Source organism: Acomys minous, assembly GCF_964271855.1.
Source record: "Acomys minous genome assembly, chromosome: 15".
Classification (NCBI taxonomy): Eukaryota; Metazoa; Chordata; class Mammalia; order Rodentia; family Muridae; genus Acomys; species Acomys minous.
Window position 1 is genome coordinate 2,131,010 of NC_140497.1, and position 144,179 is coordinate 2,275,188.

The 144,179-nt window shown below is 40.1% G+C and overlaps 2 long non-coding RNA genes across 5 annotated transcripts; both read left to right on the plus strand.

The window, feature by feature from the left end:
• Positions 1-22,984: 22,984 nt before the first annotated feature.
• LOC311584033 lies at positions 22,985-106,547 on the plus strand. Of its 4 annotated transcripts, none has more exons than XR_014774761.1 (5): positions 22,985-23,145; positions 35,485-35,609; positions 65,039-65,504; positions 69,024-69,157; positions 72,127-72,259. It is a non-coding gene; the product is annotated as an uncharacterized lncRNA (long non-coding RNA). The 4 variants fall into 4 exon arrangements; XR_014774762.1 differs by having other exon boundaries at positions 65,039-65,179; positions 69,028-69,157; XR_014774760.1 differs by lacking the exons at positions 65,039-65,504; positions 69,024-69,157; positions 72,127-72,259 and adding exons at positions 105,287-105,698; positions 106,234-106,547.
• On the plus strand, positions 78,400-84,000 carry LOC311584034. Its single transcript, XR_014774764.1, has 3 exons — positions 78,400-78,536; positions 79,212-79,375; positions 83,029-84,000. It is a non-coding gene; the product is annotated as an uncharacterized lncRNA (long non-coding RNA).
• Positions 106,548-144,179: the final 37,632 nt, after the last annotated feature.

Sequence of the window (144,179 nt, forward strand, 5' to 3'; positions counted from 1 at the left end):
AAATTGGGAATAGTTCTACCTCAAGACCCAGCTTTACCACTCCTGGACATATACCTGAAAGATGTGCCACCATCCAACAAGGACATTTGCTCAACTATGTTCATAGCAGTTTTATTCATAATAGCCAGAATCTGGAAGCAACCCATATGTCCCTTAACCAAAGAATGGATAAAGAAACTGTTGTACATTTATATAATGGACTACTACTCAGCTATTAAAAATAAGGAAATATTAAAAATTTTAAGGCGAATGGATGAAACTAGAAATGATCATCCTGAATGAGGTAACCCAGACCCAGAAAGACAACATGGTATATACTCACTTATAAGTGGATATTAGCCATAGGATACAGGATAACCACTCTAGAATACACAGACATAAAAAAGCTAAATAACAAGGAGGACCCTATAGAAAATGTTAAATTCTCATTCAGAAGGACAAATAGAATACTCACTAGAAGCTGTTTGGGAAGAGAGCGTACGGTAGAGGCCCTCCGAAAGACTCCACACAGGCAAGGACTGAGGCCGAGGCTGAGACTCACAGCCAAACTTTGGGGTGGACGTTGGGGGAAAGAAACACCTGGAGGGGACAGGAGCTCCACAAGGAAACCAATGGAGCCAACAAATACAGGCGGGGGAGGGAAGGCTGCAGAGATTGGTGCACCAACCAAGGACCATGCATGGCGGGGACCTGGGCCCTCTGCTCAGATGTAGTAGATAGATAGCACCCTCTCCATGTGGGTCTCAAAGGAAGTATGGGCTGCCTCTGACATGGACTCTGATACCCACAAGTTGATCACTTCCCCCTGGCAGGGCGGCCTTGCCAGACCACAGAGGAAGAGGATGCCAGCAGTCCAGATGAGACTTGATAGAGTGATATCAGATGATAGGGGAGGAGGGTTCCCCTTTCTGAGTACCAGAGGAGTGGGGGAGGAAGATGAGGGAGTAAGAGTGGGGGGAAGGGTGGGACTTGGAGGCGACGAGGGAAGGGGCTACACTCAAGATATAAAGTGAACAAATTAAAAATAAAATAAAATTAAAAAAAGAAAAAAGTAAAAATGCCTTCATTCTCTAAATGAATTATTAGCGTACCTGCATGAACATTTATTAACACAAACTTATTAAATAATTTTTAGAAGTCTAGCGAAAATCTGCATGTTGGCTAATTAAGCTTTTCTAATAAATTAATGTTCCTTAAAAAAAAAAAACACACCCAGCAGTATGTGTAGCACTAGACTTAAACATAGATTGTTTAAAACCTGTAGGAACCAGAACAAGACTTACAAGCTCTGCATGTAGGCAGATCCTAGGGGACTAGAGTGTTAGAGCACTTATTCCCCTTTGTTTCCCAGCACCCACACTGGAAGTCTCAGACCACGCATAGCTCCAGCTCCTCTGAACTGATGCTCTTCTCTGGGTCTTTATGCACGTTCATCTATACACACACATACACACCTCCCGTAGCCAGGTGGGACTGCCAGTTGAGGGAATGGAACACCAACCCACACATAAAACCTTCTACTCAAAATTTGTCTGCCTACAAGAAGCATAGGGATAAACATGGGGCAGAGTTTGAGGTGATGACAGACCAATGGCTGGCGCAACTTGAGACCCACTCCACGGGAGAGAGCCAAACCCCTGACACTATTAATGATATTCTGCTGTGGTTGTAGACAGGAGACTAGCATAAATGCTTTCTGAGAGGCTACATCCTGCAGCTGGTGGAAGCAGATATGGAGATACACAGACAAATAATAGGCCAATCTTGAGGACTTTTATAGAAGAGTGGAGGGCGGGGGAGGATTGAGGGGGCCAGAAAGGGACAATGACACCACAAGAAATCCTACCAAGTAAATTAACCTGGGCCCGCGGAGGCTCACAGAGACTGAAGCACCAACCAAAATGCTTGCTTGGGCATGACCTAGATCTCCTACACATATGTAAGAAGATGCCCAGCTTGGTCATAAGGTGGGTCCCTATCAATGGGAGCATGAACTATTTCTGACTCTGTTCCCTGCCTTTGGGTCCCTTTTACCTAGCTGGGCTATCTTTTCTGGCCTCAGTGGGAAAATGCACAGTTAGTCCTGCTATGAGTTGAGGTGCCAGGATGGGCTGCTACCCTTTAGGGGCCTCTCTTCTGAGAAGGAGGAGAAAGGGGAATACTGGGAGAGGAGCATGGGGGCAGGACTGGGAGGAGCATGGGGCAGGACTGGGAGAGGAGCATGGGGCAGGACTGGGAGGAGCATGGGGCAGGACTGGGAGAGGAGCATGGGGGCAGGACTGGGAGGAGCATGGGGCAGGACTGGGAGAGGAGCATGGGGCAGGACTGGGAGAGGAGCATGGGGGCAGGACTGGGAGGAGCATGGGGGCAGGACTGGGAGAGGAGCATGGGGGCAGGACTGGGAGGAGCATGGGGCAGGACTGGGAGAGGAGCATGGGGCAGGACTGGGAGAGGAGCATGGGGGCAGGACTGGGAGGAGCATGGGGGCAGGACTGGGAGGAGCATGGGGCAGGACTGGGAGAGGAGCATGGGGCAGGACTGGGAGAGGAGCATGGGGGCAGGACTGGGAGGAGCATGGGGCAGGACTGGGAGAGGAGCATGGGGGCAGGACTGGGAGGAGCATGGGGGCAGGACTGGGAGGAGCATGGGGGCAGGACTGAGAGGAGCATGGGGCAGGACTGGGAGAGGAGCATGGGGGCAGGACTGGGAGAGGAGCATGGGGCAGGACTGGGAGAGGAGCATGGGGGCAGGACTGGGAGAGGAGCATGGGGCAGGACTGGGAGAGGAGCATGGGGGCAGGACTGGGAGAGGAGCATGGGGCAGGACTGGGAGAGGAGCATGGGGGCAGGACTGGGAGGAGCATGGGGGCAGGACTGGGAGAGGAGCATGGGGGCAGGACTGGGAGGAGCATGGGGCAGGACTGGGAGAGGAGCATGGGGCAGGACTGGGAGAGGAGCATGGGGGCAGGACTGGGAGGAGCATGGGGGCAGGACTGGGAGGAGCATGGGGCAGGACTGGGAGAGGAGCATGGGGCAGGACTGGGAGAGGAGCATGGGGGCAGGACTGGGAGGAGCATGGGGCAGGACTGGGAGAGGAGCATGGGGGCAGGACTGGGAGGAGCATGGGGGCAGGACTGGGAGGAGCATGGGGGCAGGACTGAGAGGAGCATGGGGCAGGACTGGGAGAGGAGCATGGGGGCAGGACTGGGAGAGGAGCATGGGGGCAGGACTGGGAGGAGCATGGGGGCAGGACTGGGAGGAGCATGGGGCAGGACTGGGAGAGGAGCATGGGGCAGGACTGGGAGAGGAGCATGGGGGCAGGACTGGGAGGAGCATGGGGCAGGACTGGGAGAGGAGCATGGGGCAGGACTGGGAGAGGAGCATGGGGGCAGGACTGGGAGGAGCATGGGGCAGGACTGGGAGAGGAGCATGGGGCAGGACTGGGAGAGGAGCATGGGGGCAGGACTGGGAGGAGCATGGGGCAGGACTGGGAGAGGAGCATGGGGGCAGGACTGGGAGGAGCATGGGGGCAGGACTGGGAGGAGCATGGGGGCAGGACTGAGAGGAGCATGGGGCAGGACTGGGAGAGGAGCATGGGGGCAGGACTGGGAGAGGAGCATGGGGGCAGGACTGGGAGGAGCATGGGGGCAGGACTGGGAGGAGCATGGGGCAGGACTGGGAGAGGAGCATGGGGCAGGACTGGGAGAGGAGCATGGGGGCAGGACTGGGAGGAGCATGGGGCAGGACTGGGAGAGGAGCATGGGGCAGGACTGGGAGAGGAGCATGGGGGCAGGACTGGGAGGAGCATGGGGCAGGACTGGGAGAGGAGCATGGGGCAGGACTGGGAGAGGAGCATGGGGGCAGGACTGGGAGGAGCATGGGGGCAGGACTGGGAGGAGCATGGGGGCAGGACTGAGAGGAGCATGGGGCAGGACTGGGAGGAGCATGGGGGCAGGACTGGGAGAGGAGCATGGGGGCAGGACTGGGAGAGGAGCATGGGGGCAGGACTGGGAGAGGAGCATGGGGGCAGGACTGGGAGAGGAGCATGGGGGCAGGACTGGGAGAGGAGCATGGGGGCAGGACTGGGAGAGGAGCATGGGGGCAGGACTGGGAGAGGAGCATGGGGGCAGGACTGGGAGAGGAGCATGGGGGCAGGACTGGGAGAGGAGCATGGGGGCAGGACTGGGAGAGGAGCATGGGGGCAGGACTGGGAGAGGAGCATGGGGGCAGGACTGGGAGGAGCATGGGGCAGGACTGGGAGAGGAGCATGGGGCAGGACTGGGAGAGGAGCATGGGGGCAGGACTGGGAGGAGCATGGGGGAGGACTGGGAGAGGAGCATGGGGGCAGGACTGGGAGAGGAGCATGGGGGCAGGACTGGGAGGAGCATGGGGCAGGACTGGGAGAGGAGCATGGGGCAGGACTGGGAGAGGAGCATGGGGGCAGGACTGGGAGGAGCATGGGGGAGGACTGGGAGAGGAGCATGGGGGCAGGACTGGGAGGAGCATGGGGGAGGACTGGGAGAGGAGCATGGGGCAGGACTGGGAGAGGAGCATGGGGGCAGGACTGGGAGGAGCATGGGGCAGGACTGGGAGGAGCATGGGGGCAGGACTGGGAGGAGCATGGGGGCAGGACTGGGAGGAGCATGGGGGCAGGACTGGGAGGAGCATGGGGGCAGGACTGGGAGAGGAGCATGGGGGAGGACTGGGAGAGGAGCATGGGGGCAGGACTGGGAGGAGCATGGGGGAGGACTGGGAGAGGAGCATGGGGCAGGACTGGGAGAGGAGCATGGGGGCAGGACTGGGAGGAGCATGGGGGAGGACTGGGAGAGGAGCATGGGGCAGGACTGGGAGAGGAGCATGGGGCAGGACTGGGAGAGGAGCATGGGGCAGGACTGGGAGAGGAGCATGGGGGCAGGACTGGGAGAGGAGCATGGGGGAGGACTGGGAGAGGAGCATGGGGGAGGACTGGGAGGAGCATGGGGCAGGACTGGGAGAGGAGCATGGGGGCAGGACTGAGAGAGGAGCATGGGGGCAGGACTGGGAGAGGAGCATGGGGCAGGACTGGGAGAGGAGCATGGGGGAGGACTGGGAGAGGAGCATGGGGCAGGACTGGGAGAGGAGCATGGGGGCAGGACTGGGAGAGGAGCATGGGGGAGGACTGGGAGAGGAGCATGGGGGAGGACTGGGAGGAGCATGGGGCAGGACTGGGAGAGGAGCATGGGGCAGGACTGGGAGAGGAGCATGGGGGCAGGACTGGGAGAGGAGCATGGGGGAGGACTGGGAGAGGAGCATGGGGGAGGACTGGGAGGAGCATGGGGCAGGACTGGGAGAGGAGCATGGGGGCAGGACTGAGAGAGGAGCATGGGGGCAGGACTGGGAGAGGAGCATGGGGCAGGACTGGGAGAGGAGCATGGGGGAGGACTGGGAGAGGAGCATGGGGCAGGACTGGGAGAGGAGCATGGGGGCAGGACTGGGAGAGGAGCATGGGGGAGGACTGGGAGAGGAGCATGGGGGAGGACTGGGAGGAGCATGGGGCAGGACTGGGAGAGGAGCATGGGGGCAGGACTGAGAGAGGAGCATGGGGGCAGGACTGGGAGAGGAGCATGGGGCAGGACTGGGAGAGGAGCATGGGGGAGGACTGGGAGAGGAGCATGGGGCAGGACTGGGAGAGGAGCATGGGGCAGGACTGGGAGGAGTTTGGGGGCTGGGATTAGGCTGCAAAGTGATTAAGTTAGCATTGTTTAAAATTCCTGGAAATTTAAAGTAAGGTGTGTGTGTGTGTGTGTGTGTGTGTGTGTGTGTGTGTGTGTGTGTGTGTCCTTTCTATACATATAGCAGAGAACCACTTAAGGAATGCATTGGTTGTATTGGTCCTCAATGTACTATGACATAGGACAAAAACAAGACATGAAGTATTTGAGTTTTTTTAACTGTTGCTGAAATAATATATTCTCATCAAGAGCAATTTGGGAGGAATGGGATTGTTTCAGTGCATAGGTTTGTGTTGATGAGGTTTCTGGTCAACCTGGCACAAGCTAAGGTCATCTGAGAAGATGGGAAACTCAGTTACAAAGAAAATGACTTTGTCACATTGGCATGTAAGCAAGGCTGTGAGGCATTTCCTTGATTAATGACTGATGTGCGAAGGACCAGCCACTTCTGTGGTACAATCCTTGGTCAAGTAGTCCTGGAAGGTAAAACAAATCAGACTGAGCAAGCCACGAGGAGCGATCCAATAAACATCATTTCCCGTGATCTCTGCTTCAGTTGCTCCTTCAATGTTCCTGCCCTACCTGAGTATGAAAGCTCTATCACCACCATTCCTTAGATACTTTATTTATTTATTTATTTATTTATTTATTTATTTATTCATTTATTTATTTTGGTTTTTTGAGACAGGGTCTCTCTGTGTAGCCTTGGCTGTCCTGGACTCCCTTTGTAGACCAGGCTGGCCTCGAACTCACAGTGATCCGTCTGCCTCTGCCTCCCGAGTGCTGGGATTAAAGGCGTGCGCCACCACCTCCCGGCAATACTTTTTAATCTTGGCCTTGGATTATTCTTCTGAGAAGTCAGATTTGAATGGAGATGAAGCTATATGTTATATCTTCAAAAATGGAGAAATTTCAATTAACTTAAGGATATTGGAATTAAAGTAAAATATAGGCGTTAGTTTCTGGCTTGTTAATTTGTACACATAGTCACAAAATGGAAACCTGTAGAGTAGAAAGAATGTTTATTCAAAAATTATGAAGTAAGTAGATAACTCTCTGTGAAAATGCTAAACACACACACACACACACACACACACACACACACTAGACCACCACCTATGTACACAAATATAGAGACTGCTCTTGGGCTTAATCAGCAAAATATCTCTTAGCAGTGAAGAAATTATAATGAGAGGCCAGCCCTAAAGAACACATTTATACTATTTTCTGAGGGCTCAGAGGACATTGCTGAAGTGGAGAAGAAAGAGTTTGAGAGCCAGAAGATGGGGAGAAAGGCTGTGGAATTGCAAATGGTAATTGTGAACTCCCAAGGGCTTCCTCTACGGGCATTGGACCTCCTCGAGTTGGTCCTACTCAACAGTGGCCTACGGAGGGGAAGCTTTGCTGGAGTCCTACCACTGACTATTGAACTATTTAGGAACTAATTGATGCTATGATGAGCCTATGTATAGCATCCAGTTGTGTACCCACTGGAGAATCCATCCAGTTTCTGTGGATAACGTCATGCTCACACAGAAGGCTCTAGTTAAACAATATGAGACACAAAACAAAACCACAAGTAGTGAATATGGGAAAGAGATTTATGGAGAAGAGGCGAGGATTTCAAGAACAGATGGGAAAAAAGAGAGTTGAAAGAGAAGAAGAAAAATACATTGTATACAAGAAGAAAAATTAAGAATAAGTTGTTAATAAAAATAAATATATTCACTTATCATAACAGTTGATATATATGTATATATACATATATATATATATACATACACATGTATACACACACAAGGGATATTTATACCTGTGATATTTGCTTTTTAATAAAAACAAAACAAAGTGTTGCCATGTAAATTGGTTTGTTGTCTTATAATGGTGACCATTCCTTGGCACACTGATCCCTTCAGACATTTGTCTCTAGTTTGTAGCATCGCAGTAAATAATATGAATATAATTGTGGATAAATGGAAAGAAACCAGACATCCAAAGGATAAAGATCTTATACCATATTTTATTTCTTGTGTTCATCTTGATGGCTGTGCAGATGCATGAATAATAAAAGTAAAAAGAGCAGAATTGCTTCCAATTCATATTTTCATCAGAAAAAGCCTGACATTCAAAACATCTGCACAAGTAAGGAAACACCAAATGCCAATATGACTCACCACACATACATGCACGCATGTAGGAGTAGGTGCAGCGCTTACAGTTTCTATATATATATATGGGAGAGATTGGTCATCCTGTTTCTACATTTGAGCACTGTGCCATGTGGTGCAGCAGGGGCAGTACAGGAGAGGGAGTAGTAGGTGTGCAATAGAGGGAGGGCAGAGATGTCCAACCCCGTATCACCCTCTGCCTAATCCTAACCTCTAAGATACATGCTATGCTTTGCCTCTGCATTCTCCGCCCTTCGGTGGGATGTTTTATTTCTGCTTTCCTTCTGTGCTTCTACGTTTTATTAAGGCCTTATTTCTTTTTAATGCGGAAAGTGAATAAAAAGAAATTCATATTACCCAGTCCTTGCTACCTTCTAATGACTTCCAGACGGTTCATTCACCAAACCCACAATCAATCAATGAGTCAATCAATCAATCAATGTCACAGTATCCCCATGGTGAAAGTTTCTTAGGGATAGATTAGGGGATAGATATTTTCTGAAATAAAGAGTTTTGAAGAGGCAACAAAGTAATGTTTTCTCTGCCTTAACAATCCTTATAAGAGTAAAAACTCAAGGTAGGAAATTACTTTCCAATTATGGCTTCCTTACTCAAAAGCAGTCACAGTAGATTGAAATGGACCTTCTTTGCAACACTCATTCTCTCGTTTTCCAAGCTCCTTAAAATAAAGCTCTGAATATGGAAAGTAAATAAGTAGAATCAAGAATAATTTTGTGCTATAGGGAAAATCAATGACTTCCTTTTCAGAATATTTAGAATTAACCCATTTCATCTTCACTCCAAATGTTCATAAGTGATAATTAATTTTCTGACTAATATATATTATAGGCTCTAGTGAAGAAAAAGAGTTTATTCACATCTACTTTATATTATTTTTATTTTCTGATAGTTGGATAACTTCTTGCAATTTAGTTTTATTGTCAATTTTTTTGGCATGATTATTCTGCCTAACCATAATGTGGTCATCTTCTTGTCTTTGGGCTTGATATTTTTCTTCACTTAATTTATCTTTTTGCTCATTAAAATATTTTTTGCAAAACAGTAGATAAGTTATATTTTCATGTCTATGACCAGAACAACCATCAAAATAAAAATAATCCCTTAAGAATTACTAAACATGTTCCTTTGTTCCAGAGTACCCAGTCTCTTTCTATGAAATTCTCTTAAACTTCAGTGGAAAAGTCTAGGCAATCATGTGGGTTAATTTTCTCAGTTTATCTTTTTCTTTTCACAATGGTTTTTAGTTCAAATACATTTGATACCATGTCTCTTTATTTTTCTAATTTATAGTTCAGTGAACAAATATCATGGAAAAAATTCACCAACATATTCCAACACTTACTAGATAAGTGTGCTTACAGCAATTATGTTGGTAAAAGTCGAGCCTGTAAGGGAGGCTATCACTGCGTACATTTTAAAGCATAGGCAACGCCAGCCAAACTCTCTTCTGCTGTACAAGTGTCATTAGCCAAATGGCTTAGCTGCACAGAACGCACCAGCGGCGCCAAATGTGAGTGCATGAAGTTCCTGTTTACCGACAGGAAGCATGAAAACACTGGAAGAAATGATACCCTCTTAGAAAGGCAACTCTAGTTGTCCTAGGACTGGAATTAGAACATCAAGTATCTCAGAGAGTCAATGTGGCAAAGCGCAGTGATGGCATGATACTCTCAAGATGGACTTAAGAGAATGATTATGTTTTAAGAAAACAAAAAAGTCAATGGGCTTCACATTTTAAAGACCTTGCTAGTTGGACGTAGAATTACTAACTGGTTGGATGGAAGACTATAGTAAGTGGTCTTGTATTAACAACATTTAATTAAGAACTCGTGTACATATGAAATCCACACATATCAAGAACTACCCTTGATTAATTAAAGAAACAAGAAATCATAGTTTCATTAGAAGATAATCTAAATCATACTGAAGTCTACCCAGAATGAGATAACTTTGTTTCATGGGATACAACTACATCGTGTTTTCATGAAAGACACCATGTTAACATTGTGTAGTGACAATTCAGAAATGGATAAAAGGTCGAAACATAGACCACAGAGAACTATTCTCAGTTTGTACTGGTTGGAGACTTCTGACATCTTCATAATCCATGTTAAAGGCCTTTGCAAATTCCCCTGCATTCAGAGACACACTCAAGTCCTTCTGAACATGAGAACTAAAAAAAATTTTTTTTTTTAATTTAAACTAAGTTCACTAAGGTCCTTAGAGCTCCAGTATTCATGAGGGGACTTCAGGGTTGCAATCACAAGGCACCACACTTTATAGGGCTGTGCCTGAGCACAAGGATGAAGGGCCACAACTCATTTTTTGGTTCTTGGAATCTTGATGTATGTGCCCCACAGTACATAAGGAACTTATCGTGAGATGCAGAGGAGCCACACCCACCATATCTTCATTGTAAATCTCCAGTTGTCTGTATTTCACACAACAAACTATGGTGAAATTGGAGAGTTTATTTTATTTAATGTTAATCAAAAACTTCTAAAATTAAGTAAAATGAATGCTTGTAAAATCTCCACATGATCTTTACATTAATATGCATATTTAAAGGTATGATATAGTGAATACTGTAGACTCACATTGCACACAGATATGGGCAGGAGGGAAAGAGCAAAGGAAGGTGGAAGAAGGCAGGCAGGGGGTGGGGAGGGAAGGAGGGAGGGAAGGAGGGAGGGAAGGAGGGAGGGAGGGAGCTAAGGCAGGACTAGGCAATGCTGAAGTCCTCAGGTATTTGGGGAGTTGACAATAGTCTCATTTGTCCTATCAGCTGAGATCATTTCACTTTAAACCATACCCCTGAAAATGACGACAATTTAGGTGAATGCTGATTTATTTTATGTGTATATGCTTGTGTGCTTATGTGTTTTCTACATTTGGCAGCGGCATTCAGAAACTGGCGGATGTTAGAAGAAGCATTGGATGCCCTGAAACTAGAGTTAGAAGCCTTTGTAAGCTGCTGTTTGGGCAGCAGTAACTGAGCCTGATGTTTCTGCAAAGAGCAGTAAGTGCTCTGAAACTTTGAGCCCCTCCAAAGCCTCCTTATATGCAAGTTTTAAGTATTAAATTGAGCTCTAATTTTTATTTTGCTCGAGGTCAGAATTCTTTATTTCTCTACAACATAATACCTAATTTAAAGCTTAAAAATAGATTTTCATGGACCATTGCTGTCTTTCCATTCGCGTCTCCTGCGTGTGGCTTCCATACCTGCTTTTTGAAATCTTGTTATATTTTCACAGTGCACTCCAAAACCCAATTACAAATGTAAATTATGATTACCACACCCATCACTGTTAAGGACCTTGCAGCACTGTAATGCTGGGTCACATTCTGAAACCAGCAACTGCATTGAAAGATGAAAAGACACATGGAAGATTTAGAAAGGGCCAGTGCTAAAAAATCACACTGCCCACTCCAGGGCGAACATGTATCCATGTCAATTGTAAGTCACTTAGTATTATATCCTGACAATTTCGAATCCTGTGCCTACCTGCCATATCCAACTCTTACTCTGTCTTGTTTCACCATGGCAGCTGCTTAATTATTCATTTACTTAAGTAATCTAAATGGTGTCTTTTATTTCCTGGAGGCTAAGCACAGATCATAAATAATATTTAGATTACCTTTTTTTGGCTTGTACACCAAACACATTCAGTTAAAATCTGGTGGGGGACAAATGCTGTTTAAAATTCTTTATGAAATTCAGTATTCTGTTATTTTTTTTTAACCAGGATACCCTAGTGTGGACAGCTTTTTTATGTGTGTTTCAAAGTGCCATTTATACTGTTCCTCATGGAGTCCCTTTGGTTTGTCACAGGATAGTGGAACTAAACTGTCAGAAAAATGCAAAGTCACCCAGTGGGATTATATTTAGAGGCATAGCAACATGACTATTATGAAGCAATTCCACCGTGATTTTTAGTCATACTGATGAGCTATAATCTGTCTACAGCGCAGTGAAGGCTATAGTTTATTGGTTTGAAATGAAGTTAAATTTAGACAAGTTCTCTAAGAGGTGATTTCTACTCATTTTCAATCTAGCTCTAATCAGAACTGTCTAATCTTTGGACTATGAGAGTACTGCTTAAGTACATTTTCTTATCACTGAAATGAGGCTAACCCCTTCAGATTTCTTAACAAAATTTCCTTTAGAAGAAACAGTTTGGCAAGAGCCCATGGAGGTAGAAACTTGTGGAATTCTCTGCTAAAGACATGTCTGTCCAGAGATTACAATCCAAACACCATGATTCCACACCAACGCTCAGCTAAAAATACTCTATGTTGGTCTTTTACATATTGAATATATCCACCATAACCAATATATTCCGTTACAGAACTTTACATGATCATCTTAATTACTGCATTTTTTTCCCTGTAATTGGTTGAGAAAATGTCAGTGAGGCTATAACAGGAGTCCTTCAAAAACTACCTGAACCATGCAGCCATAGGAAGAAAGAAACTATTTTAATGTGCTGGGCGTTCATTTGCCTTCAGTACGGTGCTCGCGGCTAGGAAGAATAGAACGCATGTGGGATTTTGAATGCACAGAGAAGAGTCTCGTTTGTTACTGTGGCATGCTTTCTTGGAACTTGATCATTGTTTGGCTGCTTCTTGGTCATCCAAAATCAAGGTGATAAGTGATAGTTTTCTACTAACTCCAATTTAAAAACAGTTACACGATGCTGTGTATTAGTACACAGTGTCCCATTGTTAGGTGGGTCATAGGGATTAATATCCAAAAGGAGGGATCGTATGCACCAACCTGAAGGAACATGAGCTGTCATGCAAAAACGTACAGAGACTTCATAAAACAAATTAGCAATAAGAAAATATTACAGATTCAGGCAACTTGAGATCATGCGTTAAGCTTTTCAATGTGCAGTTAGGAGGTGAGTTGCAAATAATAATAATAATAATAATGAGGGAAAACCATGAGCAAAACTTTGGTGAGGAATCAGGAATACTGGAATAAAAAACAAAAAAACCAAGACAAGAGCAACAACTAAGCCCCATCACCAGTGCTCTTAAGACCTGAAAAATGCTGGTCTTGTCCAGAGATCTCTTGACTTTTAAGCTGTTAAGGAAAAGCTTTGTGATAAGTGTAAAGTCAGACAGAAGACTGTAATTCTCTTTCCTAATGCTTACCTCAATTGTTCAGTATTATTCAGGGGTGTAGGCTGTGGTTTACACTGTCACTTTAAAAGCAGTTCTGAAGAGAGTTGCTTGGTAGTTTACGGAAGGAGGCACAGGGAGAAGCCTTAAGCAGCTGCCCCTGGTTAGATAAGAAACTAGACGCTAAGTCAACCTTAGAAACCAGATAGTCAGACTCCTGGGTCTTAGTTTTTCACCCACACTCCCACTTAATAGGTCCGCTGTGGCTTTTACCAGCTCGAACCCTGTTATCGGATCCATGAATGAAAGCTTTGGAGGGCGCTATCAACGTTACACGTTTATCTTTCATCTCGAAATCTCACGAAGCTTTATTAAACCATTCAGAAAGGAAGTGTTATTGTTCCCATGTACCTCTCCCTCCCCAAAAGGGAGCTCAAGTGGATTTATCAGGCGGCTAAATGGGAGTAGGAAGAGGTTAAGTTTAACTCAGGGGAAGAAATGTTCCCCCACGAACACAGACCCTTTTGTAATGTCAGCAGTAAAATGTCTCCTTGTCACAGGACTTATTTCTTGTGAAGTCTTTCAGACAAATTTAGAAAATAAGAGGAAATTCACAGCAGAAACCATGTTTGCTGTGCTCAGAACCACGGAGGGAATCGCCGTTCCTTCAAAGGCTGCCGTATGAAAGAGTTAGGCTGTCTCAGGCTGGATGATAACTATGTTCATCAAGCACTATATTGGATGGGAAGTTTGGACAGCGATTCAGACTGATCTTTAAGATACATTGAAATGCAGTCATTTTGTATTGGGGGGTGGTCAGCGTGTACATGAAATCTATTATGTTTCTGTCAGGTGGCAGAATGCTGGCTTTTTAAGTTTACCTTCAGAGAAAGTGAAAACATGTACATACTAGTGGCTTCAATTATTTACAATTATTTTGTGTGTCTACTCTCTAGGGAACTTGCATACAGACACTTTTAACTGGCCCATTTAATGAAATGTATCATTAAGTCACCACTGACAGGACACTTCCTGTCTGCAAAACTGACAACAAAACTGTGACCAAGTCTCTATATTGATACAACCTGTTATCTCCAGCATCTTGTAAGGATATTTTAGCTCAGCATTTATAGAGACCAGCAAAGAACAGAGAGTGTTCTTATCTGAAAGCTTAACTTATCAAATCTTGCCTGTCTAGAAATTAGCCTGGGAACCTACGAGCAGTGAACCATGCCCCACGCCTTTTCCTGTTGATGTACCCCTTCCCATTTTTAATAATGAGAGCACCGAGACATTTCTGTCAGTTTAGAATTCTCAAAGAAGCCCAACCCAGAGTTTTATGAGGATACAGTAACTGGTTTACTATATCACCCTAACAATACATGTAACTTCACTCAGGCATTTTTAGCAAAAATAAAATTAATGGTTTTCCTCCATGGAAAAAAAATTACTTATCTCCCCCCCCAACACACACACAAGTGCCAGTCTTTGTTTTAAGTATGTATTTTAAGTTACATATGAGGTATGAAAATCAGGGGTCAACAAGCCTAATTTACTTTCTTGGTGATTGATGATGTGAACGGAGAAAGGACGTGGCCACATAGAGGACAGAAGCTGTCCTCCTGCTTCCCTCTGAGACTGTCTGTGCCCACAGACGCAGCGCAAAACCTCTGGTCAGCCCAGTTAGTAAGTTCCCTGACACTCAAGTCATTTTATTGCACGATATTACTTGGCAGTCCTACAACACTTGAGCCTGAACACAATTTCAGCCACTCCTGTCTCAACTTTGCAAGCAGCTGTTTCTCTTGTTCAGAGTCCCCACCCTGTTGCTCCTAAACGCTCCAGTTGCTGGGGACTTCTGCCAGCATGCCAGGACGCTGTCATGTTCTACTTCTGCACGTTTAGTGAAGTCATCAGCAAGACAGTGGTGCGATTTTTGGTTCCTACAAACCACAGGAGTAGGGCCTCCTTCCCTCAGTTCTCTCTGTATCCTACAGCTGCAACTCAGATGACTCACCCCACATAAAAAGCTTTTACCCTTCAACCCCAGACCTCTAACAATGTAGCATACGGGCATGAAGTGACACTTGCCCTGGCTACTACTTGTTACAGCATTGCCCACCAAGCCTATGTCCCCTATGCCTGGAGAAACTCCACAGAAGATACTTTTCGCTTTTTCATTAAACTTCACTTTCCCAAGCTGAGATTAATAGGTAATTTCTTTTTTTTATTTTTTATTAATTTATTCTTGTTACATCTCAGTGGTTATCCCATCCCTTGTATCCTCCCATTCCTCCCTCCCTCCCATTTTCCCCTTACTCCCCTCCCCTATGACTGTGCCTGAGGGGGACTTCCTCTCCCTTTATATGCTCATAGGGTATCAAGTCTCTTCTTGGTAGCCTGCTATCCTTCCTCTGAGTGCCACCAGGTCCCCTGAGTGCCTCCAGGGGACATGGTCAAATATGAGACATCAGAGTACGTGGAAAGTCATACCCCTCTCTCCACTCAACTGTGGAGAATGTCCTGTCCATTGTCTAGATCTGGGTAAGGGTTTGAAGTTTACCGCCTATATTGTCCTTGGCTGGTGCCATAGTTTGTGCGGGACCCCTGAGCCCAAATCTGCCTATCATAATGTTCTACTTGTAGGTTTCTAGGACGCTCTGGATCCTTCTACTTTGCTATTCTCCTATGCTTCTCTCATCTAGAGTCCCAATAGGATGTCCTCCCCTCTGTCTCAGTTTCCTGGTAAGTGAAGCCTTTCGTGGGACATGCCCCTTGGGCTAGTATGCAGATATAAGTGAGTATGTACCATTTGACTCTTTCTGCTTCTGGGTTAACTCACTCAATAGGTAATTTCTTTAATGTTACATTCCTAGAAGATTTGGGCTATAAGATATAATCCTATGGAAAAGCCAACCAAACATACAAAAGTTAACTAAATAAAGTCATAAGCTAAAATAATTCATAAATTTGGCCATGAAAAAACTTGAAGCACTAATACATTGGGCTGAAAAATAATAAATATTTTAATGATAAATGGGACAAAACTGCTATAATTAATTATTTTTGGTGTGGGTGCTCTGTTTTTAGATTTCCCAGAACCTGGAGCTCACAGATTGGCTTGTATAGCAGGCCAGCTAGTCACAAAGATGCTCCTGTCTTTGTCTCATGCCCAGCTTTGGGATTACAGGTGTGCATCACTAAACAACGTCTTTCAATAAGTGATGAGGATTCAAGCTGAGCCCTTCATGGTTGCACAGCCAACACTTTACCCATCAAGCAACCTTTCCAGCCCAGAAGCACACAATGTTTGAAACAGGTACATGGCCATGGAAGAGCTTGGTTGACTCCTAAAAGTAACTACATTAATATAGAAGCAACAAGTGACCACACCAAATTTAAGTTTATTTTAAATTTAAGTTAATTTAAGATTAATTAAGTTAATTTAAGATTCCTAAAATAGACTGAGTAATTTGTCTATAATTGTTTCTAAATTTGGGGCATTTTTTTTCTTCTCATGCATGTTTGTGTATGTGTGCGCATGTGTGTGTGTGTGTGTGTGTGTGTGTGTGTGGTGTGTGTGTGTGTGTGTGTGTGTGTGTGTGTGTGTGTGTGTGTGTGTGTTTCATGAGGATGTGCTATATGTGTGGCTGCCAGGCACAGGAACACTGTCCAAATCATTTGAGACAAATTCTCTCACTGGTGTGAAACTGGGCAGTGAAACCCAGGGACGGTCTTTTCCCTGCCTCGCACGGACTGGTATTAAAGTGTGTTTACTATTTATAGTATGCTTTTTGCTTCTGTTCTGGCTTAGGACACAGGTCTCTCCAAACATTTAAGTCTCAGTGGAGATTGGTCTTTTTATTCAATGAGAGAGAAAACAGAAGATAAACTTCCTTCAAAACTTCACTCTTCTTTGGCCCATTCTCCTTGCTCTTTAAATATTGATGTCTGAACCCTCTTTAAAGGAAGCTATCATATTTCTAAACTTGCTAAGTGTACATCACTCTAGAAGCAATCCTTATTTCCTCGTGTACAGATCCTTCAGTGGAGCAGTGTTCTGTGTGAATAGTCTGGCCCTGGATCCTGAGCATCATCAGAAAGGGTGGCCTGAGCCTCAGTCCTGGGGACAGCCTCACTCAGTCTCTGGGCTGCCTGGTGCTCTCCTGGGCTTCGTGACCATGCTTTTCTCAGCTTCCCTTTCTCCTCTGAGGTCTATAGCTCAAAAGTTTCATATAAAACTGTAAACAGGAAGTTAAGAGATTTTCTCCATATATATATATATGGTTATTGCAGGCTATACAGTCTTTGCTTGTTTATTGGTGTTTGTGTCTCTCTGTGTGTGTATGTGTGTGTGTGTTTCTCTCTCTCTCTCTCTCTCTCTCTCTCTCTCTCTCTCTCTCTCTCTCTCTGTGTGTGTGTGTGTGTGTGTGTGTGTGTGTATGTGTGTGTGTGTGATGTGTCTGTGTGTCTGTGACTGCTTCACTATGTACCTCAGGCTAGCATCACGCTGCTTTTCTGATCTTCTGCCTCACAAAGCCTGGCACTCTGGGCCCCACACCTGGGTCTGAATACAAGCCTTTTAACAGACATAGGCCTTTACTCACCTTGGTGGGTGAATTCCTAGATCATGTGTCTAGATCAAATTGGTAGATACACAGTTATCTTTGGAAGCATATATTGCATTACAAAATGGCTGGATCATTTTCCAGGCTGATAGGATATGAGTGCCTTCTCCATCCCACCGGAGCTAAGGTCAACTTTGTAGAGTCAGCTACACAACAGATATGCACTAATGTATTATTACATAGATTTCTTTTATGACCAATGTTATGAGGCATTTTTTTCATATGAATATATTCTCTCCAACTATCCTTTTGCCACATTTCAGCAATAGCTTTAGTCTATAATTTACAGAATTGATTATTGCTTTCTTATTTTGAGTCCTGAGAGGTTTTTATTTATATGTTTTAAATACAGACCCTGCATTAGGTAGCCCTTTTGTCAATATTTTCTTTGTACTCAGACTTGTATATCAATTATCTTAACTGTGACTTTAAATAAACAAAAGTTCTTTATTTGTGGGTCTTTCAATTATTTTCATGGAAGCAATTTATTTATCAATTTATTCTTGTTAATTAAGATCATGGCATTTTATTACTATGCAGCTCTGGAAATATTAGAACTCCCTGTGCTGGCCTCACACTCTGTTGCCGATATGCCCAGCTAAGGATCGGGAGTTCTCTGAGGCAGGAGAAAATTGTGCACAGCACAACATGCTCACTGTTTAAATTGCCTGTGAGTTAGATGCAGTGCGAGGCACCGCGGATGCAGCAAATGTACCCATGGTGGAGCTTTGGGTCCCATCAGTCTTAGCATCGACTCTGTGTGCACCTGATGCTTATATAGTTCTCTCCCTAAGTGCGTTTCAGGTCTACCTTTCTAATCGGCCTCAAGCTTTCTGGAGTGGACTGAACCGTCCAAGCCTCCAAACCAACAAGAATACAGATTACTGCATGTGAGTCAAAGGACCCAGGGTCAGAAGGCAACAGGCACAGATAAATGAAGTAGGAAAGACTGAATAACACGGCAGCCGCCAGGAAACAATGCAATCATTGTAGCCAGTTTTGAAAATTCCCACTAGTTGCCATGTTAAAAAACTAGTAAGAAGACATTCAGAATTATAGACTCATCAAGATAGGAAATATGTTTTCTTCAAGGTTGCCAAATAAAAATAGCCAAGATATTATAAGTGTAACATTAATATAATTCCTGATTATTTCATCGTTCTTCTTACTGTATATAGTTTATTTTTATATATGTAATGATATATAAATGTATATGAAAAATGAAAAAAATTAAAAAGAAAAGAGAGAAAGAAAAAACTAGTAAGAAGGCTGACTTCTATTTTTCATATGTATATTTTCTTTTTATTTTTGATATCCTTTACAAACACCTTTCAAAATGATGTGATTTGTATAATAATAACAACCTGATAATTTAAATAAATAATTAAATGATTTATCCATCACTTGCCATGTATGCCTATGCACAGGTATGTGTAAAAATGCTGGCCATGTGGATGGACCTATGTGCGGAGGCCAGAAGCCAACCTGGTTTGTTATTGCTCATAAGGGACCCAAATTACTTTTGGGGGACATGTTTCCATTAGGACCCGAAGCTTGCTGAATTGGCTACTCTGGCTGGCCAATGAGTCTCAGGAACACGCCTATGCCATTTCCCCATCAAAGGTATAATCAGTGGGTGCCACCATACCCTGCATTTTTATGTGGGTTCTGAGATGCATCTATATCCTCCTGCCTGCAAGTAAGCTTTTTAATAACTGATGTGCCTTCACAGCTGCATCTCATATATCTTTAAAAACAGCCTCTGTGATAAGTGCCTATGAGACACAGTGCTGACAATCATATTTATTATTCAGTGTTTGGGATTTTACATTTTAGAAATTATTTCTTCTTCTTGACATTTCTCCCCTTCTTTCCTACAAAACATACCCAAAAGTGATGAATCAAAAGCTAGAAATATCTTGCAAGAGAAAGAGAAAAGTATGACAGTTGGCAAGATAAAAATTAAGAAGTAGAGGGCAGGAAGTAATCACCAGCACACACTTGAGGTGGAAACTAGAAAATAATTTCCACCAAATTAAAAATTATAGCTATGTAACAAAAATAATAAGTCAGATAAAATAATGAATTTTAAATAATTCTCATAGTTTTGTCTCAATAATGAAATATTTATAAGAAATTGCCATTAAAGTCCTGTTCAACATGTTAAACATGGGTTCGATAATTGTTGATATCTATTTCAACATTTCCAGAGGAGTAAATTTGACTGCTAGTTCCCCCGGCATCACTGGGGAACCACGCCACGAGGCTCAGGATGCTGTAGCCACCCCTAGGGACATGCTCTGAGTCTGGCAGGAACATTAGCTGATCATACAACTTCAGTCTGACAGCTTCAGATTTTTAACAGAGGGGAAAGGGGAGAGCTAATGGGCATGAATAAGCTTAAAAGCAAGGGGTTTATCAGCTGCTGTAAACAGCTGACTCCCGAGAGCTAATAGAGGTACTTCTAAAAACGTAAAAAGCCAATAGCTACCTTTTCAGGCAGCTAATAATTTCAATCTGGTCTTCCTCATTTGTCTCTTCTCCAGCCCCCGGCCTCTCTGCCGCCTTCTTCTTCTTCTTCTTCTTCTTCTTCTTCTTCTTCTTCTTCTTCTTCTTCTTCTTCTTCTTCTTCTTCTTGGCTTTCTTTTCCTCTGGAAAAATATTCTCCTCAGCACTGATTAACATGAAAATTTTCTTCTTACATAACACATTCCTCTTTGTCAAAAGAATAACACATTATCTAACTTCATGAAAAGATAACTCAAAAGATGAATGAAGCAAATCAAATTATTAACATGACTATAATATTTGTTACCGTTTTCTAGTTTTCTAACAGGAACACACATGATATTGTTTGGCACATTACTGAGTGAGGACCAGAGCTATTTATCTTTGCACTGGACCTCAGGCGCATAACTGTTTGTGTATACATTTCAAAGGGCTTGCAAATACAATTATCTGTTTTGCCTCACAAATATTTCAAAGTATTCTCGTATTGCATTTATGCATAGAGGGTTCTAACTGAGCATTTTGTAGAACAGATTTGCTTTGAACTGACAATGGTTCAAGTAGCACAGCAAAGTCCTGTTTACTTTTACCAGAGGGTAGGAAATATATTTAATTATATCAGCCACCTTTTGAAAGATGAGAACAGGGAGGGAAGACACACTGTTAGGAGACTGTGAGGGAAGGCATCTTCAGTGCAGAACCTGATAAGGCAGGGCTGTTTGAAATGCATGACTGGCGTCTCTCACACTGAGAAGCGACATTCTCTCACCGTGGTTTCTCTGATCTTGGTGGGAGTTAAGAAGGCACCAGGATTAATTTTTCTCCTTCTCAAGATGCACAACATCATTTACCAGGATAATGAGACATTTAACACACTGCCATGCTCAAGTGATCCCACTGCCCACCAGGGATGTCCTTGGCGTGGCACTCCACACTACTGCATAGGGCGACTGAGCCCAAGACAGTGGGCAGGACCTACAATCTCATGTGACAATTTGGTGAATCATGGACTACGTCGGTGAATACTAATCTCTAAGTATGTTTATATATAATATGATAATAACATATAATTATATTACAAATAAACATACATTATATGTAAGCTTATTATGTATAAGATAAATATTAAATATAGAATCTCTTTCAGAATATTTGTCCACACTATGTGAAGCCCTGGCTTCAGTGTCTAATATGTAGAAACAAAAAGGATTTTTTTCATGTAGAGATGTAGGCATACAGGCACATTTTAAGCTGAACAGCATGAGCTTTGAACGCAGGTATGGGATTCTAAACCCAGTTCCCATATTTCTATGCCACAGAAAATCTCTCTTAGCCCTAAAGTTTTCATTCACTTCATCAAGTGAGAAATAAACTTCCATAATGAAAATGTCTTGTTTCAAAAGAGTTCATAATCATCCTGAGTTGTAAATAGGCCTGTGGAGCAGTTTTGTTGTTGTTGTTGTTTTGGTTTTTGGTTTTTGTTTTGTTTTTTTTTTTGTTTTTTTTTTGTTTTTTTTTGGTTAGGTAATATCTGGGTTTTTGTTTTAGAAGTTATTGTTAAATAGCTGTAATTATTAAAATCAGCTTTTCTACAGAACAACTAAGATAGATTTTCTAGTGTGGATGCCATAGCTCTATGCCAGTCTTACACATTTGACTAAGCTTGATTTGTCTAATGTGAGCGCTTTCAACTCAGAGACACCATCTCTGATTCTTAAATATCTTTGCTCTGTTCAGTGGATCTAGTTTAGACTTACTACTAGTTTAGCTAGAATTTCCTAGTTTTGGTGAGGCCTAAAATTTGCTTCCATCTCAAAAAGTTGTGGTAATCACTGCTTAGTACGATATGGTAAGCACCAACAGCTCCTACTCCTGGAGATCAAATTATGATGGTTCAGACTTTCTGCAAAGCTATGTCTGCATGTACTGTTGTGGCAGACCCCCACACACAAACCAACAATTCTCCAAATGACATCGTTGTATAATTCCTTTTCCACATACACAGGTGACCTGGTTTGCTTGATGGGTCACATTAGGCAAGATTTGTCCAACTGGGACAAGATTTCCTAGAAGGCTTGATGTCACTACCAATAATGTTGGGAAAATCACCATGACAAAGAAGTGAATTGACTTGGGTTTCTGGGGACACTTTGGGAGCTAATGAGGATGTGTAATAACAGACAGCAGCAAAAAGGCTATTCTGCAGCCACAAGTAGTCAGTCTCTTCCAAAAGAGAACAGTCCCCAGAGGCAGATCACCTCCAGACATATCTCAACATAATGTTGTGCAGTCACAGGCTTGAATGTATGTTGAAAGACCATGTGCCAAAGATATTGAGTGTGTGATATTCGCAGGCACAGGGTTAAGGAAAACCCGATACTGGACTCTAAATACATCATCAAAATTCTCCCTTTGCTGTGGTTATAATTCACGGCTGTATTATGATTGGATGTTGAAAGACACTAATTCATGTTTTGCTGTGAACTGAATTTTTTTCCGCTCTAGGAACTATGGAAACATAAACTGGCTGGATATCCACTGAGCAGAGAGGATACTTCCAACATGACTGAGAACCGAGTTCGGAGATAAGGTCTCAAATCAAGTTCTCAGCCCTTGAAGATCAGGAGGTTATAAATATAGAGTTAATGAAATAAAACCAGAGGCTAGGCTAAAAAGTGTGATGAATATTCATGTCGTTTCTGAGAATGAGCAGAGATTTTTCTGGGAATTTGGGCACCTAATCTTTCTATCCTCTGTCTCTCTCTCTCTCTCTCTCTCTCTCTCTTTTTTTTTCAGGCCTGTTGTTACCATGCCAACTTTCAACTGTCAAGGCAGTGGGGGAGGATAGTGTTCAGCACACAGGTGGGATTACAGTGATATCAAAGGTTGCCTGGACCCACTGTGGCAGCAGTCATTGGTCTAACTGGATCCAGCAAGCCAATATGAAGACGTTTGTGGCCACACTGACATCTTGACCCCACAGGTAAACAGTGGCAAAGGGATCAGAACGGCAGTTATCCAGGCAGCTCTCAGATAACTGGATGGTGGGAGTGTAAGCCTGTGCCAAGAATTTTAAGTTGAAGTGAGGTGATAAGAAAAAAGTGCAACATGTTAATTTATCTTACACAGGACTGAACCTCTAACCTGCCTTGTCCTAAATCTATGATCTGGACCACTAAGCTTTCAATTACATTAATACGACTGACTGAACCTTTTCCACTTTTACAATTTCTAGGGGTTTTTTTTGGGGAGGTGGGGGGAAGGTTACTTTTTTGTTGCTTCATTTGTTTACTTGATTAAATGAGGAAATAGACATGTTAAGTGTATATTCACAGGGTGATGAATTTATTTTTTTACATATAATTGTGTATTTAATATACATGTTTGTGGGCAGTGAGTTGTTCAGATGTGCACAGGACATAGGACAAAGGTAGGGTTAGGCAACAAGATGGATGCATGTTTTTCCTTCCATCATGTGGGTCTTGCATGCATGTGTGTGTGTGTGTGCATATGTGTGTGTGTGTGTGCATATGTGTGTGTGCACACACATGCAACATATGCTTGTGTGGCCATGTGCCACAAGTCCTAACTAATTGATTTTTCCAGTCAAACAATACCAATGACTTTCCTGTCTCTTTTTGACTAAGCTGCTTCAACTTGGAATGATTCATAGTAAAATTTTCTCCTGATACCTTATGAGCATATAAAGGGGGAGGAGGTCCCCTCAGTCACAGTCCTAGGGGAGGGGAGACACAGGGGGAGGAGGTCCCCTCAGTCACAGTCACAGGGGAGGGGAGACACAGGGGGAGGAGGTCCCCTCAGTCACAGTCACAGGGGAGGGGAGACACAGGGGGAGGAGGTCCCCTCAGTCACAGTCACAGGGGAGGGGAGACACAGGGGGAGGAGGTCCCCCTCAGTCACAGTCATAGGGGAGGGGAGTAAGGGGAAATGAGAGGGAGGAATGGGAGGATGCAAGGGATGGGATAACCATTGAGATGTAATAAGAATAAATTAATAAAATAAAATTTTTTAAAAATTTAAAAAAAGAAATTAGGATTTATACAATTGGCATAAAAGGATGCTCCCTATCTCAGTACGATCAGCTTACCGTCGAGAACTCTGACTGCTCTGAAAGCCATGCTACCAACAAAACATGCATTTCTATGTGGATATTTCTGAGACTCGGGTTCCACATCCTGCTTGAGTTTTATTTACAACGGCAGGAATAAATTCGCGTGCTGCTTACCTCAAACTTGGCAAGCTAGAGGCGATAGTCAGATGCTGAGTCTTTGAAAAATAACTTCCTGGGACCGGCTTCTAATTCTATTACTTTCTTGTTGTGTGATCCTGGCCAACGTATGGTCTGCCTATAGTTCCCAGGAGCCACCGTGAAGTTTAAATGCAGTACATGCTCAGAGCAAGGCTCTCTGCCCATCATCCCAGCTGTGTGTCACTGCCAGTCCAGACAGCATCTTTTCCTCTTCAACCTGAAGGAGATCATTAAATTGTGATCCAAATAAAATACAGAGCACTGCACTGTAAAGGTTTGGTTATTAAGTATTAAGTATCCTGTTTATTTTATTTTATTTATTTATTTTTTGGCTTGGATACCACATATCCAAAGCAAGCATACAATTGAAATAGGTATATCTCAAACAGTACTACATGAGATAAAACTTAATGAAACTTCCCCAACTGGGCGTTTTCCCCCACTGGGTAGCAAATGGTGATCTATGAATAATTCTGATGGTTAACTAAACTTCTGAAATGTAAAGAGGTAGCTGAGTAAGAGAGTGTTGTCTTACATTGTTCCTTCTGATTCCTTAAGATAATTTTATTTCAGCCCCTTCTGAGAATATGCCTTTAAAATTTAAATAATAATAGCCATTATTAACTTCTAAGTAATAAAAACTCTTTTCAGGCAAACAGACAAATAAACAAATAAGTAAAACACCATGCTAATATATGAGGGAAATGAATATGACTAAAAGAAGTGATAGAACCCTAATGCTGAAAAGACACCTATCTTAACGTTGGTAAATGTTAACACATGTCTCAAATTAGAATTAGTTTCTGCTCTCAGACTGTATAGACTCACAATTACTGGGAATATGGACAAATACAGGGTTTCCAGCTTTTAACCATGAATATGTATTTTATTTAAATGAACATACAAATGTTTATATAGGCATTTGTGTGTATAAATTTATATAATACAGATTTATAGATGAACATAAAGTCTGGTCACTACTAATAATTTATTAAAATGTAGATCAACTCAATCATTAGAATACTGGATCTGTTATATGAACTCCAAAGTTTCCATTTTATAAATCATTATTTTAGTAAAAATGGTTATTAATAGAAATAATTTCTTTAAAAAGTAATGCAATGTATTTTGGTAGCATCAGGAGAATACAGCTTAATTAATTCTAATGTAATAACTTTTGAGGTTTGAGAACATTATTAGCAATGTATATTTTTATTAAAGAATAAAATATAATTTTTAATTTTTTAACTTAAACCTTAGGGCATCACTTCTTAGTTGCTTTTCAGAAATGAAATATAATTATCTTTATTGTAATTATTTCAGAAATTACATTTTACCTAATCTTTCTGCCTTTATAAATAATTCTAAATATGCAAGTTAATTTCCTACAGAAGTTTTGTGTTTAGATTGATCATATTTAGACTTAAAAGAGGCAAACCGCTGTCTGCTTTGGTATTGCTAATTACAAAGGCACCTGAGAGGAGTGGCAACCCACTCCTAGACAGACATTGTCCAGGTAGCAGCAGAGGGAAATGGCTACAAGAACTGCCCCACCCCCACCCCCAGCCACCCATGCAGAACCAATGGCTGCCAATCAACTCTCTCAGAAAAAAGAAGAGACACCAAACCAAACCATTGTCCTACTGTTTGTGGGAGTGGAGTTTCAATTACAGAAAATTTTATACTTGAGACATGTTTTTATTATAATATTCTCCATTTAAGACCTTTGCAAAGAAAACCCATCACTCCCAAGTATAAAAGTCTTTGTCTTGATTAATAGATCCAATTTGCAGAGAAAGCAGGCTGCTTTGTCTCTGAATCGCATAGATAGGAATTTCAGGATGGATTAAATATTCAAAAATATTATCAAGAAAAGAGCAAATCTATGAATTATATTCCTCACTATAAGAATGTGTGGCCCGTTACTTGTCATTTCTAGTATAGGCCACATTTTATTGGGATGAAGGTTTATTTAATCTCTGCCTGTATATTGTTTCCACAGACAAACACACATCTTGTTTCTAAAGAGCACAGTGTGTTTCACAGATGTAGAAAACAAGGATAAAAGAAAAATATCAAAGCCATATTATGTAGGAAATTAGCCACACAATCATTTTTGCTGTTTTATTTTTGTCTAGGTATCAAACTTTTCTGAGCTACAATTTAGTCATTTATTAAATAGTGATAGTAAAATTATTTATCTGATAAGGTTTTAAATCAGGTAAAAAATCTCAAAGAAATGTTTTGGGGGCCAGCCTCACCCACACAAAGATCTGAATAAATATTAGCGGCTCTGAGGGGACTGCTGCATGCTATGTATTACGAGTTAAGAGGCACTATGCTTAATAGATTTGTTATGCTACTTTTCATCATTCTTAGAAGGTTGGATTGTCCTGTGTAAAGATTTACAGAAATGTAAACCAGGTGTCTCACACTTATTCAGCCTTCGGGGGTGGGTCATGCTTTCCTTTAATGCCTAAATACCAATAGCTCATGTCTCTTTGTATGTTATGGCAGAAAATCTAGTCTTTTTATGGGGTTTCTCTCCTCAAGTATTTCTGAGAATTCCTGAAAAATGTTTATGTACACCACAGCTTTGTATATCATAGCCTCTGCCTGCTGTTCAGACAGGCAACTGGCACGCAAGCCTGTAGCTCTTTTCTATATTCAGCCTTAGTTTTCTTTGTAGTAGCTCTTTCATTGAGGGACATGGCTGCAACCTTCCTAAAGCAGCATCCCTGCTAGGCAGTTGGCATTAGGCTACTTCTAGGCATGCCCCATTAGATGCTTGCTGAACACAGATCAGAAACCCTTGCTAAATGCACTATATCTGTAAAGTTTTTAATGCAATGTGAGGTTTTATAAATAGCCAGAAACTCGGGCTTTGCAGGAGTAAAGAACCCAGGAATTTCCTTGTTGGTCATCTGGGACAAAGCCAGGAGTCTGTTGGGACTGGCTGGTGTGGCTCCCGGTTAGAGATTAGGTGGAGGCAAGCTGGTGCAGCCCCTCAGGCTGGGAACTGTAATGGCTGCAGTGTTTCTTTCTGGATATGTAGGAGAGACACAAAAGCTCAGGACTCACCTACTCACATCCTGCCAGCACACCAGCAGTCAAGGCAGGATCCAGGGGCCACAGGATGCTCAACAGGCTGGCATCCTAACAGGTGAGGTTGCACAGCCCCATCCAGGCAGACATGGATAGCTGAGCCTAGGCTGCATGGCAGCTTTGTAGGATTAACCTTTCTACATGGCTTCAAAAAGGCCACCCCTCCTGTTGCTTGGGACTTCTACATTTTATGAGGACCAGACATCATGAAGATGCATCATTAGTGTATTACTCATCAGAAATTACAATGGCAAAGGACAATAAATGATTTTCCAAAAGCAACAGTCTTAAAGTAAGAACTGCTAACAGTGAAGAAATTATTTTATAATATCAACAAATGGCACACACACACACACACACGCACACACACATGCACACACACACACACACACACACACACACACACACACACATACATACAAAGACAAAAATCTTCAATTTATCCACTCTCCTTCCTGAAAGCAAAGAAACTATAGTTTTCTACTGGTGAATTTAAGTGGCCTCTGAGGAAAAACAATCTTATCTCTGAAGGTCAAGGTCAGTCCTTCTATGCCTACAAGACATCAGTAAAGGCTAGCTATAGTTAATCTTGACTGTCCCGAAATGTTTCAAGAAGAAACATGCAAATGTGTGGAACAAGATTATAAAATCTTGTAGGTAGATAAACTATTTGATTTAGGTGAGACCTTAGCCCTGCACCATGGCTGCAGTCTATGCTTTGGTCTAGGTGGTAATTTTCTGTTCTGGATCCCTTGAGACATGAGCCCATCCATAGGTGAGGGGGCTTGTGGAAGGGTTGCCTGCACAGAAGCACTCGGCAGAAGCAGAGGTGCAAGGGAGAACATGAGTCTCAGGGAGATTAATCCTACGAGGATCAGAGGAACCTAATGAGAAATGAGGTGGGGCTTAAGTTAAGTAAGACAGGATGAGCTTGAAACAAGTCTCTGTCCTCGGAGCAAGCTCAGGAGCACTGAGGATGATCAGAAGAGTTCTGGGGTCAAAGGTGAGCTGACCTCACAGAGGACTGGCCCTTCAGGGTTGGTGCCAGAGCTCTTCTCCTGCGGTCGTTGCAGGGTGTACTTAGTAACCGCTCTGAGTCTCACGTCACATCTTCAGTGCAATGTGAAGCAATATATAAAAAATACTAAACTATGCAGAAGTAAAAAAATTTAACTGTTAAAAATTCAAGGTTGTGCTACATTGGAGGAGTTTTAGTTACATCTTGCTAAGTAAGAGTAGAAAGTTTTGTTTTGGTTGATATATAAACGTGTATATATTCACACACACATATAACCATATATATTCTAGAAAAATCAGGGGTTAATCATAGCAATCAATTTTTTATTTAAAATAATCATTGAACAAGCAAATGCAATACTAAAATTTCAGTATTTTATACTACACTATTTTGATAAAGAAAAATTTAAAAAGTAACAAATAAATCTTGTTTTCTCACAAGACAAAAAGAAAAGCAGAAAAAAATTCTGAAATCATTCCCTGTGAGTGAAATAAGAACCATTCCCCAGCGCCCCACTACCACAGCCCGGCCCCTGATCCTTATAGCTCTTAGGAAATAAGAAAGCCACTCTTCTGGCTCCCAAACAGAGTAGCTCTAGTGCACTTGGTCTGCAGATCGCCATGTGTTGTGTGCTTCATCTATGCTAGAATTTTGTCCTCTCAGTCCGGCCCGTACTGCGGAAGCTGAGAGCTGCCCAGGAGGGCAGAGCTGATCAGAAGGTCTCTGTGTGCAGTAGAAAGAGGAGGAAATGAGAAAATAAATAACATGTGTTTTTATTTTGCAAAGATAGTCCAGACTGCAGCAAGAGAAAAACCAAGTAGAAGGAAAATGATGTCTTAAAATAAGGTTAAAAAGAAAGAGAATCTGTGATAAATCGAACGTCATAAAGTCGGAGAAAAAAATTTTTGTTCTATTTTCTCCACAGACATATGTTCCTCAGAACTAAGATTCAGTTATATAATTTACCAGGCTTCATTTTTGGCTAGCTGTCTAAGGGACACAGATACATGAGACCAGAGGCTGCGCAGTGAGAAGGTACCTACTCAAATTTGGGAGGAGGAAGGGCTTGGCTGGATAGCTGCCCAGATGACGGCAGTGGCATTTGTTGGAAATCAACAGGTAATTGTCCATTATCAAGTGAAAAATCTAATGGCAAATGTGTGCCAGAGAGAGGGCTCCATGTCTAAGAACACTTCCTGCTCCTGCACAGAGCCAGAGTTCGTGTCTCAGCACCCACTCCTATAACCACTGCTCCATGGCATCTGATGTCCTCTTCTCAAATCTGACCGCTCCTGTATGCACACATGCATAAACTCACACACACACACACACACACACACACACACACACACACACACACACACAGACACACACACATCTTTCTTAAAAGATACAAAATGAACAAAACATGAAATATAAATTATAAAAGCTACCAGGATCATTTTCTTTTTCATGATTTTCCCAGGGAGAAACTTGAATATTTACAAAAGTATCTTCAATGCAGATACAGAGTAGAGAATTCTTCCTCTTCCAGAGGCAGCACCAGCTACTTGTGAGGCCTGCTTTCACATACATGTGTGTGAATGACTGTGTCACCGTCCTTGCAGAACAACCCGGGCTCTCGACTCATGTAATCTCCGGGAAATTCTGGTTTACATATTCTGCTCTTGTTTTTCAGTGTCATGCGCTGTATTTACTGGTCATCCTTATGTCTTTGTCTGCACGACTACATATAACAGTGTAACTCCCCCTCGTCTGTCTCCGCCCCATCTCCCCTGTTCTCCCTTCACTTTCTCCTTCTGGTTACATTATATTATCTCGCGTAGACTTGCCATGAGTTTTCTGGAATCATTTTCCATTCGTATATACGTAATTTTACACTAAGTTGCCTTTCAAGAGATCTCCTTTTTATATAACCCTGATTCTCTTGCCTTGACTCTAGTCCCTTCTCAGACACTGCGCACATCTCAGTCAGCTTTCCCCATCACAGCTACCTGTCACAGTTAAGCAGAAGTGGTTATTCTGGCTCACGGTTTCAAAGGCCTTGTCACCAATTCTCTCAGTGCCCGCGAGGCTGGAGTTAAGTCTCTATGTCCTGGAAGGAATGTGGGAAAGCAAGTGGCTCTCCTAAGGAGAGCTGGGAAGCAAGGAGAGAAAGGAAGGGTCAAGGTCACAAGACCTCTTTCAAAAGAGGTGACCTAACTTCTAAATAGGACCTACCTCAAAAGGTGCTATTCTCTCATGGAGCCACAATATGTCTCCTTGCCTTTAGCATACAGGACCCCTGGCAATGAACCTAAGACCGTTTCACTGCCTCAGTGATACTCCAAGACATAATTATGATTGAAACTCATTAAAAATCGATGCTTTAATATTTGTACTATATAAAATACCACCAATGTAGGTTCTTATTTATGATTTATTTGTCTTATATATATAGGAGAACTTTGTGACTAATGATTCTCACATCTCCTCAATGAAACTTCCAGAGAAAATATTCTCTATACAGGTCACCAGGTCCAAGGACATGCTGGAGTGTGCTGTACGCCGCCCACAGTGTGTAGGCACAATTCCACAGTTCTCTAACAAAATTTCATACAGTTTTTTTTATCATTATGTTTCAAATCTTTTCTTATATAAATGTCAGAATTAAAATTCATATATAATCAAACATAATTATGAAGAGGAAAGTGAGCCAAATCACCACAAAATTTGAAATTGAAATTTGTACTCAGTGAGTATGTGCAGGTGCACATGTGTGCACATGTATGCACATGTGTGTGCGTGCATGTGTGTGTGGGATGTATGCACAGGTGCATGTGTTCGTTCATGTGTGTGTGTCCATGTGTTTGCATAAGTGTGTGAATGCTTGCTTGTGTGTGCATATGTGTGGGACTATGCATGTGTGTGTGTCTGTGTGTGTGTGTGTGTGTGTGTGTATGTGTGTGTGTGATCCCCTGCATCCTCATCTTTAGTCACTGCATCCCAATTATTCTTCTGGAAAAACAATAGGAGAAAAGCAAATCTATACACTCAGATTTATTTGTATGAATACTTGTGTTTGTATGAATACTCCTAACATATAATACCAAACATTTAATGTAGTTGTTCAAAATGAGGACTTATCTCACCTAAAGTACATTAAAGACAGACAAGACAGACTTTTGATCTGTGAAAAGTAGCAATTCATGCTTAAATATCTCAACTATTGAAAGATAAAAGTTGTTATCTAAGAATCTCACCTGGGTTTTAAAAAGGGTCTATAATTGAGTTTCTTATCTCTTGTGTAATCCTGTATGCACTGCATTTTGTTACACTTATTATACAAATTGAAATGAATAATAATTTGCAGTTTTACATCCTATGAATATTTTTTAGCCTTCTCCAGTAGTCGTTAATATGCTAACCAACTTTACTGAAAGGCATACAGATGTGGAAGAGGTCTATCTGGGGACTTTAATTATCACCTTGTCAAATTCAAATTATTATCTTGTGACTTCATTTCCATAAAGTATCCCTTTTACTGTTCCATGATTTAGCATGTGTCTGTTTTTCCTTATTTTATCTGTATCTACTTGGAGTCTTCCAACATTTCAAATGAGGTAGATTGCTGTCGGATCTCATACTTACCATATAGTATATGGTCAAACCCATGCTTATAAACACCTTATTTTGACAGACTAAAGTTGTGTACTATGCATCAAATACTCTTAAGTTCTAAAATGACTCACAGTTCATATTGAAATCTAATTCAACATGAACCCCAAGGTCATAGTAAGAGGGAGAAAACAACTGTAGGGTTCACCAGCTTCGTTCTGAAAGATCACAGATGCTTTGTGGTGGTACCCTTGTTTTGGAGATGGACTCGGGTCTCTCTTTACTTAATATGTTGAAAATTAGTTCTGTTAATAATGATATCAAAGTCACTGTGGAACTTGTATAAAAGGAAGGCTAGTGAGAAGGGAGCCCTTCAGACAATGTCTTATGAAGGAATGAGTGTTAATCCATGTGGCAGTGCTGTCTGGTAGCTGCGTGCACTCCAGCATCCCCTGTTGCCTTGTAATCGTTCTATCTCACAGAATATGCAATGACCATGGGGTCACCATCAATCCCATGTCCTGAGCTTAATAAACCCATCTAATATATAAGTGCCAGATCCTGATTTGGTGCTGTATTAGGAGAAGATATAGACTTAAAGGGGACAATGTTGACAGAATAGCTTGTGTGTATAGCTTAGGTAGGAAAAGAGGAAGGACATCTTGCAGGCAGAAGGGATTCTGGGATAGAGAAGTGCAAAAGACTCAGCCAGCAAGATGTGAGGCGAATAGATGCATGGTAACTGAGCAAAAGTAACTAGCCATGTGGCAGAAGGTAGATTACTATAAATGGGTTTTAAAGCTAAGAGTATTCAGAGAAGAGCCTGGCTATATAGCATAGGTATTTGTATAATATTTCATGATTGTCATCAATTGTTATTCTGGGAGCTTGGGGTCAGGAGGAACAACCACCCACAACAATTAATAGAGCTGGCGCAGGAAACAGCTTTCAACATGAAGTATTTGCTAACTTGTCCTAACGCCTTTGCATGGAGGGTGGAGCCAGTGGGAGAACACTGAACCCAGGAGTCCTTCCCTGATGCTTCACCTGAGGTCCGGTACTGAAAGAGGAGGAAAGGTACATACTAACAGCACTGAAGAAACTTAATTTCCATAACTGTTAATAAAAATAAAAAACTCAGAATAGAGAGAGACACAGAGTTCATTACCTCTTAAAATATTTGTTTTGAACTGATATAAAAAGTGCATCTTTGAAATCACAACACAGCCCTTTTTAAAGGTAAGATGAGGAACTAATACTTTGTTTTGACTTCCATGAGGTTTCAAAGGCTTCTGTTTAAGATATTTGCTGCTATTCAAGGGAACCCTCAACAATTGTTAAAATGTGTTAACATATATTTTCGAGTGTTTCTACAAGCGCTACAGCTAACAACCTCTATTATCACCTGTCACGTGCCACACCCCCAAATGTACAAACTAAGGAATTAAAACATTGACTGTTTAGCTAATGAGATGATGGCAGTGACTTGGTGGCTGAGCTAATGATATAATTCTCTCCATGGCCCCGTGTAGAAACACAGCCCCTTCAAGAGTCCATGATGGTCACTGATTTCCATGGATAAAGAAATATTGTGGAGACAGGGTTAAATGTTATTTGTTAAGAGTGGGACTGTATCATCTAAAAAATCACTTTATTTAGGAAAACAACATATCCTTTCACAGAAACCCTTGCATTAAGTAGAATAAAAGATAAATTAAGATAAGAAAAACGATAGTAGGTACCAAAGTCATCACTTCACACTGACATTCATTCCGAAAATGGCCGTACTCTTAGTGCTTCCATTCCCATGGAGAATGGCAATAGTCATCAATGCAAAATTCAGAAATGGTGCTTGATAAACGACAGTATCAGAAATGTCTTCATACCTAACACATGACAGTACATGATTTGTTTCTGTTAAACACTAATGTTTGCCTTTTATGGTTTCTATTGACAAACGTTCATTTCTACATTTAGAGGTTATGTTTGCTGAATTACATTTCTGTCTCCTATATTCCTGAACACTTAACTGACTTTCTCACATATTGTTGGACAAGTTAATATGCAGATTTCCTTACACAATACTTGTAATTGACACAGCTATAAATAGCATAAGATAAGCCAACAGTTTCAAAGGACACTCTTACAACTGAGAACCAGCCAACTGTCCTCCTATAAACAACACTGCATGTCAACTCAACCCTTAAATAAAGTCACTTGATTTTCCTTCTAAAGCAAATCAACTCTGTCAAACCTTGACAACCAGAGACCTTTTTTTCTTCCAAAAAATCTTCAGTGTTCAACCTTGGAGTTACATATCATATTAAAAATTATAATCTTCTACCAATCTAGAAAACAAGAGTCAAAGAGAGAGGAGAGAGGGAGGGAGAGATAGAGAGGGAGGGAGAGAGAGAGACTTCTGTTATTGCATCTTGTTAATCTACTTCCCCATTTTTTTTTTGTATATTTCTTAAACCTTCTAATGTACCAGACTTTTTCCCATCCCCCCACAATCAATGGTAAAACCATTCAGTTTTTCTTTCAACCTGTCTGATACAGTGAAAAAGCCAAAATCTAAACAAACAAATGAAAACCTAATTCAATAAGATCAAAATTGTTCACTCAGAAACAAGAAGAGTTAAAATGTTTCCTTCCAAAAGTCTTTGCCACATGCTTCAAAACTTCTCCCTGTAACTAAACATAGTGTTTAAATGTTGTGTGCATATATGAAAACTTCAAACTCACTCTTGGTATGTTAAGCATAGAGTAGAAACTATTGGTTCCCTATTGGAAAGCAATATTGCTAAAAGCTATGACCTTTCCGCGATGCACTTCTGATGCTATGAAATGGGGCCCAAACTTTTAAGTTGTGGCAATTTCCTGCAGGAAGCAGGGCCAAAGGGGGTGAGGTTAAAAGTGTGATTTTCTTAATTTAATTTAGCCTCTGTAGGCATTGGAAATATTTATCTTTAATGGCATCAGAAACTAATAATTACTACAAATGTGTGCACATGCAGCTGAGATAAATAAAAACAGCTGTGGATGCAACTGAACGTGCAAAAATAATAGAGCTGTCACCTGTGTCTATTTTAAATTAAAGCTTTGCTAAATGCAGTCCTTTGTGAATCCCAGCCAAGTGCGACTTTGAGGGCACATGATGCAGTGACAACACTGAAGTGTTTAGCCCACATTCTGTGCCGTGATAGCTCCAGTTTGCCTGTATCCTCTGCTCTTCTGTGGACCTAGTGATTTCTGCCGAGTGACAAGCAACCAAGCATATAAAACTGGTAGCAGACACACCATGGAGTCTTTCCTGCTAATTCTTCCCCCAGGGCTTTTGTCGGCAAGGAAACCATTGAATTTGACTTGCTTACGTGGATTTTCAACAGTGATGGCTTTAAAGGAGAGTTTACATCCTAGGCTGGAGGAGAAGAAACCAAAATTCAATTGAATGAAAGTAAGTGGAACAAATCAAACTTCTCAAGTTTTTCAGGCCAAAAAAAAAAAAAAATGTTGCCCTGGGTTTTGTTGGGTCTAAAGTGGTTTAGGGCAAATGAAGGCCAGAAAGAGGTACAAAAATAGTGTTCATATATCTGATGCATGAACTAAGAATGAATGTATATTAAGTGAATGATGAGAAATGTATAAAGTAAATATATGCTGCTTATATGAAGCAATGCTTTTCAATTAAGTGTTTGGTAATATTTCTAACACAACTAGCAGTGTCTTTAAATTTACATATAAAGGATAAAAATCACAAGAAAGTATTTCTGAAGATTCAATATCTGTGAGTTCTGGGGAACACTAAGATTACTTAAATTCTAAGGAAAGTCTCTGGTACAAATGTGAAGATTGAAATAAGTAATATTAGCAGAGGAATATATTACATATATCTATGTATGTCTCTGATACAGAAATAAAATTTCCATTAAAAAATTCGAGAGATTTTTTGTTTTGTTTTGTTTTGTGTATTTTTGGCTTTATTTAGTTGTTTTAGTTCTCAGTTCCCTTCCCCAAAACCTAAATTGTCCAAAACGTGTTCTATGTAGGTCCTAGAGTCTGGGATATAAAAGCATCTTGTTTGTCTCAGAAAAGAGCAACAGGACGCCCATGCATAGGAAGGAACTGCTACTAAAATATGGCAGAACTGAAAACATCACCTTATTACTTGTGAAATAATTTAGATGTTTCCTTTAACAAGAGGCACATGTCTTGAGTGAACATTTTGTGGTGGGTGTAGTCTCTCTTCCACTGTACCAAACAGCTGGACTACAGAGAAAGCATCTACCTTTGTCAGCACAACCCAGCTATGAAGTAGCAAAGCTTAGCTTCAAAAGCCTTGGCCCAGTGGCTTCTTCCTTATGCCATGTGAGCATGAGAAATGCAAGGTTCAACTTGCAGTCCTGAGCAGCCTGGACAGCTTTTCAGCAGAACCTGAAGAAGAGGGCATCCTGCGACAATCTAAGCTCCAGAGTTACAGACTCCGAGGAGGACGTAGTTTAGAATGTTCTTAATGCTTCTGATGGACTCTTAGGAATGAAAACCACTCTAGAAATCAAGGCTTCCAATCACCATGGATGGTCACTGGTTCTATCAACTGTTCTCTGAACAAATTGAAATGTCTCTCCTCGGACAAAGGAGATTACATCTATCTGCTAGTGAGCCCCAGTCTTACTCCGATGACCTCATTGACACCATGGCTTTTCAGGGACAAAATACATTAGAAGAAAATGGTTAACCCAGGTGCAGTGGCACATGACTGTAGTCCTAGCACTAGGAGAGCAGAGGCAGGTAGATCTCTGCAAGTTTGACACCAGCCTGGTCTGCAAAGTGAGTCCAATACAACCAAGGCTACACAGAGAAACCCTGTCTCAAAATCCCAGCAAGAGGAAGAGGAGGAGGAGCAGGAGGAGGAGGAAAGGATTATTAACCCTTCAGAGAAATCTAATAGTTAATCAATTTAAAGTTATAAATGTATACTTAGAAATACAAAGTTTTTCTGAGTTTCTATTATATTCATTTAATAAGATGAAAGTTCCCTGTATTCATCACCCCCTCACCCTGAGTCCTCCCCTCCCTCCTCTTCCCTGGTTTACTTGCTTGGTTGCTTGTGCTCAGCTTGCTTTCTCAGCTCTCCTATAGTTCAGAACCCCTTCCTAGGGAATGGTGTGCTGCCTCTGGGCTGGGCTTTCCCACGTCAGTTCCCACAATCCAAAACAGACATGCTCAGGAGCCAACCCAATGCAGACAGTCTTCATAGGTGGTTATATCAAGGTGACAACTAATGCTATATGTCACAATCATAAAATCAACACAAAAATAAAATGGGTCGGCACAGGTATGCCAGGCTCTTTACGAGTAAATCTTTTAAACTCTATCAGCTACAGTTGCTTGGTACATACTGTTTTCCTAAATTACCACCCAGAGGCAGAATAGTCAGTAGGATCTGTCAGTCTGATCCAGGCTTACCAGTTATGGCTGCGGATGAGATTGGCACTCACGTGTTCTAAGTGCAGCTTTATTCATGCCCGCACCTTCGTGAGGCAGGCCCAGGGCGGGACCACCATCATAGACCATTCAGTGCACAGCCCTTCTCTGATGTCAGGAGGCTGGCTTGGCTTGTGGTGTAGTTTCCCCGGCTGAGATAACTAAATGGGATGCATTTGAAATAACATCTACGTTCTAATGATAGCCAGGTTCTGTTCTAATTAACCTCGCTAATTCAGTTCACGTGAGAAACTGGCCTTCTACCGATTAATGGTTAGACGTGTCTTAAAATATATAAATGGTTGTTCAAAGGTGGTGCTAAGTGAGAATATAATTGGTGGGGTTGGCCTTTAGGTAATTTATAATGATTAAAAGAAAATGTGGATTATTGAATAGCAAAAAAAAAAAATCTTTGAATACAATTGTCTTAAGAGGAGGTTATATTAGGAAAACTGGAATTTAAAACATTTAAAAATATGCATTGTGCTTTTTTATTTTGTTTTATACATTTTTGGAACCTATAGCATTATAAGCTACTCAGTAGTATTCCTCTGGGGGAGAAATGGGAGTGGCAACCCACTCTCAGTGCTGCTCCAAACAACACGCAAGCCCACTGAAGGGCATATTTATTCATGGACGTAAGATGTCGTTTCTCTCAAATCAAGGCAAAATATCTATGGAGGAGATAGGAGCATTAGCAAGTTTTCTTTTGTCTCTCAAATATGGTTGCCCACTAAATTCCCTTAGGAACTTGTAACATAATGTTCCCCAAGAGCAAATCTGTAAGAAGGTTCCCTTGGTGTGCATGAGGCTTCTTCAGAGATGGAGGAACCAAGCAGACACTGATGCAACTCTGTGTTTGGCACACAGGTAAAGCTCACATCATAAAGCAGAGTCCTCATCTGTGAGCCTCACATCAGATCTGGGCTGTAGCTGCTCAGATGGTACACACATACCCATCCTATTTTCCCGCTACCACCTTGAAAGGCCCAGACAAACTCCATTTTGAAAAAGAAACTCTGTTTTGTGTTAAACCTAGCCAAGGGCTGAACCCAGATTCCAGAAAAACCACAAACTAGACTAAACAGAAAAATATTCCTTAGCAACACAATCAACTCACCTTGGGAAAGTCTGAATATACTCTCTGCTGGTCAAGCTGACCAGCAGGCGGTCTGGCACATAGCAACAACCAGTTTGGAAAAGCCAAACCAAAGGTCCTAATGCCCCTATGACTGCTTCAACCAATCTTTTCTATAGGCCAACTTGCCCCTACACCTATGAGCCAACCATCTAATGCCAAGGCTTGTAACTCCCTGCTTATAGCTTTTCTGCCCAAATGTCATCCAGTCATAGACTGCAAAACCCATTTCTTTGTCCCTCTCTCAATTGAGGCTCGAGGCTGCTTCCCTGCATCTGCTGTGTCAGTGCATAGGAAGGGTGGCATGGGTTCGAACCTGCATTAAAGACTTCCTTGCCATTGCATTTGGACTCAGCTCCTGGGTGGTCTGTTTGGGGAGTCTCTTGAAATTTTGGACATCACAACCCCACTATTAATTATGGTTATTAGTTATGGCCAAGTAAAACTGAGAAGAAATAGGCAAAAGTAGAAAGTTTTATGTTGATTAGTGGATCTGGTGATAAAGCCTCACATGACAGCTGGACTAACTAATTTGGGAAAATCAAGAAGCAGAGAGGGGAGAAAATCAAACACTTGACTCCCTTCCTTTTCTCCTCACTCTAGAACTGCAGCCTACCGGAAAGCGTGGCACCCATTCAGAGTGGCTTTTCCCCAGTGAATGAACCTTCTCTGGATAGGTCCTCGCTTACACATCCAAGTGTGCTTCCTTGATGCCATTGGTATTTTCATCCAGATAAGTGGATAAGCAGCACTAACCCCTGTACTTTGCCATCCACTCAGGAAGTGTTCTGTTCAAACCTTTTCGTCATCTTTCTCCCGTATAAAGAAAAGTATGAGAAACCCTGGTTTGGATATTTTTATTCACACCATGCCTAAGAAAGTGACTAATATGTGGTATCTGTGTATTCTATCTGTATATTCTATTCTCGTTGGCATGAGTTGAAAGCCTGTGTTCGTCATAATGGAGGCTTGGTCATCTGGACCTGAGATTGTCTCCCTGCAGGCGGTGGCATCGGATGCTTGCAGAAAGCCAGCAAAGAGGGAGAACGTTGTAGTCCTTTCAGCTTCTTGTGGACCGCAGAACAGGAGAGCATGAGGACAACAGTCTGTCGAATACATTATGATGTTTGCTATGACACCTCTCAGAACAAGAGGATGTGTGCAGCCATGATAAATTCCTTCAGTGTTCTAGCCGCAGTAGCAGCCCTCAGGGATGGGATGAAATCTACAGGCACCCCTGAGGATCTTAGAATCAGGGGTTCCTGGCAATGTTTTTTTTTTCCCAATAGCAGCAATATAACCTGAGATAAATTACACAATCTACTGAGTTCTTAGTTGTCTCATTTATATAATGAAAGTAAAACTATCTTCCCTGAGTAATTCATAGGGATAGTGTAAAGGGGAAAAATTACTGTATAATGTTTGAAAATTACTGAGCACAAAATAAATAATTACCATTGCTATTGTTTATAGTACTTATATTCTGGAAGAATATAATCAGTGTGCTATGTAAATCGGTTTCTTCCTGTTACTAAATATATTGTTAGGATCATTCTGTGTCTAACTGCCATTCCAAGACATGGATCAAGATTGCAATTCATAACTGTCAAGCCTTGTCTCTGAGTCTCAGAGTTCAATGTCTGATCATCATAACAACTTCCTGTTGGCAGGTTAGCCAAGGCTCATAACACCTGACCATCCAGCTGCCTTGTAGCAAAGTATGATAAGGAGCTTCCAAATGGGAATGGATAAACTTACATTATACATTTTATTAAGAAAATAGAGAAGACAAGGCCAGTGAATTTCTAAATAAATTTGAAGGAAAATGGGAAGAGTTTATTTTATAATAGTTTGTTGCTCCAGATGAACTCTCAGCACAAACATACCCATCCCATGTATGCAATGGTTTTATATCTTATAGTAGTTTTTTCATGTTAATACACCCTTCAAAGATGAAATAGCATGGCCAATGATCAAGCATGTTTTCACTGTTTTTCTTAAATGCTCCTTTTCTTTAGAACATCTTTTTTTTTTACTTTTTTTCTCCTTTATTAATTTATTCTTGTTACATCTCAATGGTTATCCCATCCCTTGTATCCTCCCATTCCTCCCTCCCTCCCATTTTCCCCTTATTCCCCTCCCCTATGACTGTTCCTGTATATGTTCATAGGGTATCAAGTCTCTTTAGAACATCTTAATGAAATATTTCCATAGCTGTAGTCTAGAACTTATATTTATATACACACTATACCTTCAATAAACCACGTTCAAGAGGTGTTTTTTAGGTATTTGGCTTTTATCAATGAAAGTAAAGATTGCCCCCAAAATTTTAAGAGGCTATTGTACTCCAAACAACCTTTCATTTTTTATGAGCTTGATGGCTTTTGGAACCTCACATATCTAGGCTCATCCATACTTCCCTGTGATGAGCTTACTTCACTAGGTGCTTATTTTTCCTCACTGTTGTTGTTGTACTTGGGAGCGAATAGCATGTGGGCTTACTGCTGCACAGGCACAAAGAGAGGGTCAGTTACACAGGACAGGGAGTTGGGTCACATGACACACAGCCATCACAGCTGTTTCTGAAGGTACTGGAGGGAATCTTCCTCTGTATTCCTCTCTGAGTGATAATAAGGAATCTATCCCTTAAACTAGTTTATTTCACTAAAATGATATACTCAAAGACCATGAAAATAATAACTTGTGATACTCAGATGTCCATTCAGAGATGTCATGAACACCACACAACGATGCCTCCCGGGCACATCATGACATCCAAAGGAGACCGCTGCCTGGAAGCAAGACACCCTGTAAATAAACTGTGAAGATTGCTAGCCACTTCCTTCCCTGAGAAGCCATCTTCTTTGCATGGGGATTAAAGGGCTTTCCCTACTTTCAGCTGGGACATCTCAAGCTTCCATTTGAAGCCATGTGCACATTTGTTGTGCTGATTAAGTAAATCCAAGAGTTTCCTCTCACCATTCCACTGAAAGAAGGAATATAAACACAGTAATCCTCTGCATCGGAGCACACTGCCTATCCCCACAGATGCCTGCGTATCCTCAGTACCATGGATGTGCCTCGGGCTACCATCCAACTTCTCATTCCAAGGCAGCACAAGGAGGGTGTGAGCACATCAGTGCGGTTCACAGTACGAGGAGAGGCACCTTGCCTTCGGCTATAACAGAGTCATTATTTCTCTCTTCCTTTTCTTTATTTTTTTTCCTCCCTCCCCTCCTTCTCTCTTCTACTTCTCCCCTTTTCTTCATCCACTTCCTTATTCTTGAGAGTTTCATACAATGTGTTTTAATCATATTTATTCTCCTCCACTAACTCCTCTCAAATCTATCCTCTTCTGTACCTACTCAAATATATATATATATATATATATGACTGTCTTAAGTATTTTTAATACTTAAACCCTATGTTTTTACTGCTCTAGGCAGTTTGGTGGAGGTAGTGAGGTAGTGTGGGGGGTGTTTGGCTTTTATATTCTGAATCAGCATCCATTGACCCAAGGATAGAAGTCAAGTCAGGAACTGAAACTTGGAAGACACCTTGAGGCAGAGGCCATGGAGGAGCACTGTTTACTGTCTTGCTCCTTGATGCTTGTTCAATCCGTTTTCTTATATCACCAAGGACTATGAGCCAGGGACAGAAACACCCACTGTGTGATGGGCATTTACTAAGCATTAATTAAGAAAATGTCTTACAGGCTTGCCTATAGCCTACTCTTGTGGAGGTAATTTCTGTTCCCTCCACTCAGATGTCTCTAGTTCGTATCAATTTGATATAAAACTATCCGAAATAAGAACAAATTTATGTATGCTCCCCAAACAGTCTCAGATGTGTCCAAATATTCTTGGATGTGTGGTCTTCCACTGGAGAATACTGGACTTGAGAAGGGCTACACTCTGTGAAAAGTGTGATTCTATTTCCTAGCAGCTAACAATTGGAAACTGTTTCTTGGCTAAGGGTTGGACAGTGTGCCCAATTCCCCCCACGCCCACCCACGCTGATATTTGTCCTAATTTCTCTAACATATCTTTGTGGGCTTTCTCAAATTTTCTAAATTCACTTATACTCACTCAATAAAATTATTTTCTACTAAATTTGGCCATGATCATTTTACTGTTTGGAATTAATTAAAAATGTATTTAAACTGAACTATGCTTGTTCCTTAGCACTTTGTATTGGAAAGTGATTTTTCTTGCCTCCTTGGGTATAAGAGTAGGTGTAAGATTCTAATGCAAGCATTTCCTAACACATTGTCGGGGAGAAGGAACTGCATGTTCACCAAGAGTGGTTCCTGCTTTTTTTTTTTTTTTTCCTGTGCCTTACAGAATACTTGGCATGTGCTAATTTGTTATTAAATGTTGGCTAGAATTATTTTGCAAGTTGCGTACAATTTTGCAGAATTATACCTGCAATAATACCTTCTAGTCAATGGCATAAACCCAGAAGCTAATTATACCCCAGGTATTTGTTTGTTTCCCCAGATAATCCTCAAAATTACCAATCTTGCATGTTTGGTAAAGACCTGAATTTACATCTCTAAGGGCAAGGGGAGTGTAGCATGGTGCAGAAGGCTGGCATCTGGCGTTGAAATCATGAAGCACAAAGAACAAACTGGAAATGCGGTGAATTTCTAAATTCTCAAAGCAGGCTGCTGTGATAGACTTGATCCCTCATGGCCACACCAAATGCTATCAACTGGAAATCAAGCATTCAAAAGTCCAAGACTACGGGGGACATTTACCATTGAAATCTCTACAGACGGCCATGATAATGACCTGAAACAACAAGGAATGAGGATTGATTTAAGTTGCAGGCTTGGTATAGACAACATGATAAGCTTCTGAAAACCACTTTTCAAGTATAAGTGTTAGAAACATTTTAAGTAATCATGCTAGTTTCGCTTACATTGTTTAAATCCAAGAGGCAACATTTTACCTTTGCTTCAGTATTTCAAGTATTTCTGCAGTTTCCCTTAAAAACAAAGAAATAAACAAGCAAACAAGAAAACCTGCTAACATGCAGGAACAGTGAGGAATCTTTCCTAAGAGCACAAGGAACGAACGAGGCCAATTTCTTTCTAGAATTTCAGACATTGTTCTCCAGGACGGAACTACAAGCAAGTGAAATTTAAAAGTGCAAAGTTTTCTTTGTTTCCATGTTCTTAATATCTTGGACTTCCTGTAAAAGCTAACCTGGAAGGTGGTAACCTTCAAAGAGACTGACAAAGAAAGGCCCTGGTGCCTTTGAAGTCCCTCAGTTAGAAGTCTCCCTGGTGGTCAAAGAGATAAGTGCTCTCTCAGAAGCAGTGTTGTAGGAGTAGAGGGCTGGGGCAAAGGCCACCCAGATATTTTCTCTCTTGATCCCAGCACTGCTACAGCACATGAAAGAGAGAATGTTGGCCCACTAAGCTGCACTGTTTCACTGCCTGTGTTATCCTCTGTCTATTCAATCCTGTGCAGCTCATAGAAAATAAAGTGTTATTTATTAATAATTCACATTACGTCTATCCACTGGTGCTACCGTCTGAAGTGTTTCTCCTTCCTCGCTTTACAGCTCATTTATCAGCTTAATGTCCTTGCTCAGCCATAAAGGCAGAGATGTATGTTTATTCACAGAGGAGACTGAAGTCAAAGCTTAAATTAAAAATGCAATTTTTGATAATCTGTCCCATTGTCAAAAGAACCCTTAGTGTTCATTTATGCGTACTTATAATTATGTATTGCACTACCCTCTGTGTAGACATTCTGTAGGCTCAATTAAATATTAGAACTACTTAATGAATGGCAACAGGGAATTTTTTTAAGTTGGTAATTATAGCCATAACCTGGAATTGAAACTCTCAATTCACTCTCAGACTGCTTAATAAGTTAGAAAATTAAATGGTTGTGGCCACTTTGCTTCTGAAAGAACCTTTCACAAGAGAAGAACCATTGGGAAAAAAATTTAAAAACCACTAGACTTTGTTTTGGTGGGAACATGCATGGCATCTTTTTCCCCCTTTCCTTTTTGCCATAGAGTGTTGAGGGTTTAATATTGTCACCTGCTCATTTTATGTTGGCCTTGTGTGAAAATGTAAACCTACCCCTCCTCTTTGTTCTTCTGAGATTGTAGAATCAATGGAACAAATATTAAGTGGATTATGTTCTTCATAGGAATATTTAAGTCATCAAATTAAGCTTGAATTCAGGATTAAAACTCTTTGAAATTAAGAGGAAATCAGGTATCAATGAGATTTTATCTTTTGTTTTACTAGTGATGAAAATATGGTGGCTTATGCATAGCACATTGTTATTTTGATGAAGCCAAGAAAGTAACTTTAGGATTTCAATAGCAGCCTCATCAGAATACAGTTGCTCAGATAGTCCTATACAATGCCAATACTGAAATTAAACACACACACACACACACACACACACACACACACACACACACACACACACAATCCAGGAACCCATGCCTAATTCACTCAAGAGTTAAACACACACAATTGATTTATAAAATCTCTGTATACATAAAGGTAATTTGAGGTTAATAGTAGTCTTGAGAAAAAATTCCTCAAATAGTGAATCACCTGTGTAATTAACAACGCCTTTGAACTATGCATGTGTCTGCATCACTGCCCAGATTTTCATTGGAACAAACATCTCTGAACTCCCGTGAATCCTCTGTCATTGTGAAAATGGAGAAAAACGCAGTGTTTTCTCAAACATCATGTTGAGGGCATCGATGCCAAAAAGATAGAATCATCACACTTCATTGAGTGGAGAGTGGGATATGACTTTCTCACATACTCTGCTGCCTCACCTTTGACCATGTCCCCTGGAGGGGGAGACCTGGTGGCACTCAGAGGAAGGACAGCAGGGTACCAAGAAGAGACTTGATACCCTAAGAACATATACAGGGGGAGGTAATCCCCCTCAGGAACAGTCATAGGGGAGGGGAATAAGGGGAAAATGGGAGGGAGGGAAGAATGGGAGGATACAAGGGATGGGATAACCATTGAGATGTAACAAGAATAAATTAATAAAAAAAAAGTGTGTACCACCAAAAAAATAAATAAATAAATAATTTCCTCTGCGGCTGATTTCTTGTCTGCTGCATCACAAGCTTATGGGTGTGTTTACATATTTTTAAGTTACTACCCACCCCCCTAGCCTATGTTCACCAGGAACTCCCTGTATGTCTAAAGATGACCTTCAGTGGTCCTAAAATCATGATCTTTATGTGGAACCCATAAGATTTTTCATGTTAAAGTCTTTATTTTCATTTGTTTTCTAATTCTTTAAAAGGGCCCCCATTGCAAGCCTTTTATATTTCTGATAGACTCAGAACATATCTCTGTTCCCTCCTCCTACAGCCTCCTGACCTTTTATTTTCTGTCCTTTACTTCTCTCAGTTATGAAGCTGTTGGATTTTATGGAGACTTTTCTACCCACCGAGTTAGCATTCAATTTCTAGGGGCATCTAAAATTATAACTGTAGTTCTGATGATTATGATACAACTCGAGCAGTTTAGAAAGAGAAAGAAAACCAGAGGAAATAAAAACTGAGATGAGATGGCAGGGATTCCCGTGCTCGATGTGGGGCCGTATCCTTTCCTCAGGTATCAAGAGTCTCCTAAACATACAAGGAGGGCAAACAAATGGACCTTCTTGAGAAACAGGGTCAGGGGAAGGTGTTCATGAGGACACTGAGTGTCTCTCTTGCCCAGTGATCAATGAATGTTCTCAGGGGTAATATTTTATAGCAGGCATCGAGAGAGGTGGGGCGATTTAGGGCAAATCCTACAGTCAGCATGGACATCTTTTTCCAAACCTGATGATGCAACAGTTCTTGCATTCCTTAGGTAAGCCGGCATCTCAGGACTACTTCTGTATGAGACTTTAGGGATGACATTCTCCTATGAGCTGTAGACATGTAAAGAATCATACAGTAAATAATAGATGCTTAACCGTGGAACTAGACTTTTAACCTGTCAGTATTTTAATAGAAATCTGGGGTGTTTGAACCTAAGCCAAAGATGGCTTATTTCCTTCAAGTTTTAGGTCGATGTGTACGCATTCCAGATTAAATGGTTTATTACACAAGGAGAATAAACTCCATGCCAAATTTTGTTGGCAATCAGATTTCAAAAGAACACGCTTGTCTGGAGTGGGAGGGACACATCAGAAATTTCTAATAAGATACTTGCAGCAGTGACTATAACTAACTATTCATAAGAAAAGCCAAAAGATCACTTTCAGCACCCAAAGAAAAAACATGACAATAATTTAAAAAAAATATTTAGTATGTTCCTTATAAGAACTTAAAAGTAAAGTCAAGGTTAGAGTGAGCAGCATAGCAAATGCAGAAAGGGGAATAGAATGCCCTGCAAATGAAACAAAGGTGGAGGATGAATGAAAACGCTCTGCAAAGGGAGACGAGACAGTAGGAGCCCTGTCCTGTTTCCAGCCAAGGAAATTACCTGGTCTAATAGGATTTGACATACCTCAGTGAGATGCCCTGGCCTTTCATTTTCCCACTTCCTGCCTCTCCCCACCTCCACCATACAGAATGTGTTCAGTCAGTTAAACTGGTTGGAACTCAACTATTTTTACTTAGATTTCACATATTCAATGAGTTATCATATAGGCAAGTTAGAATTCTTTTAATTTAATAAATTAATATATAAAACTCTACTCCAAAATGTCATCTCTTTCAGCATCAGAACATTGATATACTCCCTTGACTCCTAAACCAATTCATGTAGCCTTGAAAGTGAGCTAAGATTCAATCAGAAATGCACTCCATCTCTGACCTATGAAGCCCAGCCTCTGAGGGGGGACAACCCTATTGTCAGTTTTACACTTAGTGTGCCACTTCACTCTCAGGTAGCAAAAAGTGCTGTAGAGACATGAAATCACATATGAAATTTATTTATCATTATTATGCATGCATTATGGTCAAACATGCTACAACAGAATCCAAATAACAATTTCTGCTTTAGTCTCTTCACAAGTTTGTTCCCCGCAGTGAGCAAGAATCCTGTGGTAGGCCAACTTTGTATGTCATTTAGGAGAAAAACTGAGGTGGTTTCATAGGGAATAGGATTTATATTATCTTACCTTTATATTTGAATTGTGCATCCAATTTATCAACCCCAAGATCACCTCATGCGTTTATTTTCTAATCCTGTGCATGTGACCTTGTTTGAAAATAGGAGCTTTCTATATATGGTCGAGTTGAGGACATGTTCTCGTTGACTGGCTTCATTTGATTCATATCCTTGTGCCATTAGGTAGACCTTGAACACAGAAGAGAGCCCATCGGAGCACAGACTCTGGATCTGACTGAGGAATGCACAAGCCATTTTGCCAATGATCCAGGGATGAGAAAGCAGTTCTCTACAGACTGAGAACTCACCCCATGGTGTTCTGATGTCTCACTTCAGCCCTACAAGGGTGGGAGAATGGTTTGCTATTGTGAACGCTGCCACACCACTGGTGCAAGTTTATAATGAGAATGACCCCCAGTTAGTGGAGTTATTTAAGAAGAATTGGCTTGGTGGGGGTTGACTTGCTGGAGTAGAGGTGGCTTTGTTGCAGGATGTTGCAGGAGTTATGTCACTGGGGATGATCTGAGGTTTCAAATGCCCATGTAATGCCATGCCCCCACCTCGTGTGTGTGTGTATGTGTGTGTGTGTGTGTGTGTGTGTGTGTGTGTGTGTGTGTGTGTGTGTGTATGCATGGGCCTCTCTGTCTCTCTGTCTCTTTCTCTCTCTCTCTCTCTCTCTCTCTCTCTCTCTCTCTCTCTCTCTCTCTCTCTCTTCTTTCTCTCTCCCCCCTCCCTCCTTCCCACCTGTGGATCTATGGATCAGGATGTAAAGCACTCACTTGCTTCTATACCACACCTGATTACTTCCCACCATGATGTTCATGGACTAACAGACTAAATTATAAGTGTGTCACCAATTACGAGTTACCTTGGTCATGGTGTGTCCACACAGCAGTGGAACAGTAACAAAGACAGATTCCTAACAAATTCATGCATAAGCAGAGCGTGCTGGTAATGGACACAGGCTTTACAGAATCAAAGCATTATCACCTGGTAAAAACAACTCATGCAAATATTAGTCTTTGAGACAAAAACAACTCCATTCACCCAGTTATAACACATAAACCCTTTCCTTTCCCTATAACCCACTGGAAATGAGGAAGGCTTTAGACAGCCTACATGTCTAAAGATCTCTAAAAGGGCACATTTGGCAGGTGTCTTTGTTTATTGGTTTTGAAATCACAATTATCAGCTTCCCAAATACTGGCTAGATGTAAATTAAACACCACCAATATTTGTAGGAACTTATCAGTATTCCTCCATGCCAATATCAGTGCTGTTCTTTCTATGAACTGTAGATGGGATTTACTGAAAACACAACAAAAGGAGATGTATTTGTATACCACAGGCCGAAGGTACCAATCTAAAACTGTATGTATATCCTTCAGGCCAAGCCAAGAACAAACCCTGGATCTGTGCTTGCTGGCAATTATAGGCATTAATCAATCCCACTGGCACAAAGTATTTGAAGGATATGAAGAGTGGGTATAAATAAAAGTAAATTTGCAGAGCAATAGTGCGAATGCACTAACTTCCTGTTAGAACAACTCAGGCAGCCCACACAGAAAGAATGCTGAGTCCAGAGCCTCCAAACACCCTGACCCTTGATGGAAACACTCCCCCCCCCCCCGACCAAATGAAAGCCATGTGAATGTAGATATGCCTATCATGTGAAAATCCAGCTAAAATAACAGATCACAGAATGTTGTTTACTTCAGGATATTTTTAAACAACTTAAACCTTGTACAGAAAGACTCGGATTTTTAAGAGTAAAAAAAAAAAGAGGTTGAAAACAGGAAAAACAGCATCAAGTATACTCCTAGGAAGATTATCATTAGATAGATACCTATAGCATTATATTCAAGAGAAAAAATGAATGTGTTTATTACTTTTCTGTTTCTGTGATTAACATTTAGTAGCCAAAACAACTTACAGAGGAATGCATTTAATTGGGCTTAGGGTTTCAGAGACTTAGCATCCATGAAGAGGGAGGGAAGGCATGGAGTCACAGCCTAGGGCTTACTTCTAAATATAAAAACAGGAGGGAGGGAGAGAGGGAGGGAGAACACATTAACTGAGGATCCAAGAATCTTTAGAAATCTCAAAACCAGCCGCCCTGTGACCCACTTTCTTCAATAAGGCCACACTTCTTAATCCTTCCCAAGTAATTCCACCAACTGGGCACCAAGTATTCAAACACATGACCCTATAAGGTCTATTCCAATTCAAATCACCTTAATGACCTTAAGGAAAAATATGTAATGAGAATACATTTCAGGAAAATTCAGTGCAAAAATAAAAGTGTTAATGCTACGTCCATTTACCTGGTGAAAATTGAAAGGTAAAATACTTCTAAGGAATTTCCTCAGTAAACAGCCAAACAATGTGAACAAGGCATTTAGTGTAGAAGTCCCTAGATGTTATCTGCTTCTTTCAGCATCAGAGCCCTGTGTTTTGTGCTGCCCACCTCTACACTTCTATCATGGACATTGACATCATTATAAAGATTCTGCACGGATGAATGGGACCCACATTCACCTCTTGTTTACCCTTCTATATGCGGTCTCCTGAGTGTCAGCTCTCTTTCTGACCCGGAAACACACTTATCTTGTTGGTCTACTCTCATCATCCACCTGTGTATGTAGCTCTTAAATTAGCCTTTGCCCAGGCTCAGTTCACAGTGGCAGGACATACTCACCACCTATAATTTCTCAGTGATTTAAGAGACTGTTAAAATTCCTTCCCTTGTACTTTTCTAATTTGAATGACTTTGATAATTTTTCTCCATTATCTTGATATGTGCAGATAAAAAAATTGCATTTCCTTGTTGTACAACATTCCAGATAATTTGCTCAGCACTGTTTCCTAAAGCTCTCGGTTTCAGCTTACTTGCTGTTGAACCAAATTTCATTTGTTCTTTTACATCTAGAATTTTTCTTGAGTTATTTGTAAACATGCTACAAGTATTCATATTTTCTTTTCACATCTTCACATTATGAAGTTTTCTCATTAAACATATATAATAGGATATAACATTGTATATATATATATGTATGTATATTTCTTTCTGAGTTAATTTATATGATTTTATTTCTGATAATTCTTTTACTTTGTCGCCTCTTATTGCTTTCTTTTATTTTTTTCCTAAGGCTTCACAGTGTCAACTTGCAAAATTCTCTAGAGGAGTTCTTCTATTTCTTTAGTGCTTATAAAAACCCCTCTTAGAAGTTCCAGAGTATTTTCCACCTTAAGTTATCTTTAATCTCTGCTTCGGTTATTGGTTTGCTGAGGATTTATACATTTTCTTGCGCACTGTGTTGAAATGTGTTAGATCCCATGCAGGCTCATATTTTTGAATGCTTGGTCATCTGCTGATGGCAAATTCTGAAAAGGTTGTGGAAGATTATATGAGCAGAGATTGCAACCTTTGACACTGCAAACTACGAAATTCATACTTTAGAGCTATACAATGATGTTGTAAAAAAGATAAAAAATAACAAATAGAAAACTACTCACATGTCCCATGAAAGTCTTCAATTACCAGGAAAGTGGGATAGAGGGGAGGACATCCTATTGGGACTCTAGGTGAGAGAAGCATGGGAGAATGGGGAAATAGAAGGATCCAGAAAGTCCTAGAAACCTACAAGACGAACATTATGATGGGCAGATCTGGACCCAGGGGTCCTGCTCAAACTATGGCACCAGCCAAGGACAATACATGCAATAAACTTCAAAGCCCTATGCAGATCTAGCCAATGGGCATGACATTCTGCACAGTTGACTGGAGAGTGGGGTCTGACTTTCACACGAACTCTGGTGCCCCATATTTGACCACATCCCTGGATGGGGAGGCCTGGTGGCACTCAGAGGAAGGATAGCAAGCTACCAAGAAGAGATTTGATACCCTATGAGCATATACAGGGGGAGGTAATCCCCCTCTGTCACAGTCATAGGGGAGGGGAGTAAGGGGAAAATGGGAGGGAGGGAAGAATGGGAGGATACAAGGGATGGGATAACAATCGAGATGTAATATGAATAAATTAATAAAAAATATTTTTTAAAAACTACTCGTGATTTTAAAATAAGTTTCTAATTCTATCTCCTACCAAATTGAAAGCTCTCCCTGCTGAATTCTGCCTATGGGTTGCAGGGGAGACATACATGCAGATGAGAGATTTAAGACATGTTTAAGAAAAGGGTATGTGTTTATATATCACTCTTAAATATTCTGTTAGTGTCTTGAATAACCAGTGACTGCAGCTTTTAACAGAAGTGGTTCTGTAGTGACTATAACCTGCCATATATCAAGGAAGCAAGAGTACTGCGTAATCCCTGACAATGACCTGATTTCTATTTTGTGCATCTAACAGTTCCTTGTGTGATAGCCTGTGAATTAGATTGTCATCTTTGCAATACGAAGGGGGTATTTTTGATCCAATCTGGCTCCAATCCCATAGAACTTACTCTTTGCAGGTCCAAGTGCTTCACTTTGCCACATGCTGTGGGTCTCTCCTCAGTGGGTGGTAGCACTCTGCTCTTGCACTCAGTAAATCCCTGAGCACGGACTTTCATGCCATTGATGTTCACTAAGTGTTTATATAGCTGGAGAATATTTGCAGTCAATCTTGTTTATGATTGATGAATGCAACTGGAGAATCTTTATTTGGAACTATTAATTTATTTATTTATGCTGGTATCTATTCTACAAAGCTTGCCTTTGCAGATGCCGTGTATCACTGCAAGATATTGATGAAACTTCAAGTGCTCAGGTAACTAGCAAGAGAGGATCTTGGAATAAAGTTCCAAGGGTAGAAAATCTGAGAAAGCAAAGCAATAACTATAACAAAAATGTATATATTGTATACACATATGCACCTAGATGCTGAAGCTTTTATTAATGCATTAATAAAAAGTCTTTAGAAAAAATGTGTTCCAGTTAAAACAAGCATTCTCCGTTAAAACTTCACCTAGATATGTTATCACTACAAATGCCCAGTAACTGAATTCTACTCACCGATGGTTTGAAATTTTGAGCTCTCTTTGTAGCCCTACACCCAGCGTGCTGCCTCTTCTATCCTTTACAGTCTCTTTCTCACCAATCCTCCTGCTTTGTGGGCACACTACAATCTCTCTGCCTTCATGCAGTTAGTAAATACTGTTTCTGTCTCACAGAGGAAGTTGGAATGCATATCATCTTCCTAGTGAGATAATATTATGATTCTAGTTTTCAAAGTTTCCCTCGTCTGGTTTCCTAGGGTCTGCTGTGAAGATTGAGTAACCAAAGTTAATTAAAAAAAAAAAGAAGTCCAAAACTCTGCTTCTAAGTTTATCACCTTTGAATTACCATCATCAATCTCAAGTCCTCTTCTCCAGATCTATAAGTCCACAGTTATTGGCCAGGGGTCATTATCTGTTTCTGGAGAGCTCCTGGTTTCTATGATCATGGTTACTTCTCATGTTGTACTGTGTTATGCTCTGCCTCTCATGGGCTTTAAACAGTGATGTCTTCTTATCTTTTCTCTCTAACTTTAATGTATCAGACTTCGTCTGCCTAGATTTTATACGTTCACTTCCTTTTAAAGTCAGTTGATGAATAACATTAAAAGCCTTTGCTAGTTTCTTCTCTTGCCGTGTGTTTAACATTATCAGGACTGTGGCATCAGAAGAAGAAAGCCATAAGGAACAAACACAACGTACAAATTGTAGTCAGCGTGCAGCGGGAGAGCAGCCCCTGTCATCCACAGCCTCACCCCTTCCTCTAGCTGACCATGTGCACTTGGTGCCTAGTGAGAACTACTACTTTGTTTGCTGGAATGGTTGTGATTCATTTTACTCTGGGGTCAAAATAAATAGCATCATCTTTAGTGTCCTAATGTGTCCCTGTTTGTGCACTCTTACCACTTATTGATATCCTGCGTTCTACTGTCCTGCTTACTACCTGCTACTTTCTAGAAATCCACAGCCTGATTTCTAACTCATTTGTACTGTGTTTTGCCCCAGTCTCTTGGAATACCCTTCTCTTATTGCCTGCTTGTACTTATTTATTAATTCTGCTCAACCCATGTATCATGACATATTTACCACATTCTTCATGATTTTCCATTTTTAAAATTTTTGGTTCACTGATTTTCTTTTGTGTTATTCTCTCACAGCAGCCACAGTCTTGTTTCCCTCCCTCCCTCCCTCCCTCCCTCCCTCCCTCCCTCCCTTCCGTCCGTCCTTCCTTCCGTCCGTCCTTCCTTCCTTCCGTCCGTCCCCCTGTGTTCTTCCTTCTTCATTTCCTGTCTTCTTTTATGAGTCTTTACACATAAAAAAGCCTAGTGATTTTATCCCATTACCACTGAGATTGACACATTATGAAAGCATCAGAGAGTACCTAGATTCTCCACAATTACTAAATTCAGACAAAGGTTTTGAGAATTCCTTTCAGAAAAAAATCCAAACTTGCCACTGAACACTCTCACATGCCTAGAACCCCACAGGCACAGGATATCACAACTGGGATAAACTCAGTTCCTGAGAGACCCAGTCACGTGAAACAGTAAAAGGAGCTTGCCCACTGTTTCTGAAGAGGATGGATGTTATGTACAGCATTTTCCTGAAGCTTTGTGGGCTCCACTCTCAGGGTGGGTTGAGACTAATTTTATCATGCTCTGAAATAAGTTGGATGTGTACTAACATTTTGATTGGCTCTATCTTTTCCTTCTGTGGAAGGGTCTGGGTGTTTTTTCACTAGGTGGTAATAAGCAGAAGTTACAAAGAAACTGGAGAGAAACAAATAGTAAGGGAAGTTGCAAAGCCATTTTATTTTCTCTCTGCCCTCTCTCCTTGCATGCCAAGTGACCCTAGAATAGGTCCTTTCTCGCAGCATCTCAGGAAGCCAGTGAAGGAATGTGCAGACTGTGCGGTGTCTGTTGTGAACTGTCAGCTGCTCTAAGTGTGGGGCATTGATGATACGGGTATAACGGCGTGGGTGAAGTAAATGGGAATTGTAGGTGGCAGCATCAAAATTGCTATACCTGCAAATTTGGTGCTAAATTTGTGCATGCTGTAGGTTAGTGTTTCTATGCAAGGTAGCTCCTAAGCCACATTTCCTAAAACTCAGCAAAATGAATCAAAAGCATTCCTGCAGAGGAAAGCATTTCTACACTCCATCTTATTCTAAGGGGGGAAATTGTGCTTTGCAAATGCAGTTGACGAGGTGCACATTTCTAAATTCAACTGATTAGATAAGGTTCTGAACGGCAAACGTGCATTTGATGCATGTGCAATTATCCTGCCTCATCCTCTTTATTTTTCCCTTAAGAATCTTCTATTCAATTGTACTTTTATTGAATACTTGTAGAATAGTGGGATATATAAATATATATTATTTACAACTCAAGACCACTTTTGGGCAATGGTTTATTCTGTAGTCAAATAAATGCCTTTTGGGACATTGATTAAAAAGCAAAATATCTTAGTTTTATTGTGTTATTGTTCTTTAAGGCTCTGACTAAAAACAACGTAGGAAGGTAAGGGGTTATTTCAGCTTTACTAGCTGCAATTCATCCTTAAGGGAACTCAAGGCACAAAAGAGCTCAGGCAGGAACAGGATGAAGAAACTAGGGAGGGATGTTGTTCCCTGGCTCACTCAAAGCATCTACATAGCCAGCTTTCGTATTCACGGGTCAGGGCCACCTGCCTAGGGATGGCACTGCCCGCAGTGGGCTTCTCCTTCCTTCTCTGGCTGTTCCCTGGTGGAGTCTTCTCCCTCAGATGTCCCTCGTCTGTATCAAGTTCACAATTTAAGTTCGTTATAACGCCAGCTAGGGCACAAGACATTTGAAGATTTGAGCACTTTATGGCTCTTTTCATGCTGGAACTAAAAACCACAGAAATTCATGCTGTTTAATAAATAACTAGTTAATGTCTAAATATTTTTTTATGCTTTGAAGAACTACAAAGGGATTTTGGTTTCTTTACAAAACTAGTAGTCATCAGTTTCCAAGGCTTTGTAAAATCTATTTTTCAATGTATTCACAGAGCTCTAAACATGAGAAAATAGAAAGGACACTATTATGCGGGATATAAATTCTTTCATCTCATCCCATATCAGCACACACACACACACGCACACGCACACACACACACACACACACACACACACCATTACAAGGAAGCACAGTCTGTTTAATGACAATGCAGATTATAGGCAGCGGAAACAAGATGACTCTCGGCAAGCTTTCCTCTGAGTTTGGAGGGGGAGAGGCTTGAATAACAGTAACAGCATCAACAGCGCACTGTTTTATGGATGCTAAATGTAATTCCTAAATCTGAACCCTGTTGAGTGCAATTTCAGAGTTTGAATCTTCTCAAGCACACTGGGCTGCCCTGGTGGGCTCGGTGGGACACTGTGTTAAGCAATAGTGAGAAGAGGCACTGAGCACTGACTCCAGAAGCTCCCATGTGGGAACAACTTCCACCTGAGAGCTGCTCATAACAATTCTTCCATTCCTGAGGGGAGCCAGATGGATCCATGCACGTCTGTTCCATATGACACCCCAAAAGTCAGCTTCCTTCCTGTCTGGCAGAGGGTTTTTTCTTGAAGGTCATATGGCCAGCATCTTAAGTTGATAGCTAGAATCCTGGGCAAGACTGCTAATCAGGGTATTTCCCTGTATCTTTTCACATACTGCAATGTTGGGGTTACTGGGCTTTGTTAACATAAACTTGAGGGTCACTAGAAAGCACCCCAAGATGCTGGAAAGACACTGCAATGGTCTATTCTTGGTTGTCCTCAAACATCATTGATTCAATATGCTATGAGACAAATTCTTACCTAAACAACCTGGGGATGGGGGTGTTTGGTATCATAATTTGATAGGAAGAGTAACAGGAAAACTTTTGTCAATACGCAACTGAATAGAGATAAAACAGTTTACCAACTTGTGATTAAATAGATCACAGCTAGCTACAGCAAAACAGTTCCTCTAATACTAACCTTCCTGCTATAAACAATTATTATAGTAAAATAATATAATATATAACAATAATAACCCATAGCAATAGTAAACAATGGTATAATAACTATTATTATTAGAGTAATAATAAATGGAGTAGATCCATCAAATTCTACCCGATTATAATAGTCATGCTCTTTAGTGGAAGGAACAGGATGTCTTGCTGTTTTATTATTGATACAAAGTAATTGAAGGGTCCAAAGATAACTCTAATGCAAGAAGGAAAGGACAGGAGAAGGAAAATACTACAGTAAGAAGTGGGAGAATGCCTATTCTATTTACCCTTCTGAGTGAGAGCCAAGCATCCTGCCTTGAATCCTCCTTGTTACTTACTTTCTTTGGATCTGTGCATTGTAGCGTGGTCATTCTGTACTTTATGGCCAATATCCTCTTATAAGTGAGCACATGCCATGCATATCTTGTGGAGTTTGGGTTACCTCACTCAGGATGATATTTTCTAGTTTCATTATTTTTCAGGCATATTTCAAGATTTCCTTGTTTTTAATAGCTGAGGGACATCTAGGTTGTTTCCAGTTTTTGGCTATTACAAGTAAGGCTGCTATGAACATAGTTGAGCAAGTGTCCTTGTGCTGTGATGGAACAGGGTTGGGAATTATGAGAAGGGAGAGCTGTGGAGATAGGGCTAGGCGAGAAAATGGAAATCATATGGGGACATCTCTGGGATAGTGAAGGCCCCAGGAAGTCTATGGGGGTCACCCAAGTTGAGGCTCTAGCAGTAGGGTCTATGGACCCTGAATTGGCCACTTCCTGTAAACAGGCAGGACTGGCAGTAGAAGCATAAGGACAGGAATCCACTCACAAGTCCTTGGACCCAAAATTTGTCCTGCAGGAACAAAGATGGAACAAAGGTTGAAAGAATGCCCAGGCAAAGACTTGCCCTGTTTGAGACCCATCCCATGGGAGAGAACCAGTTCCTGATACTATTAATGTTAGTCTGCTGACTTGTAGACAGGAGCCTAGTATAATTCATCTGAGCGGCTTCATCCAGCAGCAGATGGAAACAGATGCAGAGACCCATGGCCCAACATTAGGCAGAGCTAGTGGAGTCCTGTGCAAGAAGCTGGAGGAATGATTGGGGAAGCCAGCGGGTCAGGGACTCCACAAGAAGAGACCTTTAGAGTCAACTAACCTGTGCTCATCGGGGCTCACAAAGGACTGAGCCACCAACCAAAGAGCATGCGTGGACTATGTAGCAGATGTGCAGTTGGTCTTCGTGTGGGTCCCCAAGCAATTGGAGTCGAGGCCTTCTCTGACTCGGATGCCTCCTTTTGAATCCCATTTCCCTTACTGGGCTGCCTTGTCTGGCCTCAGTGGGAGAGGTTGTGCCTGGTCCTGCAGTGGTACCCTGGGTGACCTCCCCCTTCTCTGACGACAAGGAGAAGGGAGGAGAGGGGGAGGGCCTGTGCAGGGACTGAGAGGAGAGAAAGGGGGCTGCAGTCAGGATGTAAAGTGAATGAATAAATACTTTTTTAAAAAAAGAAGTAGGAGCATAAGTAGATATGAATAAAGGAAAAATGAGCTGCAGATGAACTATTGACTCTAGAGAGGTTCTGGAGACAGGGAACCACTGCCTTCGGTTGTCTGCAATCAATGATCACACTAGACCCTAGCAAATAACTCCAAACCAATGACCACACAGATGGCTCTGACTAACCCAATGGTCCACAAAATAAGACAAAGTTGTAGATATTAGAATAAGACTAATAACCAAGAAAACAGTTTGTATTTAAAGAGAGATTAAAAAAAAATAGTGAGAGTAAAAAATAACCATAATGAGCTACCAATTAAATATCAAAGAATATGTTTAATTAATAAATATAATAAATTTATCAATTTATACAATTTCTTCATCACAAATATACTAAGCATAAAATGAAAAAAAAAGTAAGATCCTGAATTGTAAAAAAATCCTGAAATCTAGAATGTAAGAAGACAATTGTAGGGATTCAGTAAGTCCTGAAAACATACTCAACAGGATGTGTGTGTGTGTGTGTGTGTGTGTGTGTGTGTGTGTGTGTGTGTGTGTGTGTATAAAAGAAGCCATTTCCCAGAGGGATATTTCTGGTCAGCATCCCTGAGGTAGGAGAAAATACTTCGATTCAAATCTCAGTTCTAGCTTGCTTATCACCTACCCTAATAGCATCCACAGGACTAGGTTCTGTGTGCAGTGCTCAGTGCTGTTTCCCTTTTTGAGTTCTAGCGACATCATAAAACAGCACAAGTATAGTGGTCACTCTGCTTCCTCTACTGAAATGATAAAATCTTTCTTCCCTGCACCAGGAATCCCATGCCTTCTTCCTGCATCCATAAAACATTAATAGTCAAATTTATTAGCTTCTAAGTAGGTTAAAATCCCAGGAACTGACAACTGCTTTGAGAAGGTTTAACCTTTTCCAATGTAGTTGAATTTATACATGTCTCCTGAAGAAATCCCATTGCTTCGCATTTATATGAGTAATGAAAACTTAAATCCACAAAACTGTATGAGAATTTGATAGGACTTCACCTATTACAGCCAGCATTTGCCTTATCTAAACAATGAATCACTGCTTATCAACTTAGAGAGTCAACCCCCTGATACAATGTGGATCTATCTCAGGAGGATTGTGCTGGCCGAGAGACACCAGGCTCAAACGCAGAGCCTCCTCTCCGGCTTATTTGAAGTTCTGTAGCTGAAAATGGGTCCACGGTGACATTTTTGTTTTTCATTTGTGGGAGGGAGTTCATGAGATTTGCTGTAGGGATGTTACACTTGAGATGTATCTTAGGGTTTACAAGTGAATGCGTTAAATATTTATGTATTAAATCATTAATTTGTGAAGGAGTAATAACTAAGCCGAGTGATCTGGAACGGGCAGAAGAGGAAGCAGGAAGGATCATCAGTGCCAAAACTTGCCGTGAATTTTCTTTTTTTCTCTTCCTTTTGTTCTTCTATCATTGAATACATCCAGACTACCGTGTCCCCCGACATCATCCACTCCTCCCAGTTCCTCCCCCACTTCTGCCTCCTCCAGATCAACTCCTCTTCTCTTTAGAAGGAGTGGGGAGAATGGGGGAAAGAGGATGGGGGTCCGGTGGGGACTCGGAGGAGAGAAGGGGGAGCTGCAGTCAGGATGTAAAGTGGATAAATCAATAAATGAAAAATATTTTGTAAAAAAAAAAAAAAAAAGCAGGCCTCCCAGGGAGCTTCACCTAAGACCTAACACGGCTCAACAAGATCCGATAAGCCTAGGCACAAGCCCTCATATCAAGGCTGCATGAGGCAACCCAGGAAAAGAAAAGGGGCCCCAAACACAGGGAGTTTTGAATGTGGAAGCTGCATATCAATAGGCCCTGCCGTAAAGCAGGAACACAAGCTACGGGTGCTGCCTGTGCTCACAGGGACATCAGCGATCGCTGGAAACGGTGTTTAGGTGCTTGCTTTGGTGAAAGCATAATGCAAAGAACTGAGCCTGGAAATCATTCATGTACATACCAGCCACAGTAAATAGATTCGGCAATTCTGTATGTTTATGCAGTTATATATGTAAAAAACAATAACCAAATAATAAGAGGCCATGTATCCACTCGACAGGCAGGCAGAGGTGGTGTAGGAGAGGTGGAAGGGTAAGGACATGGGGTGGGGGACAGAAGAGGGACAGGGAAGGGGAAATCGTGTCATTATATTTTAATTAAAAGTTTTAATAAAAGAGAAGGAAATTGCAAAAACAAAAAGGTTTAAGGGCCACAAGGCTAAAGAAGTGAAAATGGGAAGGACAGCACTCTGTGAAATCCATCATAAACAGAGACACAGAACACACGGGGTATAAGGCTTAGAGTGCTCTTTTAACTTTTATTATTTTCTTAACTGTGTATTTACTGAAACTGATAGGAATCACGTAGTAAAGAAATTTAGCCTTATAAGGACTTATGCATAAATGGAGGTAGGGACAATTTTTCTTTACCTTCCTTCCTCTCTCCCTCCTTCCTTCCCTTCCTTTTTAACCTTTTGTGGCAGGAAACTAATATTATCTATTGGTAAGCACTGGAAAGGAGCTGAAAGACCAGTTGGAAATTGCATTCGAGTCTGCAAATATTATCACCTGTTTGTGTCCACTTTTCCTGGTTTTTTCGTGCTGTTGAATATCCCCCAGCTGTCAGTGGGTCAGGACAATAATGCATTTCTCACTCCTGTGGCCTTGACGCTGTGGGTTGGCTGGGGTTTCACTCTTTGGGCTTTTTCTCTCTGGTATCCAGATCGAACGTGCATTTTCTATTTGAAACATGTGGTTTTCTGGCAAAATGGAAAATTGTGGGAGCCAAACCCTGCAGGGCTCTTTTAGCTGTTATTCAGACATGCAGAAGTCTTCTGGTCTGAAAGGTGAAAATTCTCTAAGAAATCCACTAATATGAGAGGTTTATACCCAGCAAAAACACTGGAAGCACACCCTGGGGTATCTTGTTTAGCAAAGAGAAGAGGCTAGCGATGTGTCCAGGTGTGGGAGGGAAGGAGGCAGGAGCACAGGTCGCACGGTAAGGAGCCATCCTCCATGGAGGTGAGAGCAACCGGCAGCCAGCACCAATGGCCCAGGCATGGCTGCGGGAGACACTGCCCCCTAACCGTGCAGAGGACCACAAGCTGATGACAAGGAGGGTGTGCAGATGAGGAATTCGGATAAAGAGCTGTGCAAATAAACCACAGGAGCAGGCAAGAGTCCTGGATAGGGATGTGGGTGGATCCTCATGCTGTCATTGTCAAGAACATGTGACGCAGGGGTCGATGTGGGATAGCACGTGGGGCCTGCTATGAAGGCCGTGCTGTTTCATATGGAAACGTCCTGTAAATGATGGTTTAAAAAAAAAAGTTAGAATTGATCCATGGAGCTTTGGGAAGGTGATAAATAATATACAAACTGGGTGTCATGATCTTAGCTTCACTGGGGATTAAAAAAAAAAAGGAAATCTCCAAAATAGATAAAAAAGGATGGAAAATATTAAAACATGCTGATTATATTAACCTCTTATTACAACGACAGCAGTGGCCTGAAACAATATGGCAATCACAATAAAGTAGAGTATATTTGACAGTTACCAAGGTGATTTCATCAACAGGAATTGGTAGGTCTTTGTGTCTTAAACTCGGTAGTGCCTGTGAAGCAGGGGGTTCCTATGTACTTCCTGTAAGAAAAGATGGAAGGATGGAAGACACTTCCAAACTAGAGAGAGAAGTGTGAGGGGGAACTTTGAGGCTCTGTGTAGGGAGCAGCTTTGACTCTGCAATTTGAACCACCTGCTGATCATCAATTAAGTATGGGGCTGAAAGCAGAGACAGCCTTTAGTCTTGGGGGATGGATAAGATAGAACGGGATGGCCTGGCTGACAGCATGAGAAGCCACTGAAGCCTTAAGGATGGGGTGCAGCCTTTACTTTGGAAACATTATTTCAGACAATGGTGTTAACAGGAATCAGGACAACCTGGTTCCTCAGTAAACAGAGTGAGAATGGCCTGGTTAGAACCCTGGAGTGTGGTCCTGAGAATGACAGCGGTGGAGAAACGAGCCAACAGATTCAGGGAAGATTTGGGTGGCTTACAGGTGCGTCTGTATGGCTTAGTGAACAGGAGCTAAAGGAGAGAAAGCGGCAAGCTCCTTTTTGAGTGCCATGGCTCCAAAGAGTCACAGTCAGAATAGGAGTCCAAGAGGAATTGCCGGTCAGTGAAAGGGCATGGGGGCCAGGATGTATATTTTTTCCTTTGTTTGTTTTTAAAGCACAGAGGCCAGAAGCTTGTGACTAGACTGGCTATGGGCCCTAGTGAGCGAACCTACTTCTACTGCTGTGCTAAATGGACACAGAATTAAACTGACTCCTAATGACTTATGATTATACAGAACTGTTATAAATGACACAATCAATCCTCAGCTTTGCAAAGACTCCTGACCTCCTGACATGAGCAAGAAATAATTAATTATATTTATGCACTAAGAATATGATTGAAAATCTACCCACACAGTTAAGATTGCCTTAACACTTCCAAGGTGGAAGTTTAATATATTTATTCTTTTAGCATCCCTACATGAAACGGAAACTAAAATTGTTCCGTTTGGGGCCTTAATAGTGACCACGTGTGTGTGTGTGTGTGTGTGTGTGTGTGTGTGTGTGTGTGTGTATGTGTGTGTGTGTGTGTGTGTGCTATTATTTATTCTTTTCTCTAGTCACATGAATATATTCAATTTTAGACTCACGTGATAGGCATATATGAAGTCACAATCAATTTGTTTTTGAAAAATATCAGAAATTATATAAGCTCTCCAATCTTAAAAAAAATCATTAGTTCTAGAATAACTTAAAAGCATGGCCATTGTTCCTACCAGGCATCACTTGGAGAGCAAAAGAGCAAGAGAAAGAAGTAAGCCAGAGAGGGGAACAAGATCCCTTTATGACCAAAAAGATGAACACTTTGTAGGAAACTTTAAAAATTGATTATACTTTCTAAAGAGGTCTCTGCTAGCAGCATCAATTAGCAGCAGAGATGGGTTTGACTTCATTTTAAAATTCTAGACTGAAATTTCAAACTCTTAAGAAGTAGCCAGGACAGAATCACTCACATTGCTCATTGATACTTACAAGATTTTTGAAACTATTATTATGAATAATTAAGATATTCAAAACTGAGATTGAGTTATATGAAGCAGATGTGATGTAATAAGTGTTTAAAATGTCATACAATACTCACACAAGCTGATGAACTATGCTTGTCTGTCCCTTTGAATACTAACAGTGAGATGGTAAGTCTTAATTTGAGAATAATTTAATCAGCCATTTAAGAGTAAGGTGTAGCTTTAAAAAACAACAACAACAACAACAATGAGCCGGGTGTGGTGGCGCACGCCTTTAATCCCAGCACTTGGGAGGCAGAGGCAGGTGGATCGCTGAGTTCGAGGCCAGCCTGGTCTACAAAGTGAGTCTAGGACAGCCAAAGTTATCACAGAGAAACCTTGTCTCGAAAAACCAAAAACAAACAAACAAACAACAATGAAATCTTATTTTGACTTGGGCACTCTTTTGAGTTTCTAACTGAAAGGAGAGCTGGAGCTGGGTACATCAGATAATCAAAGATTACTTGATATTCTAATTATTTTAAAATAATCCCATCTACTTTGGCTCTTTAGAATTCTGTTCTATTAAGTGTTGCCTTTCATCTAAGGATTAATGTCATCGGGTCTCTGGAACTCATTCGGATTAAGACTAAAATTATGAATGAGCTTTGATTTTGTTGTTAGTTTTCCTCACTCTTGCCTTTCCCAGGAATGACTACCTGTGTGCCCACTATATAAGATTCAGATACCTTTCAGGACCCGTAACTCCTGCCACTACTCAATCTCTATTACATTCCAGGTGGCTGGTACTAGAAGGCCATTTGCTCCCCTTGAGCCAATTCTCAGGGTATGGCTGGTTCATCAGTGGCTACAAAGGTCACATCCTTGTTCTTAGTTTAGAGACACTGCAGTCATTATTTCCACAGAGGAGAGACTTTAAATATCTTTAACTTTTAACATATAGTAGCATTTCTATCATAATACAAATAAGCACTGATCTCATAAGATAGACATACAAAAGTCAAATTATAAAATGTCTACTTTCTCACTGACCCTCTAGAAGGTCTTCTCTTGGGTGACCCTGTTTCCACTGCAGTCCAATACATCCCATTGTGATGTAATTGCCTCACATCCCAAAATGTTATAAAAGGCATTTTGCCATTCTAGCTTGGCTGAATTTGGCTTGTTTTCAAAGACCTTTTCTTTACCTATTTTTTTCCTAGGGGAATTTTTATTTTTGTATTGAAGAAAAAAGTATCTCTTGTATTTCTCTATCTCCTGCTTCCAGAAACTATTAGTAGTGCACATTCATGCACAAACTCTGAATGCTCTCTTCTTGTTGATGTCATCTTTGTCTATGCATCTTCATATAACCATTTGTATAAGGATGGCTACATTTTTCTCTCACTCTATGCTATGTCAATATTTAGGCCATATTTGTGTATATTATCATTATCTGAGATCTACCAAAACATTAATTCTTAGATTCCAGCAAAAGTGGTAATGATATAATTGGTCTCATGTGATTTGACCATATACCTATTACCCTAGATCATCTCAAGATGTGAAGCTCAGAATCTCTAACTACACGGGCATCGCCTGAATAAATTCAATATCTGAGAACCACTAAGAGAGAAACGGCCAGCGACTTAACAATTCTGTATCGACGTTGACCTTGACTCAGCAATGCAAGTGATAATCTTTTGTCAATGAATAGAAGAGAAAATTTGTAAGAAAAACAGTCTATATAATATAAAGAGATTTCCCAAAGGCACTGTTTTTTTTTTTAATAGACTGCTAGAGCGTAAGTTATTTAAATACACAAAAGAAAATGTAATTACTGCCAAACAGGTGGATGGAGCAGTGGAAGAGGATAAAATGGATTGACATCAGACAGAAGAGGGGAACAAAATTAAAGGATGAAGATGCAAGATGCTGTTATTAAAGACATTTTGGTAGGATGTAGGAATAGACATTTTAGTTCTGACTAGGTGCCACTATCTCTGTGACATAGCAGGTAAGGTACACTCCAATCTTATTTTAAAGTTAGGGAAAGATTTAAAGGTGTTATCCAAAAGTAGAAAAAAATATGTTCTTCTCAGAACTGAGGTCTCATGAGTGGATTAGATGGCAAAGTTCAGATTTAGAGTCAGTTTGCAGCATGTGAAGAACAAAATGAGATGTCATAATATTGATACTGACGTAATAGGTTTACAGTTTCGTAAAAGTGAGACAAAAGGAGGTGGCAACTGTTGTGTTGATAATGAGAAATGGCTAGTATTCTAGTCTAGGCTGAGGGGGAAGGTGAGGGCTGTGTAAAGAACGGACAGGTCATGCAGTCAAAGGAGTCACGGAAACGGAGGGCTTGACTGAAAGAGAAGTTTATCTGTGATGTGAAGTGGAAGCAAAGGTTATAGGTTCTGGTTAGTGCTAAGATGGTAATCATAGAGAATTCTAGATATGAAATATATCAAGTGCGGTGGAATGGTAGTCTTGATACTCTTAACTGTACAACCTTGGGAATAGATGCTAACGGCCTTTGAACCTCAAATTGCCATCTGAGAAGAAGATACAACTTCAGTACCACTCCAGAAATCCCACATGCCGTGCTGTGTGGCTTAAGTGTTCATAACTCACTCTTGAACAGAAGTCATTATTTAACAGTGTCTCTTTTTAAAGTATTTTCAAACATGTATCTTCTCTCTCTAGTGACTGCCTGGCCAAGGATGCTTCTAGCAAGTCAAATACTACTCATAGCAGTGTCTGGCCACTACCCTCCACAAACACTGCTCTCTTCAAACACTTCTGGCTACTTTACTGTTTTTATTCTCTAGTTCACGTACTGTCTTGATACTATTAATTCCATCCGTAAACACCAAGCATTACTCAGTTGCCTTCTCTCTGTTTCCTTCTCACACATACTTATTTCCCTGCATGGTCTTTCACAATGTTTTTGCTATAACGCTTCCCGGTGACTCTAGAGCAGACACTTCACCACATTTTTCCGCAGAGGTCTACACAAAGAGGTGACACCGCCCGTTAGACCACACCAATCAAATGTTCCAGTGCCTCACGCTACAAACATCAGATCCTCCTTGTAGAAGGTCAAATACTAGTTCACATCAAGGAAATTTTTGCAAACCACGTAGAGTTGTCCTCCTTTTATCGCTGTCCTCCCTACTACAGCTCTCCAGTCAGTCTTTCCAATAGTCCTACAGACTCACTAAAGACCATACGCACACACTTGCACTTATCCAAAACCACTTATTCCTCTTTACCTTGGACTTAGTTACTAAGCTTAACTACAGAACATCAGTCTCACTACCTGACAGGAAGTTATGCTGTTCCCAGGGAATAACCCATACTCTCTTAAGAATATACTCTTGTGCAGATGATGTTGCTCATCTATAAAACATATAAAATGGTTCAATGGCTACTCCATTCATGATGACATATGTCTCCAACTTTTGGACTGGTAAAACAAGGCTCTGCAAGGTCTAATGTGTACAGACCATCGCCTCTGCTTTTCCTTCCTGTGCAGATTAAGGTGTTCCCACTGCTGTGTTTATCATCCTGTTAGAACTGATATCCCTTCTTCTTTTAAGTCTATCTCCCGATATCTGCAGGGATGATTCTCATCCATCCTTCAAATGTTACTGCTGAGACCAAATATGTTATAGGAACCGCACGTGGGTTATTAAAACCCACCATTACCTAGCTCACATTAGATTCTCAAGATGTAATTAAGTACGATGGAAGAGATGGGAACAAAAGTAAACTCTGTCATTTTGCCAGGCAGTCTGTAGAGAATCCATTAAAACATAGCTAGCCTGCTAGCTAATTTTGCCAATGCATTTGTGCAATATAAATGTGTCTATTGAATCATTTCTCATATAGCAGGGTCTCTGACAGACAAAACAAACAAACAAACAAACAAAAACAAAGGCATCTAGGGCTAAGAAGTTTGGACTTGTACCTTCTCTAGTTTATTTGTTTTTAGTTTTGTGTTTCTCAGATCTTTCTTTCTTTGGTGCTTTGTTTTGCTGTTTTTTTTTAAATAAACAACATTGGCTAATTTTGCTCAAGAGAAACTATATTCAGTTATAGGGCATAAAATGAAACAACTAATATATAATTTTTACTAGCCAAAATAATTTCATTTGAAAGTATGCATGTGACCTAAGTTATCCAATCAGAAATTTCTTACAAAAAAGATATTCTCCCTCCCAGTAGGTATCTGTGAGGAGGTAAAACTCTTTGTTTTCAAGGTGGAGGCAGAAATGTTAGACAGTCAAGGACGATCAGCTCCACAGGAAAACCTTGTCAAAAGAAACAGATATGGAGTTGGACTTGACCTATGTGCACACACATGGGAACACCTGGGTCGCCCTTTGAAGGATAAAGCATGTCAGCGTAAATGTCTGCTTTGTCTGCATGTATTGCTTGATGATCCAAAGAAACTAGGACAAACTTATCTTTTGATCACAAATGTAACAGATATTTTTAGTGTGAAAATGCTTCAAATGACTATGTCTTGCGTTGGGTGGACGGGAATACGTGACAACTTATTATTTTCAATTAAGCATAGACACAAATAGATTGTACTTATACAATAAAAATTAAAAGCTATATTTTCACTAATCTGGGTTTTTAAAAAAAGTGTTTAAAGCTATATTTTGCCTGTTAGACCACTCCATGCAAAATCAGATATTCAAAATTCACTTATTCATATACCAAGGGTTTTGCTTCATGGACAATCTCAAATTCTAGCTCAAACCTGCCCATCGAGGAAGGATGTTACAAGCCGTATCAAGTTCTCCTGTCTAACCCATCTTGGGAAGCAAGGGTTTAGTATGTAACATGGGTTTCTTCATTCTCTTGTATTATGGAATGAAAAAAATCCTTTACACCTTGAAGGACTGCGTCATCCAGGAAACATACATATTTCTTTAGAGTCATTATATTGTTTTCCCAGCAAAACTTAAGACAACCTGATTTTCCTCTTTTCAGTATAAACATATTCTCAGCTAGAGATCTAAGAGAAAATTCAGTGACTAATAACTTTGATCAATAAGGACTTTCTGTGTCCTGGTTCCTGAATGATGACGTAGAGACTTGGTATATTTATTATCAGCTTACGTCACTAAGCTAGGCACCCATTCTGGCCTGGCCTACATCCTAACCACATGGCCCATTACCCATCCTTCCTACGTCCATGCTGACACTTGCTCTTCATCCATGTCTGGCTAGTGAACTCTCCACTCCCCACCTGAGACCCCCAGCCTCTCTGCCCAGAAGTCCTGGTCCTGCCTCCTACGCATGCTTCATCTTATTGTCCATTAGATTTTTATTAAACCAATCAGAAGATGATGGAGAACATTAATTCCAAAACATTGAGACTGGAGATGCTTCATAAAAATGACAGTGTCAAAGTTGTGCCTGTAATCAGATCTGCACTCATATAGAAATCACCATTTCAATAAAACAGTACACAGAGACACCACTCCAACTTAATTTTTTCTCCCTTCATTTTAAGATAGAAGAAAAGTGAAATGGTAAAACCAGGCATGAAAAGAATGTATCTGCATCTTTTAGGAACCACTGAAGAATCCCTTCCTATAATTTTTTCTTAATTGCTTGTAGTGAATCCTCATTTGATACACAAGCTGGGCAAGTATCTTTACATAGTCATTGTTTTTCTGCAAAAGTTACCGATTATTTAAGTGCAATCATTTAATAATGCTATGTGGGTAATAAATAAGTATCACCTTTTGTTGTCATTTAGTTAAATGTGTTCTTTGGCACTTTCATTCATATATACTTTCTAAGTAGTTGGTACACATTGCCTGGGCCAAGGTCCGCTGTTATCACTGCAGCCCATTCTTGAGTTAATTCTGTGTTTTCTCTGGTGGCGTGCTATTGGTTGCTTTTGGTGTATTACGAACAAAGAGATATATTTACTGTTCTCTTCATTTCATGAGCCACTGTTGCTCCATAAGTTCTCCTATAAAAATTCACATGTTTGTTTTATATAAAGTTCTTTTCCTGTCACAGGCTACATTTTTCCCTCATACACACCACTGCTTCTCATCACTGTTATTTCAGCATTTCTCCCAGACCTTCCTACTTAATAAGACTATCACCAGGAATGTTTGTTTCAGGCGATTCAAGGATACCAGAGAGGAAAGTCCTGATTTTAATGAGAGGTTGCACTACATATCTTTAAAAAGCCACTTCTTATCTAAAATGCATCTTAACAATGTTATAAACTATGTTGGGTAAAACGAGTGATCTAATTTTCCGTAACTTGAACTTCAAATTTAATCTCATAACTGATGTAATTGTTATGGCTGGATCATTTTTGTCAACCAGCTTTTGGAGCATCTGCAATATATAAATACAGGTTCCGTTTCCCTGACAAGTAATTGGACATCATAATATAACATTTAGAGATGTCTCAAGAGTTGGAAATAAAATAGTAAAATTCAAGTAACCAAAAAGCTCGGAAAATATCCCACTGGATATAAAAATGACAACACTGAGAAAAAATTATAATCGTGTATAGTTGCATGCAATTTAAATCCACCAGTTTTCATTGTGGGAAACCTTAAGAGTAATGTCAGGTTGCCAGTTTAGTTCAGTGGTGGAATATGCATTCAGTGAATACAAAGTCCTAGATTCAATTCTCTGCAGCACACACACACACACACACACACACACACACACACACACACACACGCATGCACACACACAGGCACACACACTTGCATGCACACAGAGTATTATTTTTACAAAAGTTATCTAAACGTTTTATAATTTTGTTCAACAATAAATACTTTTCTAAATATTTCATAGCTCTTTGTATTCATGGTATCAATGTCAGATGCTGATCTTTCAGACAAATACAAACCCTTCTTCAGTGCCACTGGTGAGTGATCTGTTTGTCAGTCAGTCAGAGAACAAAAGTAATGCAAGAAAATATCTTTTGTAAGCTCAGAGTCTGTGGAAATATAAAATAGTAGAGTATCTGGAAATAACTGAATCATATATATTCTTTAATTCAAACTATGTAGAGTCTTCTAAATAAACCAAAACTTAATAAAAAAAATATTGACTACTTACTATATCTCAGAAAAAAAAAAACTCTTTTAAAGTATTGATTAAAAACTGTCAATATAGCCTTGCAATGAATGCAGATAAGTACATCAGTCAGAGCCAAACAAGCATAAAGAAAAATAGTAAAAGCCACTTACATATCAATCATGATTAATTCTGATCATTTAGCTTTGTGATAACTAGTTCTTTGTCACAGGGGACTAGAAAGAGCAGCCAGAACCAAAGATCCTACTCCATTCTAAATGTCTGTCATTTTCTACAGGCGACATGTTCCCTGCTTGGTCCTTTTGGTTTGTGACAGTGGCTTCTTCACTCATTTTTATCCTGAAAAACATTTGCCCAGTCACAAAACCAATTTTCTTTTCAATTATAGCATACTTTCCACAAAACAACTCATATGTGTTAGGAAATAGCTTTTGGGGGTAGACAGCTATTACACCCTCTTGTTTTAAGTGCTCCTCAATATTTAATAATTTCACATGAATAACTAGTAGCTTTGCATGCTTCAGGGGAAACTGAGCTATGACTTCTAAGACTACTCTGCCCTATGTTATAGTGCACAGCAGCTTTTGTTTTTGTTTTTCAGCATGTGGCCAGGGTGGTTGGCTTTCTTCTTCCTGTCTTCTTCCTGTGTCACCAAGTGTAATCGCACAGTAGGGCTTGTCATCGATGCCCTAGCTGCATCCAAAGAACATGCCACAGAATACCTTGTCCCTACCACTTCAGGCAGTGCCTCAGGTGACCCAGAGTTCCTGCAAGAAGCAGATTCACCCATACAACTGAGGTCAATAGGAAGACCCCAAAATTAACTATCACTAGGATAGAGAGGAGGAAAATAAATGATTATTGTTCTAAATTATGAGAGTTTTAGATGGATGTGGGGCTGAATTACTATCGGGATATTTGAAAGAACAATTCAGAGCTGTGAGGTCTGGTTGGCATTTTCAAATTGTCTCTGTACTTCCTTGTCACTAGATTACATAAAACAGTAGTATTTAGTTCCTTAAAATTACCTCTGACTTAAAGTAACTTTGTTCACTCTGTTAGCATCTTATTTTGATTATGCTGTATTGTTATTTTTAAACATTTTTTTTTGTTAATTTTTTACAAATACCTTTATATTATTGCACATATATACAATAAACTACCTACAGCATGAAGAACCACAAAACAATCAGGAATTATATACATTTTACATTCATAGTGTTTTGACTATTTGTATTTGGCAGCCTTGAAGAAAACATCTTTCCTATATTGGTGCATCTAAAATTCTGAATGTAAATCAACATCTATCACATATTGTCATTATCAAATTAAAACATCTATCTAGACCTAAAAACATCTTACCCCTAAACAACTAAGCTTATTTGTAAAACTAAACTATCTGGTCTTCAACCATATCAGATACTTGAAAAGGAATAAAACTGGTTACCTGAGTATATTTTGTATATAGATACTTATTTGTTATTATTGATTGCATCAGTGCATGCTTTGAAACCATATGTATGCTTGTTACCACATAGGTCAGAGACACTCGACTCCCATGGAACTGGAGATAAAAGTGATTGTGAACCATGATTTTGGTACTGGGAATCTAACCCAAGTCCTCTGCAAGAGAACCCAGTGATCTTGACTGCTGAGCGATTTATCTGGCAGCAACACTTCAGTGTTTATAAGTTATCTTCAATGGTGTGTTCCACCTCACATACTTGTTTTGTTAATAAACAGTATCCTCCTGTCTCATGCATATATAACTCCATCACACGCATGTCATCCTACACGTACACTTACATGATGCTCTCACTGCTTCTAAAAGACAAAGGTCTCAGCATTTAGTTATATCCCTTTCAGACTCTTGAAAGTGAGGTGGTTAAAGATAAGGAACAGGAAGAGATATTGAAAGAACCAGGCCTGACTGCTCAACTTTGAATTCACTCTTCCCAAAAGAAAATAAATACCTAGATTGTTTGGACCACAGTTGATTAGTCTTTCTGCTGTTTGAAGCTAAAGAGCATTCCAACTGTCTCTTAGTTAAGTTTCTACTGCTGTAATAAAATACCGTTACGGCAACAATTTAGAGAAGATATGTTTTATTTCAGTTTACAAGTTCTGATCATAAGCCATCATGGAGAAACATCCAGAACTCAAGGTAGGAACTTGGAAGCAGGCACAGAAGCAGGGTAGAGCTGCTAGTAGCTTGCTCCACATGTCTTGCCAATCTTTTTGCTTTTGGCACTCAAGACCACCAGCCAAGTGGTGGCACTACTCACAGTGAAGTGGACCCTGTCACATCAATCATCAATCGAGAACATTGCCCATACACTTCCCACAGGACATTCTGCTAGGAGTGTTTTCTGAATTGAGGTTTCCTTTTTCCAAACCACTGTAGCCTGTGTCGAGCAGACATAAAAGCAGCCAAGCAAATTTACCCCTTTACAGCTCAACTCACAAACACGCTGTTATGTAACTAGAGCCTTTTCTTTCTTGTTTGTCCTTAAGATGCCGTATTAATATCAATATCACAAAACAAATCACGCCATATTAATATCAACACCACAAAACAAATCACTCCGCCTTTTAAAAGACCCACAGTCATTACAAGTCCAAACACCTTAAAAGTTGAACCTTTTTAAAATATCCACATCTCTTTCAAAGTTTCTCTAAAATATCCACTCTCTGAAATACTAACAATCTTCTAAAATATTTGAAAGACACGAGTCTTTCAAAAATATCAAAACAATCTATAAAATTCCAAAGTCGCTTATATGTGGACTCTGATACAGTAAAACCTAAGCCACATTCTTTTTACTCCAAGATGAAAGAACTGGGATATAGTCAGAATTAAATGAAAACAAAACCAAACTCCAACAGTGTAAATAACCTGGTGTCAAACTTCTGAAAACCCCATATGATCCTCCAAAGACCCAATGAAGCTGCTATCCACAACAAACAACACTCATTATACAGACCCAGGGAAGCTCCACTCCACAGCTACTGCTGACTTCAGTGGTCATCCCATTGTACTGACATCCCTAGTATACTGAGGTCTCCACTGAAACTGAGATAGGACACTCACCAGCCCTGTGCAACCGTCAGGGACCCTGTCTGCCCAACCTTACCAAGCCTCAATGTCTCTCCATGACTCCTTCATTCCTGGGCCTTCTACTGTAACTGAGGCTATCCTGTTACTAGTGGCCCCTCACAGCATCCAGTCTTGGCTGGTCCCTTCGTATCCTCAGAACCAGTACCACATGTACAGTTTAACACATTTACCAAATTCAACTACACACATGAGCTGCATCCTTGGCATCCTCAGGACAAAAGGTTTGGTGTGCTGACCATGAGCAGAGACTTCACCTCAAAGATGGTCTCTTCCTTTTTTTTTTAATCATTGGTAAATGGAATATTTATTTATTTTAGGTGTGTTACATATACTATAATTTTAATAAGAATGAAGTTTGGTTTTTAATAAAGATTCAATTATTTTTGTGTATATACTTTTTAACTTTTTTACATATACATTTATATTATTACACATATATACAATAGATTACCTATAGCAAGAAGAACCATGACACAATCAGAAATTATATAAATGCTACATTCTTAGTGTTTTGGCTATTTGTATCCTCAACAGTTCCTGCCTCACAAATATGTCTCTCAGCTATATTGGGCCAGAAGGCTAAAGAAGATGATCCAACAGTATATAGAGTTTTGGATGACTATTCAGGTAGAAAACTCTCTCTGCCATCTTTTCATTTGAAAAGCTACTAACTTGCACTCCCGGCATGCTCAGATAAGCAAATTTATTCCTTCTCAAGTCTCTGAGGGAGTTGAAGACCAGGCAGCTTAGTTTTACAATGAAGCTTAATTGTTTAGGGGTTAAGATGTTTTTAGGTCTAGATAAGTGATCTAAGTTGATAATGAAAATATACGATGGAGATTGATTTACATTCAAAATTTAGATGCACCAAGATAGGACAGATGTCTTCTTCAAGAAGGTCTCAACTTAACCACAGCTGAGTTCTCAGCCTCAGCTAACGAGCATCAAGTATTCTAGATAAATCAAAGACTTTACTTCCATGGTGCTATTTTCTTTTCCTCTTCCTTTTCTTTTCTTTTCTTTCTTTGTTTCTTTCTCTCTGAGACAGGATCTCTCTGTGTAGCCATGGCTGTCCTGGATTTGCTTTGTATACCAGGCTGTCCTCAAACTCACAGAGATCCACCTGCCTCTGCCTCCCTAAGTGCTGGTATTAAAAGATTGTGTGACCATGCCTGGCTACTGTTTTATTCTTAATTATAACTGATTCTTCAACCCCAGCTTGTTACAACCATAAACTATTAACTTAAAACATCACATAAATGGCCGTGATAGTCTTTGAGGCACTCACAAAATTTCTTCTGATGCAAGCTGTGCTGCCACCACATTGCTCTCGGTATTATTTATTTTCAAAACTCGCACAGTCTATAATACTCTGAGTGCTCAACATTTTTTCTAGCTCAAAGTTCCAATTCAACATCAATCCTCCCCAAGTCACATGGTCAGATATGTCCTTCCAGCAATATCCCATGCCCTGGTATCAATATTTTTCTTAAGCTTCTATTGCTATGAAAAAAAAAATAACATGGCCAAAACCAACTTGTGGAGGAAAGGGAATGTTCTGGCTTACACCTCTGAGGCATGCTCCGTCACCGAGGAAAATCAGCCTGGAAGAGGGGAAGCTGGAAGTGAAACAGAAGCCTTGGTGCCACACTACTTACAGGCTTGCTTCCTACAGCTTGCTTAGCTGCCTCCTTATATACCTGAGGACTGCCAGCCTAGGGGTAGCACTGCCAACAGTGAGATGAGCCCCTTTGCATCAGTGATCAATCAAGAAGTTGACCCTAAACATTTGCCAGCTGCCCAGTAGGGACATGTTCTCATTTGCAATTCTGTCTTGAAAACTGACTTTATTTTACTTCAAGTAGATATAAAACAAGCAACACAAACTGCTACAGACACGGAGCCCACAAAGGACCACATTGTCCTTATGTGGAACCTTCAGGGAATTTGTAAACTCCAGGATCTCTTATTTTCAAGAGTCTAATACATCACTGTTTCCTCTTGAGAAGCCGAGTGGCAAAACATAAGGACTAAAGGAGAAGATGCTCTCATCGGGAACGTGACATATTCACACTGCAGCCAAGCCTGTGAATTTGGTAAAGCCTAAGTTCCCGCTCAACAAAGCCTATGTTTATTTTTTAACACATTGAATGGTGGTTCATAAATTAGCCAATATATTCCAAAATATTTCCAAACAACTTTTTCTCTAGTTTTCCTGTCTAGTCTAGTAAACTAACACCTAATTCTTCATCTTATCAATAATGTACATTATATTAACTATATTGTACTGTATATAATTAATATCTCTTATAATGAGTGAAGAATCTTGGTTATATTTAAGCATGCTTGACACCAAAGGCCATCACGACTAGTAATAGAAAATAGAAATATAATAAATAATGTAAATTTTTCTAGGGTTGTGTGTATGTGTATGTGTGTGTGTGTGTGAGTGTGTGAGTGTGTGTGTATGTGAGAGAGAGAAAGAGAGAGTGTGAGTGTGTGTGTGTGTGAGAGAGAGAGAGAGAGAGAGAGAGAGAGAGAGAGAGAGAGAGAGAGAGAGACTTACCAACAACTACAAACAAGGATACATAGAAAACAGTCCTGAGTTCTGTTTGCCCTTGCCTTGAGACAAAGTCCCTCATGTTCACTGTCCCATGCCTGGCGAGCTGTCCTGCAGGTTTCAGCCAGTTCTCTGCCTCTGCTTCCTGTCTTCTGATAAGAATATTCTAAGGCACGTTCTACTGTGTCAGGATTTGACGTAAGTTCTTAGGATCCAAAACGACAGTCGCTTGGTTTTGGCAGCAGGCACATTACCCACAGAGCCATTTCCCCAGCACCTTTGTAAAGTTTCTCAACAGTCTCTAAAGAAAATAAATTTTCAGGTAAATAGCAAGAGCCTTAGCTCCTAGCAACTCTTCTGAACATATCTCATAAGCACTGGGCTAGCACTCCGCGTCGCCGCTGAGCCCACTCGATTGTAAAGAGATGGTCGCATCTGAATATGATTGACTTTTTCAAGGTAAACCATCTTATTAACTTTGTGAAAATTCAATAAAACTGTTTTATGAATTACTGGCTGTGTATCTGGAGAGATGGCTCAGCTATTAATATCTATGTTAGTAATATGTGTGTGTTTAACAATAATAATTGAAGGAAAAGAGGCTTTCATCATGAGAGTGGAGGGCATCAGGGGGACAGAAGGGAGGACAACAGGAAGGGGCTGGGGGAGGAAAAGCAGAAGTGGACAATATAATTCTCTTCAATGAAAGACATGGCTCCCTCTCCCAACAGCCCTGAGTTCCAGCCCAGCATCCACACTGGAGCAGCTCACAACTGCCCGTAACTCAAGCTTCTTGTGTTCTTCAAGCCTTATTCTTGCATCTGTGGAAACCTACACACACACACACACACACACACACACACACACACACACACACACACACACATACACACACACACACACACACACACACACACACACATAGTAATAATAATAGAAATAGTAATGAGACCTATGTATGGGTTTTGACTTACCTACAAAGTCAAAATAGAGTAAACCAAAATGTATGTTAGCATAACTCTCACGTCTTTCTGGGATATGCATGTTTACACACTGGGAGAAACTGACCACTCTGACATCTTGGTCAAGTGTCTTGTTTCATTGATTACAAGTTTATTATTTAACAAGGTAGTTAGATGAATAATCTCATTTCCCCTCTACTGTTCTCCTCCCCCCTCCCTCCTCCCATTCTGCCTTCAGTCAGACCTCGTGGCCTTGTGTGCCAAACCAATACACCGCTCTACACTCAGCCACGTGCCGAGACACCCAGTTCTTAACCCTCAAATATAAATTCTTTATAAAATTTTAACTTGTGAAGACCTCGGGGCACTCAGAGGAGGGATAGCAGGCTACCCAGAAGAGACTTGATACCCTATGAGCATATACAGGAGGAGGAGGTCCCCTCAGTCACAGACATAGGGGAGGGGAGTAAGGGGGAAATGGGAGGGAGGGAGGAATGGGAAGATACAAGGAATGGGATAAGAATTGAGATGTAATATGAATAAATTAATAAAATAAAATTTAAAAAAGAAAAAAATTTTAACTTGCTTTCTAGACTAATCTGAGAGAGTAAAGGCTGACTCATTACATAATCTTAACTTCTGTATGACTTTTGGTCAGGAAAAGTTGGGAAGTTTAGAAAATTTCTCTAAACCCAGTAACAAAAACTCACTTTAGCATTATGGACTTTCAGAAAGATACAGAAAAAAATAGTAGGAAGGTTTTCTATCTAACTTGAAGAAACATTTCCAAAGTCCTCCCACCTCATGCTGATACTGGCCACTCGAAGAGCAGTGGGGTGTACTATGTGCACACTGTGGTTCCAGTAGGAGAAGACGGTTTACAATTAAAGATGAAGTCTGGGGAGGCAGCTTTCTCTTATGTTGTTGAATATTTGACATAGAGACCATTTTCGGTGCAGACATTTTATGTCTAGAATCTAGAAAAATATTGAATATAGACATTCTGCCCAGCATCACATTATGTGTGTGTTTGCTCTTTGAATACGTCTTCTGTTAAAAGAACAATAACAAGGGCTGTAGAGAGAGAGTATAAGTTCAGTAACTGGCTAATGTCATTGTGCAGTGTAAAGCAAAAGTGTTTGAGGTAATTCTTCTACACAGGCTACAGATGTCAGGATCCTGTTGAGCAGCGCTCTGAGGACAGATTCTCTACAACTATGCTTATAAAAAAAATTGTACATCTGGAAAAAAACTTAGCAAATTTCTTAAGATGAGTCTGGCAGTGTCACCGTTTGCTAGCTGCTAAAGGTAGCTTTTCAATTTTATACTTAGCTGTGGGAAAGGAGAAAATGATAAAGGGTCAGGCGGGACCCAACGCCTAGCAAGAGCCCCAGGACCCCCTGCACCAGAAGCACATTCATATTTAATGCATTACGTTAAGGGCTCCCAAAGTAACATTTTCCATCCCCCACCATGGCTCTGTTTCCCACATGTAGACAAATTAATGAAGGTAGATTCTGGAACTGTACATAAATATTCAACTAGTGTCTGTATTTATGCCCCAGCTTACCAATAACTAATGGTCAGCTGAGCCAAAATAACCATATAACTCAGACATGTAAAAGGATAGCTGATCCTATTTATTACACCACCTGTGAGCCTCCTAGGGGAAGGGCAGTCTAGTGAAATATTTTGGTGTGCTGACACAATTTTGTACTTGTTTATGAGGCTGTGCCAGCCTATCACTAATTTCCTGTTATAATTCTTTGCTTCAAAGGCCAGCTCCACACATGGGAAAATGATTTTCTGCAAACAATCTTCACAAAGCTCTACTGTCTCTGTCTCTTCAATCGCCTCTCTGGATATTGTCTTCACCTTTACACTTGCTTTTAGCCATCATAAGGGATTAAAATTAGCATACAGGGAAAAGCAAATCCATGAGCTGTGCAAGTTTTAAATTGTTATGTCGATTACCTGCCTCAGACTCTCCTCAGATGTGTGGGAGAAAAAGAAAACTCTCCTTTCTCATTCAACGCTACAGAGGACAATGGAAGATCATCTGCTCCAAAGCAACTCAGAAAAATGACCGAGAAGGGATGAACTGGCATATCTTCGAGCTTACAACTGCTGCACGTTTCCATCCTAAGGTATTGGTGTACTTTGGGCAGTCTGGTGATACCCACACCCTTTTTGCAGGGAACATTGGTAGCACCGTCTCCCGGGATAGTGGTTGTTGCACTTTACAAAGTATTATTAAAATGTGTAAATCCCAATTGAGAAGATCAGCATCATCAAAACTACAATAGAAAATGGAGTTGTTTCTGCCATCATATTTATCAAAGAACAGTAGCAATCTGCACTGTTAGGACTTTTGGCTTTAATTTTTTTCTGTTATTTGCAGCATACAGTGTTGGGAATGTGTCTGCTGATTTAGCAAAAATACTTGCAGCTTGGGATTTTGAATTGTGGAAACATTTACTTCAAGCTAAGAATTGGTACTTAGTTCAAAGGATGTGCAGTTCTTACTGTGGGTGCTTATATTTCAAAAACCTGCCTAGATATGCTGGATTAAGGAAATCCACTGCTGAAGCAGAGTTAAACATGTAACAATAAGAGCGTTGCTGGCTCCCTAACAACAGTGTTACTAGCACTTGCTTGCATTGGAACAGTAGAACGCATCCAGTAACATCTGGAAGTTTTCACTCAAAACAATTTCCAGAATTTCTTACCTGCTGAGGAACAGAGGGAATTATTCTATTAAACAATCTCTAACCTCTCCAGACACTGATGATTTTTCCATTCCTTTTGTCAGATGAACTCTAGCACGTTAAAGAATTATACAGAAATTAGATCCTGGCCAATGGCTTCAAAAGAACTTGAGGAAGAAAATGAGCAGGCAAATAAAAATGATAGAGTCTAAAGCACACATTGCTGAACCCATAGTTTGTTATGTTTAAATATTGCAGTGGTTCCTAATGTGCACATCATGTTGGGCCACATGGGGTCCTGATGTGCTTTTTCCAAGTTACTGTCACTGACCAAGCTTTTCACCAACTTTGCCTTTTTGTGTCTATATCAGTGATCACACCATCTAAGCTGTCAGTGTGGACTAATATGAGAAATATTTCTTTCTCGGATGACTTATTATTGTGTAACATGCAAGTTTACATGCGTGTTTTACACATCTAAAGTGCATGTTCCAAACCACGCCTAATGGAACTGAACTTTTTGTTTTATCTTATTATCTAATAAATTAATACAACAAGGAGCTCATTAGATGCAGCCGAGGAAGAGGGAAAAGGTGTTGCTAGAATGTAATTAGCAAGATACAAAGATACCAATTAACACCTATAGCAAAGAAAAAACAACTTTTCCCCCCATGGAGCAGCATCAAAAATAAAACCACAGCTGGTTACACTCTGAATGGAGTGAGGATGGGTTTTAGCTTTCTATTAATACTGAGGCCTGGAAAGTAAGGGGGAAAGAAAAAATGAAAGCAGAAGCGGGAAGTCTGTGTGCTGGCCAGTGAAGGTGGAGGGACTGTCAATGGAAAGGACTTCTGTTTAGAGCACTACACAGCGGAGGCGCACGTCTCATGCCACTGGTATTTTGTATTCAATCCCCCCAAAGTGCACTGAACCATTCACAATGTCACTTCTTGTCAATTTCATCAAACAGCATTTTCTTAAGTAATTAGTGTGACATAATAGGTTTCATATGTCATAAATCTCTGTAACGTCTTCAGCATAAGGAACTGCAAACTCAAAGAGTATTGTGCTCGAGTTTTCAGAAGAAACGGTCAAAACCGTCACAAATGAGTGTGACTTGACCATGTGAGTTTTATTGTTAAGGAAGCCACAGAGCACCTGCAATTTTGTTCATCAAGAGCTCTACAACTGCGGGCATGGAGGTGGCTCCACGGGGAAGAGCTCTCGTTCTACAATCACAACGCCCGAGATCAGACCCCACTGTCCATGTAAAAGCCTGTGCGACTGTCTGTACTACAGCTCAAGGGGGTCAGACAGGCAGATCACAGGAGGCTGCTGGAAAGCCAGTCTTGACAAAACTGTGAGAGACAATCTCATAAGAATAAGCTGGTACTGATGGAGCAGGACTCCTAGCATCTTCCTCTGCCTTCCTACATGCACAAAGACCTACTCATCACCCGCCCACCACAGTCACACTCATACACACTCACACACACTCTCACACACACTCATACACAAATACACACTCAAACTCATACACACACACTCACACTCATATACAAACACACACTCACACTCATACACATACATACACTCATACACACTCACACACACTCTCACACACACTCATACACAAATACACACTCAAACTCATACACACACACTCACACTCATATACAAACACACACTCACACTCATACACATACATACACTCATACACACTCACACACTGACATACACACTCATACACAAACACACACTCACACTCATACACAAACACACACTCACACTCATACACATACATACACTCATACACACTCACACACTGACAGACACACTCATACACATACACACACTCACACTCATATACAAACACACACTCACACTCATACACATACATACACTCATACACACTCACACACTGACATACACACTCATACACAAACACACACTCACACTCATATACACACAAACACACACTCATGCTCACACACACACTCATACATACATACATACACACTCTCACACACACTAATTTCTAAAATGAGAACCATCAAGACCTAGCCCTCTCATTTTGCAAGTCTATAACGAAGGCAGAGATAACGAGTCTCACATATGAAGTGCTGGTGCCCTAGTTGGCTCTCAAGACAAAAGCCACTAAGTGTTAACCTAAACTAATATTACACCGTTCTTCTCATGGGTGGGATTTCTAACATTCTATTTGAAACTAATTATATGCTCAGAGAAAAATCACAAGAACAGTGGATGTACCCCCTTTAAGCCTTTTTCCCAGGTGTGTTGACAGATACATCATTGCCACATTTCTGTGTGTGAATATGCACCCCACGCATACCCTCTGAGAGCAAGCACTTGCTCTCTGATCTCCCTCTCCCTCTCTCTCTCCCTCTCTCTCTCTCTCTCTCTCTCTCTCTCTCCCTCCCTCTCTCTCTCCCTCTCTCTCTCTCTCTCAGCATTTCAGTGATTTCAGTGAGCATGTCTTACACACCAGAGCACTCTCTTTCCCCACCACAATACAATTACCATTTTGGGAAATGCACCATTTTTGGGAAATGCACCATTAATAGACAACTACATACCAAATATATTACAAATACCACAGTTTTGTAAATTGATCCAACAATACCTTTTATAGTATGCACCCCATCTCATGCTGTATTTTGTTGTGATGTCCCGTCAGTTTCTTATAAACTGAAATGCATCATTCTACTTTGTCTGTCATAGCAGTGACCTAGTTGGAGAAAACTTAACAACGAAACGTTCCTCACTTGGCTTGTGTGATGCTTCCTAATGATGTGGCTCAAAATGGAAACCCCAAGATGTATTTCCTTCTCAGAGTACCAGAAGAAGTCCTTAATAACATTCACCTGTCCATCAGCAAATATGTTAATTATCTTTAGATTAAGTTTGTCTAACTTTGTCACTGTTCTGTTTCTGGAATCCTTTAGTGGTGGTTGTAGTTTAGGTAACTCTTGGGTTAACTTTAAAAATAGACTAAATGCTTTCATGGGTCAAGCTGTGCCTTCGCGTGTTTACCAGGCTCTTTCTATTTTCGGTGTCCATTTGCTGTGTAGCAATTTCCTCTGAAATGAGGCATTCCATCTGGAGAGGAAGCTTATCAACAGGAAGACACTGTAAAGCAGGTGAAATAGCCCATCCTGAGGCCAAAGCTTTAAAACTCAGGAACTCAAAAGCCTCAGGATGTCCCTGAAACTGAACAAGCCACTAGGCCGCTCTCGCCCTGGGTTATGTCAGCACTGGCAAGAGAAGCGCTCTGACCTAACACATCCAACTGCCTTGAAGAGGCTCAGACCGGCCAATCCACCTGAAAGAAATGGAGAATCAATGAGCTGCCCATATGAGACAAAGGCCTGCAGAACTTCCTGGAGGAAGCAGAACCAACCGAACTGCCTAGAAAGAACGTTCTCCAAATAGTGGGGCTTCCTGCTTTTGGCAGAGATTCTAGCTCTCATGAGACGTCACCCATGCTCAGGTGGGCATCTTGTGGTGTCCTGTCTGCCCCCATGAACACCCATCATCATATTCCTGTAAGAAGCCCAGCAGCACTCATTGGCTCGCCAAGCTGGAGGCCAGTAGTAATGCTACTTTCATTGTTCCTTTGCTCTCTCTCTGTGGTGAGTAGGCATTTGTTCATGTGTCTCTAAGAGTAGGATCCTGCAACACCCTGGAGAAAACAATGTACAACAAAATTGTAACTTGCACTCGAGTAAACAAACCTAAAACGTGTGGCCGTTACGATGGCATCACGGACATCGACAGTTTTATTAATGGGGTATTTTTTTTGTCTTAATTATCTACATATAACCTGTACAAATTTGAATGTTTTATAAGGTTTGTGTCCTTTCCTCCATTGTGTATATGTATGAGTGGTTTCTCTCTCTCTTTCTTTCTTTTCTTTTTCTCTGAGACGGGGTTTCTCTGTGTAGCCTTGGCTGCTGTGGACCCCCTTTGTAGACCAGGCTGGCCTCGAACCCATGTGATTCACCTGCCTCCCTACCTCCCTGAGTCCTGGAATTACAGGAGAGCACCACCACGTCCAGTGATTTTTCTCTTTCAATGAGTGACCATATATCCTCCTCATCAGTAATGTTTATGTAATAATGTTTATATAGAATAATTTAATAAATGTTATTTTAGAAGCTATCCAAGCTGTCTAGTTGAGAATGCATAGAACTTGTATCTGTACCAGAGTGCAGAGTAAAAGTAAATTTGAAATAGAAACAGAAGTATCACTGAACCGCCTTTCTTTAGTCAAACTAGTACTAAATTTCTAAAGCTTTGGCCAAAATCAAACTGCCATGATTGCCCCCTATGCCACACTACATTTTACATGACTTACTTGACACATTCCCTGCGAAATGACTTGTAAACCAGCTATCTTTTGCTGGATTTGAGACAGTAATTCTTAAGTTCTTATACATTTGCCTCTTCTCTTGTTATTAATTTGCCCTCATATTAATAAACCACGTTCTCTGAAAACTATTTCTACAAAAATTATTTTAAGATAAGACTTACATATTTCCTGAAAATTGGAAGCCCCTGTCTCTTATTTTTATTGTAGAAAGAAATTTGGTTAAAAAATAATAAATAAATAAATAAATAAATAAATAAAGGCTCTTAGAGTTTGATCAGAAATTATTATCCCGAGATTTTTGGCAACCATGACAGTTCTGCAGTCTAAAGTCCAGAACTGCTAAAACATCTCATGACAGTGGGCCTCATGTGAGCTTGATGTGTAGAACATGAAAGAGTGTTAGTTTCCCTGCAACAAGATTAAGCCACCTCAATTCTCATCTTAAAAGTTTTATCCATATCTGCGTGTGTCTGTGGTGAGTGTGTGTGCAAGGGTGCAGAGCCAGACAGATGCAGAGGAAGGCAGCGAAACCCTTGGAGCTGAAGTCACAGGAAGTTGTCAGTCCACACAGTGGGTGCTGGGACTTGTGCTCTAGGCTTATGGGAAAATAGCCTGTGCTCCTCCCTGCAGAGCCATCATCTCTCCTGTGCTCCTCTCTGCAGAGCCATCTCTCCAGGTACTTATATCCAGTCTTAGCCATCAAAAACCTAAATTGCAGTGAAACCAGGCGCCCAGAGTTTGTAAGATAAAAGATCGCCTCACCTCTACCAAAACACTGAAGAGGAAGCAGCTTTCACTGCCTTGCCCACCAGACACAAGCATGGCAATGCCGAGCTACTGATTGACAGATAGAGCCTATGTTCTGCCACACTCTGTTCCTCTAGCTCAAGAAAATGGTGACTTTAGGCAGGCGAAAGGGTTCATTGGGAGAATGTGCCTGCTGCCACACCTACATGACATACTGTAAAGAGAGAATAAACGCGCAATTGTCCTCTGATCTCACACGCACAGCAAAATTTTTTTAAATGGAATTTTTTGAAAAAAAAAAAGGTTACTTGCACATAGAGTTTGGATCTGAGATGCCACTCTAAGACACTGCCAGACTTGATAATGTATCTGAGGTACTGGGGTGAAGAAGCAGAACCACTAGGAGGAAGGACTGAGCTGGGGGAAATAAGTCTCTGTGAGTGTCCTGTTTAGAGGTATGTTGAGATTTTAGTCTAACATGGGTCTTGAAATGTTCTCTAATATAACAATAATCAAGAACACACATAATTGGAAGGCTAACAGGGATTTTTCAATCCCAATATATTAAAGCACTGGCAAAAAGCCACCTATATATATTCGGATGTATGAAGCCAGATATGTAGCTTAAGCAACAGACATTAAAATGTAAATTATTCTAAATATGAAAACATTAATGCTTAAGATCTCAGAATTGTCAAAACTATTGCATATGGGCTTATACCGTTGAGAGCACTCATTACAACAGATAGAATGCTTACAAGCCTGGATTCTCTGTGATGAGGTCCAACGCTCAACTCTGAAATAGCTTTGGATCCAAACGCTGACTCGATAATTTCAGTACAATTATCTGGCCATACATTTAGCTGACTTCTGTCCTTAGACTATTTTGTCCTCTGGCTCGAGTAAATATGTTATGCCATGTGCAATTAGAGGATATAAAAGGCAGAGAGCCAGGACTTCATTAGGCTCAGCACAATTGACTCTGTCCCTGCTTCATAGTACATGACTACACGTCCAGCAGAATTATGTCTGGGGCTACAGGGAAAGAGACCTTTAATTCTCCTGTGTCCCTACAAACAGAAGGCTAACAGTATTAGTAAAATTTACTTACTCAGTGTGAATGGGGAAAATGAGGTTATCCCGGTCTACATCTGGGGCAGGATGACAAACTGCGCCTGTCCTGTGTCAACCTGTAATTCCTGTTCTTCTTCTGCACCCCTGAAAGTCGTCACCAGCCTTTCTCAGATAGGTACCCTCCTCCTTTGGTTCTGTAGCTTGAGGCTTCGTGGTAATTTGTGTTTTTATTTGTATATGCTTGGTGTGTTTGCGCAGTCAGCCATCTTGAATACACACTCACACTGGGCACACGCATTCACATGCCAGGAGACTAGTCATCTAGTGTGCAGGGAATGCTCAGTCTTTGATAATTATTCTGTCCACACATTACTCAGCAACTGCTGAATGTTTGCTGTGATCCAAATTTCTAAGCTTACTAAACTGAACCTTGGAAATACTTTCCTAAGGAAAACATGCGTTCAAGTTTAAGTATGGATTTAAAATTACTGGGTTCTAGAGGAAGGCACTCTATCTCAATCTGTGAAAAAGATGTTAAATTGAGCATTCAAGAGAGAGAGGAGACAGCGTGTGGCTGACAAAAGGGTGAAGAGGGGGGCTGTGAGTTAAAATTCCAGAGAAATATTTTTCTAGGAAATAAAAGTTATTGAATGGGGTTAAAAGTTAGGTGTATGAAAGAATAACTCAGCCAAATGTCTAGAAGAATGAGAATTGAAACACTGCTGGAGATATTTGTTTTGTTCATATTAAAGAGGACATGAAAAGAGTCCAACTTATCTGCACATCTAGTGGCTGTGGATACACTCGTCAGACCCTGTATTACTTATTTCCTGTTATTTATTTCTATTTTACAGCTTGGATATAGGGATCCTGAAGGTGTGTAGTATTATGCCCAATGCATGTACACACAGGAGATGAGTAGACAAAGAAAACCAGATGGAAAATATTCTGAAAATTTGAGAAACGTGTCCAACTTGTGTAACTATCTGAACAGAACACAGGAAAAAATTAATTTGATATTATATATAGAAGGCACTGGGGCATTTAAAAAAGTTGATAGAGGGATGATACCAGGTAAAGATTTTCAGGGTTCAAAATATGGATGGCTAGGTGTTGACAATGCTTCAAGTCAAATCACAAAATGGAAGGAGTGCATGAAGTGGAATGTTTCTGGAGAAAGAAGAATCAAAATGGCAGGCAACAGCTGTACAAAGCATCAGAATTGAACTAGGGTGTGGATTTCTTTGCGTTTGTGTCTCGACATCAAACAAAGGCTTGTGGTATGACAGTGAGGGAAGGCATCATGGCCTATGAATGGAAGAACAAAAGAGCAAAGAGGATGGGACAATCTAGAGGTGTAGGGATGTGAAATCCTCTACCAGGATAATATGTATGAAATTACCAAAGACCAATACCTCACAACAAGATGACAAATGACAGAATAAAGGCAGTGAAATATTACAGTTTTTATAGGAACTCTGACACTAGTGAAAGAACTGGGACAACAGAGAAGACGATCTGCAGTCGAGCAAGCACTGCTCGGTCAGCGTGGACCAAGTACGCCTTCGCTTCCACAGGAAGGGACAGCCTTAGGATGACTTGGGCTGCGTAAAATGAACTAGACCGATGTGTGCACACGTTCCTTCCTTGTTCGTGTTGTTTATGGGCAAATATGTCGTACATACAACCTTTATATTTCCCCATAAATATTAACACAAGGAAAACATGAAAACTACAGTGTCTGCCAGACATGGGCCCCGGCCTTGGCAGAGAGCTCTGTATTCTTCCATTTACCAGCCCTTCATGACACTCAGGTCCCCAACTGTAAAGGGTGAATAGCAATTTAACAATATCCCTGCCTCATGGGGAAGAGCAGGTTATCCTAGAAACACAGAAGGGAAACTTCGGAATCACTCAGTAAGCACCTGTTTGTAGGGTTGCTAGCCTTCAGAAAAGCTAATCAGTACCAAATGGCAGAAGGTAAAATCAGGAGCCATAGACTCGTGGTGCCTTTGTACTTAGAGGCTAACACCGCCAAACTCAATAAAGACTCACTTTCCTCATTCGCAAATTAAGCGAATGAAAGTACTGGCCTTAGATGAGACTGAGACATCTTCGATAAAGCCTTTCTCAATATAGTACTGAACCAGGGTTGTCTGTTTATAACTACTATATAAACAAATTGTCAGCTCTATCAACTCACTGTATGAATAGTTAAATATTCTTTATTTACTTATGTATTCATTTATTTATTCAGTGTGTTGGTATGGGAATGCCTGACCTATATAACGAGGAGTCAAAGGACAGCTTTCTAGAATGCATTTTTGTTTTAACATGGGAGTCCTGAGGATCAATTTCTGCTTGTTAGGCTTGGCAGAAAGCATCTTTGTCCACTGAGCCATAATGCCAGTTCCGAGCTTATATTTAAACAAAATACTTCTATTAAGCATTTCAATAGGCCCCCTAACACTATCTAGAAGGCTCTGGTTATAACATCTGTATGAACTCTATCACAACCATTTTTAGCACTATGTGATGCTTTGAAAATACTTATGTAGACATCACAAGATTTTCATGATACATCCTTAACTAAATATACAAGCTGTTAAGATGCCAAATAAATTACTAAGTTAAAGCCAATTAAAGGTTCTTTAAATTTCTTGTAGATTCCTCACAATCAATAGAATTAATTGGCTACTAATAAGAGAAAAATCTCTGAATTTCCTTGGCATTAGAAAAAAGGGTATCTAAATTTTGTGATCAAATAACACTCATGTACTCTTTGGGAATATTCATTTTAATAATTAAAAGCAGCTGATATAAAATGGAAACCATATGAAAATAAAGTTAATGACAAAAAATTTGTTCATGTCTGGATATATAAATACGAGTTGAAAGTTCTTAGGTTAAAGTATCTAACTTGCAACTACTGATAGATAAGACTACTGGCCTAAGTTTTAACATAAACATAAGGAATGGTAGTGGCTTGGTGCTGGAGAGGTGCTTCGGTGGCTAAGAGAACTTCCTGCTTTTCCAGAGGAGCCGAGTTTAGTTCCCAGAACCCACACATTGCCTGTAACTCCAGTTTCAAGGCATCTTATGGCTTCCCTCAGCATCTCTTCTTCATGGTGCATATAAATGTTCACGGGCAGACACTAACACACAGTAAATAAAACAAATCTTATAAAGCAAAGTAGACAATGGTGATGGCTGTGACTCTTCTCCCTGAGGTCAGGAAGAACTCTGCCATCTTGTTGGCTTGGAGGTGAGGGGAGAATAACAGAAGCACTGTCCTCTGCAGGGGTGTATCTCTGGAGAAGATCAATAATTCCACAGGGAAAGAGGTGAACAGAGTACATTTATATAAATAGATCAAATCGTCATCTTTCAACTTGAAGATCTAATTTATCTTACACCTTGTCTCTATCCCCCTTTTCTCATTATCCTTAACAAGCTCTCTGCAGGTATTCAATAACACACGCAAACTTCTCTAATGATACCAGAGAAGCCACACTGATAGTGAACCTACTAACAAAAGGACATCCGGTTGCTATATTTTACCTCCATGGTTCAGTCTGTTCATGCTGCTACAGCAAAAATAGCACAGACTCGGGGCTTTACATTACACAACAGGAATTTATTTCCCAGAGATCATGAAGTGCGGAAGCCCAAAATCAAAGTGTCCCAGGTCAGGAGGCTGTGAGTGTTCATTTCCTGTCCCACAGCTGGCTGCTTTCTTGACATAGTCTCATGTCTTTCCTTCACTTTCACCTTGCTGACCTAATCTAAGTTTAAGACTTCTCAGTGGTCTCACCTCTGAATAATATAAAAATTTGGAGACTATGCAAACTGTCGGTAAACTAAGGAGGAGGAAAAGCAGAAGGAAGAGGAGGAGGAGGAGAGAAAGGAGGAGGAAGAGGAAGGTTGCAGACCTCATGACATTAAGGCAAATGAGGTAGGGTAGTGCATAACTATTCTTCACCATCAAGCTAAATTGCTATTAACTGATAATAAATTCCCATTAAGTAAGGCATCATGGATCAGGTCTCACATCCCAGCACTCAGGAGGCAGAAGCAAGAAGATCTCTACTGGTTTGAGGCCAATATCGTCTGTAAAATGAGTTCCAGTCAGGCATGGGCTACCTACTGAGAGCTTGTTTAAGACCAAACAAAACAAACCAAAAATAAATAAGTCAAATCACCTGTACAAATCACTCTGAGGGAAAATGGCTGACAACTTAATTGTGTCATGATCCCCATGGTAGGTTTTGGCCAAGATATAGGGACTTAAAATGATAGGTGCAAGAAAGCAAGAGTGTAGTTTTGAAGGCCCCACAGGAGACAGATACCAAGATACTCATAGTGTTATTCCAGATTAGTTTGGCTTTTATTTATTTTTAATTTATTTATTCACTTTGCATTTTGGTTGCAGCCCATCCCCCCTCTCCTCTCTGCCCTACTGTCTCACCTTCTTCATCCATTCTCCTCCCCTTTTTCTCAGAAAAGAGAGTCACCCCACAAACATGCCAGCCTGCCCTTCCACTTTAGATTGCATTGGGACTAAGTGTGTCCTCTTCTACTGAGTCCAGACACCATCGTCCTGCTAGGGGAAAGGGATCCAATGGCAGAACCTGTGTCTGTATCAGTGACAGCCTCACCCCCAGTTACTAAGGGACCCACATGAAGACTGAACTGGCCATCAACTCCATAAGCATAGGGGGTCTATGCCCAATCCATGCATGTACTTAGACTAGTGGTTCAATTTCTCTGAGTGCCAATGGACATAGGTTAGCTGACTCTGTTTGTCTTCTTGTGGAGTTCCTGTTCCCTTCATGTCCCTCTACCATACCCACAACTCTAACAAAAGATTCCCAGATCTCTGTCTAATGTTTGGGTGGTCACCCCCCACAGCCAGGTAGAGTTTCCAATGGAGGGAAATGGACACCAACACACCCACAAAACTTTTTACCCAAAATTTACCCTTCATACAAGAAGGGAAAGGAGAAAGATGTACCAGAGTTTGAGGAAATGGCCAACCAATGAGTGGCCCCACTTTATACCCAGCCCATGAGAGACAGCCAGCCCCTAAAGATATTAATGATACTCTGCGATGTATGCAGACATGAGCCAAGCCAACTGTCCTCTGGGAAGCTCAACTTAGGAGCAGATCAAAATAGCTTGAGATACTGAATAGCTGAATGGTCTCCCACAGCAGGTCTGGTGACAAGCCACGTCAACAATCTCTTGCCCGCTTGTGGGGTCACACAGGTATGCTTTCTCAGCTTCGATAGGAAGCTTCATTCTTTCATGATCATAAAAAAAAAAGGATTATCTTTTTCCAGATTCTTTTGAGACTACACAGATAAATTTTTAGGATTGGGGCTGGAAAAATTATTTTAAGTTTTCTTTGAATGACACTGATTTAAATACTTCCAGTTTGATGATGTGGTTACAGTTTCATGTGTATTGCTTACCCTGACTCCAGAAGTCCTTCAGGTTTCATGGAGTAGGACATACATTCTGATGGAAACATAATGAAATGGTCACCAAGGATGTGGCCTTGGAACAAACTCTGAGGTGGTTTATTACTATTAGCAATTTCCGTTCATGGCTGTCCGGTCCATATCCTATTACTCAAATTATCACAGTATGTCCTTAACAAGGAAATGTGACAATATGGAAGTTAGTGATATGGCTAAGCAGATAAAGGTATTTCTAGACAAGCCTGGTAGGCTAAAATTGATCCTTGGAACCCAGGTGAATGTGAAAAAAAGAGAATTGACTCAACACATATCTTGTGGTATATGTGACCACACACACACACACACAGAGAGAGAGAGAGAGAGAGAGAGAGAGAGAGAGAGAGAGAGAGAGAGAGACACGCACACCATGTACTTACACTCACAACTATATTAAATATTTTTTAAAGTGAAATGGGAAAATAGAAAAATCCAACTGACTCTACTATTATGAGAATAGTTCCAGAAGGCACATGGAAAGTCTCTTCTGTATTCACGTGTGCTGGTAAAGATTGGATTGCCATTTTAGTGTTCTAGTATTTCCTTCTAAACTGATAAAAAAGAAATAAAAGTGTGTGTCTGTTAAATTTCCCTCTCCATCTCTCCATACAGCATGCTTCAACGAACACAGTCACTGTTTAATGATGTGTGTTTAACTGGTGTGCATAGGCTAAGAAAACCAAAAGTATTTTTCAGCTGATGCCTTAACTCCGTGCTATAAATATTAAAACACTAAAACACGCCTCAAAGTGTGTGGCTATGGGTTAGGCATGTAACCCCATCTGGAGTCCTTTAAGTCTCATTTCATCATCCCCTGTCACCGTTTTGACATCACAAGTGGGGTGATTGCTCACTCACAGGTGCTACAATGCAGGAAGAGGCTCATGAAAATCAACACTGAATATAACAGGCACACAACACGGAATGCTACGTCCACACGCTTAAACCCCTGGGGTGAGTTGCATTAATTGTCTCCACTGATAAATTTAGTTGCAGTAACTATCCTTGGTCCCTTCCTGCAGCTAAAAATGAACAAGAGAACCTCATGTTTTCTTCTGGAATTGCTCATCACAGGATTGAATCTGTACTTAAAGATTCAAATTTGAGGAGACAGTTTTTTCACTCTGATTTGTTTCTTAAATCATGTGTTTGCTAAATCCTCATTTGCAATTTCTAGCTTGTAGCACTAATGGCAATGACTTGGAATTCTGCACGAAATCATCTCCACACAGCATGTAATTTACTGTGCTCTGTTTATGTGAGCGCTTCATCACCTTTCCTTTTCTGTTCTATATATTTCTAAATACTAAAGCAAGTTGAGAAAGAGTGTTTGTTCCTGTTCAAACACTAAAGTTAATTATTAAAAGATTGATGCATTTAGTGAGTGGTTTTTAAAGTGACTGTAAGATGTGGTATCAAAAAAAATATTCTTTACAGATAGTCTCTTCCCAGGTTACTGCAAGGCTAGCATTAGCTGAGTACCACATACTCCTCAAAGCAAATCTGTGGGACAAACTGTGTGAATTCTTGTATTTTATGAAGAAACTGAACACAAGAGAAATGGACTAATGTGCTCAATGTCTTGTAATTAGCTTTCAGCCCATGGTACACATTGTACACATTATAGTACAAGCTTTTTAAAAAATATATATGCTAGTGGTTTTTAAACTATGCCATATATAAAATGTATCTCAGCAGCTTACTCAAACTTAGCTTTCTTGGCACTATGCTCAGACATGCAGAAATTCAGGGTGGAGTTTTGCCTTTGTCTCACAACAATCTTACAGATGCTTACCATTCTAAATCCTATGCTCTGTGATCCGCTGAACTGTCCACACTGACTCCTACATGAGGAAAAGTGAAGATAGCATGGCATGAGCCTGCAAGGCATTGGTGACACACACTTCCACAGAATTAAACGCCATTCCGTTGTGGAATTGATATCAGCTTGCCAGCCCACATATTGTATCTAATACTAATTCTCAGCCTTCAATTCTGTACAGAAACATGTTTCTGAGAACTGTACAGTCATGTGGCTCTGTGTTTAATTCTTGTTCCGGAAGCTACACCAGTTTGATGTGGAGCAAAGCATTCTCTTTTCAAAGATTACAAAAATCAGCATGACGGTTGCCTTCCTGAGCAGGCAGGTGACTTTGGTGGAATGATACTGATAAAGTGAGATGCTCGGTCAGCATTTTGTTCAGCTGGACTGCCAGGACCAGCATGGTGCCATGACATCATTTCACCTGCAAGGACCAGCATAGTACTATGACATCATTTCACCTGCGAGGACCAGCATAGTACTATGACATCATTTCACCTGCGAGGACCAACATAGTACTATGACATCATTTCACCTGCGAGGACCAGCGTAGTACTGTGACATCATTTCACCTGCGAGGACCAGCGTAGTACTGTGACATCATTTCACCTGCGAGGACCAGCGTAGTACTGTGACATCATTTCACCTGCGAGGACCAGCGTAGTACTGTGACATCATTTCACCTGCGAGGACCAGCGTAGTACTATGACATCATTTTACCTGCATGTCATAGCTACTTTACTTTGTATAACTATAATCGAGGGTGTTGCTTAAGGTACAGAGACGTAGGAGTTGCTTCATTGGCACTTATTTTCCTCCCTCTCTTAGACCATTTTCTCAGGGGAAAGGATGAGAAATTGTTTAAATGAATTAATAGGACATATGTATAGATTAGGGGCAAAACAGGAAGGAGAAAAAGACAGAGTGAGACTTCATGGTTTATATATGGACATGTGTCTTGTTTCATTCAATAAGAAGTTCAATTAATTTTTATAATAAAAGTATATAAAGTATAATAAAAACATTTCCTGACAACTTCTCTCACTAATAGCTCCAGTGAAGTGATTAGAGGCCATTATACTCTCCTGAAATAGTCACTTCCTAGCAAGAAACCATTAAGCATTTTAAACTGTGGGACATGGTTCTAGAGAATGAAAAATCTTAATTGTTAAAAATAATTATTATTCCTGAACTGATGGAATTAATTTTTCAACATGTTGGTATATAAAGCTCTCTAAGAGCTTGCAATTTTTAACCAAGGTTCCATTTTTCCTTGATCTTTAAAACTTCCCATCCCTCTACATTTCACCATTTCATTATAGATTTTAGTAGAACTTATTGGGTTTTAGGCCTTTCTCCTCTGTGCGAAGAAGCCATGCCAAATTATGCCATGTCAGAAATCCTGTGCTTAGGCTGTATGCTGTGACCTTCGAGTTGCTGACCTTTACCTCACCACGAGGTCTTGTGTTCTAGGCTATCCTTGGATTATTTACCTTTGAAAGAAGTAGAGAAGTCTCAACTTGGAACCACCCAGAGGATCTAGGAAGTTCTTACAAGGAACTACTCAGAGAACTAGGAAGTTCTACAGGGAGTGATTTAGGCTATTGTATTCTTGCCCCGGGGCTAGGGTGAGTGAGATTACAATAGATCCTATTGACTTTGCCCTATATATGTTCCTGCTAGTCAGCAATAAAGTTAATCTTGATCAGAAATGTCCTGACTTGATTTGTTATTTCTCGCGTCTCTGTATCCTACTTTCAATCCCCACTCCCTCTCTCATGTGAACCCTGATTTGATTTTTCCCACAGGCTGGGACCCAGCACTCCTCCAAATCAAACTTTGAACCAAATTAGTGTACAGAAAAGATCACAAAATTATTTCTATGGGTGCTATTAAAACAGGATCTATTCTTTAGTCTTGCCTCACAGTAATAACACCTGTTAACAATCAGAAAAAAGTGTGTCCATGTTAAAACTACCACAAACACTATCTCTTTGATCCCATGGTGATGCCTCCCACCCCCGCTTAATGATTGATAAGTTGAAGAATGAAGTTTACACCCAAATTCCTCTAAAATGCAACTGATATTGTGTACATTAAAAAAAAAGTTTTCCAGGGGACTAGAGAGATGGTTAATAGTTAACCACAACCCCTGTTCCTGCCGAAGACTAGAGCTCACCTTCTAAAACCCATGTCAGATGCCTGAAATCCTGAAAGGTGCCTAAAACTCAAGCTTCAGGGGATCAGCCACTCTCTTCTTGCCTCAAACACACACATGTGATTGCACACAATACACACACACAGACACACACACACACACACACATGACATACACACAAGCACATGCACACTCACAATATATAAAATAGGAGAAATAAATATTTAATAGCAGGGCTATTATTAAGAGAATACTCAACTATAACAGACAAAATTTGTAATAGCTTTGCAGTGGGGCATAAGAAGGTCTTCTGGGATACTACTGTCTTAATTTTACCAGCAGGCTAGTAGCAGGGTATTTGTCGATTAAAGTTCATTTAACTGTTGGATTGTGAGTTCTATGTATTCACCTAAACTTTTAATATAGTTTTGCTATTGTTGATCATGATCCAAATCTCAGGATTTTCTTCCATGCTCTCACACTCCCTGTTTGTGGAGCAGCCAGGAACAGAAGTAAATAAGAATATTTACTCCCTTCTTAAAACCTTTTATTTTCGATCAATGTTCAGAACAGCATTTGAAAGACAACATTTTTCCTTGAACAAAATATTTGTATTTCATGGTCTGCATAAATATACATTTCAAGAGATTGTAAACTTACTCACGTTTTTATGGAGGTCCTTGGTTCCCATTCCTTTACACGAGCCCCAAATCATTCCTGGATAAAAAATCAGTAAACTAAATTCAGAGGCATGATCCAGGACGAGACAAAACCCACCATCTTCCAGATTTATTTATGTTGTTACTATGCTCCAACTACAACTTTCAGCTTCTAAAGACTTTAGAATAATTTGTTTTCTCTAAACCAATTTGTATCATGTCAAAGTGAAATTGCAATTTTACAGCCACCTGGGGGAAGAAGTGATCCCCTTCCATAAATATAAAAGTAATCTGCATAAAATATGTACAAAGATAACCATGAAGACTTTAAAAGTGTTCTATGTGAAGGGGATATGTGCAAGAACATTGACTGAATAAAGTAAGCCATTATAAAGTAACTTCATTAGGTATGTTCTGTTTGGTTAGTAAATTAATGTCAACACTGAGAATAACTTTATACGAATATTCATTTGGAGGTGTGGCCAGAACCTGAGACAAGTATGTTTTCCCACTGAACCACGTGGCCCAGAATGAAACCTGAAGAGATATAGTTCACATGAATAACATGGTATTTGGAGGGGCTAGTATATTGAATTCACAGATCCTGAGCTATCTTGCTTTATACTAGTCATCAAAGAGTATGTATATATTAATAAAAATAAATACCAGATGTATATCTTTCTTATCCAAATTAGCTTCAAATGAAGGCAACAGATGTTAAACAGATAATGAAGAAACAAACACCTTCACATTGAAAAACTGGCAACAGAGTATGGGAAATGGCACAGATGAGCAAACAAGAATGAGGAAAATAAGTTAATATTCTAAAATAAGTTTCATGAATACTTTAAAATAAAATAAGGTGCTTAAAATATTTGGATTACCAATGAAAACCTGAACCATGAACGTTTGACTTGGTAAAGAATACTCTGGCTTGTCTCTTTCTCTGACGCCATCTTCCCCCATTACAGGAATGGCAGGAAGATTCCACGTTGCACTTTCTGTCTGATTACACAACTGCCTTGAGTGATTCTAGGATCATTTAGCAGCCACACTTTTTTGTAAGAGTCTCCAAAGTGAGTTTTAAATACTCCTACTGGCCTTGCAGAGTCTGTTGTGCCTTTCTGGATCTGTCACATGTATTCATAGGTTACAGCCACACAAATATGCTTTGTCACACAATAAAATATTGTCTGTATACACCAATTTTTTTTTTTTTTTTTTTTTTTTTACTAAACCAGCCTTGCTCTTCTTCCAGTACTTTCTTGCTTTTTTTTTTTTTTTTCTGTTTGGGGAATCTCCCCAGTCCATCTTCATCCTGGTAGTGAATAAAAACCCTTGAGAGGAAATTTAAGTACATGAGCATATGGTGGGTTGCTGCCCTTTAAGCCCAGAGGGCAGCACATCACCTCAGAAAGTGCTCACTTTCTATAACACTTATGGATAATATACTATTTAATTCCAACTCTTTAAGAGTAGTTGTACTAACTTGGATGGTTATGTCTCTTTAATGCAACTCAGCCATTCAGTTTATCAGTATTTTGGTTTGTGGTAAGTGGATAGATGAGAGAGATTGAGAGAGAGGAGAGAGAGAGAGAGAAGAGAGAGAGAGAGAGAGAGAGAGAGAGAGAGAGAGAGAGAGAGAGAGAGAATAGCAGAATTCTTTGCAATTTTAAATGTGATTTAAAATAAATACTATGTGAATGGCCCTTTGCAATAAAATGCACTTTAATTATTAAAAAAAAAATCAACACAGAATCCTTGAAGTGACAATTAAATCTTCAGTAAGGCTTGAATACCAAGTGTTTTCAAAGCAAGAAAAGCATGACTGGAAAGAGAACGAAAGGCAGCCCACCAAGCTTCAGCGGGGGAGAGGGATGCCGTTCACAGAATTGTGGTGGCTCAGAACCACGTGGGAGTCATGCTGAAGGGCATCAAGAAGCAGTAGGGAAGTGCAATGGCCTCGTGTACTGATGTGTGTGGAACACACTCCAGGGAGAAGTGCAATGGCCTTGTGTATCCATGTGTGTGGGACACACTCCAGGGAGAAGTGCAATGGCCCTGTGTATCCATGTGTGTGGGACACACTCCAGGGAGAAGTGCAATGGCCCTGTGTATCCATGTGTGTGGAACACACTCCAGGGAGAAGTGCAATGGCCTTGTGTATCCATGTGTGTGGGACACACTCCAGGGAGAAGTGCAATGGCCCTGTGTATCCATGTGTGTGGAACACACTCCAGGGAGAAGTGCAATGGCCCTGTGTATCCATGTGTGTGGGACACACTCTAGGGAGAAGTGAAATGACCTTGTATATCCATGTGTGTGGGACACACTCCAGGGAGAAGTGCAATGGCCTTGTGTATCCATATGTGTGGGACACACTCCAGGGAGAAGTGCAATGGCCTTGTGTACCAATGTGTGTGGGACACACTCCAGGGAGAAGTGCAATGGCCTTGTGTATCCATGTGTGTGGGACACACTCCAGGGAGAAGTGCAATGGCCCTGTGTATCCATGTGTGTGGGACACACTCCAGGGAGAAGTGCAATGGCCCTGTGTATCCATGTGTGTGGGACACACTCCAGGGAGAAGTGCAATGGCCCTGTGTATCCATGTGTGTGGAACACACTCCAGGGAGAAGTGCAATGGCCCTGTGTATCCATGTGTGTGGGACACACTCTAGGGAGAAGTGAAATGACCTTGTATATCCATGTGTGTGGGACACACTCCAGGGAGAAGTGCAATGGCCTTGTGTATCCATGTGTGTGGGACACACTCCATGGAGAAGTGCAATGGCCTTGTGTACCAATGTGTGTGGGACACACTCCAGGGAGAAGTGCAATGGCCCTGTGTATCCATGTGTGTGGGACACACTCCAGGGAGAAGTGCAATGGCCCTGTGTATCCATGTGTGTGGGACACACTCCAGGGAGAAGTGCAATGGCCCTGTGTATCCATGTGTGTGGGACACACTCCAGGGAGAAGTGCAATGGCCCTGTGTATCCATGTGTGTGGGACACACTCCAGGGAGAAGTGTAATGGCCCTGTGTATCCATGTGTGTGGGACACACTCCAGAGAGAAGTGTAATGGCCTTGTGTATCCATGTGTGTGGGACACACTCCATGGAGAAGTGTAATGGCCTTGTGTATCCATGTGTGTGGGACACACTCTAGGGAGAAGTGAAATGACCTTGTATATCCATGTGTGTGGGACACACTCCAGGGAGAAGTGCAATGGCCTTGTGTATCCATGTGTGTGGGACACACTCCATGGAGAAGTGCAATGGCCTTGTGTACCAATGTGTGTGGGACACACTCCAGGGAGAAGTGCAATGGCCCTGTGTATCCATGTGTGTGGGACACACTCCAGGGAGAAGTGCAATGGCCCTGTGTATCCATGTGTGTGGGACACACTCCAGGGAGAAGTGCAATGGCCCTGTGTATCCATGTGTGTGGGACACACTCCAGGGAGAAGTGCAATGGCCCTGTGTATCCATGTGTGTGGGACACACTCCAGGGAGAAGTGTAATGGCCTTGTGTATCCATGTGTGTGGGACACACTCCAGAGAGAAGTGTAATGGCCTTGTGTATCCATGTGTGTGGGACACACTCCAGAGAGAAGTGTAATGGCCTTGTGTATCCATGTGTGTGAGACACACTCCAGGAGCCACAATCCAGCACAGAAGTTTACAAATGAAGGGACACAGAGAGATGCTAAAAAAGAAAGAATGGTGAGTTTACTGTCCTCATGCTGTCACCCTCCATACTAAGGGTGTTAGACTGTTGGACATTGCATTTTGACATTGTCATCTGCAGTGTGTTGTACTATCTGGGGACACAAGTAGCACATGAACTCCAGGTTTGTAGCCAGATGACATAGACTCTATGTCATCTAAATTAGAGGAGTACTGCTGTGTGCAGCTCCACTACAAGTACAAACTAACAAATCTCTGGATTAGGGGACATTTGAGTCATATCAAGGAGCTCAGAATATTCACTCTTTCACTAGGCACATAATTTTCTCCTTTGTGTATAACAGAAATAATAGCATGGACAAAATGATAAAAAAAAAAGTTCTTCATTTTTATATATAGTGATGATTTATGCTTCAAATTATCATTTTTCCTTATTCTTTCTTTTTTCTTAATCTTTGTAGAGAAAATAGTTCAGCAAACTGCTTCCATATTCACTTCTATCATTCAATCAATATTTATTGAACAGTTGTTGTATGTTAAGGACTCTTCTGAGCTCTTGGCGTGTGTGTGTGTGTGTGTGTGTGTGTGTGTGTGTGTGTGTGTGTGTATTCCATATTTAAGAAAGTCTAGTTCAATTGATTCTAGTATGAAGCTCATTGGCTACATGTGTCCCACGGCATTGTGGGTGACAGTGTCAGAGCGCAATGTCCAGCAGTCTAACACCAGTGGTCTAGATGGTGAAAGCATGAGGACGTTGAACTCTCCACTCTTTAAGGATCTGCACCCCTCTCTCCTCTATGGAGTTATCATTCTACTGAGAAAATGGGGAGAAGTAAAATTATCAAGCTATATAACAGAGATTGGTATATAATTGGAGCCTGTTGCTCAATGGGCAAACTAGTTCCTGAGTAAGGAAGAAGATCTGAGGTTGAATGCCCAGCATTCAAGTAAAGGCTGGGTATTGGTGTGTATGTGGGTATATAACTGAGAGAGTGTAACTGTGTGTGCATGTAGTGTAGTGTCTGTATATGAAGACCAGAAGTTGACATGAAGGGTCTTGTTCTATGGATCTCTCCCTTAATTTTGAAATGAGATCTTTCTTATTGAACCTTTGGTTTGAATCTCAGGTAGTCTGGCCAGCAAGGATCCTCTTGCCTCAGTGTCACTGCACTACAGATGTACACCACCATATCCAGCTATTATGTGCATGCTGGGCATTCAACCTCATTTAAAGCTGTAGGCCTTCAAAAATATTACCGTACGTGATTCAGCAGTGGAAATGGCCTTTAAATACCACGAGACTCATTCCTTTTAGAATATTGTAGGCTCAAGATTTTCTGAGTCTGACTTGAGTAAATGAATTTTCTAAGGTTTGCTATATTGCTTTTCAATGCTCCGATTATGGAAACAAATACATTAGAGTATAGCCTCAAAAGTTCTTTGGACTTTCTCTTCAGGGCTCTATTTATATGTTAAGAAATGAAATTTGGGAGACATTAGCATGACTATCATGGCTCAGTGACACAAGCTGCATGCATATACTCCTCTTCCAAATGGCTACAGTAAGTACTATTTTTTCCATGCATTTTATGCCCCCAGGAAAGATTTAGAAAATTTCTAGGATCCTGATATTAGGTACCTGCTAAGGCAACACAGCCAAATGTCACTGTCTTAAATGTATCTAAATTTTTATAAGGATCCATGATTATTTCCTTGTGCAGCAAAATAAAAAAAAAAGTACAATAATTCAGCTTCAAAAAGAAGTTCAACTAATCAATCATTTTTCTTATTTTCATACCCCTATATACCATAGAATGGAACAAAATTTTAGGCACATGTCTAATCCCAGCCTAATTCTGCTGTGGACATAGACCTTGGACAGTATAAAAGTATCTTTATTCTTGAGTTTTTGTAATGCAATTGTATAGATATGGTTGAAACATAGAACACATTCTTTTCCAAGCAATTAATTCTTTTTTTTCTAGTCCATGTAGGCATAGTCTATTAGGCAATTAACTGTGGTAAGCTCAATTATAGAAAACATAATTCATCTGATTTAGAAACTTAACTGACAAGGCAAGTGAACTTTGGCTAACCTTGTGGGGCAGAATTTGAAAGTAATAGGGAAACAAGAGCTTGATCTGCCTAGAGGATTCTAAATGGTAACAGTATTAGGATACAGGGATGGAATATGCAGTAGTAAGGTTTGAGGGGATTTAGTGGTGCTGAAATTAAGCTTTAAAAAAACAAATGGAAGCTATTCTTCACCAAATGCAGTAGAACATATTTCTTTTAGGGAAATAGTTTACTTTAAAAAAATTATTATATACTCAAGCCTGTGCTTGGTAGTTATTTTTGCTACTATGAAATCAAGAACAATGTGTGGCTCCTTAAATGCTCAATTACATTGTATTCAATATTTTTCATTAGAAAAAATACTTTATCTCAACATAGAAGAGTTAATGCTATACCCTAAAAGTATCATTAAATTGATGACTTCATTGCTAGCCAAAGGGTCCTACAAAGCCTTCTATCATTGCAAGATTTTGCCAAAGCTATGTAATTCTCTGTGACCTGACAATAAAGGCATAACTTATTTATGTCGTTAAACACAGAGAAACCAAGCTGGTGCCCAACTGAAGCCTCATGCCTACTGTCTATTAGTAATGTTTCAGGGTGGTAATTTTCATGTTATCTGACACAAAAAGTAATCATCAATATTGCCCAGATACAAACTCTCTTGTCTGTCACAAAGGGAAAATTCCATTATGAGGTATTTTGAGACCTGCTCTTGTCTCTTGATATAAGAACAACATTTTAGATGCAGTTAGGAATCTAGCTAATAAAGCAGTGTAGGTTCTCCTTCAAACTGTATGACTTCAACTCCACTAGGTAGTTGGCTAGGTTACCAGAATTTTTCTTGCTGTATTAATTTTATATTTTAAAAATCCTTTAAAATTCTTTTATAAGATTCACAGAAAATTATAGGTTCCAAAACAAAAGTGACAGAGTAAAATATAGCAAGTATCCAGATAGGATTGAATAGTTATGAAGCAATTTTCTTCATTAATGACACATAAATTTTATAGTAGCACTCAATGTGTCAAATAAGCTCTAAGCAATACCAACTGTACAGAAGTAGGGAAGAGAATTACATGTCCATATCAATTGTTAATTTTCAGGCCATGTCTATGACCTAAAATATCTGCAACTATGATCAGAGTTTTAAATGAAATGCCAAAGCAGGATGTAAGTGGAGGTAGTAAGTGGTGGGGAATATTCTGGATGGCAGAGAGATGACTAGCTGGGATGCTGTCCCCGCTGCCCTGTGGATAAAGCATCAGTCGCCATCATAAATGGAGAACAGTACTTTTTGGATTCGGCATGTGTGATACTGATGTTAACAGTTGAAATAGAACACTGACTGTGGAAATAACAAGTAGAGATTTTTTGACTCAAGGGTAAAATCATTGTAAATATTAAACAAAATTTTTATTTCTGTTTATAATATTTAAATTCCACGTTTTTTTTTCAAAACTTGGGCTTCCTATTGGTTCTCTAAATCATTATTGTCTGCTATGAGACTCAAGCTTTCTTCCTCCATTGCATCCTTTTCTCTCTCCCTATGCTACAGTCTCTACCTAATTCCTTAAGCAGGGTTGTTCACTTCTAGGTGACACACAGTCACGATGCCTCTGTATTGGCCTTAAAAGGCACACTCAGGAAAAACTGGAGTAGCCAGCCAATCAGCTCATGGATATACAATTTATATATTCACATTATGAATGGACAATTCAATAAAAAAGTCAAGGGCAAGTTAATAAAAGAGTTCAACAGCATATTAACAAAATAAGGGAAAGAGTGTTTACATGTCTGAACAGAAAGTTAAGGTGACGCTCAGAGATTCCCACACCGACGTACTGTGGAGTCTCTGAATTGTCTCCCCTCTTTCTAACTCCTAGCAACCTTGCTTAAAATCTATATTAAAACATCTTTCAATAAACCCAAGTTCTACTTGATATGAAAGTTAAATTTCATAGGTAAATGTAAAGTGGACAGAGAGGTGTGCCATGGAAACCAAGTTTAACCAAACTGTCCACAAATATGGTCCTCAACCATTATTTTGGGTTTCAATATATTGCTGGCATACACAGGAACTAATTAAAGGTGCACAAAATAGACAGACTTCCTCAACACAAAATTTTATAATAATTTGAAACTTTTCTTGAATTCAGTAATTCTAGTTTGAAAGATAAAATGATATAAAGATAAGTGTGTGACCAGCACACTTGTACATTATTTATAAGTTAAGTAACATAAAAATAATGTCTGGGGAGCATAGTTTTTAAAACCAGTAAATAATTTTACTTTTTAGAAACTGATATGGTAATAGGGTCCTCTTTTACCAAAGCCCAGCACTGCAGGCTCTTTAACACTCTCCGTAGTTACTTACTTGGTCTTCATGTCACAGGACACTTATATGTCTATAAATGTGGCCTCTGTTGTTCTTAATTTTCTATTAAATATAGAATTAACCAATAAAATAATAAATACAACAGCTGCTGACTGAAGATAAATCAATTGTGAGAACCAATATACATAGATTTACTCTCTCTGTACCTGGACATGCAGGGAGGCAAACAAATGCTATGTTAGCTGGGTATTGCAGAAAGTCATAAGCCATGGTTAGTGCTTTAAACATCTCTCAAAAGCATGTACGTCAGGACCTGTCTCCAGCTTGTGACATTACTGGAGGATGGATGGTGGAGGTTTTTAAAAGTGGTCCCAGCTGGGAAACAGTTAGGATAATGCAGGAATTACTGTGAAGGGGATGTTAGGAACGCAGGCACCATGAAATGATCAGATCACCTGTAGCATACAGTCCCATTGTGATGGCTGTGTCACCACAGTTCCACGCAAAAGACCAAGTAACCATGAAATGAAACTCATTAAATTGAGTCAAAATAAGTCTTTCCTCCCTAAAAGCTGATTTACTTCAGACGTTTTGTCACAGGGCTGGCATAAACTGAAGCCAGTAAAAACTCACGTTTTTTTCTGTTGTTTTTTGAAACATGGTCTCACCATGTTGCTCAGGCTGGCCTTCATCTGACCTTTCTCAGACTCTCAAATTCTGAGTCAAGGAGTGTGTCCCTCCCTCCATGCATGGATAAGTAATAAAATGGTAAAGTTAATAGTATAACTGTGAAACAAGTATTACGGTTTGTTGAGCATTGTACATTATTATTTTTGTTAAGCAAAGACTCTTTTAATTGTATGTTTCTATAGAATCTTTTCTCATGGGCATGTTTGTGAGGAAGTTTCTCCGTTTGTGACAACTGAGGTGAGAAAAAACATACCCTAAATTGTAGTCTTCCATGCGGTCTGCGTACAGACTGAAAGGGAACAAGTGGAACCCCAGCATTCAGTCATCACTCTCTGCTGATACCCGCAGCTGCAATCAGCTACCTCAAGTTCCTGCTGACATGGCTTCCCCATCCTGAGGAACGACACACTCCATCTGCAAGCCGGAAATGAACCTCCCCCTTCCTAAGTTGCCCTTGTTGGGCATTTTGTTCACGACGAGGAGAATATAGCTAGCAGCAGTGACCGGGTTTGAACTACTACGTAAGGGTCGCTGCTACTTTCAGAGAGGCACAAATCTACGGTCTCCGACTACTTCCAAAGCTCACGCAGTTAGGTCAGTATTACCCAGAAAAGTCTCCCAGGGTTTCAGTCTATAGGTAAATGATTAGAGAAATTCATGACTTCTGAATTCTCTCATCTTCACCTCTCCAAAGAATATATCCAATCACTGTTACCACATCCCAGGGCAGAGCCCAGATATATTAGAAGCTCCACCTGCACATACTTACAGATTATCATGGTAACACCATTACAATCCCGCTGCGCCCATCTCCAGCCTCTTCTAACTGCAATCAACAACACTGAGGCTGAAATTTAAAGTGTAACCCAACTGCACAATAAACGAAACAATAGGAAGCATAAACTATTTTATGCCTCATTCAAAACTCCAGATACCTCATCTCTCCACGTTTTTCCGCCCCTCACCTTTCCAAGAGAACTGTTGGTGCCTCCTTGATGCTCACTGATATAGATCCTGAACACCCTGACATATGGAGTTGTGCTGTGTTCTGAATACATTAGAAAACAATTTTAGGAATCTAAGCACAGTCTGTGCAATTGATTTATCCTGTTTTTTTTTTTTTTTACAGGTTCTGAAGACAAATTTGAAAGACACAAAACAACCATGAGATAATGAAGATCTCTGTGAAAGCAAAAAGTCATAAACAAAACCTCACCAGTATGTCAATCATTATGTCAGAGCACACATCTTCTAGGGGGATAAGGCAGACTGCTTTGCACATTACCACTCTGATGCTGCACAGAATGCTCAGCCATAAACAATCCTTTCTGCTTCTCCTGTTGTCTGCACTCACAAACCAGGAAAACATCAATTAGCAAAAGGAAGTGACTCTAATGTATGATTAAATGTTTCTAATTTTGCAAATCCTGAAATCACACCTGTAGTCCGTTGACAGTCTCAGTGACAAATGAACAAGTTTGGAACCACCCTTGTGGTGATGTATGTCAACATGAGCAATCACTTGTGGGAAAAAGTTTGGAGACGTTTCCCAATCAGAGAAGGCATTTGTGTGACTGATCCTAGACTGCTGAAAATAGCAACAAAAAATACAAAATGGTTCCATTTAATAAGACACTGTTTTGATGTACACAGTTTTCTCTCAATAAAATTTGCTGATATTTTAAAAATACATTCTTTTCTCATGTGCTATATCTTGATTATAATTTTTCCTTTCCTCTACCTCTCCCACTTTTTCCTCACATCCTTTCTCTTCCCGATCAAATCTTTTTCTATTGAAATAGACCAGGGTTCTAAGAGATAACACTAAAGCATGACAGAAAAATATATAATAAGATGAAATAAAAAAATTTCACATAGAAGTTGGACATGGCAACCCAACAGGAAGAAGAGTCCCAAGATCAGGAAGAAGAGTCAGAGATATACTTGCTCTCATAGTCAGGAGTCCCATAAAAATACTAAGCAGATAGCAATTATATAACAGAATAGTTGGTGAAAACCCAGGAAGGCCCTGTGCTTGCTGCCTCAGTCTTTGTGAGCTCATACGCTTCATTCCCCCTGTTCCCCTGCTCACCCTCTCGCTCACCCAGTTCCCTCTCTCTGTCTATTTCAGATGTCTATTTTGTTTTTTGCTTTCTGAGTGATATTTGAGTGTCCTTCTTTGGGCCCTCCTCGTTACTTAGCTTCTTTGGGTGTGTGGATTGTAGTATGGCTATCCTTTACTTTATAGCTAATATCCACGTGTAAGTGAGCACCTGCCATGTGTGTCTTTCTGAGTCTGGGTTACCGCACTCAGGATGATGTTTTCTAGTTCCATCCATCTGTTTACATTTCATGATATCATTGTTTCTAATGAATGAGTAGTACCCCAATGTGCAAATGCACCACCTTTTCTTTACCTATTCTTCAGTTGAGGGACACCTAGCTTGCTTCTAGTGTCTGGTTATTATCAATAAAGCTGCTATGAACCTAGTGGAAAACTGCCCTTGTGGTGTGGCAAACCATCTTTTTGTTATATGCTCAAGACCCCAACACAAAACAGGATACACCTGAGGAGTTAATATATTTTTAGGTCTACATAGATGTTCTAAGTTGATAATGACGCTATGTGACAGAGATTGATTTACATTCAGAAATTTAGATGCACCAAGATAGGAAAGATGTTTTCTTCAAGGCTGTCAAACACAAACAGCCAAAACACTAAGAATGTAACATTTATACAATTCCTGATTGTGTCATGGTTCTTGCCATAGGTAATCTATTGTATATATGTGTACTAATATAAATGTATATATACAAAAATAAAATAAATTTTAAAAAATCTAAAAAAAAAAAACACCCAAATACACTAAATCTAATGGAAGAGAAAGTGGGCAATAGTTTTGAACACATTGGTATAGGAGACATCTTCCTGAACTGAACACCAGCAGCTCAGGCTCTAAGATCAACAATTAATAAATGGGACTCATGAAGCTGAAATGCTTCTGTAGGGCAAAAAACACTGCAATAGGACAAAACAAAAAATAGGCAGCCAACAGAATATGAAGAAATCTTCAGTAACTCTACATCTAACAGAGTGCTAATATCCAAAATGTATAGAGAATTCAAGAAATTAAACATGAACAAACCAATTAAGCCAATTAAAAAATGGGACATTAAGCTACACAAAGAATTCTCAACAGAGGAATCTCTTATGGCTGAGAAGTACTTAAAGTGCTCACAGCACATGCTGGCCAGGATGTGAAGCAAGGGGATCAAACCTCAATTGCTGTGGGAGTGCAAACTTGAACAACCACTTTGAAACTCAATCTGGCAGTTTCTCAGAAAGTTGGGAATAGTTGTATCTCAAGACCCAGCATGCTGTTTCTATTATTATTATTATTATTATTATTATTATTAGTAGTAGTAGTAGTAGTAGTAGTAGTAGTAGTAGTAGTAGTAGTAATTGTTATTATTATTAATTATCATCATAATTATCCTCATCACCACCATTATTTATTATTATTAATTAATACTATAGCTCTGTGGTATAACTCAAAATCAGGGATGGTGATTTTATTCTTTTGTTCCTCAGGTTTGTTTTAGCTAGTCTGGCTTTTTCCAGGAGAAGTAAAGAAGGTTTGATATGTGAAAATCAGTAAACATAATCCACTCTATAATTAAATCAAAGAAAAAACACATAACAACCTTGGTAGATGCAGAAAAAGTCTTTGACAAAATTTAACACCTGTTTATGACAAAATTCCTGGGGAAATTAGGAATACAAGGGATGTACTTAAACATAAAAAAGACAATGTACAGCAATCCTTAGCTAACATCAAATTAAATGGAGAGAAATTCAAAATAATTGCACTAAAATCAGGAGCAAGTAAAGTCTGTCTAAACTCCCCATATTTTTTCCATACAGTACTTGAAATTTTAGTTAGAGCAAACAGACAACTGAATGAGATCAAGGAGAAACAAGTTGAAAACGAAGAAATCAAAGTTTTGTTATATACCATTTGAGTCTTTCTGCTTCTGGGTTAACTCACTCGTTATGATCATTTCTAGCTCAATCCATTTATCCACAAATTTCAGGTAAAACTTTAAACCCCTACCCAAATCTAGCCAATGGACAGGACATTCTCCACAGTAGAGTGGAGAGTGGGATATGAGTTTCTCACATACTCTGGTGCCTCACCTTTGACCATGTCCCCTGGAGGGGGAGACCTGGTGGCACTCAGAGGAAGGACAGCAGGTTACCAAGAAGAGACTTGATACCCTATGAGCATATACAGGGGGAGGTAATCCCCCTCAGGAACAGTCATAGGGGAGGGGAATAAGGGGAAAATGGGAGGGAGGGAAGAATGGGAGGATACAAGGGATGGGATAACCATTGAGATGTAACAAGAATAAATTAATAAAAAAAAAGGAAAAAAAGAAACAACAACAACAACAAAAACCCAAAGTTTTGTTATTTGAAGATGAGATGATAGTATGCATAAATGAAACTAAAAATTCCATCAGGAAAAACCTACATCTGATAAACACCTTTCAGTGAAATCGCTGCATACAAGATTAACAGAACAAAAACAAAAAAACAAAACAACACAACAACAACAAAAACAGTAGCAAATGAAAGACTTGTATGATAAAATTTTAAATCTTTGAGGAAAGAACTGAAGAAGATAAAACACAATGGAGAACTGTACCATGCTCATAGTTCAGAAGAATTAACAGCAATAATGGCCATCTTACCAAAAGTGATCTACAAATTCAATGCAACACCCATCAAAACCCTAACGTCATTTTAAGAGCTTAAAAGGACAACCTCCAACTTCATATGCTGCTATTTAATTAATTGTTCTATTTTTCATATTATAATATAATTATATTTCCCAATTTCCTTTCCTTTCTCCAAACTCTCTCATATACCCTTTCTTGCTCTTTCAAATCCCTAGACTGTCTTTATTAATTGTCATTATATACATGTACAAACACACACACACACACACACACACACACACACACACACACACCCCACATATATACACACATTTATATTTCTAAAATTTATACAAAATATCTGAACTTAAATATACATAGTGATGTCTGAAAAAGTCATATTGTTCACTTAAACAGGATCCATATGAAAAAGAATGAATTATGAATATTTATTTACCTGACAGGATCTCAGATTAACTAAGCCAGAGTCAGCCTCCTGCTCAGGGGTCACCTCATTTTCATGAATCCCCAGGCATGCCTGTGTGAAAACCTCTAGATTAGGTTAAGTAAACTAGAGCATTCCACTCAACTGGGGGATATACTATTCCATGCAATGGAGTCTTGTAAACAAAGTAAGAAAACTCATAGGGCATGATATCCCAGCTATGACACAGATGGACCAGCTCCTTCCAGCACCTGTTGCCATGATGACCTACCCTCCAATGGTGAGCCACAGTGAAGCTCCTTTCTTCCTTGAGTTGCTGTTTCACCACAGCAAACAGAAAAAGAAGCTAACACAAAAACCAAAAGACATTCCTCAAACATAAGTATTTACAATTGACTGATGGATTCAGGTCAGTGAGGAGTAAAAAAGTACATATATAGACCCATCCATTAATTTGTTCAACAATTAACACATTCTGCCTAACATTGGGGGCTAAGTATAGTATCATATTTGAAAAGATTATATACATTTATTTTAATCATAATTTAAAAATATACTTCATTCTAGTTATTAAAATAAAGAAACTTAACTGTATATCTTTTTTCAGAGAATTTTATTTTTATTAAATATTTTCACATATACATTTATATTACTACACACACACACACACACACACACACACACACACACACATATATATATGCAATCAACTACCTACAGCAAGAAGAACCATGAAACAATCAGGAATTATATATATATATATGTTACATTCATAGTGTTTTGGTTATTTGCATTTGACAGCCTTGAAGAAAACATCTGTCCTATCTTGGTACATCTAAAATTCTGAATATAAATCAATCATATCTCATCATTATCAACTTAAAACATCTATCTAGACCTAAAAACATCTTAACCCCTAAACAACTAAGCTTAATTGTGAAACTAAACTATCTGGTTTTTAACCCCATCAGGGAATTGAGAAGAAATAAAATTAGTTACTGAGTATACAGGGAGTGCAGGTTGGCAGCTTCCCTCATGAGAAGATGACAGAGATGGTTTGCTGACTGAACAGTATATCTTGAAAATAATGAATAATTAGGTTTCTTTGAAAAATCCAAGCTAATGTGAAAGTAACCATGCTCTGCGTGTCAGGATTCATTAACTTCTTTGATAATAGCAGAGCAAATGTCTGGGGACTTTCCCATGTTTGTTCCAAATTCAAGAAATCAAAGGCCATATAAAAGTCACAAGCAGAGTATTATATATAAACACAATTTGAATATTAAGCATTTAATACATTTTAAACTTCATATATGCATATATGTGTGAATATGTGTATGTGTGTGTATGTTTTCTAGTTTTCAAATAGCATTGATGCTGAAGTAGGCTACTTCTCATTTTATGCTGTAAAAACAACTAAAATTATTATAGGATGAAATATTAGAGCTGGAGTGACGATTTTTGTCAATCATATCCTACAAGCCATATATTTCTTTGTTTAATTATACAAGTATTTTATTTGTGGAAAAATAACTGTTTTCACACACTCTATAAAACAATATTTTTTAATTTAGAAGCCAAACCTTTATCTTAGTGCTTTTTTATTTACATGCAAGGTAAACCATAGGTCTCCAAGTCCTTGTTCACCTCACAGAACACATGTTTTGTTGTTGTTGTTGTTGTTTTGTTTTGTTTTGCATTTGCTATATTTGGCATTTATTTTCTTGTAGGAGATCAATTTTTTTAGCTAATTCCCCAACCTTGAATCCACACAAAAGTTCAAAATGATGGTTCACACCAGTGGACTGGAGAAAGGGCCTTTTGTTATTATTCTCAGTTAAACTCCTTTTAAAGAAAGACTGACAACCTAAATCATAATTGCCTTACAAATTTATTGAGTGTGTAAGCCCATGAGTACTGTATTTGCTCTTGTGGTAATGAGTACATGTTTACTTTACTTTTGAGATGAGAATTACAAACGTCTCTCTACCCTTTCCTCCCTCTGTGTAAAAGCCTTAAGTTTCTATTAGGACCAGGGTCAAGGGTTCAAACATCACCAAACTCAAGTATGAATCAGTTTCCAGTTACAAGATGTTCTAGAGTAAGTTACTCTCAATTATGAACCAATGGTCCACATGGCATCCATTCCCAAGTGCGGGAGACAGGTGTGGAACACTTAATTCCAATCCCAAAAGGGAAAGTGGGAACTGTAAAGGGAAAGAGGTCCCTAGTTTGTCTGTGGCCTAACAGAAAACAATATTAACCATCAATGCATTCAATTTTTTGCTTCATGCTCTACCTCCTGGTACCCTTGGAAAGCAGTCCCACCCTATGGGTACCGGGGGTGTCTATTGCTTTGTCAAGTAAGCGTTGGATGCTTAAGCCTCCAGGCAGCTTCTTCACCCATCATTGTACTGGGTACTTTCTCACAGTGAGGCATTCATGGGATGCGGTGTGCATCTGCGAGTTTCCCAGCATTGGGATATAATCGGCTATCTCTACATGGGCTCTCACCTGGGAGGTCTGTGTGGTGGTCTTGCCCCTAAATTGTGACTTCATCTCCTGGGTTGTTTGTTTGTTTTTGTTTGTTTGTTTGTTTGTTTGAAGCTTATAAAGCTTTCACTGTTTTAACAAGATACTCCTTGGGTTTTCTTGAGACAGGTGGATTACTTTCTTCTCAGACACTCTTTCAGACATGTCTTTAGTACGATTTCCTTTGTGGAAACTACTTCTTTAGGCATCAGGTCCAAGACTTGTTTAAAAATATAATTTGTAATAACAGTAAATTGAGAATCTGATGTATAAGTTCTACTTCTCTTGTGGATAATAATTTCATTTTTAAAAAGTCACTTCTCAGCTGGGTGTGGTGGTGTACGACTTTAATCTGAGCACTCCGGAGGCAGAGGCAGGTGGATTGCTGTGAGTTCAAGGCCAGTCTGGTCTACAAAGCAAGTCCAAGACAGCCAAGGCTAGGCAGAGAAATCCTGTCTTGAAAACACTAAAAAAAAACAAAAAACAACCCACTTCTCTTTTTAAATATTTTACCTTAAATAGATACAAGGAGCAAAGCTGTTCCTGCAGAACTGTTCATAGAAATTCCCTCAGTACAATATTCAATTTAACCACTCAGAGTTCTCCCTTACACAAACGTTAGGCTAGATGTGGGATCCTCCCACATTTATGACCTCAGATTAGGAAGCCCTACACTTCCCTGCCCAATCATGAGTTCTTCTGCCAAAAAAAAGATACTTTGACTTCTTCCCTTTCTATTCTCATTCACTTAGTCTCCTTCAGATGCCTCAATGCTCTGGCTAAGACTTCAGGTACTACACGGAATACACAGAAAGAGATCGGGCAACCTTGTCTTGTCCCTGAATACAGTGGAAATGCTTTGCGTTTTTCTCCATCTATGGTGGTGTTTGCTGTGAGCTTGCTGTAATTTGCTTGTATTATTTGGAGCCATGTTCCTGATATCCCTGGTCTGTTCAGTACTTCTAGTGTGAAGGAGTGTTGGATTTTTTTCAAAAGCCTTTTGTGCATCTAACAAGATGATCATGTGGTTTTTGTCTTTCAGTCTGCTTTCAATCTGGGTTGCATTTATTGATTTGTAAATGTTGAACCATCCCTGCATAACTGTGGTGCAATCTATTTGATCTTGGTGGATGGTCTTTTCTTATGTGTTCTTGAATTTGGTCTGCTAGCATTTTATGGGGAATATTTGTGTCTATGCCCATAAGGGAAAGGTCTGTAATTCTTTTTTATTGTCGGGCCTGTATGTGGTTTAGTGTTCAGTGTAATAGAGGCCTCATAAAAAATTAAACAATGTTCCCTCTGTTTTTATTTTTCCAGAATAATTTGAGGGGTATTGGCATTAATTTGAAAGTTTGGTAGAATTCTACATTGAATCCATATGAAGAGTAAATATCAACCCAGCTGCAAAACCTTTAATCTGCAATGGCGACCTGCATACATGGTATGCGGTACAACAGTGGCACAAAAGTTGTTGGAGGAACCGACAACTGTATGATTGGATTTAAGGCCCAGTCCATTAGATGGGACCCAGGCCTGACACCGCCCTGGGGCACAAGAACCAGAGACTAGGTAAGCCTTGGAGAAAACCAAACACTCCTGTCTGCTTAAGAAACACAGCAATAAAATTACCCCTAAGGATATTCATCTGGGCTGATAGGTCAGTGCCTTGTTCAGCCACCATCAGAGAAGCTTCCTCCTGCACTTGATGGGAAAAAACACAGAGACTAACATCTTGACAAAGTGCAGAATATGAGAGACCTTACCATACTGGGTCTTCACTGTGTGGAAGAGGAGACAGAAAGATTTCAAAATCCAAGAGGAATGGGAGACACCAAACAAACAATTTATATAGACACATCAATATTTGTGTGTGTGTGTGTGTGAACTCAGAGACTATGACATGATGCACAAGGCCTGAACATCTGAACATGACTAAGCCAGACTGGGTTCCAGTGCTGTGCAGAGAAGTGGACACACATCCCCAGAAGCTGTCTCCAATTGACAACCACTTACAAGAAAAATTAGTTTTCTCTAATGAAGTCTCACTGCGTATAAATGGCAGGGCCCATGCCCAGCAACACACGGCAACATAAAGGGAAGTCAGTGGTGTTTTTAGAGGGTTTTTGTCTCATAATGGCCTTGTTCATGCATTTTTCCTACAGTTTTTCTTTATTTTATTTTATTTTGCTCATGTGTTATGGTTTCTGATTTTACGTCTTTATGAGATTTCTGTGTGAATAAATGTGTGTGCTCTAAGTCAATATTTCTTGTGCTTTTTTCCTTGGATCTTTTATTTCTGTTCTTTCCTTTGATTTTTCCTATTTTTATTTTATATTGTTTTCTTTCCTTCTTTTTTCTAAAGATGCCTGCTTATTTTCTAATGAGATGAAGAGAAAGAAAGGCATTAATGTGTGTGCTTGGGAAGGTGGCAGATATGGGAGGGGCTGGGAAAGGGAAACTGGATGCCAAACTTACTAATTAAAAAAAATCTACTTTCAATTTTTTTAAAAGAAGATAACCTGCATTCTTTATTTGGCTAAGACAAAATATGGCTCAGTTAACAGCCGTGTGTGTGTGAAGTGGAGAGAGTGTTAGGTGTCCTCTACAGGGCTCTTACTTCTGAGTCCTCACCAGGACTTTCTGAAAGACACTCCGAAGGCTTCCCTCAGCACAGTGCGCTGATTCACAGCTTGCACCTGGAGACTCTCTCAGTTTCTAATAACCAGAAGACACAGTTATTTCTATGCTTTAGAAACTTGCTACAACAGTGTCCCCACACCTTCTTATCATATTTGTATCTGAATATATATGTATTAGCATAAAAATTTAAGTTGAAAGACTCATGTATAAAATTAATATATTCAAAACAATTGTGAATTATTGGAAAACAAAGAGTAAGCTATTGGAATTGGCATTTTGATAATTGCCTGTGTCCTGATTGGTCAACAGCAATCTTTCTCGTGCTGTCGTAAGTTAATAAAATGGGTTCCATATATTTCTAGGACCTACTAGAAAAAGACATTAATCCAATCACGTGAGGGTTGCCTCACTCCTCCAAGGCTCCACCTTCTGTTACCATTGCTTTAGAAAACAGGTATCCAAGGCGTGGACTTGGTGTCATATAACTATTCATACAGCATCAGGGTATAGTTAAAATATATCACAGTTAAAATTTCTGTAATACATGGTTCTGCATTATAGCATATTCAATTCAGCACATTGAGTAAAGTAAGGAAACACCAAATTCACTGTTTCAAGGGGGCAAACTTGTCATTTGAAAAGTGTTAGTGGAACAGCACAGAAGGATCATAAATAATCTAGATAATCTTCTGAAACCCTTGATTCCCAAGTGCCTCACAGCATTCTACCTCACCAGGGTGTGGGCAAGAGTGCATGAGAGCTACATTTTAGAACGACGAGCAAGTAGCCACCAGGTAGAAGCATGATGGTGTAGATGTCCATGGAAGCGAGAAGAGGGCGTCAGAGTCCCTTGGAGCTGGACTTGAGACAATTGGTAGCCGTGTGGTGTGGGTGCTGGGAACCACTGGAAAACAAGCCCACGTCTTTTGCAAGGGCAGTAACTGCGCAGGCACACCTCCTGCACCCGAGAATAAGGGGCTTTAATAAAAAGTATCTGTACAATTTGGGAGCTGCTGAAGGTGACATGCTGGTATGGTCAGGTAGAGATAATTCTACAAAGTGTCTGAATGGAAGAAAAATGTCCACAGGACGTGGACACATACTAGTTGCCATTATTCAAATTGTGGTTAAGTATCAGAACAAATGAGAGTTTTGAAAGACAAAAAACAATAAAGGATCATGATAAATCTTTAAGGAAAACTAACATTTCTTATGTTCATAAAATAAATAAGTAGATGTGTTTTAAGTTTGGAAGAAACCCAAGAGCAACAGATAGTTTAAGAAAGCAGAAGGGAGGACACGGTGTTTAGGTCAATGGCCAAATCCTAAAGACTGTGCCGGAAAAGTCAACACAAAAAGTCATCAATCCATGTAATAATGGATGAACACCAATAACATTTTCTAGTACCTTATTAATGGAGTTACTGTGACACAGGTGGCTTGTCTGGGGACTAAACAAAATGAATAGTAAAGAAATAAAACTATATGGGCCAGAACACCAGAGGGCAATGACATAGCCACAGGATACTGAGGCATTTAGTTGTGATGATGCCACTACAAAAAACACATCTGAAGGAAAGAAACCAGATGGTAGGAGAAAGCTGAACTTTGTAGCCATCTTTCATCTATCAAAGCTGCTATACTTCCTCTCTCATAACTGTTTCTGAATTTGTTTCCTAAAATAGCAGCAGCTTTCTATGTACCAGCCTGAATTTGGAGTCAGTGCCGAAAGTGAAAAAAAATTTCTTCTTACATATCCTGCCTGATGTCATAACAACTAACTTTTAAGAGAGTCTAACTTAAAGCTATCCATATACATACATACATACATACATACATAATTGTGTGTGTTTGTGTGTACATATATATATACACACATATACATAAACAACATTATAGCAATTGGTAATTGTTAGCTACTAGTAACTAAACATATATCAAAGGTCACAAGTAGGAAGGAATGCTCATTTCTGCTGAGGCTTGATGGTCATATAATCCAGGAACAATATAAACGTTAAAGTAGCATCTCTATAACTATTCCAAAAAATCCAACGAGTGGCTTTTGATGAGAAAACACATCTAGGGAGTACAGCTGTGATCTGAAACACAGCTGCCTCACAGTGAAAGAGAGTAAACCTTCATTCACAGCTGCTGTAGATACTGACTTATACAACTACCTTGTATCAGAAACACATTGCTGATACACTCCCCCCCCCTTGGCTTTTAGGAGAATGGGCCTATCCAATGGACAGCTCATTCTCCACAGTGGTGTGGAGAGCAGGGACTGCCTCTGACATGAACTCTTGTGTCCCCGATTTGACCACTTGCCCTTGGTAAGGAGGCCTGGTGGCACTCAGAAGAAGGAGAAGCAGGCGATCCAGATGAGACCAGACAGGCTGTGGTCATAGGGTGGAGGAGGAGGTCCCCTTCTGTCAGAGTTCAAGGGGAGGGGAAGAATGTGAAAGAGGAAAGGGGGGGGGGGACAGGAAGATATAAGCAAGGGGATAGCAATTGGGATGTAATCTGAATAAATTTTTAAAAAAACAACAACAAAGTGACCTGGTCTTACTATGTAGCCTTGGCTGCCCTAGAAGTCACTATGTACAATAGGCGAGCCTTGAACTCATAGAGGTACACCTGACTCTGCTTCCCAAGTGTCACCATGTGCCACCATGACTGGAGTAATATGCTTCCAAAGTTAGGGCAATAATATTATTAATAAAAATAAGAAGTGTAGGCAAGTACCTTGATATAATTGATAAATTCGTTCATATTGATGTTACACCATTTGCACCAATGTTTTAGACAGAGGCTGGTTTTTCTTATATTTATGTTACACGCAAGCCAACAAGTAAAGTATCCTGCCAATAAGTACAGAGGTGAGGGCACAGCAGTATTGTGTTAAATTCTTTAAATGTTTTTAATGCCTTTAGCTCATGGGTACCAGAATGGCTAATTGACCTTACGAGGTTACTCATGTCCCCATTCTCATTGCAAGGCAGTTTCATCAGATAAAGTCTTGAAGTCCACATTTAACATAACATATTGGAGAAAAGTAGCTAAGACAACTTCAGCAAAAGTTCAGTTGAACTGTAAGTCATTGAAAGCGATGATCCTAAACTTGTGTGACATGAGCGTGTATCAGGATGCTAGCTCACAGCTAGGCCACAGCTGTTTGGGACACACACGCACACACACACACACACACACACACACACACACACACACACACACACACATACACACACACGTGGCTTTTGTATTAAGCAGACTGCTGTTTAGTGATAATGAATGTGAGGTACTTTAGCATCTTCCCAGCCTGTCTGGATTTTTAACTTCCTGTATTATTTCACTGTAATTAAAAATAAACTGACTGATAGTTGTCACTGATAAGGAGGCTTGGTTTCCCTCTTTGATAATATGTAGGAGACTTTCAACATATTTAAAAATTTGAGAAAGACAGAAGTGGTTATTTTTATGAATAATAATAAGAGCTTATAGCTGGCTCATTGACATGCCCTGCATAACTCTCTGGGTATACAGTGTTCAGCATCACAAGAAATAAGGAATTAAATATTTAAACAAATATTAGCAGTAAATATAGAATTGTACCAAAACTTCATTTCACATGAACTACAGGTAAGACTCTAAATCAAGAAGAATAGAAAAAGCTATTTACAGAGTAAATATATTCGCTTTTTAATTCTATGGCACATGCAGCAAATATCATAATCCATTAATTCAAAAACAAATGTGCTATTATATAAAAACCTTTAAAGTTGTCTATTATATAACATATTGTCAAATTCCCTATCTTGTTTTCAAGTATACAGATGAACAGGTTATATTTACAAATATATGTATATATTCATATATATGTGTATGTCTGTCTGTGTGCATACTCAATAATAATCAATGAATAAAGAGGCAACAAATTTGAAGGAGAGTGGGAAGGACTAAACAGGAGACCTTTAGAAGAGGAAATGGAATAGACGAATGTTGTGATTATGTTATAATATAAAAAATTAAACCAAAAACCATATTTTTATAAATTTATAAAATATGTACATTCTGACCCATGGTAAAGGCCACTTTGCTGGTCCCCCTGTGTAACCTCATTCAGAGAGCACTGAGTCCAGACAAGCAGAGGAGTGCAGCTGGGAAGCAACCACACTTCAACCTTGGCGACAGAGTCTATACTGGACTCTTCCCCACACTGAGCACAGGCCTCTGTGATTGCTCACCACTCTCCCTGGAAGTACATTATGCAAATATTTCACATATAAGCGAGTGCTCACCACTCTGTCCTCAGCTACACACATGCATGAACATGGACACAGTGTTCCCTGAAGGGCCCTGAAATCATGGCAAGAACTGATCTCTTGCTGTCCTTTGTTAATCTGATCTTTCCTGATCACACAACACTGCTGGATATATTTTCAGCTACTTTCAGGAGATGTAGTCTCTAAAGGTCATGAAAAGTAAACCTACAGAATATTTAAATTTCTCCCATGCTAACAATGATTTGTTTAAGACGTACAATGTGCAAATGTAACAAATTAACAAGAATTTTTATTTTTCTTTTGTCTTGAGTACAGAACCTCTCAGTTTTTGCCTTCCCTTTGTTGGTTTTAAAAGTTCACAAAGGCTTGGGGCTCCCTCTCTCCCTCCCTCACTCCCAGGAGTATGTTAGTTTAATAGCTCGTCCACCAGAGGAACAGGAAATCTTCCATATCACCCTGCTGATCAGAAGAAGACAGAGGAACCATGTTCTATAACTTCTAAAGTTACTTACACTGGGAGACATACGTCTGCCTGGGCTTCTCTTAGGACACCCTTTAAGGGCCATCCGTTGGCAGAGAGTAGACTCTGAGACTGTCACACTACATAGGCAGGTGGATGTGACACTTGTATGTGGGGCCGAAAAACCATGTGACCAGGGAGCCAGCCTGGAGCAAGAGTGAAGTAGAGATATGTCCAAATGCCGAAATCTCACCCTGAGATCTGCAGGAATAGGACTGCTCCCTCCCACCCTAGGCCTGCATCATGTCCCAGTGCACATAGCCTTACAGCCTCTACCTCTGCCAACCTTGAGGTGGTCACATAACCAGGTGGCCAGGTTACAGGTTAAACTTCCTCTCTCCTTAAAATGTCATGTCAGCAAGCCTCTGGAATTCCCTGTCATGCAAATCAGGCATTCCCAGCAGCTTGACTCCTGCCAATGATGTGCACTTACTATACATACATACACACATACATACATAAATAAATACATACATACATACATATGCATACATATGTACACACACACACACACACACACACACACACACACACACACACACATATTGCCTGTGACTGAAGAACCAAAACCAGGCAGAGAGACAAGTGTTTCAGTTTGAAAATGTGTGGGCACAACATTTTTTTCTAATCATAGATTGTTTTGGTTCAAAGTTTCTTGAACTTTAATTTTTCGATGATCTATCTAGTCTTCTGAGTGGCATTGGCTAGCTTTTATTTGTTTTGCTTAATTCAAAGAGGTCCTTCTTTCTAATGGTAGAAGTGGTGTTGAGTGGTAAAGAGCCAGAGGAGTAGACAGAGTTCCTAACTGAGGTGCTGAAGAATAGGGCAAGACCACCAGCTTGACTGTTCATGATCATCCAACAACAGGGTGTAAATTCAGCCTGGAGTCGGGCCAGGTTCCACGGCCTCCACTTTAACCACAGCCCATCAGCTGGTGTGGAGGTGCGAGGGGTGGCACCTCCTCTGACTCTGCGCCTGCTGGAGGCCTCTGATAAGTGGCAGAAGCTTCATTACCATAGGATGACAATGCCAAATTAATTCTAATTAGCCTGATCATTGAACATTTAAATGAAAATGAAGACATTAAAGGTAGCTAATTACTAGGAGGGCCATTTCTGGGGATGAATTATGAAAGATTTAAAACAAAGCCATTGTAAAGCACTGAGCTTCAACTGCCGAGATCTTGCCAGCTTGTATGTTTGTACTGATCACAGTGAATTTACACACCAGGAAATTGGGATGGACTCAGTTGCTAAGCAAATGTAGGGAGGGCCCAGCAGAGAAATGCACCCTGATTTGTCTTTCCTAACACTTAAGTCTCACTTAATTATCTCTATGTAATGACTTTATTACTTTCCAACCTAAATATAGATTAACAAAGAGAATGAAAAACCGGAAAAATAAAGTAGAACATGTATTTTTAATTAAATGTGAGTTTTATGAATGAACTTTCAGAGGTCAAGATAAAAGTCTCATAATTCTGTAGTATTCTGTAGCATTTGCAATGATAGAAAGGGAAGATTAATATTGGTCTTATGATCAGATGACTATATAATTAGTGAGGAGATAGAAAAATACATATCGCTTAAATATTTTCACTAGGTTGGAAATTTCACTCTGTAGCTTTAAGAATGGAAAGACTAACAAGGAATAAGAAATGACTGATATTACCTAAAGCCTCACGGCACCTTGTTTGAATGTAGAACCCTGCTTTGAGCCTGGCCTTCAATTACATTTGTGAAGTAGTTCTAGTATTCTCATATTCTGGGGAAATGACTGAAGACTGACTAATAAACCATCATTTAGCAGTTCAGGTTTGACAAAAATGTAAGCTTTAAAAGGCTTTGTTTCCTTCAATTCAGTTATAGAATGAGCAAAGACCAGACTATGAAACTATTAACTGAATGTTTATGTCAAACTAAGTATTGCTTAGGAACTAATTGTTTAAGTCAGTAAGTTACGCAAGTCGAGAAGAAACAATGTGCTCTTCATCAGGCCCAGTGTCAAATCCTGACATTCACAATACACTCGGAATTCATTTTTAAATGGGCCTTGTACTGCCCCTGATTGTGAGCGTTGCTTTACCGGACAGTGATTTGGGGCATCGAGACCCGCCCTAGGTACACTATGAAAAGTTGAGGGGCTTTGAAATATCGTTCAAGGGTCACTAAGTGTGATTTGCTGTTTAAGATATCTGCAGCATCATCAGCAGAAGACGGCTGCATCAATAAGATAAGGGAAGAGGCTCTTCCGATCCTGCCTACTGTTGCCTTCCATTGTCTGTTAGTCATTAACACACACAGAATGCCCAGCACCTGCTCACCAACTGGGCTACACCTGACAGTCCTGACACTAGTGACTTGCCTCTGCCATCCTTACCCTGCAGCTGCAACAGACCGATTTCTGTCTATTGCTCTCTACCCGTCTGTCAGAGAGGAAATGTATGGTACTGAATAAAGTGCATGCCTTCAGTGACAGTTACCACACACAAGGGCTACACAGGCAAGAGAGGCCTCACAGAATCAACGTTGCACACAATGTTTTCAGGAAGAAAATCCAACTGGCACCAGCTTGGGATCTTCTCTCTCTCTCACCATCCGCACACCTCCACAACTATGCATACATTGGCTATGTAGCAATCTGACCTAGCTGGAGCACCAAGATGTGCCACGTTCTCATGGACTCCCTCCCACTCCTCTCACCAGCATCACCTGTAAAACAAGGAAAACACCGACATTCACTCAGATGGTGTCGCTAGGAGTCCTGGGCCTTTAGAAATAGGTTTTCTGAGGATCCCACTATCTAACAATGTTGCTCCATCTGTGGAACACAGCCTGTCCCAGGAAGAAATTCTGCAGGAAGTCAGTTCAAAACATAGGATCAGAAAACAGTGTGTGAAACACACCAAAGACACAGCATCAAATGCCTCCTCATTAAGGCTGATGGACTGTGGTCCAAACTGAACTGGCAAAAGAGTGTTTAAAAAAAAAACCCAGAGAACACAGGTGACTCAATTAAAACTACTTAAAACAGAGTCAGGCATGGTGGCACACAGCTTTAATGCCAGCACTCAGGAGGGAAAGGCAGGTGATCTCTGTGAATTTCAGTCCAGCCAGGGTTTCAGAGTTAGACTTTGCCTTAAAACACAGATTTTTAAAAAATCCCAAAAACTTCTTAAAGTAATTAATATGGATCAGCTTCCAAAATGAGAGTGCTATCAATTGAAGAAATAAGAATGAAATTTTAGTGGCGCTTGCTCCTATTGGGACTGTAATTTTAAAAGTTTATTCAATAATTAAATGAAAAGATATAGTAAACTTAAGGAGACACCTCAAATGAAGTGTAATCACTAAGTAGTAGGTCAGGGTGGTCCCTGTCTTATGACAACCATAATCTATACAATTTTTATAAACTTTCTGTTTTTTCATTTACCAACTATAGGATCTTACTAGATAAATTTGTCTTTGAGAGACATGTGTGAATGTATGTGCGTGCATCTTCCTGTGTGCAGGTGTGGCTGTGCTATATGTGTGAGGTTGTTCACGGTCCTCATGTGGAGCTTGGATAACAATACAGGTGTCAGTCCCTGCCTTGCACTTGGAGGAAGTTTCTTGTTGTCCATCTCTAGGATGACAGCGTAGACGGCCCATGAGCGGACAGTTCTTCTTCTATCCCTGCTTCCTGCCTTGTGTAGCAGCCCTGGCTTAGAGATGTGTTTACTGCCATGTCTGAACTTACAGGTGTCCTGAAGATCCTAGTTCAGGCCCTCATGCTGGCAAATATGTTGTTACCTGGAACATACACACACCCGGTGGATTTTTGAGCATATTTAAATTTCTCTTCAGTTCTAAAAAGCAGAAGTTAACCATCTTTCAGGGTAGCTACAAGAAACATGTTTAAAGAACATCTTAATGATTCAATAGAGTCCAGCCATTAGATTAGCATTTATGAAGTGGTAACTGGGCTGGGGTCAATAGAGCCAGGTATATATTTAACTACTCTTCATCTGTTACCAAGGTTGATACCTCGCTAGCTTGAACAGGGGCCCTTCCATGCCGACAGACGTCCTGGAAACTGCTTATAAGAGAGAGCCATCTTCATCCCCCAGTTAGGCCGGCCTCTTCTTCAACCCCAGGCCATCAGTCTGTGAAGGGAAGGACTCAATTGCCACAGACTCAGGGAAGAGGACAAAATAATAATCTACACTCTTCTTGTCTCCGACATCAGGAGCAAATAGACAGTCTTACAATTAAAGCACACGAGGCAGCGGAGGTTTGGCTCTGGGGTATCAGCTCTATTTGGAAGGATCCCTCTTCCACAAGCATAAACACACTGCTCCATCAGTAAGTGGAACACTAGGAAAATAAAAATATGACTATTTTTTGTTTTTGTTTTTTATTAAATCAGTTTTAAAGGTCTATACCCATGGGAGCTGGAGAGATGGCTTAGTTTTGTTTTTTTTTTTAATTTACTATTTTGCAAAGGACTAGAGTTCCATTTCTAGTTTTCACATCATGCAGCACACAATAGTTGTGACTCTAGCTCCATGGGATTCAGCACTCTTTTTGAGGCCCTGTGGAGACACACACACACACACACACACACACACACACACACACACACACACATACACTCACACACACACACACACACATACACTCACACACACCTATGCTCACACACACACAAATAAAAAACAAAGAAAATCAATCTCTAAAATTAAAAAAAGATATTACAGTGCACTGTCACTTGTAGCAGCAAATTATTTTTATATCTTTACCTTCATTTTGTTTATAGAATCCTCAGTCAGGGTACCTCTCACTTGTAAAGGAAAGCATCCTAAGAGATTCCTGGTCTGACAAACTCTATAATTGCTATTGATCAGTTCTTCTGTGGAAAAAGAAAATCAGCTCTCCTGGCTCATCTCATTCATCATGTGATTGTGAGTGCTAAGTGTGTCAGAGACATTAAAACACATCCGTTATTGCCCATCTGTTGATTTCTCCTGTTGATGTGGTTATTTTCTTTTATATGGAAAAGCAGTAGACTGAGATATCAGAGAGATAATTTTAGGAATGTTACAGTGGGATGTGAGATGGAATTATCAGTGCATCCTCTAACTTGAAGACTTCCAAGGCCTTAGGCTATTATTTCTTTCCCACTTTGGAAACTACAGTAGCCATTTATACAAGCCTATTTTTCCTTGTTACCTGGAAACAATAAATAAAAAATAGAAAGAGAGAAAGAAAGACAGAAAAAATAACAAGGAGACTGTATATTGACTTAGAATGTAAATACCAGCTTCTTTTAAATCAAAGACTAGAGGGTATCATAATTGGCACTTAGTAAATATACCCTGAAATGAAATACATTCTCAAAGAGCAAACCTACTAACCACAAGATTCTGGGTGAATTCTAACTCCAAGGGGTTTGCCATACAGATTTTAATCCACAGAATTACATTTGTATGGAGCATGACTTGTACATAATACTGTTTCTTGGGCTATGTTCCCAGGCTCCTGTGCCTCCTTACTAGTCAGTATTTAATATGTCCCATCATATAAAAAAAAGAAGTTTGTTATATAGTTGTCAACATACTGCAATGTAGAGATCATGATGTTACCCAATCAGCTTGTCGTCTTGGTGCCTATAAACTCAAGAGATAGAACTTTGATGTCAGATGCTTATGTACCACCTTTCAATTGGGGTAATGAATTCTGTTTCATGGTTTTGGATTGATTATATGTTCTCAAGAGTTTATATAGCAAGCTAAAGTGTTAGAAATGAGTTTAATCTAATTGTACTCATACTATGTTAATGGAGCAAATATCTGGCTTACATGTATAGTAACTTCTTTTCCTTTTTTTTATATAAAAAGTGGTTTTGAAATATTAATGCAAAAGACACTCTTATGAATGACAGAGAAGCCAAAATAAAGAGTGTGAGTACTAGAACCAATATTAACAACAAGAAGCACCATAAGATATGCTCAGAGAGAAAAAAATGGAAAGAAAATGGACTGTATTTCTCAGAGTGGCAATGCATTATCTTATGAGAAAAGTTTTTGGACCCTAGTTAGGGCCTTAAGCAAAGTTGTGATGGTAGGGTAAGGAAACCTCATATCAAAAGTTGTCATTTAAGGATTAAGTGTCTTGGACATGAGGTCTAAAAAATGAGAGTAAATCTGAACAAAGCCAATGAGTATTCCAAAAAAAATTAGAGATGCTGGGGGTGAGGTACTCAAGATATGCATTACAAACTTAAGGAAAAACAGCCCAAAATATCATCACGACATGTTTAAGGGTACCACATACATCCCCCACACTTGGATTCCCAGGTGTCCTGAGGAAGGACTTCATGGCAAGGATCAATAGAGTCTCCTGCTTCTTTAGAAGCTCAAAATGTTTGATTGTTTTAGAGAAAGCATGGAACAGTCCCTCCTCATGGGGAAATAATGATAATGCTGATGACAGGATATCTTCTTGTGTACATAATAGCAAAACCATGGGTTGGCTCTAAACTACTACTTAGCAAGGAATAGTTGTCTATTTTGAGTCTGTAGTTGTAACAAAACCTTTTATTATATTTTCAAAGATGCAGAAATTTGTTGCTTAAACAAACATTTTGAAGGAGATAATTATTCAGTTATAGCCATGATGACAGTTAAGCTGTGAGAGGGAGAGAGAGAAAGAAAGAGTGAGAAGCTATGTTGTCAGAATATCTTTGTACATTTGATGAAGATGAAAAGAACATTCAACAGTATCAGTAATATTTACAAAATTGAAAATTGAATGTTTTGATTTCTAGAGTAAGTGAAAAACATTCTTCTGAGTCCATTTTTTAGAAATAAAATAAATTTTCTTAAATGATCCTGAACGTGACAGTTTTTTACTCCAGAATTATATAAACTTAGAATGTTGCTCTTGGAGAAGACAATACACACACACACACACACACACACACACACACACACACACACACACATACACAAACACACACACACACACACACACACACACTCACCCCTCATTTTGGACAATATAAAAATGCAATATCTACCTACATGTTTATACGTCTACACACATAAATCCATAATGGGTAAATCAGATTTACTGTACTCAGTTATCACAAATCATATCTCCCTTTATGGTGCAAAAATGTTTCTTCAACCCCATGAGAAGCCTTGAGGAGAAACACAGGACCCACAGCAGATATACAAAATCACAGCAACCCTGATGGAGATGCCCGCCTTCATGCATGTATTAGTTGTTTCATATGGCAGTGACAGAATAAAGTAAACCAACCTAAAGAGAAAAGTTTATTAGTGCTCAGGGTGTTTGAGTTTTCAGTCCATTATGACTTTTTTTGTTGTTTTGGGGCATGTGGAGGAGGAGAGCACCACGACAGAGGGTATATGATGCAGCTAAGCTGGTTACATCATGGAGCCTGGAAGAAGATGGAGAGAGAAGGCTGGCCTGGGAGATGGTACCTTTGAATCCCAACTAAACCCACCATGCCATGAACTCATCAGTCAAAAACACACAGTCACAAGGGTAATGCTATCATAATCAGGTCACCTCTCCATGGTACCATCAGTTTCTACCAAGCAACTAATACATTAGTAGGAGGCATTTTATGCACTGTAATATGTCTCTTCAATGGCTGGTCACTTGTAATACCAACCCCAATTACAGCACATAACAGAAGAAGCAATGACTCCCACATTTTGTTTTTGAAATATTGGTCAATCCCACGCCCAACTATTGATTTTGTTTCTCAAACATGATTAATTTAGTTTACCATTATAATCTTCTAATTAAAACATGCTATGCTTTGTATATGGTTCTTTCACTTAGATTGGAATTTTCCAGGTTCAGGGCACTCTTTTTTTTACTGACTTTTATTTTGAATTCATTTATTTATATTGTCTAATTTCAAAAGATTCAGAGTTTAGATAAATAAGTATGTCTGTAGTCTTTCAGGTAGAGTGTAAAGATCCTCTTTACACAGTTCCAAAGAGACCATAGGATAGTCAAACTGCAATTCATTTTCCTTCCTGAACATCAGTCATGATTTAAGCTCACTAAGAAGGTTATTCCCCCTGAAAAAAAATAAATAAAAGCCTGGTGCTCATTCTTCCTTTACATTTGAAGAAAATTCTTAAATCATTACTTTAAGTGAATGTGTCATGCATCCTTAAACACAGGATTTTGAGTTTGTTTTGCAAAATATTCATCTGATGTTAGGATAGGCCAGGGTGGTATTCAGAAGAAGCCGAAGGTTCAAGCCCCTGGGAGGCATAAGATGTAACTTGTCCATCTCTATGTCATAGTGATAAAGGAAGAAGTTGCCATAATTCACAGACACTATGAGACCCTCCACAGGATTGTTCATTTCTTCCTGTGCCCCTGAGTACAAGCACTCATGAAAACCTCACTTACCTGTTATTGCAATCATTAGAACTTTTTATGCCACAAAGGTAAAGCTACAGTATTCCAGAGGGGTATTTTGGGGCTCCTGTTCATATGTAAATCTCATGGTACAACCCAAAAGTCCATATCAGCTTAACACATGAGACAGCTAAGGGGAGAGCTAAGGCAGAGACACCCAGTGAGTGACTGCTAGTGATGTCATAGGTTAGGAAAAGTTCAACACATGCTTGGTGTGTTAGCTATTGCTACCTATCCACGTTTTGCTTTTCCAAAGAAGAAAGTTTAAATGGGGGAAAAGAACAAAGGAATAAACAATAACAACAATGAAATACTTCCTTCTCATCAATTGGATCTGTCATTTCTGCAGTGGTTCGTAATACATTTCAGCTGGCATATTTAAATACCAAATTTAAGAATTAACATAGAAAAATTAAACAGAGTCCAAATCATTTATATTATCAAACTATGTAGCTATAAAATATGGGCATCTTAATTTAGGGGAAAAAAAGCACTAAAGGCTTTGTAATAGTTTGGGAGCTTTTGTTTCAAGATTGGGAGAAAACGTGGCAATGGATTAAGACAGCAAATTAAACCACTAATTCCCCTATCAGCAATTTATACATGTCAAAAGGTTGTGACCAGTGGTGGATTTACAATTGGGGCCACCCTTTGGCAAAAACAGGCACATAGCCTTGAAGATGTTGCCTAACATTTTTAGCATTTGAGCAAAAACTTGTCCTCACTGAGTGACACATGTGCATTCCACTGATGCTATTTAGTCTATTTCCTGATCTTGTGCTTTCTTTGTAAGAGTGATAAGTTATACTCTGACCTTTCCCTGCATTATACTCTTGATACTAGCTCATCACCTTCTCTGTACTAATATGCTTAAAATTCTTTTGCATGCATAATTAGTCATGCAAATTATGAGCTTCCAACCTGAGAGCTGTGCTGTCTTTTCCAGTATTTATCTTTTGAAATGTTCAAAATAACATATTGACAAAGGTGTATGCTTTAGAGAGTTTTTAACGAAACATCTGTGATATGATTGTTGCTATGGCAACTGGTTTATTAAACATTAAAATTAATAACTCTGATAATCATTTAGGCTGACATGAAAGGAAAAACTTTATAAATATAATTGAGGCATAATAGAAAAATAGCACTCTCCCAGCAGAAGGACCTCCTCCCTGCTGCCTACTGGGATCCGAATCATCTGCTAAAAAAATGTAAAGACTGATGCTTGGGGGATAAATTCTGGTTGACTTTTGGGTCCTTTCTTGACACTTAAGTAGGTGTTTCTTTTTATACTTTTCAGTGAATATTCACACTATATCAAACCAGGGTTGCAGTATAATATTTTTGTTTTGTTTTGTTTTTTGACACAGGGTTTCTTGTGATTTTAGTAGATATTAGCTCCCGTCGAATTTTTTTTTTTACTTTATTCAGTTTAGAAATAAATTTTAAAAATTCAAGTATGAATATCATTATTTTCTTTTAACTTTAAGATAAATTAAAGTACATTTATAAGATGGGTGGTGGTGCTACATGCCTTAAATCTCAGCACTCTGGAGGCATAGGCAGATGGAACTCTGTGAGTTTGAGGTCAGCCTGTTCCACAGAGCATGTACCAGGACAGCTAGGTAACTACATAGAAAAATCCTGTGTCAAAACAATCAATCAACCAAACAACATCTAAAGGGCATTTAAGGAAACTGGTCCCTTCCAAAAGGCTTTAAGAGCCGATGTGTGGCTAGACTTAGCCTCTTGCCACACATGCAGTCTATGTTAGCCATGCCATGCACATTTTTGCTTCCCTGTCCACAGATTTCTGCTGAAAGTCACATTTCTTTCAGGAGAATTAAGCCTTCTCACTGGAAAGTCTGATATCCTCAGGAAATCCCTCAATGTCCTATGATACTTCTGACACAACATGCATAAAAAGTGGAAATATGAATAGAAGGGACAGTGTATAGGTTTCCCGCTTGCATAGGCCAAAGGCATATCACTTACTTTATGGGTGGCAGTACAGCATCCCTCTAGTGCAGCTACACCGTGGGTGGCAGTACAGCATCCCTCTAGTGCAGCAGCTACGCCGTGGGTGGCAGTACAGCATCCCTCTAACGCAGCTACGCCGTGGGTGGCAGTACAGCGTCCCACTAGTGCAGCAGCTACATCGTGGGTGGCAGTACAGTGTCCCTCTAGTGCAGCTACGTCGTGAGTGGCAGCACAGCATCCCTCTAGTGCAGCTACGTCGTGGGTGGCAGTACAGCGTCCCTCTAGTGCAGCAGCTACGTCGTGGGTGGCAGTACAGCATCCCTCTAGTGCAGCTACGCCGTGAGTGGCAGTACAGCATCCCTCTAGCGCAGCTATGTCGTGGGTGGCAGCACAGCATCCCTCTAGCGCAGCTACGCCGTGGGTGGCAGTACAGCATCCCTCTAATGCAGCTACGTCGTGGGTGGCAGTACAGCATCCCTCTAGTGCAGCTACCAGCAAAGGACGTCTTGCTTATTCTTGTCTATGCATGTATGTTCTTCAAGTATAAACTGAATGGCACCAGATAAACACAAAGTTTAATTAAAAACAAAAACAAACAAGACTGAGAAAGCAAAAACAAAACTTCATATCGATTTTTAGAGAAATCCTTAATGGATATCAAAATTCTTAACCTACGATCAATTCAAGAGCTAAAATGTTGAAGGTCCTACCCTGGCCGCCGCTCATTCCACTGTCATTCGCGTTTCAATTAAAATGAAGATGTTCCCCATCATTCCACATGCGAGGGAACTGCCAAGATGAACACAGGGCAGGCATCCCGTTTTATATTTACTGAGCTATCATAGCTGTGCACAAAGCCGTGTCCCTTCCCCGAGTTCTACCATCAGTAGAATTTTTATTTTTTGAATCAGAGCCCTTGAGGCAAACTTCAAGGTTAATTGGGGTCATGTGGGTGGAGCCAAGTGTGTTAAAATGGCTGGCCTCAAGAAATGAGGAAGAGGCAACCAGGGCAGGAAAGGTTGGAAGAGACTTCCAGTGAATAAGAAGCTCACTGTCTGCTCCACACATGGGTCTCAACCAGGGACAACCTCGAAGCCACTTGGATCTTGAAATTCTGGATTCCAGAACTGTAAGAAAGTGAGTTTTTCTATTTAAGTGGCTCCTCCTGTGTGGTATTCTGGTACAAAATACGGGCAGAGTGGAACAGTGTCTAAAAGACATTTTATTCCTTTCTGACACCGACTGAGATCATTACCACCTTGCATAGCTATGCCAATTTCTAAATTTTCCAGAAAGTAAATATTCCAGAAATGATAAATATTTGCTGATTCTGTCTCATGATGAAAGTTTTAATCCATTACTAATATTTCAAAGAGGTAAATTGTATTTTTGTCTCCATTTCACAGATGACAACAAAAGAACCTCACAATTATTACGAAATCCCCTGAGACTAGATGGGTACCAAGATGAAATTATTACAATTAAATCTGAGGGACAACAGGATAAAATTAAAGGTGAGGAGATACTTTCTGATCACTATGAAGGATGCTTTCAGTTTTCTCCTAGAATATGTTTTCCTGGTGTTGGGGGCAGTGGCAACCCTGAACCAAACTATGAGCGGGCTTGACTTCCAAATCCTTCTGAATTCATCTGCACGCCTTGCTATGACATCACCTTCCTGGCCATACTGGAGGAATAGCACCCTGTTATGGAGTGTGGTAGAACCCATGGTCTTAAGCTGCAGAGACAGAACACTGCTGCTCAAGGCCTCTGTCTCCTCCTGGCAGAGCATTCCTCTGGCCTTCATGTTTGTAGTTCCAGGAACTTGTCTGGACCAAAGCTACCCAATATAGCCTGTAAGAAACAAATAAGAAGGAGTGGATCTTGAGCACCACATCTGGACACACTGCAGGTTCCTTGACTCACTTATCCCAGGGTGCTGTGAGTCATCAGGATCCACTTTCCTTCTGCTGTGGGGATCTAAGATAATTTCCTCAAATCTCATTACAGCTGAGTGATTCTTAATAAAAAGAACATCAATTGTGAGTGTCAAAACAAAACAGCATCTTCTGTATGTGTCAAAATAAAAGAAGTAAGATGAGGGTGATAAATTCATATTATCACATTAGATACTTTCAAACCTAATGTCCCTCATGAGTTTATCAGGAAAGCTCAACCAGATCTTAGTTTCAATGCGGATTCTTCCCTCCTAACCCAAGGGAATTTTCTTGGGTTGTTTTAATGATGTGTTTGAAACAGTTGTGAATATCTAATCAGAAACCCCACATTCTGCTGCCCTGTCACATCATACACTGTTTATTTTTTTACGCCCTCCTCCATATGGGAATGGCAAACTTTACCAGGTGCCTTTCTATTTACAGGACAATGTACACCAAGGTGAATGTGAGGATTGTTTCCTTCCTTTCTCTACATTGGTGCAACAACTCAATACATGCACCCCAACCCAGCCTGATCAGGTGCTGTGGACTCAAAGCACTAAGAAAACACACATCAGATATTCCCTGTTTCGGTGACCCTTGTAATCACATGCCTTCTCATGCTCGGCATTAAAATTCTGCTGCTTATTTTTGAACAAACAAAAAAGATTTCTGAAAGTCAGTGGTTCCTCTGCGAACACAGAGATAGATGTTCAGATCACTGCCCAGAGACACTCTCAAAGCCCTCACCATAGTGAAGAATGTATAGCTAAGTATAATTCTTTTAATTTATGTCTAAGAGTATCTTCCAACAAGACAAATGAAACAATTATTGTCAAAATGAAAACAGGTGAATAGTTAAAGTCGCTAATATTAAAAGAGATTATCCACACACACACATCTCTATTAGAGGTACTGGATTTTCTTTCCCCCATCCATTTATTTTGCATAGCAGCAGAAGGATGACACCTACTTTAAGATGGTAAAACTGGCCAGACAAAAATGTTCCCATTCAGTTCACAGACATCCCTATTAGGCTCTGTCCTGGGGAAGAATGACAATTCTGTTTTCTTGCCACTTGACCAACCCAATGCGAGTCACTCCAGGGTTGGACCATGTCAAACCATCTGGAGGTGGAGCTACATTTGAGCAACCATTATTAGACACATGAGAGATTTCCCTTCATCACCCAGGAGTCTATTAACACTATGCCCCACATCAACCAAACAACCACAACATTCGCCACACCTAGGGAATAGTTTAATAACACTTCCTATTCTAAGCATTGGACCAGTGCGGACCGGTGCAGTGAGGCAGAAATGAAGAATTGGAACTAGAGGACTCAGTACTTCGCTTTCACTCACAGACAAAAAGGGATGTTAGAAATTCGTCCAATTCCGTGACGTTAAATTTTCTAAGCAGCCAGAGCACACTAATTGGAACAAACAAAATAATTTTGCAGCAAATTAATGGAATCCTTATGCTTTAGAAACTTTAGCTGTCTTTATTTTGCTCATTAAACACCTACTCAATATCTGCATCTCTTCCACTCTCATTGTCATGAAGAAGTGTCTGTTCATTTATAGAAGACACACCTTAAACAAACACAACACCCATGCTACCGTGTTATTCCAGGTGCCAATCCATTCCTGAGGTAAAGAAGAAAGGATAAGAAGACAGAGCAGGTGTCTCCACCCCGCAAGTTAGCCAACATTTGTTGGGTGGAAGACTGGAGAAAGAGCTCTTTGATAAGATAGAGCCTTTAGTTCTTTAAGTACAATTTTTATTTTTATTTTTAAATATATTTTATTAATTTATTCATATTACATTTCAATTGTTATCCCATCCCTTGTATCCTCCCATTCCTCCCTCCCTCCTATTTTCCCCTTACTCCCCTCCCGTATGACTGTGACTGAAGGGAACCTCCTCCCTGTATATGCTCACAGGGTACCAAGTCTCTTCTTGGTAACCTGCTGTCCTTCCTCTGAGTGCCACCAGGTCTCCCCATCCAGGAGACGTAGTCAAATATGGGGCACCAGAGTACGTGTGAAAGTCAGACCCCACTCTCCACTCAGCTGTGGCGAATGTCCTGTCCATTGGCTAGATCTGGGTGGGGGTTGAAGTTTACTGCATGAATGGCTAAGATAAAAAATTCAAGCGACACCACATGCTGGCGAGGATGTGGAGAGAGAGGAACACTCCTTCATTTCTGATGGGAATGCAAACTTGTACAGCTACTTTGGAAATCTATCTGGCTCTATATCAGAAAACTGGGAATAGGACTTCCTCAAGACCCAGCGATTCCACTCCTTGGAATTTTTATTTTTTTTTTATTTTTGAGAATTACATATATTGATATACTATATTTTCATCACTTTATACCTTCTTCCTCCAACTCCTATCATGTCCCCACAAACATCTCCCCTCAAACTTGTGACCTGTCTTTCTATAATTATTAGTAACACACACCTACACACACACACACACACACACACACACATACACAGACACAAACACACTCACACTACCTATTGAGTCCAATCAGTGTTGCTCATATGTACCTGTGTTTAGGGCTGACAACTTAGGATTGAGAAATCTATCAATGGGCTCATCTCTGCAGAAAACTGACACCATTGATTGCCCATATGGTAGGACCTTACGCCGTTTTCCCTCACTCAGGCTGGAATATGGTTGTGTGATCATCCTGCAGGTTCCATTCAGGCACCCATACTATTCCTTGGATGTTATGTATCATGTCTGGGCCTTACAGTCTTTCTACCCCCTCTTCCGTGAGGATGCCGCGGCCATAGAGGAAGGGGTATAATACAGATATCCCACTGAAGGACAAGAACTCCATATTCTCTTATTCTGCTCCTAGGCTACTTCTTTGCATTGGTGCTAATTCTCATCTTCTATGAGAGTAAGCTTCTGGGATAAGTGCCGAGAGAAGTATTCATCTGGGGGTTTAGTGATATCTCATCAGGAATTGTTATAATATTAATTTTATACAGCACAACACTAGCCTTAGGTTGTCCCATAGCCCTGTGCTATGTCTTCCCACAGGTTCTTGGCATGATAATGGCCCCTAGTATGAGTCTCATCTCGTGGAAAAGTCATTAAATACAGCTAGAAAGTAGTTGGTTCCTTCCAAAACACTCCTATCATTATTGCCAAACTGGTCATTATTTTAGCTTGCAGGGGTTGCAGAGCAGTAGGATTAGGGTTATTATTACTTATCTCCTATTGTAGGACCTTTTAGTATAGCGAAAGCTAGCCAGTAGGAAGAAAACTTTTCAGATTAATACCACATTAATTTCTCTATGTTCTAAGATTCAAGTATAAAGCATCTTAATTAATAGGGTTTATGCATAATGTTCTAGAAAGTAACTATGAGCAACAGCAATAGCTTTTAATGGTTGAGTGTCTATTGCCCCACACTGACAAATATATTAAAAATAGGTAACCCATTCTGGGGTGTTATACATATGAATTCACAGCTATTGTGCCAGCTTGCTTAAGACCCACATAAGCGCAAGCCACACAAATCCTATAAAAGGGGAGGTGGGCACTAACTGACACTGATAACTGAGGATCTATTGGCAATTGGTAGCTGATAGGAGAGAGAGTCAAAAATTTCAATGTATTTTCCTTGGTAGGTCAATGAGGCTCCTGAGCATTGTCTCATATCCAAGTGTGTTTAAGAAACAGAAATTGAACTAGATGGGTTTTAACAACAACAACAACAACAACACACTCATAAAAGAATAAAAAATGATATTGGTTGGGTAAGGAGATGGGCTGGATCTAAGAGGAGTTGAGATAGGGGGACTGAGTATAATCAAAATGCATTGTATAAAATTATATAATTAATAAGATCTCACTTTAAAAATAGAATTGAGGTATAGGAGAATTATTTTTAAAGACTGAAATGCTGATAATTTTAGAATGGTATCCAAATTCAGGATAATGAATAATTTAAAATAGGGCCAGAAATGAATTAATTTTAATATGAACAAATTAGTAAGGCATATAAACAACAATTAAACAAATCATTTCATGAAGTTTACTTAATCTCCATAACAACTTTGTGAGGTTGACATTTGCTATTTTAATCTCAGTTTAGAAGGCATCAAAATCAGCTTAGGAGGAATAAAAACAAAATACCCATGAGTTTAAGATTAGGGAAAGCATTGATTCATGACTGACCTGAGTGATTTATTTAATGTATACACTGAAAGCAGCTTTCTGACTTTCAACCATAAGGAATTCAGCCAGGGTAGTCTTGGTTCCCCTCCATTGTGTGTCCTCAGTACAGGCATAAAAAGACATTTGCCTAAGCCTGCCAATCTGGAGAGACCATTTATGTATAGACATGCCCCTCGTCTTCTATAAAAGCTTGGTGAATCTTTGTTAGTGGTCAAACCGTTTTTGAAATCATTTGAAGTGGAAGTTTCTGGTTGCTCTGAAGACTCAGTTGTGTCACATGGTGTTTTGCTGAAATCTGTCTTGTGAGAGGGTGTGTGACGTTTCGCTGGGAGCACACATGTGACAGGGTAATGGTTGGGAGGAGTGTAAAGAGCATCAGGAACAGTGGAAGGGGCTACACCACGCAGCGGACTGCTTTGCCGGTCTTTGATTTGCAGAGAGAAACATTCCAGAGAACTCGGGGTACTCTGGCTGATTCTGGCTGCTTCACCTGACTCATGCCAATTCAATGGAGCCTTGTGGTTTCTGCTGGATCCTGCCACCACTACAGATTGGTATTGCTGTTTGGTGTTGGGCATTGGACTGGATTGCTGGTATCCTGACAACGCAAAGTGGAATTATCCCACGAAACTCCATCTAAATAGGCCCACAGCCTCTTTTTCCTATCAGCATTTTTTCTCCCCTGCCTCTGGGCACTGGGTTAGAAGTGAAGGTGAAGTGGTTAAGAACCCTAAATAAACAAAGTAGGTTTTGAAAACTCAAGTCCTCCGTGTCATCCTTCTCTCACCTGTACGTTTTGGACTGGTCTCTACAAATACTCATGTACCTGAACAGTTACTCTTGTCAGTTTTGCCAACTCCTAATCAACAACAACAAAAAAAGAGAATAGTTGTAAGGTTGTTATTTAGAGCCACTAATTATAGACAGAAGAATGGTGGTAGATAATTTCTTCACTAGTAGAGAAGTACACTCAACACTCAAATCTTTCTGCTCCATGGAGTGGTGGTGGTGTCTGTTGTGGTTAACTTATAAGCATGGCCTAATAAATGTTTATTATTATGCTAATTATTATTATGATGGATAACCAGCTGGCAATCAATTAAACACAGACACTCGATATGTTTTAAAATGAGTCCTTACCGGGGCAAGGTAGATATTACCTACTGAGCTGTTCTACAGTGACTTCCTGTCTCCATCTCATTCCATCTGCTTTTAATGATTTCCATCCGCACAACTTCCCATCTACAATCCCCAAATGCTTGCTGTTATCACTTCTTCCCATGCGGAACTTCAGAGTCCCTTCTCTGGGCCATGTGCATCTATTTCTATCCCATGGCAATTCTCCTCCCTGCTCTTCTTCTATCCTGTCTCTGTCTCTTTCCCAAGATTATCTCTGTCTCCCAAAACCCAGGAACCTTACCCATGCCTATCCCACTTGCCTGCCCAAGTATGTAGGCTTTTTATTGATCAAACAGGAATAAGTTTTTGGGAAAGATTACCAACATTTTAGGGCACAAAGCAAGCAGTAATTAGCACCAAAATGTATCAGACCAACCTGCAACAGGGGTCACTTTCCTACTCTGTTACAAACTAAATCAAGGAAATGCACTATAACGTCGTGAGGGGGTAGCAAGCATTGTGATGAGTTAATCATATGTTAAGGCAATATCCTGTATTAACTATAAGAACTTGTGCCATCTAAATAGCAACAGAGTCGGTTAGTGCTAGAATTAGGAGAAGAATTATGAAGAAAAGACCCAGAAAAAAAGAAATTGACAGTGTTTACAAGGTATGAACCTTGGGAGACTGATACTTGAAATCATGGAGTGAACCTAAGAACCAGTTCCTCAACACCAGAATGGAACACAAATAAAGCTTTTTCTCTCTGGGTAATCTTTAAATTGGATCCATCTCACAGGCATCCCTGCAGTAGGTAGGTGCATTCCAAATCAAGTCACACCAGGCAGTTAATGGGGGCCCTAAGCTCCTATTAAACTAATTTTCAGCAAAAGGTCAAAGAAGAGAACTTGATCCTTGGAGCTTGGAGAAATCTGGCTTCATTAGTCTTGTTCTCTTCAGTTTTTACATGGATTTTTATTACAGATAAGGAATTTTCAAAGGACTAGCTCTCAACCCCAGAGGCACAGTGAGACTGTAGGGAGAATTCAGAGGACAAATATAAATAGGAGTAAATTGTAAAATAATTGAAATGTTGCAATGTGTCCTGGTAGAAAACATAAACAAAAGGAAAGGAAAAGAAAACACAAGCACAAACAAAAACAAAGTCTCAGAAATATCATTAAGCTTAAGGAAACACCTGTCCATGGTTTGGTAACAGATCATCCTCTGTAGGATGATGCCCAGAACACTGTTCCCTGGTGAGGTAAGCATCAGGCCTTTGATCCTGAGACAGAGCCCCAAGATTTTTCACATAATTGTTGTCTAAATATCCAGAGTGATTTTCAGGAGGTTAACTATGTAGGTAACTCAAAGGACCACCCATCTCCTATATCACCTCTGTTTGATCACACCCCTGGCAAGGCTGATTACCCAGGACATGGGAAGGCTCAAGCTAGACAATTAGGAAGAGCTCATGACACAGAAAGACACCAGCTTCCACCCATCTCTACATCAATATTAGTTTTATGATACATGCAGTGTCAGGGCAACTTGCCCATGTACGTCCCTGCATTTCTGTCATCTCCCTTTAGGACTGGTTTTCCAACCCAGTTATCTTGCCAGTGTAACTGTCACAACACCAGTAGACCACATTGGAATAAAGCTTTGATATTCGTTGTCCTTATGGTTCTTCCATCCAGCGGTAGTCTGAGAACCAGCTTGGCCACCTCCCAACTCAGCCAGTAGTTTCTGATGACATCCCTTTATTTTTACTTCTGTTCAATACATTATCCAGGCAGTATTAAAGCCCCTACTCTGTCATAAAAACATGAATTAACACTTGATAAATGAATAAAACAGGAAAATTACCAAAGAGTGTAGGACTATATATGACATAAATACTTTACATTAAATCACATAATCTAATTTGGAAACAATAAAAAAGTGCACAGAGCCATTATTGCTTGTTTAATTCATTTCCTTTTAAGAGAATTAGAGCTACGCTAAACATCCAGCCTTTTTATCTTCAATATTTTCTAAAATTCTTCATTTTTTAAAACTGAAAGCATCATGGTTTAATGGAATTTTCAGATAGATTGTTCCATTGGAATTTCATTGCATGAGTCCTATCAAAAGAATCTACCAAATGCTGGCTAAAGAAACCACTTCTCAGAAGTCCACCTCTCTCTTTTATTGGTAAATAGCTTATTATTCAATGATATCCAACAAATATGGCCTTGGCGGCATGAGCAATACAAGGAAAGGAAGATAATAAGCATATTTACATCTTGCAATACTGTTTAGTAAAGTACTAACTTGAGTCAAAACACAGAGGTTGATTAAGGATTTTGATATTTGGAAACCAATGATTGAGCTCCTATTTCAGCAAATAAAAGGATTAGGGATGAATACAAAAAGAGAATAGGTGGCTGGAAATAATAAAACTCAGGGCTGAAATCAATAAAATAGAAATAAAAAGTACAATTCAAAGACTCAACAAAACCAACAGCTGGTTCCTTGAGAGAAATCAACAAGATAGACAAACCATTAGTCAAACTAACTAAAAGGCAGAGAGACTCTTTCCAAATCAACAAAATCAGAAATGAAAAAGGAAACATAAAAATAGACACTGAAGAAATACAAAGGATCATTAGATCTTACTTATATGCCACAACATTTGAAAATTTAAAGGAAATGGACAATTTTTTTAATTGATTCTACTTGCCAAAGTTGAATCAAGATCAGGTAAAGAGATTAAATAGTCCTATTTCTCCTACAGAAATAGAAACAGTCATTAATAGTCTCCTAACCTCTTTCTGGGTTAACCCACTCAGAAGCAGGTTGGGAGACTATTAATGATGGTTTCTATTTCTGTAGGAGAAATAGGACTATTTAATTTATTGACCAAGGACTATATGTGCAGTAAACATTGAACCCTGACCCAGATCTACCCAATGGACAGGACATTCTCCACAGTTGAGTGGAGAGTGAGGACTGACTTTCACATGAACTCTGGTGCCCCATATTTGACTATATCCCATTGATTGAGAGGCCTGGTGGCACTCAGGGGAAGGATAGCAGGCTACCAAGAAGAGACTTGATACCCTATGAGCATATACAGGAGAAAGAGTTCCCCCTCAGTCACAGTCATAGGGGAGGGGGGTAAGGGGAAAATGGGAGGGAGGGAGAAATGGGAGGATACAAGGGATGGGATAATTATTGAGATGTAATATGAATGAATTAATAAAAAAATGTAAATCATAAAAAAATAGTCTCCCAACCAAAAAAAGCCCAGGGCCAGATGGTTTTAGCACAAAACTCTTCCAGACCTTCAAAGAGGAGCTAATACCGATACACTTCAAGCTGCTCCACAAAACAGAAATGGATGGAAAATTACCATTTCATTCTATGAGGCCACAGTCACTTTGATGTCTAAACTTCACAAAGACCCAACAAAGAAGAGAATTTCGGATCAATTTCTCTTATGAAAATTGATATAAAAATACCTGATAAGACAAAGGATTTAAGTTAATAGAGATGAGATATGATAGATATTGAATTTCTTTTTTATCTTTTTTTTATTAATTTATTCACATTACATCTCGATTGTTAGCCCTTCCCCTGTTTCCTCCCATTCTTCCCTCCCTCCCACTCCCCACTTCTCCCCTCCCCTATGTCTGTGATTGAGGGAGACCTCCTCCCCCTATATATGCTCTTAGAATATAGAGTCTCTTCTTGGTAACTTGCTATCCTTCCTCTGAGTGCTGCCAGGCCTCCCCATCTATCTTTACAGAAGTTACTAGAAGGAAAACTCCACCCCAACTGGTCAAACTACAAGCAAAACTACATAGGAAATAGGTAACTATACCATTGCAAAATCACAACCTCACAAAATCTCGACTGTTACAAATACCAAAAATGAAGGGACTTACCAATCACTGGTCATTAATATCTCTCAACATCAATGGTCTCAATTCCCCAATAGATATTGAATTTCATTCAGAAATTTAGACCCAACAATATAGAAAAGATATTTATATCAAGCTTGACAAATACAAATAGCCAAATCACTATGAATGTAACATGTATATAACTCATGATTGTCTCATGGTTCTCCCTGTTGTAAGTAGTTTGTTTTGTTCATGTATAATAAAATAAATATATATGCTTAAAAAGGACAGCATTTTTAATAAATGATGCTGGACAAACAATAAACAGTAGAAAAATGAAAAAAATACTCACAATCCAAATCCAAGAATACATGAAAGATATCATTCACCATGACCAAGTAGGGTTCATTCCAAGGCATGCAGGAATGGTTCAATATAAAAAAATCTGTCAATGTCACCATATAAATAAGCTGAATGAAAAAAAACCCCACATGATCTCTCCTTAGATGTCAAAGAAGCATTTGACAAAATCCAACACCCATTCATGTTTAAAGTTTTGGAGAGATCAAGGATACAAGGCACATATTTAAACATTAAAAAAAAATGCAATATACAGCAAGCCAATAGCCACATCAAATTAAATGGAGAGAAACTCAAGGAAATTCCACTAAAATCAGGAACCAGGCAAGGCTACCCATTTTCTCCAGTATAGTTCTTGAAGTTCTTTTTTTTTTTAATTTTATTTTATTAATTTATTCTTGTTACATCTCAATGGTTATCCCCTCCCTTGTATCCTCCCGTTCTTCCCTCCCTCCCATTTTCCCCTTACTCCCCTCCCCTATGACTGATCCTGAGGGGGATTACCTCCCCCTCTATATGTTCATAGAGTATCAACCTGCTGTCCTTCCTCTGAGTGCCATCAGGTCTCCCCCTCCAGGGGACATGGTCAAAGGTGAGGCACCAGAGTATGTGAGAAAGTAATATCCCACTCTCCACTCTACTGTGGAGAGTGTTCCGTCCATTGGCTGCATATTAGCCCAAGGGGCATGTCCCACGAAAGCCTTCACTTACCAGGAAACTGAGACAGAGGAGAGGACATTCTAGTGGGATTCTAGATGAGAGAATCATGGGAGAAAGGCAAAGTAGAAGGACCCAGAGGGTCCTAGAAGCCTACAAGTAGAACATTATGATAGGCAGATTTGGGCATAGGGGTCCCGCTCAAACTAAGGCACCAGCCAAGGACAATACAGGCGGTAAACCTTAAACCCCTACCCAGATCTAGTTCTTGAAGTTCTATCCAGATCAATAAGATAACAAAAGGAGATCAAGGGGATCAAACTGGGAAAGAAGGAAGTGAAATTATCCCTATTTGCAGATGATATGATAGGGTACGTAAGTGACCCCAAAATTCCACCAGAGACTCCTGCAGCTGATAAACACCTTCAGCAAAGTGGCTGGATACAAAATTAATGCAAGAAAGTCAGTATTCTTCCTGTATACAAATGACAATTGTGCTGAGAAAGAAATTAGTAAAACTACACCTTTGATGATAGCCACAAGCAATATAAAATATCTAAGAGTAACTCTCATCAAGCAAGTGAAAGACTGGTTTGAAAAAAATCTTCAAATCTCTGAAGAAGGAAAATGAAGATGACATCAGAAGATGGAAAGATCTCCCTTGTTCGTGGATTGGGAGAATTAACATAGTAAAAATGGCCATATTACCAAAAACAGTTTACATATTCAATGCAATTCCTACCAAAATACCTACACAATTTTTAAAGACATTGAAAGATCAATTCTCAACTTCATATGGAAAAGCAAAAAACCCAGAGTAGCTAAAACAATTCTACAATAAAAGAGACTCCGGAGAAATCACCATACCTTATCTTAAGCTTTACTATAGAGCAACAGTTATTAAAACAGCATGGTACTGGCATAAGAATAGACTGGTTGACCAATGGAATTGAATAGAAGACCCAGAAGTAAATCTACACACCTATGGAAACTTGATTTTTGACAAAGAAGCCTAATCTATTCAATGGAAAAAAAAAAAAAACGATAGCATATTCAACAAATGGTGCTGGTCTAACTGGATGTCTACATATAGAAAAATGCAAGTAGAGAAAAACTCAAGTCCAAGTGCACTGAAGACCTCAACATAAAACCAGAGACATTAAGTCTGTAAGAAGAAAAAGTGAGGAAGAACCTGGAACTTATTGGCACAGGAGATACCTTCCTGAACAGAACACCAGCAAGCCAGGCTCTAAGGTCAACATTTAATAAATGGGACCACATGAGTCTGAGAAGTTTCTGTAAGGGAAAAGAGACTGTCATCAGAACAGTGCAAC